Genomic DNA, 121,896 nt, shown 5'->3' on the forward strand with positions numbered 1-121,896 from the left:
AAAAGGGGGGCACACGAACAACTGAGGTAATAGGAGAACACATTTACACTAAGAACCCCAACAATGTCAAAGGAAAAACACGCACACGACAGTGAGATAAGTGAGGATACACAAACAATCAACCCCACTCTCTCACTCTCTTTCCCTAAACACACAAACCAACACAACTGCGTGCTGCTGTGCCGCAAATCCTGACGTTCTTATCTGCCTATTTCAGCAGTGACGCTTCTGTCGGATCAAGTAAAAGACTTTAGAAGATTGAAAAATGATGACCACCCGCACGAGTGGAGCTGCTAGATAGGCTGGAAGAGGAGGCCTGCTGTGGCTGCGTCTCAAACACACTGCTTATTTATTACTGTTGACTAGAAACAGCAGAGCAGAACTAGGATGCTGCACTGAGATACCAACCATGGCACTCACGGCTGTAGTGGATAAATGTGTGGCCTGGTGACACGGTGGTTAGGCACACGTGACCACAAATCTCATGAAAGACCGATAAAACACACCAAAGGGGGCAGGGATTCTGACATAAGGGCGACTGCTGTTCTTTGACATAAAATCAAAGTCTGGGTCACAATTAAACTCATTTCATATTTATAACACTGTAATACTGGGGACTATTTTACCAAGTATCAACAGAAAGACCTCATCTGCGCTACCCACATGCTGTTTCAATTTCTATTTTCAATTTCAAAACCTAATACTACAAAAATCACCACAAATTACACATTTGATGCACCTGTTAGTTTCATATAATTCAGTTTTTTTTCCACATTGATAACTAACAAAAAAGCTGGTCTAAGATTAAAACATTTAAAGTAAAAGCACATGTTCAAATGTGACTAACTTGATAAAATACTGCTGCATTACTGGTATTTTTATTTAAAACAGTATTTAAAACATTTTCTAAGACAACATTAATCTCAAATCCCATTTTAGTCCATACGTGTGTAAAACACGCCTGCATCTATGAATATCAATGCATTCAAACTCACACACACACACACACACACACACAAAATACAGAGACAGGACTCAAAGTCCATTTCGTCATTTATATACATAAGCACAGTAAACAGCAGGGCTGAGAAGCTGCGTGAGTATAAACAGAGGAGTACACACAGAAACAGCCACATTCAGGCGCGAGCTCCTCTAATCCTGGGTCTGTTATCTGCTGCTTTCAGCCAGCGGCGATGCTGTCAGAGCAACTAATGGACTTCAAAAGAGTGAAGAATGATGACCACCCGCACAAATGGGCCTGCCAGATACAAGATAGGGTATTAGAGGAACATTTCAAACAGGGAGATTATTTATTTTGGTCTGCTGGTGGAAATATGAACATATGCTGGTGTGTTAACCACACAGCTGTCTTGTCTTGTATCTTGGAAAAGGGCAAGCTGGAAAGCGCTGTTACAGCTCTGCGTATAAACACAAACTGCTCGATATGTCCCGGTTAAATGTGCGGAAAGATGCAGAAGTGGCAAGCCTCTGTGTGGAAATGATGTGTGGCGATGTGTGTGCAGCTGAAGCTCAAGCCTGATAACCACAATGAGTTCGATTTGAGATTGTAACGTCATAATGAAAAAGGACTCTGCATCTTTATCTTGTTGCTGTAAAGCTTTCTGACTTTTGATTATTTATCAGTATTTGCAGAAACACAAAAAAATAAAATCACTTACAATATATTTAAACATTTTAGGGATTTGTAGTAAAAATAAATTGAACAGGTAACTGGCACAGTCAATTACTTACTAATTATAAAACCACTTTTTTTAAAAAATCTTTCCTTATTGGGACATAAGGAATTTACTGTACAGTAAAAAAAAAAAAACCCTGCAAATTAAAATGTGCTGTAAATTCTGCATTTTCAATTCAAATCCAGTTGTTTTTTTCTGCATCTCACATACATCAAAAAATGAGTATCGGCTGGTTAAAATATGAAAAAGCCGAGTCCAGCTCCAAATTTTAAACAAACCAATACTCAAACATTTTTTTTTTTTGCATTTGTCCCAAATTACAGATTCTGATTCTAACAATAAAGGCCAGGGAAAAATTTAATGTGTAAACACTGTCATAGATTTTAACGTGCGAAAAAAAAAAGGCTCAAAGTGGTTTGATGGACCACCTTCCAAAAAAATATTTCTTTAAAACGATTTGATATATGAAGCTAAAATTTCCCGGCAACCATTATATATTCAAACGTTATACCATAAAAGTTTATGCATATTGGAGGGCAGAAGACTTGTGTTGATTTGAGACCTAATGGCCCAGTGTCTCCACTGTGCAGCCTGAACACAGCCCCACAGGTTCTTTAAAGGCCCATTTGATAAAGAAGCCGAGTGATGGAGTGTTGCGTCAGGTCACTTGCCCCATCACCTCAAATCCAAGTGATGCGGTTTTTGATGAAGCGCAGAGTGAAGGAAAAGCAGCCAACAAGTGCTCGGCATATATGGGAACTCCTTTGAGACTGCTGGAAGAGCTCCAGGTGATGACTTCATGAAGCTGGCTGATGAATGGAGAGTTTACAAAGCAGTTATGAAACCAAAGACTGAAATATTTAAAGTTTTGTGCTTGATATAATGCGATATGTCCAAACCTTTGACCTGTATGGTGGTATAATGCATAAACTACTTATTTATGGTGACATTTAGAGTTTATATGTAGCTACATGATGACAGGAGCTTTTATATTTGCATGTAGATATCCCGACATGTGTGGCGAAACAGAGGCTTTTATATCTGTGTGTACTGAAGTTGGCAGTTTTAATGCATATGTAATATGAAAGCAGTGATTAAAGTGTTCAGTGAGAGCGATGCTTTATTCCAGTGCATCTGTTTTTACGAGAATAGAGGCTGAGAATAATAAAAAAAGAGTGAGGGAGACAGCAGGAGGAGGATACTGGTCCGTCTGTGGTCGCCTGAAGTTCTCCGGTAGGTGGGCTTCATACAGCTGTCTGGCCCTGGTGTTGCCCATGTCCACCATACTCTACGAGGAGGGGAGGAAGGAAAAAGAGCCGAGAGAGAAAAGACGGAAAAACTGTGTCATTAATACAGAAAAGGCAGTCGGTAAAACACATTTAAGACCTTGTCAAACACACACAGCGAGTTCTTTCATACTTCACATTTGCATTCAACTCAATTTGCTGCAGATTCCTTCCCACTCGCACACAAACACGCACATGCCAAGTGAAAGACACACTGGCCGTATGTGTCAGGGCTAAATTAAGAGGAGGGTGATGAATGGGGTGATGATAGGAGAAGTGGAGGAGACGGAGTCGGAATAATCAGCCATCCAGAATTAATTAGTCATTGAAAACAGTGATTAACATTCAGACTGAGCCCCGTTCCACTCGCACTCAGCTGATGGATCGGCACAGCACGGGAGAAACGCACAGGCACACACCTTTCCCCTGCTACACACCAAGCGAGTACTGCTGTGTGAGCTTCACAGATGTACACAGACACACACAAACACAGAGTGTGAAATAAAATCAATGTGATATGCTAGTTATCCACAAAACACAGCTCCACACTTACAAATTAGCATTAGGCTCTCTGTATTCCCTCTGCATGTGCATTTACACACATGCTGCTGTGCATGTACTGCACATGGCTGCGTGTGTGTGTGTGTGTAAAAACACTGAATGCATACTAAACAGTGGATTTCTGAGGCTGTGTCAGTGCATACAGAGTGACCTTGCAGTATATGCATAACTTCACCTATCAAGGTAACCCTTAAAATGCACTTTTTTGGGGGGTACCATCTGGGTTCTTTGCATTTGCTCATGCCAACATGTCTTAGGGCCGTTTATTTATTCTTTTTTTGGCTCAGCCAGCTCTAAATACAACAATAGTATAATACATCTTTTTCTTTTTGCTGCTCTCTTCAGGGGTCGCCACAGCAGATTATCTGCCTCCGAGCATCCTCCACTCTCACACCAACCTCCTCCTTCACCACCTTCTCTGCGGTCTCCATTCCTCCTTTCCTGCCATCTTTAATGTCCTTTGCCCAGAAGGATAATAGTTGTTTATGAAAAATGGATTACACACAATAAAATATAAAAAAACAAAACAATTAAAGGTTTTTAAACACACAGCAAATGTGTGTACAGAAAGAAATGAGAATGTCAGTGAGCTAGGACACTATATGAGGACTGTAGAATCTACTATGAAAACAGAACGCTGCATTAGGCCTTAGTGATGCATGTTGGCAAGACATTATTCATTTTAAATGTTATTATTAATTTTTCTGATAGAGCCCATACTTTATTGCGTCTGTTCTTGATTTTTGACAAACTTTAAAAGACAGCTGTTATATTGTCTCTGAAATGCTCGGAGGCAACTCAGGTGTGTTTAGCAACCTTAAGTATGCTTAAGTATAAAAAAGAAACATGCCAGTACATATAAAAGGAAAAGACTGAGGGTGTATTATTGCCAACTAGTTCTCTATTCCCACCCCTATTAAGCACCAGCAGCTCCTGTTTATGTTTGAAACATAAATGAACCAGATCACTGTTTGATAACTGTAATTAAAAAAAATCATAAGGATCATGTTTCGTATAATTTGGAGGTGGGTTTCTTGCCTTTGCCTGAATGAAAAATGAGAAGAAAGAAAAAAGACTCAAAAGCCTAAATAATAAATCTTTCCTCCTGTTGTTTTTACTATTTTGACCATTTGCCTTGTTCCAAATGCTCTAATTTCAAATGTAAATCATCCTTGAAAGCAGAACAGGTTGCACACAAGCAACAAGTGAAAACAATGAGTCTTAAGGTTTTTGCTATTATTTGTGATCTTTACTACATAGATTTAAAACCTACAAAAAGAAATACAGTGAGCTTTTGTTTGTAAGTGGCAGAGATCATTAAAAGAATTAAACAATAACAGATTACGGGGTACAAGTGATATCAATGCATTAAGAAGCCTTAAAAGCAGTACTAGTATGGGGAGCATCATTTGCATACCTGGATCTGCTCAGGTGTCCACTGATCCAAATTGACAGATTTGACTCTGGAGATGTGGACACCCAGGTTGCGGTGGATGCCGGCACAGCGGATACACATGAACACCCCGAGGTTCCATGACGCCCACCGAGGCCCTGAAATGGAAAAGAAGAAAAGAGGATATTTCCACTATGAATTACTCCGGTTGCAGTTTTATTGTGAAACTCCTGCTGTGTTGTAGTTTAAGTGACTTGCTGCTGCATGTGAGTTGATCCCAATCATTTTCAACAATTTAGACTGCAAAGGAACTCAAAAACCCAAATAAACTCAAAACTGTGGAAGTGAAAGAACAGCAGGAAGTAAAGAATCAATGAAATACAACTGTGAAATGAAAAAGCAAGCCAGGAGTACTCTTCTCTTTGAAGCTCTTTACCCCACCACCATCCTACAAAACTATGCTTTCAAGTATGAAAAGGTACCTGTACCTGGCACTTGCTGCTACATACTGTGAAATTATTTATTTTTTAGATTTTCTAGGCTCCAGCATGGCCCTTAAATCACTGCTATCCACTGGTTTGAACAGTTTTTAAGCTACTGCTCTCCTGGAATTTTCAGTTAAGGATAATCACTCTGAAATGAATGTCAGATAAAGCTACCAATTTTAGGCTCAGAATATAGCAACAATGGACAATGGATCGACCAGTGGTCTTAACCAGCCTTATATCAAGTGAGGAATTGTCTTGGTAGCCACTTAAAGGAATCAGTCATGATTTAATTGGCACCACCTCCGAGTCTATTTACTAACTGTGTGCATATTTTTATTGCCAGAGTTTAACCTTTTATAAGGTCTACATGATAACACACAATGTCACAAAGCATAAGGTCTGCCCAATTGCTTTAATAAACACAGGTTCAGTGGACTTAAGCATCCTCCCTAGTAGCGCCAGATGTGGATCAAGTTGAACACTTTTAAGATGTGACAGAACAAGAGATATGAAGGATGGGAAGGAGGAGCTTGGTACAGAACCAAGCACCTGTGCTGTACCGCACCATTGGAGTGACAAGAGTGTCGAGCCCAAAGGTAAAGCTTTCATTTACCAGTCAATCAACGTTCTAAAAAACACCAAAAGCCATGAGGTTTGTTCTTTGGAAGAATAACCTTGAGGATAAATGAGGTACCTCTCTTCAGCCCTAGAGATAGGGTGGGAGGCAACTTCAAGCCGTGGATACAAGATAACTGGCCCTCCCTTAGCCCAGTTTTGCTGGAGGTTTCTTCCTTCCCTCTGTTGCCAAATGCTTGGTAGGGTTGTCTGTTTGATGAGGTTTTCTCTGAATTACTGTATTTACTTTACAATATAAAGTGCCTTCAAAATGTTGTTGTGATTTGAAGCTATATGAAAAAAATATTCAACTGAATTAAAATTCTGGTTTTTGTAGTGGTTAGTTACACTACTTCAAAAGTATTTGTCTACTTTCACAAGAATATGAACTTTGTTTCCCTGATCAATAGGAGTTAATATGGTATCAACTCACTGTTTGTATCTATATATACACATCTTCCCAAAGTTGGGAGCATAAAATTTTCCAAAATATCTTGGTAAGCTGAAGCATTAACATTTCACTTGAACACAAATGTTTGCGGAAGCATTCTGCATATCTAGGTTCTTGGTTTTATAGACCTGTAGCCATGGAAGTGAATGGTACACCATAATTCAATGATTTGGATTGTTGAGTGAATATTTCTGCCACTATAGTTTATGTGACGTGCTTTGGAAGAAGTTTGCTAGTGAACAAAGAACAGCAGGTTGTGAACAGCTTTAACAAAGTCAAATCAACACAAATTCAAACTCACAAGAAACAATTTGAACAAAGTCTTTGACAAAGTGTTGTAGTTGTGTGAAGTACACCATCAGGTTTCAGCAGAAATTAAAAAACATAAAAACATAAAATCCAAGCACCAAGAATCAAAGCCTTGTTTTGCTTTGGTAATACTGTCTCACTCACTTTAGTATATCAGAATGTGCTAAATGCCAAATTCTGAGACGTTTTAAAGACATTCTTATCAAAACGGTGCAGGAAGTAATATTCTGAATCCCTAAATCTTGAAGGAAAAGCATGAAGGCGTGTGGTTTTCATTTATGGATATCATTTGATTAGAGCCCATGCAGTTTATTACATATAAAAGCCAATTAAATGTGAATGTATGTGTCAATAGAATGGCTGCAGTTAATCTGAAAGTGAAAGATACCATCCTAGGCGTTTAGGGTTGTGTCAGTGTCTGTCTTTTAAAGACAAAAAAAAAAAAAGTCTTGAATTTTATTGTATGCATTCTCACTTCAATTTAGTGATTAAAGTTTTAATTAAATTTATTAAATTTAATTTAGAACCTACTTGAAAGTATGAAAGGTAATCATGAAAACAGTGTTTAACACAATGAAAGCAGCTTTGAGTTTAGAAAAGTGGTTTTGAAAACCTTTCCAGGGTCAAAATTATAGCAGTTTCCTTCTTCACGGCGAATGATCGAAACTTGACGTGCAGCCATGACGGCAGTGTTTCATGAAACCTCAAACGCTTCTCAAGATGACTGAGGCCTTAAGAATCCACTCACCGTAGGCCATGTGGATCTGATAAAGTCCCAAGGAGGAGTTCGTTAAATTATATGGCCTGAAAATGACCCCATAATTACACTTTCAACTCAAAGTGGCTGACTTCCTGTTGGATTTAGGTTATAGCTCCATGATTTCAGACCCATAGATGAAACAAAGCACAGGCACTGCTCTTTTGAAATATTCTAGGGGCCACTGTGGAGCCATTTTGCAGCAACTATCGTTAAGAACTATAGAACTACAGGGTGGGCCATTTATATGGATACACCGTAATAACATGGGAATGGTTGGTGATATTAAAGTCCTGTTTGTGGCACATTAGTATATGTGAGGGGGCAAACTCCTCAAGATGGGTGGTGACCATGGTGGCCATTTAGAAGTCGGCCATCTTGGATACAACTTTTGTTTTTTCAATAGGAAGAGGGCCATGTGACACATCAAACTTATTGGTAATGTCACAAGAAAAACAATGGTGTGCTTGGTTTCAACGTAACTTTATTCTTGTATCACAAACTTGTCACCAGTGTTCGTCAAGTTATTTGAAAATAGTAATTAGTTACTAATTACTGAGTACTTCTCCAAGAAAGTTTCCAGTTTCTTTTATGATTACTTATTTTCAAAAGTAATTAGTTACTTTATTATTACTTTTAAAAAACATGATACACAACCTGAATACCTTTTAGCCCAACTCTATTTTTTCTGCATAATCCATCATATAAAATTGAATGAAATGAGAAAGTGTCTTTTTAAAACTTGTTTTATAAGTTTTAATCTTTTAACTTTATGCACATTGCATCAAGTGAAAATGACATTATGTACAACAGTCTTTGACTTGAAGAAATGTGTTTAACATTTAAACCTATTTTCTGCATATTCCGGCATATAAAATAATTTTTTGTGTTTACACTCGCTCTTTCAAATAGATGCAAGTAAAACACAGCAAAAAATAAATAAAATCAAAGCTTAAGCGGCACCAAGTCTTGTCACTCTTTAACCTCCTAGAACCTGGCGTCCACATACAGTGGGGCAAAAAAGTATTTAGTCAGCCACCGATTGTGCAAGTTCCCCCACCTAAAATGATGACAGAGGTCAGTAATTTGCACCAGAGGTACACTTCAACTGTGAGAGACAGAATGTGAAAAAAATAATCCATGAATCCACATGGTAGGATTTGTAAAGAATTTATTCGTAAATCAGGGTGGAAAATAAGTATTTGGTCAATAACAAAAATACAACTCAATACTTTGTAACATAACCTTTGTTGGCAATAACAGAGGTCAAACGTTTACTATAGGTCTTTACCAGGTTTGCACACACAGTAGCTGGTATTTTGGCCCATTCCTCTATGCAGATCTTCTCGAGAGCAGTGATGTTTTGGGGCTGTCGCCGAGCAACACGGACTTTCAACTCCCGCCACAGATTTTCTATGGGGTTGAGGTCTGGAGACTGGCTAGGCCACTCCAGGACTTTCAAATGCTTCTTACGGAGCCACTCCTTTGTTGCCCGGGCGGTGTGTTTTGGATCATTGTCATGTTGGAAGACCCAGCCTCGTTTCATCTTCAAAGTTCTCACTGATGGAAGGAGGTTTTGGCTCAAAATCTCACGATACATGGCCCCATTCATTCTGTCCTTAACACGGATCAGTCGTCCTGTCCCCTTGGCAGAAAAACAGCCCCATAGCATGATGTTTCCACCCCCATGCTTCACAGTAGGTATGGTGTTCTTGGGATGCAACTCAGTATTCTTCTTCCTCCAAACACAACGAGTTGAGTTTATACCAAAAAGTTCTACTTTGGTTTCATCTGACCACATGACATTCTCCCAATCCTCTGCTGTATCATCCATGTGCTCTCTGGCAAACTTCAGACGGGCCTGGACATGCACTGGCTTCAGCAGCGGAACACGTCTGGCACTGCGGGATTTGATTCCCTGCCGTTGTAGTGTGTTACTGATGGTGACCTTTGTTACTTTGGTCCCAGCTCTCTGCAGGTCATTCACCAGGTCCCCCCGTGTGGTTCTGGGATCTTTGCTCACCGTTCTCATGATCATTTTGACCCCACGGGATGAGATCTTGCGTGGAGCCCCAGATCGAGGGAGATTATCAGTGGTCTTGTATGTCTTCCATTTTCTGATGATTGCTCCCACAGTTGATTTTTTCACACCAAGCTGCTTGCCTATTGTAGATTCACTCTTCCCAGTCTGGTGCAGGTCTACAATACTTTTCCTGGTGTCCTTCGAAAGCTCTTTGGTCTTGGCCATGGCGGAGTTTGGAGTCTGACTGTTTGAGGCTGTGGACAGGTGTCTTTTATACAGATGATGAGTTCAAACAGGTGCCATTCATACAGGTAACGAGTGGGGGACAGAAAAGCTTCTTACAGAAGACGTTACAGGTCTGTGAGAGCCAGAGATTTTCCTTGTTTGAGGTGACCAAATACTTATTTTCCACCCTGATTTACGAATAAATTCTTTACAAATCCTACCATGTGGATTCATGGATTTTTTTTTCACATTCTGTCTCTCACAGTTGAAGTGTACCTCTGGTGCAAATTACTGACCTCTGTCATCATTTTAAGTGGGGGAACTTGCACAATCGGTGGCTGACTAAATACTTTTTTGCCCCACTGTATGTGGACATCACAATTTGGATTATTTAGACCAAAATACTTAATTTTGCTCTACAAGGGCCTGATATCCACTTACGCGGACATTATTCTGCTACTGTTCTATCAAAATTTTAAATGAATATCCTCATATGTAGCTCTCATTTTTCTTAGAAACAAAAATTTGGTATTTCTTTGTTTTTACATTCATCAGGTCCCAATATGCCCAAATATCAAAGAGAAATTAAAAATGCATGCCGTGGAAGAGTTCGGGTCTTAGGAGGTTAATCTATTTTCACCTGCTTAGCAGGAGAGGGGCCGGTGGAGGTTTGCCCGGTGCCGCAGCGGTCATGTCAGTAGGCGGGATCCGGGGGTTTCTCTATGAATGTCACATTCCCGTGGCAGTGTGCTCAGTGCTTGCTCAGATTTGAAGTTGAATTTTTCGCTGTAGAATGAATTTTCTTCCCACAGAGTGTACAGCAGACGCTAATGTTTTTGTCACTTTTTACAGAATCAAACTCAAAAGTAATGTCAGTACCTCCGAGCTTTAAATGCTGCGTCGTACTCTCGCCCACACTCCCTGTTTTCCATTGTTGATCTACACACGTCTGCTGCTGCCACGAACGTCAAAAACTGTGTCATGAGACACTCTCACAAAGTGTCGGTTTAATAACGCAGTAAGGCAGCATGCTTACGGGAAAGTAACAGTAATCCAATTACTTTTTTGCAATAGTAACCCCTTACTTTAAAAGTAATCGGACTACAGTAACGCATTTATTTTAACGCGTTACTGCCCATCTCTGCCCATCACATAATTAAAATCACAGTCTGTGACGTCTCAAAATCAGATTAAAAAAAATTTGGAAACCTGCTTTTCAGAACAATCTGAAGCCTCAGTTTCAAATAATGAGCATTACTTTTGCATAACGTTTCCTTATTTATATGAGTTGAGAAATAAGTGCAATATCCCATCCATCCATCCATCTTCATCCGCTTTGTCCGGGGCCGGGTCGCGGGGGCAGCAGCCTAAGCAAAGAGGCCCAGACCTCCCTCTCCCCAGCCACCTCCTCCAGCTTGTCCGGGGGAATACCAAGGCGTTCCCAGGCCAGCCGAGAGATATAATCTCTCCAGCGTGTCCTGGGTCTGCCCCGGGGCCTCCTCCCGGTGGGACATGCCTGGAACACCTCACCCAGGAGGCGCCCAGGGGGCATCCTTGTCAGATGCCCGAACCACCTCAGCTGGCTCCTTTCGATGTGGAGCAGCAGCTGCTCTACTCTGAGCCCCTCCCGGATGGCCGAACTTCTCACCCTATCTCTAAGGGAGAGGCCAGCCACCCTTCGGAGGAAGCTCATTTCTGCCGCTTGTATCCGCGATCTCGTTCTTTCGGTCACTACCCACAGCTCGTGGCCATAGGTGAGGGTAGGGACGTAGATCGACCGGTAAATTGAGAGCTTCGCTTTTACACTCAGCTCCCTCTTCACCACGACGGACCGGTGCAGCGTCCGCATTACTGCAGCTGCAGCCCCAATCCGTCTGTCGATCTCCTGCTCCCTTCTCCCATCACTCGCGAACAAGACCCCGAGATACTTGAACTCCTCCACTTGTGGCAGGAACTCATCCCCGACCCGGAGTGGGCACTCCACCCTTTTCCGGCTGAGAACCATGGCCTCAGATTTGGAGGTGCTGATCCTCATTCCCGCTGCTTCACACTCGGCTGCGAACCGTTCCAGTGCGAGCTGGAGGCCTTCACCCGATGAAGCCAACAGAACCACATCATCTGCAAAAATCAGAGATGAGATTCTGAGGCCACCAAAGCGAAAGCCCTCCGCCACTTGGCTGCGCCTAGAAATCCTGTCCATAAAAATTATGAACAGAACCGGAGACAAAGGGCAGCCCTGGCGAAGCCCATCACCCACCGGGAACGGGTCCGACTTATTGCCGGCAATGCGAACCAAGCTCTTGCAACGGTTGTATAGGGATCGAATGGCCCGTAGCAATGGGCCAGACACCCCATATTCCCGCAACACCTCCCACAGGACACCCCGAGGGACACGGTCGAATGCCTTCTCCAAGTCCACAAAACAAATGTAGACTGGTTGGGCAAACTCCCATGCACCCTCAAGTATCCTGGAGAGGATAAAGAGCTGGTCCAGTGTTCCGCGACCAGGACGAAAACCGCATTGTTCCTCCTGTATCCGAGGTTCGACTAACGGACGAACTCTCCTTTCCAGCACCCTGGCATAGACTTTCCCAGGGAGGCTGAGGAGTGTGATCCCCCTGTAGTTGGAACACACCCTCCGGTCCCCTTACTTAAAGATGGGGACCACCACCCCGGTCTGCCAGTCCACAGGTACTGCCCCTGATCTCCACGCAACATTGCAGAGGCGTGTCAACCAGGACAGCCCTACAACGTCCAGAGCCTTCAGGAAGTGCAATATCCCTTTTAAGCATAATGTCAGATAACAATAAGAACCTCCATTTTAAATCAACGACCTATTGTTTAAAAAATAAAATAAAAAATACGATGAATAATGGTATCATCTAACGTTGCTTGATTGTACTATAGGCACAATTTGAACAATGTAGTTAAGGCAGAATACTAAGGGCATCCTCCACATGCTCCGAACAATGCAGCATGCACAGTTCAACAATGTGTTAAGATAAAAGATTTTGCACTTGCCCAGAACGACCACATTCAAGGGAAAGAAGAGAGGCTTCTTTGTAGTCTGGGAGCCAAGATGCTCGGCACACAAATTTGAAGAGTCTGTTAACACTGAAAAGAATTACAGCACTGTTTTTTTAAGCTCTGCCTTACTTTCACACCAATTTTCTTCTCAGGAAAATTAAGAAAATTCAGACAAAAGGTTCATATACAGTAGTCCGTAGAACATCAAGCCCTCTGAAACCCCAAATACTAATATAATTGTGCATACTAGTCAGTTCTCTAAAATATCTTTTTTTGAGTAAACTCAGGGTAAGAGCTTCCCACAGAAATCTGTGCAAATGCATCATCCATCATGGCACAAAGCAACCCAAGCTCAGCCAAATCTCCATGGAGATGAATAGGAGATGGCATGGAAATGACAGTCAAATCATTTTAATGGGCTAGTGGCTACAGTCCCGCAGCGTCATCTTTGGCTCCATCCTTCTCCAGACCATGAAGCTTACTATCTGTCAATCCAAGGACTGAAAATGGCATTGAACACAGCACGCACAAAGGTGCAACTTCTTTGGGTCTAGGCTACATTATGGTGGTGCGGCAGCGCTGGTTGGATGGCGGCAGCAGCACACAGTGCAGTAGGATTGACTGTCTCGGCTAAGAGCATCAGTGTGTTAATGCAGTGGCACTAATGCACTAGACGGCCTAAAGGAGCATTAAAGCAGGGATGACTGAGTGTTAAGCCCAAATCAAGCAGCTCAGCTATTGTAAGCTGGGCTCTATCTGCTGGATATCTATCAGTATCTATTGGACTTCACTTTGGTCTGCTCTCAGATAACCTCTCTCAAAAATATTCCAGTACAAAATGTGCGACAGCCTCACCTGAGGTCTAATTACACACAACAGAAAACACAGTGCTTGAAGAGGCTGGAAATGAATTTTCAGTGCAGTGCAAAGCATCCAGATACACTCAGGCTTTCTTCACAGAAGGAATTCGGAGTGAAGAGGAAGGACTTCTAAATTGAAAAGTGAGTATTTCTAAATTGAAAATCCACAGAGCTTTAGAGTCTGGTTGTGCTTAGTCAAAAAGTAAAACTCATACAAATTATACCCCGAATGCTTAACTGTGTTGCACTACTTCTAGAAGCCAATAACATTCATCCATGCAATGACGAGTGGCTTGCACTGATGTTTCTTGATGCTCTGACTTGTGAGCAGGAGTCTCTGCGTCTCTGAGACTTCTCACTCTTTCACATCTTTACCCCTTCGACTTTCATTTCACACAACTGACTGTCTGATTGTTTGTCTAAAGTCACGTCCATATATGAAGTGTTTCACTCATTATTCATCACTTTGTAGACGACAGCTGTTTATTAGTGGACAGCTGCGGTTACCTAGGTAACTCTGCATTTACCACCTTGTCATTTGTCAATCAACTGTATCCTCTGCTCCTATTAGTGGCAACTTCAATTAACTCTGGACAACCCACACTTTTTTTTCCTCCCAGTACTACATGATCTCGTGTCTCATTCAGTGTATACAGCGCTAAATATAACCTATACCTTGACAGGAGATATGACTAGGGCTGCCACAAACGATTATTTTGATAGTCGACTAGTCACCGATTATTTTTGCGATTAGTCAACTAATCAGATCATGCATCCATTGTAAAATGTACAGCTTATTGCACCAGCAGCATCTGCTCTTATATAACTATCATTAGCTTACAGCTTTAAGTGTTTAAGGTGCTAACTAAAAATAAAGACAAGATGATAGTTTATTAAATTTTAATGAAATTTGCAGATTGTTTCGGTGAAGTTTAATAAACTTCTTGCTATCTAAAATATAACAGGACACCGGAGTATATTCTCGAGCATCTCATGCTCAGTTGTCTGCTTGACGTTTATTCAGCTGTGTAAAAACTATAACTTTAATCTCAGCCAAACCGATTTACTCAGGAACAAATAAAATACCAAAAAAAGGCCAAACAATAACATTTGTAAGTTATCTAAGTGACTTATATATCATGTTTAACCTTAGTAGCGAAAGACGGCAGTGGGTTTGAAAACGATTTCCCGGGAGTCCGGTGTTCTCACGGGCTCTAGTGAGCCTTGAACCCCGGCTAGCTATCGAGCTGGTGGGTAAAAGACGTCTCCGAAAATGTCGGAGCGCTTTTGAAAATATGTGGTGTCTTGATAAACTGAGCAGATATTTGAGGTTTACACAGCTACATTCTCGCCTGAAAATATGTTAAACGTTTATTTTGTGACCCAGAAAGAATAATAAGAGTAATATTAAAACTAAGCAGCTGCCGCCATTGTTGAAAACTGAGCTGGGCTGCGCTATGAATTCTGGGACACAGCTTCTTCTTCTTCGGGGTTTAACAGCAGCTGGCATCCTTGTACATGCAGTGCTGCCATCTTCTGTTTCAGTCCGTTATTACACTCTTAAATCCTGCTACTCATTCCTGCGGCTTTTGGGATCTTACAAAGCTTCAAACGACGCGTCGACTATTAAATCAGTCGTCGACGATTTTAATAGTCGACGTAATCGTGACTAGTCGACTAATCGTGGCAGCCCTAGATATGACTAAGGGATAATTCACAGATTATCAGTGTTTATAATGTTTGGCTTATTAAGTATAACACCAAGTTGACTTTCTCATCTGTATAGCAGGTCTTTTTTCAAGATTCATGCACAAAACTTGGGATGTTACCATGTTTTTTTCCTCTTTTATAATTTGCCAGTCTTTCTTTAACAATATGCTCCAGAGCAGCAGCAAAATCTGACTGCTGACCAACTTTATTTAAATTGGGGCTTTGCCTAGTTGTGCATATCTTATCAGGTTTACTGCTTTATCTAAATGTATCCTAGAAATTCAGTCTTTTGTGCGAGTTGAAAAAGGACCCACATGGAGTCTGTCTTAACCTAGTTAAAATGTACAATACAAGGTTGTTGGTGTCAAACATACTGCTGAGTCCTACAACAGGTGTGCAACCCAGCTGAAAAGCAAGGTTAACTCAGTTTAAATCTGAACTATAATTGGCTACAACATTTTTACAAACAGATCTTAAACACAAAAAGGGAAAACGCAGCCCACAAACTGATTAAATCTGGACCAGCAGTAGCAAAATATGAGCCTCTAAGCTGAAACTGTCATTCATCAACGAGGCATTCTGACATCTGAAGCTAACAGAAGACACGCCTCATGTTTAAAGCGCAGAATCTGCCCATTTACCCCTTCAAAAGCTACCACTATTAACTTAGCTAATGAATCTCATTAAGCTTCTATAATCATCCTGTTGTCCAATAATGGCAAACAAGTTTTACAAACAAGCAAGTTACAACTTTATACTGCTTTAGCAATTTTTTATGATACCGGTCCACTAAATTATAGGAGGCAGTGGGTAGCAAGTAAGTTGGTGGTGAAGTAGAAAATAAGCTCCCTGCTGTGCGTCACTCTTGTCAGCAACTGTATGATAGCTTGGTAATATTTGAGTGCAAAATGAATTTGCTGCACTCCTATGCTGGTTGAAGCCAGTGTGGCTAAGAAGGTTTCTGTTGGAAATCCTGTGTCAGTTTTATCTCCAAAAGCTCCTCCTCTGCCCCCTAGTGGGCAAAAACATCAATTATGCACGTTTAACTGCAAAAAAGGGAAAGCTCAATCTCACAGGTACTATGCTTCAAAAAAGGGGGGAAAAGGAAGAAGAAAAATGCTTTGGTGTAATGTAAAACCGGCTGGTTTAGCAATCTAAAAGTAGAGCTTCGGCCCTGCAGACTAAAGGCCACTCTGATATATGAGCTCCGACCTTCTACACTGGTCAGTGTCCATTGACTTACTGACCACTAATGTGCTGTCCTATTTTTAATTCCAATCTTTACCTCTGCTGATGGATATAATGTCTGGGAAGTGATCAGTACATGAATGAGCCACAGCATTAGTATCTGTTCCCCTGTCTCGTGTAGATTCATCTTGACAAACTTTATATTTGCACTGAAGTTTGGACAAAAATAGACAGCTAAAAGGAGTTTCCTGCACCCCCTCCCCCAAACAAGCGCACACAATTTGTAGACTGCTGACCTGAATAGACACAAAAACACGCCTGCACAAAAGACACACACAGCTGCACATGCATAAAAGCTAAGTGATACACCTACACACAAGCAATCACAGACAGCCACCCCAGCAAGTACACACACTAATATGTACAGGTTAACACATTATTAGCAGCATGTGTAGACAGAAAGATGCAGAGGCAAATATTCCACTGTGACACGCACATGCACACACAACGCAGAGGAGCCCTGATGAGTGACAGAGGAACTTCCCAACTGCAAGGGGAGGTGGGCAGTCAGCCGAGCATGAAATTAAAGCCCCAACTGTCAACCTGAGGACAGTCAGGACGACGAGTGACAAGTGTGCGTAAACGCTGTGTGTGACAGGCAGGGTGGCCACAGGTGTATTCCGTGGAGATCAATCCAGTGCTCCTTTTCCTTTAGGGAAGCACTGGAAATTGTAGTTTAACGCTTTAGTGGCTGCAAAGAGGCAGCCTCTGTGGACCTGACCTGCAGAAATCTGCCTGGTCACAGTCACAACCACCCTTGTATCTCCTTCTTATTTGAATTACCTTTTCATTTATCTTTCACTCTGCTTTCCTTTGTCTTAATGCCCTATTAACACCTCGAAAGCTCAAATCGTTACAGAATATTCATGGCTCCTTTAATTATGTATGGATGCATGGATCTACTTTAGTTGCTCTCTTTTCTTTTCTAGGAACCAAAAACAAATGCTAATGTTAGTGCACAGAGGCTGAATGGCGCCCGAGGCGAGAAAACGCACCATCCTTGTGCTTAAATTCAGCAGCAGTCTCATTTAAAGAAGGTTAACAACCCCCATTTTCTAATTAATAAAATGCCCTCTTAGTAAATCATTGAAAGACTGCCAGAATCTTCAGTACAGTATTGGAGTGGAGAATAAGAGACTGGAGGCTGAGGGGGAAAATAAAGAAGCGCTGTGCTGCTCCCTGCTGGCCCATTAGTGCGACTCTGTGTCAGCAGTGAAGAGGAAGAAGGAAGGAGTGCATCCTCAAGGAGAACCGAGCTCCCCTCCAACAGTATTTCCTCTTCATAACAACAAGAGCAAAATCTAATAAAAAGCCATCATCTGCTCTTATTCCCTGTCCTCAAACTAATGGTGGAACATTAGAGTGCAGACAGTCAATAAATCAGGACAGATGGATAAACCATAAAAAGCATCATCGCAGGTTATAAAGAGTGAGACAGACAGAGGCGTACACACAGGGGACACAAACACAATAACAGGTCCACAAGTCTGGCATGTGGACGGTCTCATTATGTTTTCAACATGAAATGGATAAATGAGAGCAATGACAGTCCTGAGCAATACATGACTATTTATTTTATACACTTAATGAATAAAAGCATAAAGTGAAGACAGTATTCCATCTGCTGGTGACAGAAGGTAGTGTAGGAGACTACAGCAGAGCCCATTTCCTGTTGTTCTCATTAGAGACAGTACAGGCCAGATCTGTGTACGACGTTACAGCAGAGCTCCATGTTATCAAAAACTACTGACAACAATCTTTGCAACATGGATGTATTTTATAAGGACAGTCACACATACATCTGCTGTTAATGTGCAATACAGAGCACCAAATCTGAAGATGCAGGATTATGTGCAAAGCCACACGTTCGCACCTCCCACTGCTGCTCCTGTACCTCAGTCACCCAGGAGCACAGGTGACCCACAGAGGCCTACATTAATATCTTTCAAACTAAATAGCAATCCATTTTTCAAATTCAGAGGCAGACATCCACTCACACTCACAATCAAACCTATGGTCACTGTGGGTCCACCTATTAACCCAACATGCATGCGTTTAGACTGGGGAAGGAAGCAAACTCCACACAGTTAGGCCCAGGACGCTCCTGCTGTGAGGCAATAGTGTCAATCCCTGCTAGCTACATGTGTTATATTTGTCTTACATTACATCAAAATTCTCATTTTTGGCTAAAAATCTAGTTACAGCTCAGCTATCTGAAGGTTAATTGGATCCCTAGCTCTGACTCTGTACAAAAATGGCACACACATTTTTACACATTTACATTTCAAGACAGCAAACTTTAGAAATCACACTGACAGGAGAATCTTCAACCTACTGTCTCATGCCATCAGTGCTGCAAATCCTCACAAATAGAAAGATTTGCCGGGGCCACCCCGACTCTCCGTCTGCAGTTTAAGCTGACAAAGTTCTGCTTCAGGGAAAGTGAAGCACGACTCTGATTCAGCAACTCTAATTGGAAGTTGACGGTATGCATTACCTTTGTTGATTTTACACACTTTAAAACCACCTCACAGATTTTGGCCTGCAAATACCTGGAGTTGCTGGTTGTGTGAACTAATCTATTAAAATACACAAAAACGCAATGCACCACAAAGTAACTCACATAACTAATCTAGAGAAGCACCAGACAAATTCTGGGTTTTGCAAAATAAAATTAGTGTTTTAGTCAAAAGACTTTGCTGGCTTGTAAGAAAGAGCAGTTAGACAAACCCGATTTAGTTTTTAGGAACAGGTTTATAGCCAGCATCTGCAGATTCCTAAACAGCAGTAACACTATGTCCCCCTTTCTCACTTTGAAGCTGTTCACACAGACACAAAAATAACACCAAACTTGCACTTTTCTTCTTCACGTGTCTAAGATTAAATTTACATTTGCTTTGTGATGCTGTACCACCTCGCTGCAGCCTACCAAAGGCTGTCTCCTTGACAGGACACTACAAAACTAGTCTGCCCTTCACACCTTTAAAATGTGTACAAGTACAGGTGTGTGGGCACCAGATTCTGAGCCCAGCTGAGTGAGTGTGTGTATGTGCCATAGTATTTGATGTGCATGACAGAGGAGCAGTACCAAGGACAGGTCGTCAAAGTGCTGAGTACCCCACGGGCGCTTGCCAAGATCCGCTGCGCCAGCACAAGAGAGCATGTGCCAGCTCAGAGCACCGCCTGCCACAAATCATAATACTGACGCGTAGTCAGGCAGTGTGTGTGTGTGTGTGCACGTGGTGTGTGTAGATTCTGCTTACACTGATGAAAGGATTGTGTTAAAACAGAAAATTAAAATTATAGTCTATAATCCACTAAGCAGTAGATAGACTGACCTGCCAGGCCAAACAGGCAAATGAAATACAATCAATAAGGTGTGCACCACTGTCTCAACACACACACACACACACACAGATGTAGGGCAGCGTGCGTAGACAGCAGGCAGGTCTGAGGGTGGAATTACAGCTGAGAGGCTAAGGTGAGTCACCGCTCTGCAGTGGTCACAGAATGGCTGCCACACCCAACATACGCTGACTGCAGCAGGCAGCACGGAGGATGGATGGCACCTGATCACACCAAAGCCTTAAAACAAACTGATGAATGAAACCGGAGCTCTTCGTTCCGAGCGGTCAATCAGCTACAGAGTGAAAGCTTGTTTTCCACATCAATAAACTCTAATACACTGCCTCTGCTCTTGGTGTGGAGCAGAGCCCGACTAATGTGAGATTTTTAGGACAGATATCAATATTTGGTGAATTAAAAATCTGACATTCCAAAATGTCAGTCGCCATCTTTTTTCCTTTGAGAAACACACAACATAAACAGATTTCCCTAACATTTGTTATTTGGAGTTATTGCACTCGTTTTTGTAGCACTCCAAACAGCAAAGTTGCAAAGTGCCATCTGCTGGACAAACTGTGCAACATCAACACTCATAACATGGTTGAAGGGTGTTTCTCCCTTGTCCTTATTATGTTTTTCATTTATCAACTGTTACAAATACTGATACCAGTAGATAAGCAAATTGCTAATATCTGCCCACTGATGAATGGGTGGAGCTCTGTTGCAGTGCACTGCATTAAACATTAAAGCTCAAAAAACATTTTACAATTTCATCTTCAGATCCACCACTAAATGATTGATTACATCCTTCAATAATGCAGTGAAACCAATTTTTCATATTTTAAACAGTAACTACATGCAAGTCATATTTGCACAAACACAAATGTGCCGCCAGGAGTAGCAAGGGTGCCAGAAAAGTGCAATCCTTTTCCATCAAATAATCATATGTCAGCATTTCCAGATGTCACGTTTCCTATTCAACAATTAGCAGCCAAAAATCAATCGACTTTTATATCCGGCAAAAAGCAAAAACTCCTCACAAACAAAGAAATATTAGGAATTTCTGTCTGAGACAAAAATGTAATGTTTTTTTCCTTTCTTTTTTTAGATCTAGCTCAAAGTTCAAATTAAAGGTTAAATATAAATAATTCTCATTCCCGCCCATGTCAGTTTCTACTAGAAATGGTTTTCCCCAGTGCTACTTAACATAGAGACACAGGATACATGGATAACAATGACCACAGAGGTTCATGTGACGGGCAGCACTTTTGATTATTTCATCTTTCATTTTTCAACATCAAGTTGGGTTGGTCATTTTCCCATGGTATAATGAGTGAGCTGCTACAGATAGTTGCTATAGAAACGAGCTGGCCACACATACAAATCAGATTGGTAGCAAAATCAAAACACTTTGCTGTCACAGTTGGGAACAACACATGGTCCCATATGTGCTGAACTGACACCTCCTTTTGTTCCTGCTGTTGTTACATAAACTGAAAGTGAAGGTAATGATAGGAAAGATTAGCATCCGAGTCTTTTTGTTCTGCTCATTTTCACTCATTACTGGAGATCCCAGTGGTCTTAATCAAGAAACACAAACGCGACAAAAACAGAGGAGAAAAACAGTTTTTCAAAGAAAATCACAGCACAAAAGTGCTTCCCAAAGCATGCTTTCATTCAGAGGGATCCATAAATAAAAGATTATTACGTTAAATGTGTTAAAATCTGATTCAGAGGACTGTCTTTGGCCCAAAGTAAAGGTTATTCTTCTGCTATGAACACTTTGCCAGTCAATTACCAGGAAGTTAACCCTGTTCCAGGAAGGAGAGCATTAACCTAGTGTGTTTTCTGGTGGTGTGAGAAAACAGAGCACAAGAAGAACATGTAAACGTAACACATAAGAAAAAAAATGTATTGATCCACCACACTCGTTTACCTTCAACTTGAACGGTTACCACCTGGTTCAAAAACACTTTGACTTTTATCTATACTCTTCCCATCTGTAAAAACTGCATAAGAGGTGAGTTTTTTATAACTCCCCTGTTTGGATTCTATTGAGGTTGAAAAGTTAGAAACATGGCTGCTTTTACTGACAGGTGTACACAGCTCCTGTCTGTTAGGACCCCTCTCTGCTAATCAGAGGCACTGGACCTCTTTGTGATGTTTTTTGCTATTTTGGGGCATTTTTACAGGAGTTTTCTGACAAATATTGTGGCTTGGTGTGTCGTAAAAATATCCAAGAAGTCTGATGAGTATTTATACAAGTTGAATATTTCACTATCCTGTTACTGCTAACTGGTAACTCAGTCTGTGGATGCATGCAGTTTGTGAATGCAGCTTACCAAGTGAGCTTGCCTTGGTCCAAGGATCCAGTTACTAACTATCTGACAACTTTCCTAAACTGTTGTGAGTGGTTGCAATGTTGCTGGAGGAAGCTGGTTGTAAAGATGTTTACGGTTCAAGGAAAAGCTCCTTGCAGTGTCTTTGGTTGTTAGCATATAGCCATGGTTGTCCATAGTTTGCATGGAAGGTGCTAATTTGTCTGCACATCCTCTCCAACTACTTACTAAGAGGTAGCAAAACTGTCAAAAGCATGACACAAACTGGAAATGGAGAACATTTACTTCATTGTAAAAGCTGTGCTTTCTTAATAAGAGGTGCAACTTTTACTCTGAAGGTGGCCTTCGTTTCTGCATTACACTTAAGTTTCACTACTGTTCAGAATATCCATTTTTCCTAGCGACCAGAGGTTGCCACAGGGTAACAGATCAGCTGTGTAACTATAGGCACTTCAGCCTCACATCCAAATGTGTTAGCAGGCTCCTGCCTACGACAGCCGTAATGCTCTGACAATCCATCAAGCAGTCCGGGTTCGTAGCTTAGCAAAGTCGTACTAAAACATTTGACAGATTTTCGAGCGCCGTGTACATAAAATTGTTTCGAGGTCAGTAAACGCAACCAGAATTCATACATAAGGCACACGGGGTTATAAGTGGCTCTGTCGATTTTCAGAAAAATCAAAGGATTGATTTTAAGTGCGCCGTATTTTCCAAAAAAAACCAAAAAAACAAAACACAGTAATAACGACGGCCTGCTAGCATGCTCTACCAAAAATAGTGCTTTGTTGTGTATCTGACGGACGAAAGCTAAACTAGTTCCACACCACTGAAGTTGCAGCGTTTTTACAAACCACTTCTGGTTCATCAGTTTCATTCAAGGATTTGCTTTCGCTGCCATGCTTTTTCCGACGTGTGCGTATGAAAACAAAGGCACTGCGCATGCGCGTTTTACCCATATTCTATCGCGATATTTCATTTTTCTATTGTTGCCCAAAATGATGGCCCAGCCCTAGGCTACATCCATCTTTCATCTACAGTCTGCAATGGCAGCTGGCTGATTTTGCACTTGGTAACTGATAGTGTGAGATCTAAGTATAATTTAAAAACAGTTTGGAATCTAGAATCATTCAAGTGTCTAAATGTTCAGCTTTCTAAAGCTTTTTATCCACAGTGTGTTTGCATAAAAATAGCTGTGACAGTATGACTCACAGGGTCCGACTGGATGCTGCCACTTTCTAAATAACCTACATAAAACATGCCACAGGCTGCAGAGGAAACCACAAATCAATAGATCAGGTTTTGGGGCCACTGGGATCATTTCAAGTCTGAATATGAACCAGTAGTGGAACTGAGTCACAGTAAGGCTGGAAATAAATAAGAGCTTTAAGCCATTACTCTAGTTTTGTTTGTTTAGCACGTTTTCTTATCAAGAATAGCTAAAACTATAATACTTACTTGTTGTGAATAGAATCAGTCAAGGTCGCTTTAAAAATCAACTTCCGTGCTTTTCAGACCTCAATTAGTCCTGTACGGACAAAAAGCCCACTGTGGATTATCAAAAGATTTTAAAGTATTATTTTACCGTGGCGCGTACTGAGATGAGGCCTGCATAAATGGTACACCCTTCCTATTGAATGATCGGAAGTTTTTCGGTTTTAAATCCCCAGCCAAGTCTCGGGCAGCTCCTCCACACTCAGCCACAGGAAACCAGGTGGGACGAGGATAGTGTGTTAGCTCACCTGGCTCCTCATCAGCTGAGCCCAAATGTGTTTTTACTCATCAAAGAATCATCTGTGCCACAAAGTTTGGAAGACTAAATGAAGCTCTCCCAAAGTCACACTTCACAGATTTAATACTAATGAGCCATATGCTGACTTGGGTTAAAAAAAATAAAAAATAAAAAAATAAAAATAAAAAAAAAGAGAGAGAGAGAGAGAGACTGTGTACCAGACATTTAATTTTTAACAAGAACTACATTTTTCTCAGTTTTGATTGCGTTATTTTATTTTTCATCTAATGACAACCTCAAATGTTGTAAAATACACTATATACTACTGAGAGAAGGAGCCAGTTTAAACCTTTATAAAGTCTCACCAATGCAGAAAATTGGTAACATAAATAAGATAAATAATGTCATATAGCATAAATCGTTAAAAAGAAAAAACATTTTTACATTATACTGCAAATTACTAGCAAACAACATTGAAATGATGCTTTATATTCAAAAGCAAGCCACAGCTCTCTTTGCTCAAAATGCAACAACAACGCCTCAGTTACTAGCATGACTCTATGTGAAGTATTGCAAAGAAATTGGGGTTTTGGACTGTTGGTTGACCGAAAGGAGTATTTTAAAGACATCCAGTCAAAAGACATTATTTACTGCCCAGGAGTTTATACCTGTGGCCTCACATGACCCTCCACATCCAGGACTTTGCTGTTACCTCGATGATGTATCTCAATAACCGACTACAGAAACCTAACTAACACTGCTTATCGCTGTAAGGTCCACTCTATGTTAGGATGACTCATTTCCTTTCTCTGTAATACATGTTGAGCTGCATGCATGTCCCTGCAGGGCTGCTGCTCATACATAATGAAGCTTAATGAACACTTAAGGGCAGTCAGTGGCTTAATGAGAAAAGCAGAGTGAAACAACCAGAGACGGACCCCAGGATTTTTGTGTACCACATTTATTTTGTATGCGGGAAACATACAAATAAACTACATTGGGTTTTTATCTACATGATGAGTCTGTGTGGGTTTTGTTCATTATAATAAGGAATGTGTGTTGACTTACAGTTTATGTGCCATTTAAAGTTTCAACACTTACTGTTACTACTAAGCATTATATTAAACATAGCAACCTGAAAGACTTATCACAATAGGAACCAGTCAAATGTTATGACTTTATATAGTTTTATAGTCAGGTGCCAGTTCTGTGCTGTAGTGACTGCAGGCTGAATCAGTTATTGTTGAAAGTGGACAGTTTTCTAGGTAGTGTTGCCGACTGTGTCTTCATGTGGGACGTGAGAAACTTTCTACTACCATTCACTCATTTATACATCCTTCCATCTATATTCTTATCCAAGTCTGGGTCACAGGGGAAGTAGACCAAGTCGAAAGGCAGCTGGGCGACACACTATATTGCCAAAATTATTTGCTCATCTGTCTTCATACACATATGAATTTGAGTGACATCCCATTCTTAATCCATAGGGTTTAATATGATGTCAGCCCACCCTTTGCAGCTATAATAGCTTCAACGCCTCTTGGAAGAATTTCCACAAGCTTTAGGGTGTGTTTATGGGAGTTTTTTACCATTCCACAAGCACATTCATGAGGTCAGACACTGATTTTGGACGAAAAGTCCTGGCTTGTAGTCTCTACTCAAATTCATCCCTAAGGTGTTCGGTCAGGTTGAGATGAGGACTCTGTGCAGGCCAGTCAAATTCTTCTACACCAAACTGGCTCATCCTTGTCTTTATGGACCTGGCTTTGTGTACTGGTGCACAGCCATGCTGGAACAGGAAGGAGCCTTCCCAAAACTGTTCCCACAAAGTTGGTAGCATGAAGTTGTCCAAAATGTCTTGGTGTGCTGAAACATTAAGAGATCCTCACACTAAGAGACTAAGCACAACAACCATAAGTACCACTCTCCTGGACACCACCAAACCCAGACAGGTTGGTAAAGTATAATTGGTCACTTTAGGAACGTGCTTTACACCACTGCATCCGATCCTTTGTGCTTGGTGACGTAAGGTTTGGATGCAGCTGCTCAGCCATGGAAACCCATTCCATGAAGCTCACTACACACTGTTCTTGAGCTAATCTGAAGGCCCCATGAAGTCTGGAGGTCTGTAGCGATTGACTCTGCAGAACGTTGGAGAGCTCTGTGCAACATGTGCCTCAGCATCAGCTAACCCACTCTGTGGTTTAAGGTGGTCTAGCACTTCATGGTTGAGTTGCTGTCATTCACAGTCGCTTGATTTTATACACCTGTGTCCATGGAAGTGTTTGGAACATCTGAATTCAATGATTTAGATGGGCGAGTGAATACTTCTGGCAATACAGTGTATTTGTATCCAGCGTGTCTTCCTGATAGACCACGTCCAGTACACCTCACCAACGTGGCATCCTGCTCAGATGCCCCAACCGCCTCAACTGGTTTAATTTCAGATTTTTTTTTTGGACTCAGTAGTGACCCACTGGAACACTGGTCTACTTGTCATGTTCTGATTAATTCTGCCAGTTAAACATGCAAAAATAAAACAGGTACTTTAATATAAAAACAAAGCCTTCACCCCATCCTCTTAGCACACTGTATACAGAATCGCTGCATTTCAGAACAAAGACCTGGATTTATAAGCACTTTGCATTTAAGAAACCTAAGGATAGGGATTTGCAGGAGTGACACAGACAAAAACAAATAAAAAAGTTAGAGTACACCCACACTATAAATAATGAATGCCTGCTGAATTCATTAATCTGCATTCAGCAGCCCAGTCTCCCTCTCTCTCTCTCTCTCTCACACACACACACACACACAAACGCTTAAGCTGGATTTACAAGAACAACGAAATAAGTCAACTCACATGGGAAACACACATTAACACCAAAAATCCTGTGCAAAACAAACTAGCTGACATTAAACAACACAGAACTGCAAACAAGGCCATTCTCCATTGCTTCCAGGTACCACAGCAGCTTTATTTGTACTGGCTTTCACTGTCCAATCACTGTCACGGTAGTCCTTATTTTGTTCTGCAGCAGCTAGAGGACTGTTTCGTATGCTGCTATACCAGGTTCACAGAGGCTGCACAGCAGAACTCAGGCTAAGCAGCTGCAAAAATGGTAATCCATCTGGAGAGCTCACAGCTGACTTCGACACCCTGCTATTTACTTGTCAGGTGCATTCAGGCACATCCCTTTCCCTTGCTAAAAATATCCCACAAAGAGGAAAAATTTATTTATTTTAGTTGGAAGAACCATAAATGGACAAACCCTGTTTTGGCACCATTTCTCCATTACTCACAGGGTTTATTTTGTTCTGCAATTTAGAAAAAAGAAAGAAAGAAAGAAAATCATATGGCCATATATCAAACAGCATACAGCCAATAAACATATCTGTAATAGACCAGAATCTGTGGAGGACTGAAACTGCTCAAATCATCAATAAATACATAAATAAATAAAGAAGACACAAAACTTTTACACTTTTTAAATCCTTTTACAGACTCATTTGTTTTGTCTTAGTTCTTAGTCAGTTATTTATTTAATTATTATTTTGTTTTTGCCAGGTGCAGTAAAATCAGGTCCGCCACGTGACCAAAGATGCAAAAACATAAATCGGTAAGATACTGTGTGAAGTTCCCCCCCCCCCCCCCCCTTAATACATTTTACATATTTTTGAGTCACATTTTCAATTGTTTATTAGTTTTGGATATTGGTCCCTCCATAAGCAGGGGTTAAAATGAGATTCAGCAGGTGGAATGGAGGGGAATAAGTGCATTAGAAACAAGTAAGATAAGCACTTCTGTTGTAAACTCCAGTACATTGGTTTGCTTCATGAACTGGGAGACCAGTACTGACTGAAGTTTTCCGGCCTCACATTCTATAATATATAGGCCCACATTACAAGAAACATTATGGCTGCTTTCCAACCTCTAGCCCAGTATAAAGGTCAAATTTGGCAAGAGTTACGAAAGAGCATCATGACCGGATCTCTGTGGCCCACTTTAATAAACACCAGCACTTACACAGTTTGTTTTACAGCACTTACACAGTTTGTTTCCAGTCTGATGTGAGATGCCTCGGTCAGAGGTTTCCCAAAATAAAACCTTTCCAAAACTTATTCCACAGAGGAAGGATGATCACAGAAAATAATAATACTGCATACTAGTCCACTTACACAAACAGAGGTAATTAAGGTTAAGGTACATTTCCCTTCCATAGTGCACTGACGCCAACTACTGAGATCACCATTGAAGAATCATGAAATAGATTAAGCTCAACATGAAGGATGAGGAGGATATGACGAAACAAAGGAGCAGCAACACGATCAATGAGACTCACTGAGGTCTGCTACTACGGATTACAAATGTCAGATGGTAGAAGAACCATGATGACGCAAAAGGCATCTAATCTCAGTCATAGGAAGCCCCAACAAGAGCCGTTCAATCACCACTGAAAAGGCTGGAAATGTCATGCTTGGACATTTACTGACTGGCATATATGGGCTGGACTTTCTCTTAGGGTGCTTAGGTAACAGTGAAAGCCTATGGGAAATGCTGTCCTGTGAGAATTATACGTTTTTTTGTTAATAATATATACTAAATGCATGCAATTTTGACATCATACATTACAGTTGTTGTTTATGCCGAATTAAAGAGCGACTCTTAAGGTTTAATGAAACCTCTTCCATCACACTCTATTTTACACTCGACTCCAGGGAATTTTAAGCTTTCAATTTTCTGAATGGAGTTTGGAGAGGGGGCTTCCCTCGCAGGAAGGCATGCCTAGCCAGAAGCAAGGTGTGCGCTGCAGCAGTATCTGAGCTCACGTGCTTTTCTCCTCGGCATTCAGCGAGCAAACGACACCTCTAAGTCAGTGGAGTCTACACGGGAGACACGCGTTTTCCGCTCATAAATAAACCAGTCAAGGACGTGACATCGATACCTGCGGGCGAAAACCGCCTCAAGTTAGCCACACTTACACAACACAAGACCGGAACTATTAACCACTCAACTTCAAAATAAAAGCCCCGGCGTGGATTTCTAAACTTCAAAAACTGAAATACAAATTGAAAAGGGAAAATAGAGAAATTTATTAGCGATGCCCCTTTTGTGAAACTGCAAAATCACAACTTGGCTTGTAGCTGAATCTCAATACTAACATATATATTCTCACTACAAATCAACTGAATTGCATTAAAGTATTTGTATTAGAGTATGTGTTATTGTATATTGTATATATTTTCTTTTCTTATTTTATCTTAGGATTATTATTATTATTATTATTATGGAAAGAACCAAATAATAAAAGCGCTGGATAACGACTTTACTTTAAAAGAAAAAAAAACAAAGCGGAAGTTGTGTGTTGTTCAGTTATTTCTAATTAACTGTCGCTCAATAATATTTATACTTGGCTTAAATGTAATTAAGAAACCAGTAGCGTAGCATGACTCATTGTTCATAACATGGATATGAACGGGGAGGACTCGTCAGGTTTACACAGTTCATATGAAGCATCAAACCTAAAGGTCGGATGCAAGCATTGCTGCACACAAGTGACTCCCATCAGAATAACCTTACAATATGATGCTAGCTGTATGATACATATGATGCTAGCTGTGCCTTTTAACGGACAGGTGCCCTCCTCGTTACATCTTGTCATGCACACACCTGTGACACCAAGGTTAGCCGCAGAGGCTGCCGGGCTTACCTTTAGCTTCACAGTCAGCACAGTACTTGTTATCCTCTTCTCTCAGCAGTTTGGACAGAATGGCCTGATGCTGCTCATTCAGTTTCTGGGCTTTTTCTCTCTCCGACCGCGTCGTCATGTCGCCAAAGTTCGGAAGTTAGACCTGCCTGTGAAGAGTCGTTGAAAACCACGGAGTGCTCAGCCTGTGTTAAAAAGGGTGGGACATCACCTTCTGCTCGCACTTTGCTGCCTCTATTCAGTTAGCTTACAACCTGCTAGCGAGGTAATACGGATCTGTGGCAGCATCATCTCTGCTGCTTTCACGACTGTGGGAATTTTTGCAGCGGCGCGTGAATCAGAATCACACAAGTGGTATGGGACACACAAGGAATTTCGCGTTATTGGTAACGGCTTCATTTGTCAGCTTGACAGTAATCCTGAACACACCAGCAATGCAGTAAATTGAAAACACATACCCACTATCATTCATCGACTGTCCTTCCCCACACCCCGGGCATCAACATTATTAAAGCTGCGTGGGATCATCTTGCGAGAGAAACAACAGAGAACAAAAGACAGCTGACACTGAAAGAAGAGCTTTAAATGTCCTTGAAGAGGAATCCTGGAGAACTAATTAAAAAAATTAGAAGAAACCAGCTTTAGTATTTTAATGAAGTTAAAACATAGTTTGAGCTACTTGTATGAAATTTGGTACATGCGTTTAACGTCTCAAGACATCTGCTCGAAACTGTTCGTGTTTGATAAGGACCCTGAATGCATCTTGATGGCAATATGTATTAATCATTATCAGTCAGTATTAATCATTCGTAGCACCACCTAGCAGCAACAGAAAATTGTGTTTTACTCTTTGGGACACCAATTCCAACTGGTTGACTGGTGTAATCTAAAATGTGTTCAGGAAAGACTTCGTTGGTGTTACTTTATTTTTAGAACTGAGTTTTTGTCAGATGGTGTTCCTGAGCCAGCATGGCGAATTTCAGTGTTTTACCATTAAATTTATTCAAATACTGTACACAAAAGGGGAGTAAGTTTGGACATTTTTAGCTATTTTCAAGCCTTGATGATTTAATCGGACCAACATGATATTTGGTTAGTTCAATCTAAAGACCTCGTTGATGTCATAGGGCGTGCCCATAACAAGGACTTTTTCTACATCTCAGAACCTTCTATCTAATATACATTCACACATATTCACACTCGGATGGATGCATCAGAGAGCAACTTGGGGTTAGTATCTTGCCCAAGAATATTTGATATGTAGGCTGGAACAACCAGGGACCACAAACCTTCTGATTAGTAGTAGTCAGGTCCTTATCTTTGCTGCTTGTACTTTAAATAATAATAATAATATTTTTATTATCATTATTATTTCCGTTTAAAACACAAACCCATTTTGGGGTCGCATCAACAGATCATCCTGCATAAAACACCAACAAACATGCAGAGCCACCCGCTGTGGCGACCCCTTGTGGCAAGTTTCTTTTTTTCCTGTGCCCTTACTTCACAGCTTTTCAATACACCATAACCCACAAAATGCTTAATTAAAATTAAACAAGTAAAAATGTTTTAAAAAGAAAAATATTGCGTGTGAAAAACATGAAACACCTTAGCACAGGTGTTCCATTTAGTGCTTAATGTTTCATATCTGTGTGAGTATCTGTGTGGGTGTACTAGTTCTGCTAATTTGTTTCATAAGTGGGGTTCCTCTATACTTCACACCTGGAAGCTGTTGGAAATTAACTCACCTGTGTGCTGCAGCGCGTGACCTTCCTCCTAAGCTCCCTCAGTTGTTGCACTTTGCACTGTAGTGCCGATGTTTGTGGTTTATGCTGTTATTGTTTGTGCATGCGCCTCCAGTCCTGAGAGACAATTCTGTAACAATCTCTAAAGTTTCTTCTTGTGTAGTCAAACCTGCTGAAATCCTGCATGCCCCCTCTACCCCTCAACTCTGAAATAACTGCCTTGCATAACTCGCTGTTGCCCTTCAAGCCTGCAATAAACTTGTCAAACCTTTAGCGTTGCATCTTTAAGAGATTTTAGCCTCATCTTCACTCAAATATCATATATCGCCTGCAGTGACAGACATTTTTCCATCAGTGTAACTCAATTCTGGGTAAAAGAAGTTGCCACAAAACAAAGTTTTGAACATTAGTAATTAGAAGATTTTATTCAGCACTGGTGTGAAATTACTGCTGAATGCATTCATATAAAGGAGTCTCTTAATTTGAAAGGGATTCATTATGTTGAAGTTTATTGATTTTTGTATGTTTATGTGGCAACTGCATGTATAGCTGGAGAGTCCCTTCGTGTGTGCTCCAACAGAAAAGCAAACGGCGTGAGAAAGGATACAGCTGTGGACGGTGGAAAGTGGGTTTATTTTCCCCATTTGTGAGATCTACAAACAGTATTTTGGTGTGTACGCTTTTGTTTTTGTTTCTTTAACAACTTGGGATAACTAACACTGCACAACAGTAAAATGACCAGGTGCTCAGAGTAGTTGCTGAAAAGACTGCCTCAGCAATAAGCACCTGCAAGCATCATCATGCTCCGAGGAAGGCAATCTCTTTCATTAAGGCTGGAGAGAAACCCCAGGTGCGCCCACATTTGACAACTGGCCTCCTCAACACAGCCTCTGATTGGCAGCTACAGGCTGACCTGGTTAAACAGCTAAAGTTCCCTCAGAACATTGCAAAAACATCCCTCCGGCCAGACATGATAATTATTTCTGAGGCCTCAAAACAGCTGATCATGCTGGAACTCACAGTGCCCTGGGAAGAGCGCATCGAGGAGGCCAATGAAAGGAAACGAGGAAAGTACCAGGAACTAGTGCAGGAGTGCATCAGCCTATAGAAGTGGGTTGTAGGGGCTTTGCAGGACGATCACTCTGCAAAGTCCTAGGCCGGCTGGGCGTGGCTGGGGCAGCCAAGAAGAGGGCCATCCAGGCTGTGAGTGAAGTGGCAGAGAAAGCCACAATGTGGCTGTGGATCAAGAGGGATGATCCGTGGGTAGCTACTGGTACGCAAGTCGGGGCATGATCACCCCCGGCTGGGTCGCCTGGGCGAGGGTGTATGATGAGACCCGAAACACCTGATGACCCCAGGATACATCACTGAAGATGCGTACCAGTGCATCCAGGAGATGTGTCTTTTATAGTACCGGTATACCGAAAAACTTCAGTTGTTTTACCTTTTCTAAGTCATGACTGTAAATTTGCAGCTTTAGATTTCTCTACTCTTCCTTGTGAGAGTTCTTGCCTGGATTCTGTTGTTTCTTTTGGATTAATTGGTTTCTGGACTTTCTACCAAAGGTGTGTCTTTTGTTTATGAAGTCTCCACTTGGGTTTAACTTTTGCAACACATTACAAATATACTCAGCTAAAGGTAGATCCATCCAAACTGTCTGCTGTACCTTACTATCCAGGTAAGTAAACTTGTGTCTTGTATCTGGGTTTAGTTGGGTCGTGACAAAAGAACTGCTGTTTTACTTTTGTATCTTGAAGATAAGTCTTTTAATTGCTAGTGTCTGTAATACAGACCTTTTGTGCATTACAACAAAGCACCAATTAATTATTCAAATACTTGGAGATGGACTGAAAGGATTTTTCTGGTGGAGCTTTATCCAGCTTACATTTTCATATACAACTACAAGACACGGAGAGAACAAAGGCAGGTTTGAATCAAATAAAAGTGAAAAAGTACAGTCAAAAAAAGTCAGAAAGCATAAAGTAGGACAATTCTACCATCTATTTTTGTGCACAGGTAACTAAACCGTCTCCTATATTAATGTAATACAAAAATATTAGTACACGAGAATACAAATGTTATTTAAATCTAAATTCTAATTCTAATGAATGTACTCAGCTTGATACTGTTACTGTTTAGGACACAAGCAATAAAAGAGAAAGAAACAGAGGGTGACTTTGCCTCCACACCTAAACGGAGATTCAGGTGGAGGAACACTAAGATCTGTTGTAGTGGCTCAGCATGGGGAAAATACTAAAAGCTCACAATAATTTCTAATATAAGCTCCCGTAGATTTTCATATTGTACAGGTTGTAATCAGCTGACCTGCTGCTCGTTGTGGAAGTGCACAACTGAATTCAACAGGATGTAAGCAGATGTTTCACAGCAATCTCGGCTGTGTCCCATTACCTACACTAACTGTAGGCTGTATATTGTCTTTACACTGACAGTATGAAGTTGGTTTAATTACTGAATTCAGTCAGTGGATCTAAGCATCATTACCTGTAAAATAATCTATAATAATAATAAACTACAGCCACTGTGTGTATCAGTCCAACGCGTGAATTCACCACATTACTGCAAGCTAACCTGTTTATCCTGCTGTTCATGCAACATTTGTTTGCATTTATGTTCACACATCATATACAGATCCAATATGTGATTAAAATGAAGACATTTCATGTAATCTTTAAATCTGCAGTATATTAAGTGTCACTGAGCAGTTATTACATCTTTCTCCATCTCTGAGTGAATCTAGCTCTTTGACCTAATTTCTTGGCTCCTAATATTCACCCTTAAAATCTAGAAGTGGTGCAAAAATGAGCCCTTTACTCTTTGGATATGTACTGACTCCCAGAATATTTTTTCCCAGCAGTTGGATGCTTCAGATATTAAATCTACTTGTCTGGTGACTGTTTCCAATATACTTAAAAAATATGGCTTGATTATAATATTTAACCTTTCACTATATTAAACAGCAAATTTAAAAAACAAGAAAAATGTCTACAAAAAGAACTTTGCACAGCAAAGAAAGCAAATTGGCGTTGTTCGAGCTGTGAGAGTGTAACACAGAAATAACTGCCCCTTTTGGGTGGCTTAGATTGATACAAGCAGGAATCAAAACAGATCATTTGGGTTGCATGACAACAAAAAAACTTTAATAACTTTTAATGTTGACAGACAGCAAAAATAACAGGAAAGTGACAGCTGTACAGACGGCACAGAAATGTAGCAGCTATTCCTAAAAGAAAAGAGGAGGAGGTCATCAGAAACACTGGCAGGTGAAGTTTAGTTAAAAAGTGTACAATAAGGACAAATATATTTGAAACTGTTAAAAGGATAACATACAAATAATACAAAAAAGTCAAACTAATTGCAATAAATTAAAATATATATCACACATGTACCACATCATGTGTAATTACATGTGATTGTACAAGATACAGTTTACTAAGCTTTAAGTTAAGAGAGAAATTGTTAGCTTATAAAAATCAGGTGTGAAATCTGTACCATTGAGTAATAAGTCCTGAAACAAACTAGTTTACATCCTCTTTAAAGGAGACAACTAAAGTAGCACCACCACATCATAACGAGCGTCTCACAAGTAAGGGGACAGCGACATGAATGACTTCATTTCACACGTGAAAAAACAAAACAAAAAAGAATCCCTCACTTCTGAGTATTCTTCATTTGAAAATACAGAATCATGTCACAAGAGCAAAGCAGTCTCATCACCAGCTGTTAAATGACAGATCAAATAAATAGCAGATATCACCACTGTCATGCAGTTTCAGACAGATGCAGAAAGAGATGCAAGCAGCTTAGTACTTTCACATAACTGCCAGCAGAGGGCAGCAAAGACTCATCCTGCTGCTCAACCAGCAGAGATTTGGCGGTCACGCAAAACCATAAATCAGCAGGACATCAGATATGAAAATCGCATCCCAGGTTACCACAAAATATTGAGGGGCACCATCTAGACTCATATCAGTCAGTGAGCTCATTTGTGAATATAAAATTATGTAGTAAGCGAGAAGAGTAGGATTCAGATGCTCTGACACAGCTTAGGATGCACCTCTTAAAAACAATAAAATATAAATATTAATAAACATCATATAATTTCCACTCTGGTGTCATAATGTCATGGCACAAGACTCGGACATCACTGAGAAAAATCACCCCGATAATCAAAGGATGGATTTGCAACAAAATAATGTGCAGCGTGATATGAACTGCAATTTGGTCCAGTATTTGAGTGTAAACATTTGATGAGGATTTAGATTTTTGAATGAATGACTTATGAATTTGCTGTGATTTCTCAGACACACCACTGTCAACTACTGACCTTACTGACAACTTCAAGTTTCACATGTGATCTTCAATAAAAGCAGACCTGGAGTGTCAAAGAAGTGTGGTTACAGTACTCACAAACAAACTGTTAGCTTTAACAGTATCAACGGCTTATATTAGTCCTTCAAATACACACACTCTGGCAGCTGTGTGTGAAGTATTCAACTTTTTAAACCATTTTTTAACATCTTTTCCCCATTTTCTGTTGAATGTTCATATTAAACATAGTTAAAGTTTGCCACATTTACATTTAGCATATGTAAATATAATCACTGTGAGGCAAAAGCTCAAACAGCTTCTGACTGCCCAGAATACCAAGTCTCCAAACGTTTTCGACTTTCATAAAGTAAAGGTCATATAGCTTACAAGAACAGGGTGCTTCTCCTCTGCTGGCTTCCAGAATGTAGCCAATCAGAACAAAGGGGGCTTTAAGAATGGGGCTCTTAAAGACACAATAAAATGGCTTATTTCAGACAAAGTATAAACTGAGGTGCTGCAGAATGGGCTAGCATAGGGCTAACATAAATGAGACATTTATGGACAGTAAATCATCCAAACCTGTTTTTGACTCCCAGAATAAGAATAGCAAGCTAGAAAATAAACATCCTTCAATAATTTTATATCTATATCATTATTATATTTGTCTAGTTAGCCACAGTTGTTAGTGTCAAGTGGGCTTCCCTGGACTTAGTCTAAACACCTGACATGATACTTAGCTAAGAAAAGAAGTAAAGTGATAAGTTAAAAAATTCTAGCATAGCTTACTGTTAGCATAGTGTTAACACAGCTTTAGCTGGTTAGCAAACAAAAAAGAAACCAAACTAGCTATGTTTCAGACTCCTTGGTAGCATAGCAATAATGCTCTTAGCTATATTTTCTTTTTAATAAAATAGCTAAAATCAGTGTAGCTAAACATCAAACAAGTATGTTGTCACAAAAAGCTAAGAAATATGCCAGTATGTACAACCTTAACCTAACTTAAAAAGGCTGATGTACATTGAACTTTAAAGAGCAAAAACGACTTTTAAGCTGCTCTCATTACAAAATTGTTGGCATCTGCTTGTAAAATGCTGATGTCAGCTTTTTCCCTGTAGTAATATTGATGTGAAGAATGGTTGTTTTCTCAGAGATAAATAGGGTCTTGTTTTATTTAGAGAGTAGACCATACAATTGACCTTTCCCTCATGAGAACATAGGGCAATACATGCAGACCAATATTCTAAGGAGCTTGGAAAGAAAGCAACTTGACTCCTTTGGGTTTCTTGAAGATGTTTTACAGCTGTGAAGCTTCTTCAGTTCTAAAACCTCTTAACAGGCCTTGTAAACTTTTCTCTGGATTATGAGAAATATTACTTTCAAACTGAGGCCCAAATAGTTACCACAATTACCACTTCAACCTAACCTGACACTACAAAATGTGTTGTTTTCATCCAGCTATTCAAGTAAGGGACATCAAATTGAGTAAAGCGCATACCCAGACTTTGACCAGTACTTAAACAATGACAGACATCGTCAAGATTGGTTAAACACTCTTACTTGTCAGCATCTGTTGAGTTGTTAATCCTCTATAGTTTAAGCATGTCATGGTATTTGCAGTCTGAAGATAAAAAGAAATAAATGCACTTCATCATGTCCTGTTATACAAAGCTGCCGATGAGCAGTGACTGGAGTAAGATGAACATAACTGTCACATTTATGGGAATGTTTTAGACTTGGTATGTTTCTGTCACTGTTCATGTCAAAATGCTTTAATAAATAAAATGTAAAATACAAAAACTATTGACTTAAGTGACTGGGCAAATCATTTCAGTGTAAATTATTCTAAAATTTCATATATATTCAATTTAGCATTAAGATGCCAGAATCGAAACCCAATTTTAAAAATAACAGTGACACTATGTGGACTTTCCATGCTCTAGCAGGCATTTTTTTGGCCTTACACTGAATCAGAATGCTTCCACAAAAGCAGCATGTCAGAGATGTCAAAGGTAAAAGGTCAAGAAAGGAAAAAGTCTTGCTGGGATCACAGCACTGACTCAATGGCTTCCGGCATAGCTTCTAAGGCTTTGGCTTGATGCGTGACTAATGGAGATGTCTCCTCCTCTGCCTGGACGTTGGCCACCGCCTCCACTCGGACTTCCGACAGCTCCCCCTCCTGTTGATGCTTCTTCATCTCCAGCTGGTTTATGTGGTGGAGGATTCCCGCGCCAAGAGCGTCGCCCTCCACGTTCACTACAGTGGTGGTACGATCTCTGTTCACAAAGAGAACATTTGTGACAAATTTTGTGATGATGATGGCATCAAGGCAGACAGAAGGTTGTACTAACAAAAGGCCTTTGCTTTTCAAAAGAAGAATTGAACTTAGTATCATAAAGAAGAACCTGTATTTTAAATATGACCTATTTCCATTTGTTTGTTTAACCTATGTGTGTGTTTGCTCTAGGAAAATACTGCAGGGGGTTTCTGTTGGTCCTACAGTTGGGAAACGCTGATCTAGTTGGGAAACTCTGATCTAGTTGGCTTACTATACGCTAGGTGAGGTGTAGGTGTACGTGATCATCTGTAGTCTCCTATGTTTTCTAATATGACACTCACACAATCCAGTCAACAGCTAGCATGAGGGACAGGTCGTTGGTCGGCAGGCCGATGGCCTCCAGGATGATGGCAATGGTGATGATGCCACCGGCTGGGATGCCTGCTGCACCAACACTGGAGGCTGTGGCCGTCACCCTGGAAGTGTGATTCACAATGAAACACAATAAATTTCCACCTGTTTATGCCAGTAGGAAATGTTGGTGGTATTATTGCTTAATAAAAGTTTTTCTCATTCCCTTAACTTACAGGATTGTGAAGATCTGCCCAGCGTTCAGCTCGGTATTGTTGAGCTGAGCAATGAAGACGGCAGCGATGCACTGGAAGATGGCAGCGCCATCCATGTTAACCGTGGCCCCAATGGGCAGAATGAAGCGGCTGATGCGTTTGTCCACACCATTATTCTCCTCCACACACTTTATCATAGAGGGTAGAGTTGCTGAACTAATGAGAGAAGAAAAATGCAAATGAAAAAAATCTTTCTTTTTTTTTGGTGTCTGTCACACTGATTTTTGGAAGGTTTGTGTCCCATTACATCTGGCCTAAAACTAACATACCAGCAGAACACCGTACCAATAGTCAAACATGGTCGTGGTGGTTTGATGATTAGGGGCTGCTTTGCTGCATCAAGATCTGAAACTTGCCATGATTCACTGAAGCATTAACTCTGCTGTCTACCTGAAGCTCAAATTAATTATGCAGAAGGACAATAATCCAAATCACACCATCAAGTCCACCTCTGAAAGTTTTTGGAGTTGCCCATTAAAAGTCTAGATTTAAATCTGACTCTGATACTTTGGCCGTTCATGCTCAAAAACTCTCCAATTTGGCTAAATAAAAACAATTCTACAAAGAAGAGTGGAAGAAAATTCCTCCACAGTGATGATGTTCATAATAAATATGCAAATATGCAAAAAATAAGAAATCACGAAGGGCCAAATACTAAGACTTCACTAATATTACATGTCAACTTTTTATTTACATACATTTATATTCATTGATTTGCAGGTTCCCTGTAACAGCTCATCAGTGATTCTGCAATGTACCAGTATACCTGGAGCAGGTTGCGAAGGCAGTGGTGAAGGGTGTTATTAGGCCAGACAGGAAACTGAAGGGGTTCTTGCGCGTTAAACCAAAGTAGATGAGGGGTAGGACGATGCCTCCATGGATAACGTGGCCCAAAATCGAAGCAAAGATATATTTTCCCAGGCTGGTGACCAGAAGAACCACATCTTCCATCTCCACAATTTTACTGCCCACTAGGAACATGATGCCAAAGGGGATATACCTAAAGAGACACAGGAGAAAGGAAGAGTCAAATACAACAATAAATAGCGCAGCACAGACAGTCAATGTCTATCCTTATTTAACTGACTAATAAATGTCATAAAATATCCCCACATTTCAATAAATTTCATCCAAGAGCACTTACCACATGATCCAGGACACCAGCACCATGGTGGCTTCGTTGAAAGCATTGAAGAAACGGATGAGTTCCTCTCCCTCGTCACCCAGTTTCCTCAGCGCCACACCAAACACCATGGCAAACAGCACCAGACCCAGAATGTTCATGCCATCTGTTTCTGTACCATAAGGGACCTAAGGCACCAAGCAGAGTCACACTGTAAGAGCCTGAGCATACTGACAAGACGGTGTTAAGAAGGGCTGTCAAAAACCTAGTTGGTTTAAGTGAAAAGGGAGCAAAACACAGAAGAGGAAAGGGTCTCCAGCCATGCAGAAGGTTTGACAAATGTATCTTGGCAAGAGCATCTGTTTTACTAAGACTTAGTGTCACTGAAAGTACATTAAAGAGCTTGAGTGGAAGAATCTTTTCTTGGAAAGTGAAGAGCTACAGCATTACCTAGGCAGTGGTTGACCGTGCAACTTTACCAGATCCCTTTCTTTTTTCATTCTGTCCATATAAAAGCAAAGTTGAATCACACAGTTTCAGCTGCCCACAAATAGCAACAATACGCTTCTTCTCCTGAGTTGCTTCAGAAGAATTTACAGTTTGAGAGAATAACAACTAACAAATTTTCATGACACAGAATTAAGTTTTTTTGGCTCTCGCTCGCCTCATATTTACGTCAGCTCATATCTTAACACTAGCCACTCACTACTGTGAGGTTGTACTGTGAATGCTTGAGATTAATCCTCTGAGAACTATGACTCTCTGTAGAAACGTTTGATCAGACTGGACCAAAGTGGTGGTCCACTGACCCATAATTCAAACTGCCTGCAAGGCTAAAATTGCTTGTTGATCCAACTTGATCCAACTTAGCTAAGAAAACAAGTTGAAACACTTCACACAATAGGAGTTCCACACTGATAATCAGACACTGAACTCTTGGATGGAACCTTATGTGTATCCTTTCATTGTGGAAAGATAAACTTGTCAAATAATAGAGCTTGTGTAGACTGCAGTAGTATATACGACACCTTTTGCGTGCTGCAGAGTGTGTATGTGCGAATGCAAAAGTCTGGAGGCAGTAGAAGTATTCAGTGAACTGGATGACAAATAGGGACAAGGACAAATCCTGTGCTCAATCCCTTTCCATTGTGCTGAGCTCTCCCACAGCTACACCAGCTTCATCCCCTGGCACTGGGGTGGGTGTGTAGGGGGCGACAGTCCACCAAGACCCACGGCATACAAATACCATGGACCAATGCCAAAATCAGATTCCCCCCACTGTTCCCCCATACTGGGTCAATGGGGACAAGCCATAGCTTCTAGGGTGAAGCATTAGGATTTAAAGATTATCCTCAAAATTTAACAAGTTATATAATCAAATAGAGTAACTTATAAAACTTCTCTTTGCTCTTTAACGATCCTCGAGTACAAACAAGCTACTTGAGTGCAAGTGCTACTAAAAACCTTTAAAAGTGCTTCCTTGTATTAACTAACAGGATGCTGCTGTGGTACAAGCCTAAAAAGGCTTTTGTACTATTCCCTAAATGCTTTTGTTTAGCAGTCTGTGTACCATTATGCATCTGTTAGCCGGCTTCCGATCGACTGTCTCTCCTGCTGACAAATAAGCAAAGCCATCATACACTTGTCTATGATGCAACATCGACTACAAGTAGCAGGCAAGTGGCAATCAAGAAATCTGGTGCTGGTCCTCTGTCAGGATTTTGTTTTTCCTTCCTAGTAAAGACCAGCACATCATGTTGCCTCACATCCAGGCATGCAGGCCATCTTGCTGGGTCAAGATGACCTGCATGGTGGCCAACACCTGCATGTAATCGTAAGGGCCTGGTTGCTACAACAGTTACTGTGTGAAACTCCACTTTTGTCTTTCACCTTTTTGTCCTGCCTCCCCTCACGCTGCGGATGGCCGCCCCTCCCTGAGCCTGGTTCTGCCGGAGGTTTCTTCTTGTAAAAGGGAGTTTTCCCTTCCCACTGTTGCTGAAATGCTTGCTTATAGGGGGCGTCAACTGATTATTGGGGTTTTCTCCCTCTTATTGTATATATAATATATAAAGCACCTCGAGACAGCTATTGTTCTGATTTGGCACTGTAGCTTATGAAGCCATTGTAGTAATATAGTTTTGTTGCCTGGCAATCAAAAAGAAAAAAAAAGCACTCAAGACAAAGATGCCTTTAGCTAACTCAGACGGCTGAAGCTTCATATAAGCTTATATTAAAAAGTATTCAGTATTTACTAGATTTATTTAGCCTGCGGTTCTTTTCTAGTGTTGTCACAGTATAATCACAGTATGGAATAATAACTTGTGTGGAGAAGTGGAAAACATGTGAGCACTAGATAAAGATAACTGCAATATATGAGTCCAGCATGCTTTTTAGTAGCAGAAGAAAATGCATGGATGGATGGTAAATGCAAAAAACCCTGTTTACGCTTGTCCACACTTTTAAGAGCATGCATGTCCCTGCATGTGAGACATGTATGTGAGCATGTCCCCTCACATTCACGTTAGTGATAGTGTCAGTCTACACAGTTGTGTTCTAAAGTTACTAAGTGACTTGTTTTTCCCTTTTTGAACACCTTTTATCTATAAAATCAGATTATGACATCAAGAAATTATAGGAAATATATCAATACTTAGAATTTAAGAGTACTAAAACTAGTACTAGAAGCACTCATTGAGTAAATATTTATCTAACAATTATTTGGCACCAGTGAGCTAAAGACAGATTAAAAACTCATAAATAAAAATGACTGGCCTTTAGCCTTATTTGTAGTGATTGTACTGTTCACATGGCTATCAGCATTTCACCATCAGCCTTGACCCTCTTTCCCAAAACCAGCTCTTTCATTAGACGTGCACATACTGCTTATTCAGTGGTTTTGCACCCACGGGTGACTGACATACAAACAAGGTGCTCAGAGCAAACATGTACCTCAAGGATGGACGATGGCTCAACCTCCTGTTGACAGAGGTAACTGTTTGATGAGAGCACTTTCCTTTCGTAATCTGGTACTTTACGTGTTACGTAGTCTGCATGCAAAACTTCACGCAACAGACGTTCCCAGCTTTTACCTTTTGGTAGAGGGTCGTCCCATTGGTATCATTCCCCACAGCAACCATCTTGTAGTCGGTTGCGTACTGTAACATAAAGAAAGAAACATGTGCTTGTTTATTTTGTTGTATTGCTGAAATAAATTAATGTTTTTAGAAATTGAATTCTAATCTAATATGACATCTGTAGAGTTGCTTTTTGAATAATCAGGTGCAACTGCTTTAAATAGTACATTTTACAGACATTGCTGAGGAACAAAAGGGAACCCACAAGCTGCCACTGACCCCCTTTTTAAAATATGATAGATGTTTCCTATACCAGTCTTCCTCGGGGGTTTTATTTTCTGATTTCCCATGGGCCTCTTCTTGGTTGCGCAGGTTTAAAAAATCCTGGACATTTTCAGGCTATGAGTAGTTCACTGTGTCAGTACTTTTTGTAGGAGACTTGGGACCCCGTTGGACACGGTCCACTGATGTTCAGTCTTTTCAGTAAACAGAACTGCAACAATGCCCCCTTTCCCTCAAAGCATTTCTTTAGACACCCCTATAGGGTAGAGGTTTCCAACATCTCCTAAAGATCTATATGAGCTTAAAAAAGTCTTGGTTCTTAAACGATCTTGGGCATGTAGGCACACAGAGTAGATGGGTATAGTCTCAAATGAAAAAGCCAGCTATCCAATAATCCAAATCTCACACATCATTTGTTTAAACGTCTGTTTAAACATCGAGCTGCCTGTCATTTTGTGTAAATCCCCCCTCTCCTCTGCTTTCTTGGTCTAATCCACTGTTGGAGCCGTTCCCACGGGGGGCTCTACCACAGCATATACTGAGTGTGTGGGGGTACACTGAACTCTGTAACCTGGCTTCACTTTAAACACTTTTTCACTCTTTCTGTGAGAAATAACTGACTTATTTGTGTGTGTGTGTTTGTGTGTGTGTGTGTAATTTACAGGTGTGGTTTAGGAGAAGTTTAAGGTTTGATGAAGTGTGTCTGTGCGTGATTAAAAGAGTGTGAACATGCTTTCCTTTCTCCCTGTGTGTGCATGTGTGTATAGTTAATTTCTATCACTTCATCTCCAAATATTGAATTTTCCAGGTCCTTGTTTTAGCTGTAACAGCCAGGATGTTGTGCGATGGAGCGGCCCGTGTTGAGGAGTACCGAGGCGAGGTGGGTTGCTAGGCTAGCTTTAATGGAATGGTTTCGCCATGGTAACGGCTGGTGAGGGACAAGAAAAAGAGGTGTTCGGGTGAACAGGGGAGCGCTGCGGACCCTATTCTGGATGTCTCCTCATTAAGAGGCTCTTGGTGCTCTAACCAGGATTTATGGCAACTCTAAATGGATTTGTAGGAGCATCCGTGTGGTTGGGAAAATAAATTTGAATGAACAATCTGCACGAGACACAGGTGATACAGGAAAGAGGACAGAAAGAGGAGGATAAAAGGAGTGTGTGTCTGCGTGTGTGGGGGTGGGCAGGAAGTAAGGAGCTGGCACTCACAGAACGAAAGGCAGCAGCCACCAAGTTTGCTGGAAACAAATTCCTGAGAACGGAAGCAAAAACAAGTTAGCGCCACAGAAAATTACAGTCATCTCAGTCCTGTTCTCCTGTGTGAGCCACTTTATCTGAACAAATGGTAAAAGGCCAACATCTACAACAAGATTGGACAAGTGTTTCAGAATCATGTGGCTATCCCACCCGAACAGTAAATTCTCAACAGGATTCGTTTATCATCGTCGTATCTTGGCCTTTTCCCAGGATCCTCCCTAAAGTTTGCAGCCCAAACTCCCTGATAAAACATGTTCGGACACGAACCTGCTGTCTGTTTCAGCTTTTCGTAAAACAAATTAGCGAGGTCTTACCTAGGGTTAGTTATCTTTCCCTGGAGCTTTCACTGTTCTCCAGTCAACTAAAGGTAAAGCAAAGTCAGGCAGATGCGGAAAATAAAATTAGACTAAATTTAATCGCTTTATACTTTTCAAACTCTAACTCAAGCACTGCAAGTCTCACATACTACTCAGTTTCTGGTACAAAACTGATGCACAGTGTAGTGAAGATTCATATTTTCTTAAGTTTTCTTTTAATTAATTTCCTTTCTATTCTTTCTTCATCGTTATTTGGCTGCTGTTCTTTTGTCAAATGCTCGACAAACTTTACTTGAGCTCTGCATTACCATAGCAAAAGGCTACAAAATTTCTTGGCAACACGTTCCAATAGTGACTGAGATATTTTGCCAACATGAAGCACTACTAACAGTGTCACTACTACTAAGAGTGTCAGTACAATCTTGTGTCTAACATGGTCACAAGAAGCACTCACAGGAGAACACTGATTGCAACTGAGATTATCTTAGATGTTACTTTGACATGTCTCGATGCATTCTCAATGATCCAGGTAAGGAAATCCCTAAAAGTTGATTCTGTTCATCAGTCGAGACTGAAGAAGTCACTTGTCACTGTCTCTCACTGAAAATGCTACGTCCAGATGAACAGAATCAATTTTTTGGGAGTTACTTTGTCAAGTAACAACCACCCAAATGCTGCTGCAGGCCAAGCACACTTTCTGAATGCCAGAAAGTCCCCGATGGCAACATCTTGCAACTTGTCAAAGAGTGCACGGCATTCATCCTGCACCTGAATTTACCAGATTGCCAGAATCTGAATATCACAGAGTATAAGTGACGTTGCTGGTTAGCGATCAGGTACACCTGTATGCAGTCCATAATACTGGATTTTGGATCAGCAATAGACACACAGTATTGCTGTTTTGTTTTTTCCATAATTTGAATCATGACAGTAATAACAGCATGGGAAATGTGACATAATCACAATAGTCAGTTACTAAAAGACAGTGAGGAACAATAGGAGTAATTTGGCACTGAGATGATTTTTTTGTCTTTGATATTTATGGCAACCTCAGTAATGCAGAGGATAATAACCAGATTTACAGGGAGTTTATTATTCATCCTCAAAGTGAACAGCCTACTTTGGTTCATTATCCCTTTTGTCGTTATAAATCCCTCATTCAAACATTTTCTTGACAGATTGTCACAGACAGAGTGTCAAGGAGTTTATTTTCACTACTGTAAGATAATCATGCAGGGATTACTAGAAGCCTGCAGGCCCTTTCTACGTACTGCTGTGTGTTTGTTGTAACGTTATCCTCTGGGGTCACACTGTATTGTGCAAAGAAATACAGGCTTTGCTCACATCTATTCCCATGGCCAGACCAGAGCCAAGCAATTCAGCTCATAGCACCATGACCCCGTCAACTCTGCCTTGAGTTCAGGGACAAATGCTGCTTCAGCTGTTGAATATCTCAGCTCCCCAGGACACGCTGGCAGGTAGCCACAATATTTTCACTTAGTCTTTTCTTTCCTTTCCTGATGTTGCAAACAAGTGATATGTTTTTGCAACCCAAGATTCCCTAAATTCTTTTCCTTTATATGAAGGCAGTCAGGTTTCATCCTAGCACATGACCACAGCGAGAATCTGGATTAAGCCTGGGAACCCAGAAGTGAGCTGGCATGATTTTCCCAGAGTCTCCCTAGAGGCCCACTGTCTCTCTGTGGACTGATGTTACATAATAGCTTGACTTTCTAATTAATCGAAGCCAAGTATCATGAATGATCATTTCAAGGCCTAATTCAAGTCCAATGATGTGATCTGAAATGACCTGTCTGTCTGTTGCTGGTTCTTCTGGTTTTTAGATGGCACTTAATGCAACAGTTTACAGGTCTTTCTACTGGATGGACACATCCAGCCAGTAGATCTAGTGGTATAAATTTGTGCTTCAGCTTTGATGAGAACATTTTTGAATTTTTATTAATGTATAACTCAGTATTAAATAGCTGATGTGTGTGGCTGTGAATTGTCCTCCTACAGTTTATGAATGCAGGTTACTTCCCAAACTTGCTAGCTTTAGCCTCTTGTTAAGATACGTTCACTTTTGGCAGTAAACGCCAATATAGTCCTAGCTAAAATGCTAAAATGCTAACAGTAAATCTTCAAAATGCAAAGTGCAGAAACCTCAGCCTTATTAAGAAGATGAAAATAAAATGCTTATTAGTTTCTTAAATTAGCGAGCATTAGCTTTCCATGCCTTAAATAGTTAGTTGCTATCAAGCAGAATTGGTAAGCATGTTTCAGAAACAAGTTAAAACAATCCAAAATATACGTTTAGTCCTAAAAGCTAGCAAAGAAAAGCTAAAATATAGAGAGGTTATTTAAAAAATGGGCAGGCTAGCAAGCCACAAAGCTAACACCAGCGTTTTGATACTTTGACACAAATAAAACTGACTGGCTGAACCTTCAGGTTTTTAGTCAAACACCACGTGCCTGGTAGTGCACTGAATAAATAGACTATCTGGAGTGGGGGGGAAATAATGTAATACCCTGTGATATGACACGTGTTTATGGAACATAGACAGCAGAAAGCATGGACAAAGCTTCTGGGTGGGAAAAATGAAACCATTGCTGAAGTGTCTTAAACCTGCATTCAGTCCACCAGGTGTTGATACAGTATCTGTGGTTTCAAAAAGTCTTGTGGAAGTTTATGGGAAAATAGCATTGTGAGTAAATGTTTCCAATGAAGTCTGTTATGTAAATTGTGGCTGTACTATGTTTCGAAAAGAAGGAATATCTACGCTATGCTCATTGGCTAAAGGCTTGTGATTTAGAAGTTGTTAGGCAATGTGTGAGTGGTTTCACAGTCAGACCTGCCCCACCTCATCCCATATTTGAAGCCGAGATGAAGTCGAGACAGCAGAAACTAATCTTGAGGCTTGACAGACTTCAGAAAGCAACAGGGGTGACGTCACAACAGCCACCATCTTTCACACTGTCTATATCAAGAAAATGCACAGTGATTTATCTGGTACTAAGACTAGCCCCCCTCAACCTGCTCCACCTGCAAAGTTAAATGTTAGCTTTTTCAATAGTACCTGAATCAGAAACTTGTTAAAATGAATATTCCCAAAATATTCTTACTTTCTGAATCAATAGCTTTGCTCAAATAAATGAACCTTAGTCTATATGTAGCAGAAAACAACACTCTTCACTGGACTTAGCTTTTGCGTTCTGTCCTGTTCTGATGTAACCCACTGTGAAATTTACACCATCTGAATACCTGCAAAAGCATAAAGTATGAGAAATAACAGCAGCATGTCCACCTGCTATCATGATAAGGGAGATGTGCTAGCTGTTTGCACTACAGTCTGCTACAGGCTCTGCACCTCTTCGCCTTCCCCAAAATACATCCTACTATTTCAACAGCTGTCAGCTTTCCCTCACACTGTGGGAACTTATTATTAACCACTGAAGGCTGCTGAAGAACACTGATATTTATAGGCTAGCAGCAAAGCTTTCATGAACAACTGCCATGCTGGAAAAAAAATCAACCAACTTTACAAGGAGTTGAGTTGAAAATTGTACCACAGAACCTCTACCTGTATAATCAAGAGTTTGCCCCAAAGACACTGTGTCTCTTCATAATCAGTGAAAAGCCATCAGTAGATTTTTTATTTGTGCTTATTTGTCCCCTGGAAGCCATCAGACTGCAATCTGGGCTCTATAAAGTATCCCCTATCGGGCACATTTGTGTGTAACAGTGGGGTCAAGATACACTCTTAACAGTGGCAGCTAACTTAGGTTAAAAATAATCCATTATTACAGGTACTTATGTTATGGCATGGTGTCGATCAGATGTGACATGACTCTGCAAAGGTCTGCTGTGCAACCCTCCTTTCCCTGCTGTAAGTGGCACTTACAGCTCCTCTAATTACATCAGAGGTTAGACAAGCATTTGTAGCAGCATGGCATTGTAAAGCGGCAATCAACTATTTAAAAGCAAGAAGGGCTTTAAATACTTTAAGTAAAAGTACTCATTGATACAGTCATCGGATTGCAGTGAAGGTGGAGCAGATTTTTAGTAAAACTGACATCTGCTTTCTGATACAGCTCTGAAAATAAGTGCAGAGGGTTACAGGTGATGCAAGTAAAACTAACTATTAGGCTACACTGACACGTAAAGTTCTTTAAGACGAGTGCAGTGCCCACTCTCAATCTGAGTGGGAACATTAAAACACTTTTAACTGTTAGGCAAAGCTTTCCATCCACATGAGAGCAGCAGAGCAGGGACGTGCAGAGGGGGGGGGCTAGAGGGGCTTGAGCACCCGCCCCTTTCCTGATGAGTGCCCAAAGTGCCCTTTTGTTGAGGCAACTTTTAAATTTTTTTTATTTATTTATTTATTTATTTTATGTGTGTGTGCGTGCGGAGTCCTGTCTGTGCCCCTCAACAATAATATTTAACTATTAATCACAGTTTTGCTAAATAAAAGGATCTGGCTTGCATCAGTCACATGATCACATTTAACCAATGATCGCCCTCGACGGCAGAACGCGCTGGTTACGAGCCGGGAACGAGCTCACAAAGAGCACGCGCATTTTTTGCGGTCCGGAGCTGTAGGAGAAACACAAGTTAACTCAGAGACACAGACTGATGCGACAAAACCAGTAAGTAGGTGTACAGCGTACACTGTAGTGTGTAGCACACAGGAGTATTAGCTTATTACGTACACGTTGGTAAGATGTCTTGTGTCAAATGACGAACTGAAACAAACGAGCGTGCTGTGTGTGCAACAGCGCAACAAACATTACCTGTCCTTTTATTAACTGCACAAGTAGTGCTGGTCATAGCTGCTGGCTACCTGTGTAAGGCTGTCATGGGTCTGTAGCTCTGTCACCGTTTTAGGGAACATATTTAGTTTTAAAGTAAGTTTCCGGGCTTTTCCGGCCTTTCTGGAGGGATTATATTTCACTAAAAAACGATCTAATATGCATGTCCACATAATAATTATTATAATATATTAAAAAACACAAGCTGTATTTTAAAGAACATACATTAAGAAGCAGATTATATTAGATTTATATTTTAAATAAGACAAAAGTTGGATTTTACAGCAGTAAAATGATTGTATCTCTACAGTTTAAACATGTAATAAACTTTGCCCTGCACAGAGTGGATAGTGAAACAAATGGAATCATCATAAATACATTATTTCATATTTATTACTTCCCCCTCCTCATTGCTTTATTATTGTAGCTCTAGTAATGAATAATAATGTAAGGATTCTGGATCAGCACCATGATGCCCATAGTATATACAGTATTCTGAAGAAGGTCTAAAATGTCACTGTGTGTGCATGTGTGTGTTTTATTTAGCTGGATTTAAAAAAATATTACTCATGATATAACATTGTGCAGACATGCCTGGTAAGGACCTGAGGAGGAAACAGCAGGAGCTGTGTGAGGCTACTAAAGGCAGGGCTATAACATTTTTCTGTCATCATTTTATTATAGATTAAGTGCAAGAGTTGTTAGGTGTGGACAATTAGATTATAGTTTATTGCAATAGCAAGTTGTGCCTTGTTCTCAGATAGACAGCAAGTGGAGAGTGATATATGAAATGATGGGATGGAAGGAAGAAGAGAAGCAAAGAGTGATTCACAGGCAGAGCCGAGTTTATGTCACAGTTTTTCGTTGCCTTATGGTTCCAAGCGCTGTCACCAATCTTTGCATTTTGTTATTATCTCATGACACTTGTTTAATCAGCTACCATCTCTCCTGTGGACTTTTTAATGTCTACAGTCTCAGATCAACACAGCCCTGCCCTTCCCATATTAGATTCTTGATGAATGTGTGTTGTTGTTATTCAGCATGGTTCAATGTGCCCCTTTTTAACTTTGAGCACCCGCCCCTTTAAACCTCTCTGCACGTCCCTGCAGCAGAGTGAACTGTCAGTGGAAGATTCGACCTGAACATATAAAGCACTGTTTACAGATACACTGCAGGATACACTGACCTGCTCCACGGGGTCACTCGGATTGTGACATTGATCTTAGACACTTCCAAACAGGACCACCGTTGAAATCTTACTATAACTGTAATCACACTCATTTAGATAGTACACAGATAAAGTCTGCTACAGTGGCAGAGAGGACTTGGTTGTTTCAGTGGCGCACATGTGAGGCTTACTACAGCAGCCGTAGCCTTACTGAGCGTGTGCGCACGCATGCCTAGGATGACTGCGAGCGTGGAGCCATTCGTGTGTGTAACTAACCAGCATTCCCAAACCGCCCCGAGGCACGCTGTGCCACAGTTCCCATCAGATTCACTAGAGTACAGCACACAAATCCCCTTCTTGCCCCACTACCCTCTAACATGCTACCGTGTGCGCTGTTTAAGGCGATTAAAGAGGGCTCTTTACCTGGCCAGATCTAAGAAGGAGTCGGTGGTCTCCTTGTTGCTGCTGACGCTCTCCAGTCCCAGGTTGTTGGTGTTCAGGGCTCCCGCGCCCACTCCGGGTTTGATGATGAAAGCCAGGGCTACCCCGATCCCCGAGGCGATCAGCGTGGTCACCAGAAAGTAGGCGACTGCGATGCCCCCCAGCTTGCCCAGGGAGCGAGTGTCCAGGCTGGCGGCCCCCGATACGAGACTGCAGACGACGAGGGGCAAAATGATCATCTTCAGCATCCGGAGGAGCATCTCACCGGGGAAGGCGAAGTAGGTCATCTGCGCTTTGGTCAGGTTCATGCTGCGGACCATCATCCCGAGCCCGACGCCCACCAGCACGCCCGACACCGTCAAGATCACCAGCAGGTTCTTTCTCAGAAACTCCATCAGCTTTTCTCCGAGGCTCTTCTGCGAGCCCTTCTCCAGGATCTGGTCTGTGGATGCTGAGCCGGGCATGGCGTGTCCGTTTATCTCGCTCTTTTTCTCCATTTTTAATTTTTTCTATTATCTCCGATGCGGCGTGGAAAGCCCAGTCCGGTTTCAGACAGCGTGGGTAGGACACACGTTTCTGTGAAGGCTGGTCCGGCGTTCAACTCTGAGCGCAGAAGCGGCAGGGCGAGCCAATGGAGAGTGAGCGACGACACAAAAAGCCAAGTGGAACATGCGCACAAAAGGGGGTACTTTATACCAAAAGCAAATGATGCAAGAGCGTGGGATATTGCCAGGGTCCAGTACTGAATAAATAACTGAGGTTTTTATGATTGAAACAGCAGACAAAAAGCAATTCCACCGGAGTGCGCGCTCTGCTGCTTTTCTTGTCTTCTTCCTAATAATGCAAACACATGAAAGCACCCTTTCACGTCACTCATTTTCTGCACTCTTTGGAAAGCCCGCCCGAATCTTGGGCTTAGGACGAGAGCATCCTATTTCATGTCTGCTTTTAGTTATTCACTATAAATATTTACGCCCATAGGTATTTTAGTGAAATAGCTGTCTTCTCTTCATTTTCACACGGATCACACCAACATTTGTTTCTCTAACGGGCAGAAATAGTCAGTGCAGTGGGCCGTGTCTGTCTCAGCCTTTTTGGCATGGTAATGAGATTAATCGTGATCTGTCACAAACCCGTGCTGCTGCATGCTGATAATAAAATAACTGTTACTGTTTGCAATATTATGGATATTTTAGGAGCTTTATTAAACTTGTTTTTATGTTAAAGTATCGTTTTTACTCATAAATCCTTTCTGCATGCAATTTAAAATTTTATTTTAATCTTTCATTATAATTATTTTTATTTACAAGCCTTTAATAGTCAGTGGAATACAAGATCTGCTCTTGAAGCAAGCGACCAATCAGGGTGCAAGAATGAGAATAGTGGATGGAGAGCAGAGGCCTGTCAACACCATGGTCAGCGCTATGCGGCTCCTAGAGGGCGCTATTCACCAGCTCCTTTCACCTTTTCTTTTCTTAAAGCGTCACATTTAGACGGAACAGCAGCGACAGGGAAAAAGATTTCCATCATTTTAAAGGTTCAGCTGTCTCTTCTGTTGGAAGATAAGAACTGTTAGGCTTGTTGCACTGCTGCTGTTTGACCACAAGGTGATCCCATTGGAGAGCAGTTGGTTTAGTAAAGACGCAGCTGCCCAAAGGTAAGCCATGAAAGTACGAATAAAGGGAGCGGCCTTGCTGCTGGAAAGGTTTTCATATTCATTTTCCTTAAACAGTTTATTGGCTTTTGTGTCTAATAAAGATGTTTATCTTTATTATTCTTGATGTTTGAGTAGCAATTGTAAGTATAAAAAACGTGTTAAAATTTCATTTGACCTTCTTTTTATTATAAAATATATTTTTAAACATGGTTTGTAATATCTTGGATCCACATATAAATCATTTGAAAGATTGTATCATATATGTAAAATCAGATAATGTCAGACATTGTTAGGCGCTCAATCAATTTTTGACCTTTATAGTCGATGATGTTTGCATGACTGTAATGTCTGATTAGTTTGTTTCAATGGGAATTGCTTACGTTGAATAGCGCTGTTTTCACTCCTTTATAATGACTAAACTGACAGCCTGTTGCTGTTTCAGATGGTGCAACAGCTTTCACACATTTTCTATGACTGTGAAAAAAATCTAAGTGAAATATAATGTTTTAGGAAAGCATGACAATAAAATCAGCGGAGCCTTCAGCTAATACATTCAAAGGAGAGAGAGGCAATATTCAGACGACACACGCAGAGGCAGTTCTCTGTTTCCCTGCCTCTGTCCTCACTGACCCCAGTGCTGCTGTTGCTAAGTTGAGTTAAACTTTGCATGTCTCCACCAATAGAGACAGACTGTCCCCCTTCCCCTCACAGCTGTGTGGCCTGAATAATGGAAATAACCACCGGCTTGTGGATCTGGAGTCATGGCTGTTTAACAGTGGCTAACATTGGCGCCCTGCCATTGTAAACCGCAGGGGGGAAGAAAACAGGGAAAGACACATACTTAGCTTCCTCTTGGAGATTGCTGAGCTGTCACCCAAGGACAAGCAAGAAAGAGCTGGTCCTTTTGGGAGGCACCGAGGCCCAAACCTGACCAAAAGCAGTAAAGGTTTACTATTTTAGTCATTATTATTATTATACTTATCCATAACCTTTATGGTCATTGTAAGGCGGTGTTGTGCTTCTGGATGAGGCAACTACCTCTTGTAGTGTTTAGTGTACCCAGATTGTTCAGATCTTCAACAATTTTAATAGCAAGGATACTCAACAGCCTCAAGAGACCTGGTTATTGAAGAAATTCAAGAAAACGAGTGGAAGTCGTCAATTCTGGAACTCTTTCTGGTCAAGCGGTCATGGCAGACAGCTGCCTCTCCCTGAGCCTGGTTCTGCCTGAGGTTTCTTCCTGTTAAACGGGGTTTTCTCCTTCCCACTGTTGTCAAGTTCTTGCTCATAGGGGTCATCTGATTGTTGATATTTTTCCTCAGTGTTATTGTAGGGTATTTACCTTACAATATAAAGTGCCTTGAGGTGACAGTGATTTGGTGCCATATAAATACATTTGATTTGCAATTTAATTAATTTTTTAAAGTTTGTTTCCAGAGCTTTCGGTTACACCTCATGGCCATCTTCTTCACAGGCACTGTGCATAACCCTCTCATCATGTGAGTCTTATTACACACATAAGTTGAACTTGTGGTAAAATTTCCCTCATCTTTTTTAACTAAGCCAAGAACCAGTTTATTAGTTGTATTCCACTTCTGCTTGTCATCACTCCACCTTTGACAGTGACTCATGTTCAATCATGTACACGTCAAAAAAACAAAGACAAGGAGACACAACAGACACCTGCTCTTTTTACAGTTTATTGTATATGTATATTTATATATATTTATATATATATATACATACATACATATATATATAAATATAAAACTACAAAAGTAAGACTGTTTCAAATTCATAGACAGCTGTACTTTTATTTCATTTATTATGTATATATATATGTGTGTGTATATATATACATATATATACACACACACACACACACACACACACACATACACACATATATATATATATATATATACATATACATATATATGTATATATTATCTACAGTCCACATTTGGATCCCAATACAGTGATCAGCTGATAGTTTCTCTCTGTGTGTTTGTGTTCTATTGCATAGAAAAAGGCACAGCTCTGAGGTCTGTGTAAAATACAGCCTTTGCAGAGGGACTCAGCCTCGACTGTGGTCAGTCCTTATCTGCGGTTAGAAATTGCCGCACGCTCGGACAGCGCTTAAACCGATTCGGTGACAAACACTGATCGAAAAAGACTCAGAACCTTGAATGTTGTTCATACTATGTACATTACTTTTGGCATCAGAGCATCTGACAGGCTTTGGAGACTTGACATCTGAAGGTTTGAGATGGGCTTTTTGAGTATTGCTGCATGAACTCTTCGCCTTCAACTGGAAAGTGATGAACAAGAGAGTACAAAAGATGTAAAAAGTTGTGGCCGCCACCCCAGAAATCAAAAAAACAAAAAACAATAACAATGCAACAAAACAAACATAAACAAGATAATATAATTACCTATGTATATAAAAAAAATGGCTTCCACCCCATAGTTCCACACTCGGATACATTCCTTTTTGAAGTACATTCCTACCACACATTCTGTACACACATTTACAATCCAAATGTTCACATAAAAAATAAATATATTTACAAAAAAAGGGGGAAAATCCATACGAATAAATAACTTCATTGACAATTTAAAAAAAGGAAAGAAAAACAAGCACTCCAAAATTTAAATATGGTGAAAGCAACAAGATACGGTCATCTAGAAATGGTATTAGTTGGTGCTGCCATGTGCTCGGCTCACACTCTGCTTCGGTTTAAAATGCCATTCTTTTACAAGCTAGTTGAAGTCAAATGTACCCTGGGAAGCTGATGATCTTCCACTGGAACACAATGTTCTCGAACGATACCGCGAGACCACCGCAAAGCTGTGCTGGCAAACACACGAGGGTTCAGGGGTTCTTACGGTGACTTGCTGAAAAACGCTTCCATAATCAAAATAGCCACCGGTGGCATTCCCCGGCCCTCTGGATCATTGCAGTGTCCAGAAACGCTTCTTCTGACAGATGCTGTATGATGAGAAAATACAGCACACAGCAGCTACAATGGTGACTAACATTAAAGCTGTGCTCTCTGGTGCCCCTTCTATACTTTCACTAGATGATTCTGTGTAATATGTACCTTGCAGTGATAAACCCACAGACAACTGTTACTCAGAATCACTTAACTGCCAGTTTTGTGTTTTAGTGCCATAAATATTCACTGGTGACCTCTGCTGGGTGGGGGTTGGAAGTGTTTTGAAACAACACTTTGCATGGTTGCAGTATCAGGTTAACACTGTGGTTTGGGTTTCCTACTTCACCCGCATTCTTATTATTTACGAGTCAGATTTAGACCTCCTGGCCCGTGAGCTTTTTGAGGCAATCTCAAAATTGTCCTGCAGAACCATGAGATTTTGCACTTTAGGGCTTCTATTCTAAGCACAAGTAAACATACTCAGGGTGTGTTTAATACTGTATGTCCTGCTACAATTTGCCAGTCACCTGTGTTGCTAAATCAGAGGGAACTAAACCTCACCCAAAAAATAATAGTCCTACTAACCGCCCACATTTTTCTTGTGTAATTCCAAGAGTTGCAGTGGTACCACAGTGAATTTCCCTGCAATGGGGTAACAGCTGTTTTGTTTTCAGGCCTGCGCAGCTAAATTTAACATGCGTGTAGTGAGCCCTAAGCCTCTGCTTAGGCTGCACTTTTCACATCATCTACATCCGACTGGGAGCCATGAGTCGGTGCTGCTGCTGCTGCTTCTGCTGTTGCTTCCAATGTAAACACGCCGAGCTTTCCCCTGTGGGTGTAGCTCATTTGAATTCTGCTGCAAGTGAATCATGATAACCAGCTCCTATGACCGAACTCATGTAAAACAGCATCCAGCACAGTTATATGTGCTTGCTGATAAGGAGAAGTACAAAAAAGAGTTTACCAAGACATCGGCGAGGCGTCGCAGAGCCACTCCCAAACTGTAATCGTATAGCCAAGCTAATATGTCATCTAGCACACTGGTAAAACTACATATTCCTTTTTATGCTTGCTTTACAAATAAAACATAGCATCTGTAATAAGATAGAGATTAAATAATTACTATTTGATCATGAGAAATTACCTTACTTAACGATAGTTTCAATACAATAAATTAAACAAAAAACATTAAGGAGTGACCTCTCTAGGCTGTTAAAACGAAAAAAAAAATACTGTTAAAACAGGAATTGAATAAGTGGTCATTTTGAAAGGCACTCATCTGCTAAAAGCCATAATTACAGTGTGTGTGTGTGTGTCTCATGTTTATGCTTGTATTTCTTTACCTGTGAGGAGTAAGTGTCCCCACAAGGGTAGATAGAGTTGTCCACAACAAGGACAATTTCATTGCTTCTATTTACAGTTACTCCTTAGGGTTAAGGCTTAGATTAAAGTTAAAGATTACAAAGAGGATTAGGTTTCGGGAATGAAGGAAGTCAAAGGAGGTCCTCACAAGTATAGAAATACAATTATATGTGTTTGTTTCCCGGTTACTTCTTTTCCATATTTGGAAAGGCGAGGACAGTGCATGCACAGTGTTGTGTAGTAGTAGTAGTAGTTGTCATAGTAGTACTAACTGACATCACCATCGATGTTTACAATTACCGACTTTTGAAGAGAGTTTAAAAAAAAAAAAATGTAAAAACAACAACCAGGAAAAAAAATCGATCCCACGTTTTCATTCCAGTCTGATTAAACTGTTTCTCATGGGGGGGGCATCCTTGAGTCAGGAGCCCACCAACACCTCCATGATGTGGTCCAATTCTGTCAGATCAATTTTGAAAGGCTGATTGGCTGAAACCTGGGGGGCAGGGCCGCTGTACGGTGCCCCCAATGATTTGAGTAGGTCGTCCGCCGTCACCACTGGCGACACTTTGGCGAGGCCGCCGGTGCTTGCTGTCCCACCCCCTGCTCCCCCTGCTGTCGTGCAAGGGTCAAAGTCATACATGGATGTGTCAATGTCGGCGAACAGGACATCATCCAACGCCAAGTCTGAGAGAAAGGGCGAGGGCGAGGAAGAGGACGGGGGACAAGAAGGAGAGGAGGAAACGTCTACCAGGCCACCTGGGGGCACTGCAGGAAGAGTGTCCATTGGCCGGAGCTCAGCACAGCGGCCTTCCACTAGGAAAACGGCAGCTGCCTCTGGTTTAGCACCCGTAGTCCTGCAGTCTCTGGGTGAGCCGGTGGGTGTAGGTGGGAGGGGTTGGGTGGTTGGTGTGGGAGCTGGGGAGGTAGTCATGGTCGTAGTATTAGCTGCTGCTGTCCTTGTTATGGCTGTAGGAGGACCCAACTCCATGTCACTCAGAGAGGAGGAAAAGACAGGCACAGGGACAGAGGGGGCCTGGCTCAGAGGTGCTGAAATGGGAGGCTGCACTGGGGGTGGTGACAGCGGAGGGGTGGGTGGAGATACCGCGCAAAAGGCTGAATCTCCACCATCCTCCTCCAGTAAAGAGGCAGGAGTGAGGCAGGCCTCCAAAGGGGCAGGACAGGCCTCCAGACGGCTGGGGCAGGCCTGGGATACCTGGCAGTTGGGAGGCACCATTGGGTGGGGTGAAGGCGGAGGAGCAATCGCTGGCATCAGCAGTGCAGAAGGCTGGGATACCTGTGTGCTCGTTGCCGCTGACAGAACGCCGAAAGATGGCGGCGCCTCACGGAAGCCTTCGTCCATGGGGTCGTCGGGTGGCGGTGAGGGCGGAAGGAGAAGTGGCCGCAGGGAGCCCTCTTGCTTGAGTTCGTCCTGGATGCGGCGGAGCATGTTGTTGATGAGGACGCGGCGCTCCAGGCTGGGTTCTCCCAGCGGCCGTTGGCTGTACAGCTTCATCAGAGAGATGTTAAAGATGGTCTGCCGCTGCAAGGTGTACGACACCTTCGAAAGACCTTCTGGAGTGACGCCTAGCCCCCCTCCCGCCACCGGCGCCTCCAGCGTTTTGCCTTCCAGCCCCTCTTCATCCTCGTCCAGCTTTCGCTTCGCACCTTTACCGAACATATATCTGAAAAACAAATAAGCAGAGACAGAGGAGAGATTATTGAAGACGCATATAGCTTTGCTAACATTAGGGTTTAGCTGTCTTATCGCTGGATGTTACTGACATCACACAAAACTGAGAGTAGAAAAAAATGTCTGTTTAGAGTTTAGACTTTGCCCATTTTAATGTGATGATCCAGCACTGTGAAAGCAAACATGACCGAAAAACAGGGAAAGCATAATAGGTCCACTTTATAAGCAACTGTGGTTTGGCCTACTCAACAATCACTGATTACACTGACCAGACACAAGTGTCAATTCTCTTTTCAGGTTATTGAACTTTTGTGACTATTCAACTTTTTCTTTTTCTTTTTAAAAAAAAAGTCATTAATAAACTATCACTCCTTAATAAATAGCTAGTTTTTCACAGTCCTAGTTACTTCCTCTCACTAGTGGACGTTTCCCTGCTCTGTAAGTAGAGTCATGTTCTGGTTTGTTCCCCACAATACACCTCAAAACAACTCTGATATTCTAAAAAAAAGAAAAGAAAAGAAAATTCTCATCTTGCAATTGAGGGATATATTCTTATGGTGAGCAAAATCCAGCATCCCAACTGAATTACAGTATAAAATGATCATCAAACCCAACTTCATCTCACTAAAACACTGACATACTCCACAGTGAAGTTTTCAGACTGAAGCATAGCAGCTTAACTGGCGTGATTCAAGAAGCTGCTTAAACGCAACGAGCTTACTGTGACAGGGGATTTAAAAAAAACACATATATTGAAACCATAAGCAGCTGCATTGGGAGCCTCACCACTGCACACTAAGGCCCAGCACACACACACACACACACACACACACACACACACACACACACACACACACACACACACACACACACACACACACACACACACACACACACACAAGTTATGTAATAGCAGCGCTCCCTGCTGTACCACAGGATCAGAGGCCAGATTTAAAGCCCACCCCCTCCACTCTCCCTCCTCGTGCCACATTAGAATAGCACACCGAGTTACTAAGTAGGACGTGGTGGGGGGACAGTAGGAGAAAAACGGCTGAGAGAGATTATTGCACGAAATTCCCTGAATAAACATATTAGCTTTAAGAGATACATGTATCTACTGAATTGTTTCTGTGCTGCAAAAAAGAAAGAAAGAAAGAAAGAAAGAAAGAAAGAAAGAAAGAAAGAAAGAAAGAAAGAAAGAAAGAAAGAAAGAAAGAAAGAAAGAAAGAAAGAAAGAAAGAAAGAAAGAAAGAAAGGCATTGCTGCAGTATGTTTGACTTTAATCCAGGCTGACAGGCTCAAGCAGCCAGCCGCTGTCTACACACATACACACTGCGCATGCGTCTCTTCATTCCTCACACACACACACACACACACACACACACACACACACACACACACACACACACACACACACACACACACACAGGAAGCAGGAGCTGCAGGCCCAGTCACCACGACTGGTTGGTTGCCATGACAAACAGAGTCAGCTGGGAATTCACCCAAAGAGATGACAAAGAACTGGAGGGAAGGTGGGGGGTGTGGGGGGGATAGGTGGTGGTGTTGGTGGAGAAGGGGAGGGAGGGGGGATGGGGGCGGAGCAGGAAGGAAGAGGAGGAAGACAAGGAGGAGGAGGGGAAAAAGTGAGAAGAGGAAGTAGAAGAGGAGGTGAGACTGCTCTGGTACGGTGGGAGGGAAATGAGCAACATTTTCTCCTCCCTCTAGCAAATCACTGCTGCTCGGTTGCTTTAGGGCCAGGCACTGAACCCCCAGTTGCATCATTATTGAGACCTTACAGATCTGTTGGTTCAGACTGTTGGGTGAACATACACAGGTTGTTGGTAACATTTCGCTGTTGTTACAGGATGTTAGGCTACATGCTATTGCTATTTATTGTGGCTATTTATTGTGGTTTAACCTGTTAAAAGTCTTAGTCTGACGACGAACATTTTCATATATATCTGGTTTTAAATAATTGCAGCTATGCACCCACCAAGGACAAAAACATAAAGAAAATTCTGTATCAAGCCTTGAAATCATAACTTCCCTACTTCTTTTTTTAGTATGGAGTGACTGCTGTGTGAAATTTGTTATAAATCCATTCAACTGGAGGGAAAAAAAGATGCACATTACAAAGCTTTATTAAATTGGACTCAACTGCAGTAAATAAGTTGATTCATCATTAATTAACTAAGTTGGTCCAACTCAAATGCTTTAAGTTGGAATAACAGAATTGTATAAAACGAAAATACAGCAATTTAATCACATTAAAAAATCCTTTCCCTAATTGTTTCATGTTGATTCAAGTTTTTTTGAGTGCACGTATGAAAACTATGAATTTCTCCACCTATAAACGATATCACATCTCCTCCATTCTTGTGACAGCCAGCTCTTCAAGTGTGGAGAATCAGAAGTATTAACATTTTATTTTGTATGAACTAGTCCTGGCTTATTCACTTATTCTCATCAAGCTGTTCCCCTCAAAAGCAAGACAACTGAAAACTGTAGGATTGTCTTTATTATTAAATTATAGTTTGTATATCATATATGTGGACAAAAATCTGAAAAACAGCAAAGAAAACAAACTACATTTTTACTTTTGTTTTAATGTTAGACTTCTTTGTTATATATGTCATAGTGACCTTGATAATAAAACAAAAACAAAAGCTGTTCACAAAAAAATTAAATGAGGACTTTTCTTGATCATGTTACGAAAAATAACATTGCTATTTAAAAATCCGGTGAGCTGTGGAGGACACACTGGATTAAAGGCTGGGCTGGTTGCTATAGTTTAGACAGCCATCATCAGATGAAAGAGAGACCACTAAGCACTCCACTGCTTCAGCCCCAGGTGAGAGAGAGTCCAGAGATAGCCAGCCTTGGAGGAAAAGCTTGCTCTATCTATCTGCATGGCACACTTTTCAGCAGTCTGAGTTTGGGCAGATGCTTCATTAGCTTCATGATGTGCATCAGGTGTTTTCAAGTAGTCTCTTAAACTCTGTCTGTTTTTTGTTAAATTATAATTATCCTCAAGATGTTAGGCTAAGCCTTGCTTGCTCTGTGCTGATAGAGAGAGGACCTCTAAGATTTCATCCGCTAGTTTGTGGTGTCTCAACTTGAGCATTTTCAGTGTTGCCATTTTTTTGAAACCGTGATGACTGAGTGTTAGTTGGGCCAGTTTTCCATAGACTTATTCAACAAAACTCTTTGAAACCAGAGGAGTTGCCCCCTGCTGGCCAATAGAAAGAATGCAGGATTAATGCACCACAGCATTGTCTTCACCTTTCAGTCCCAGAAGCTCCATCAATCTTTTCTAAACAGCCTTTGTGTGTCAACACTAATCCACAAAGAAATAGTTTGAAAAATCAACACATTTTTTTTAAACTATGTGTTTCTTTACTGCAGTAAAGAAATTGTTGGGAGTTCATTCAAAAATGAATGACTGATTTTTAACATTTGTGTGTGTGTGTTAATTTAAAAAAGCAGCCTCTCCACCCACTGCAGCTGCTTGTGGATCTTCCAGGGAAATGGCGAATCAGAGAGTGTCAGAGAGAGACAGAAACAGAGAATCAAAGAGAGAGCAACAGAGATAGTTTCAAAGCATTTTGCGGGTGTGTGATTGAGAGCTGAAGCAGCTGCGCATGTCTGACTCACTGAGTCATGGTGGGGTGTTTAGGCTCACACACACACACACACACACACACATTCGCACACACTGAGTGCAGGGCTGACATACCAGAGGTGCCCCACCCCTTACATTCCACTTCATTATCCTCCTCTTCCCTTTCCTTCTACTCCACATCTTCTTCGCTCACTTTCTGGAATTTTACTTCTTCTCAGTCGTTCTTTTTCATCCGCCCTTCAGCATTTACATCACACCCTCCACCTCCCCGTTCCGACGGCTGTCAAAGTTCACAGGCCCAGCACCATCCTACTCTCTATGAGCCATGTCTAGATATGACCGCACGAGGGGAAGAAAAACAGGTCATAAATGAGTCGAAGTGATAAAGCATAGCCGTGGAGGAGTGCTACGCTCTAAAATGGAGCCGCGATCTTTATTCAAGGTCATTGTGACGACGTGAATCACTGTTAGCTGTCTTGCAAAGTAAGGTATTAAAACTACCTTTTTCCCATGAGGTAAACATAGTAAAAGGTATATTCCGACCTTCAAAGCAAAGAAGCTTTGAGTAGAAATACAACAAGCTGCAGTTCTGAAGGTCAAAAATAGAACTAATTTTCCCCTTGTACTCACTACATTACATTTGATACAGAGTTGCAAAACAAAATCAGTAGTTACAGAAGTAACAATACTCTGTGAAAGGTTACAACCATCATCATATCAGAGGCAGACGATACAAAGTAGACAAAACTTTACTCAAAGTCCAATATCTAAGTAAGGCAAACAAAAACTGTTTATTTATTGCGTTTAATCCTTTTCTCCTTGCCTTTGCAAAATATGCCAAACAAATCCAAATCAATACATAAACAATTACTCCTATCAGAGTCATCAGATTCATGAGAAAAACATTTGTCAAAAGAAGCATTTCTTTGGTGTTGCCTGCAGTGTAAAATATCACCAAATATCCTGATACAAAACCAAGAGCTAACCACACACTGGGCTGGCCCCCTGAATGTCTTTGGGCTCGTCTACTTCATAAAGGAAGGATTTACTGCAACTGATAGAACCACGCTACAATCAAATAGCACCTTAACGTGAAATTTACAATCTGATAGGTGCTTGCAGCTAAGCGTGTGATAAAGATATGATTACATTAAAAGCTGACAAAGCTTTCAGAAAAGTGGCCTTTCTAGTAAAACAATCACATGAAGCGAAGAGGAAAAGATGACCGATAAGAAGGGATGACTTTGCATGAACAAATAAAGAGCATGGTGTGAATCGAATCCCAAAATCACAGTAAAGGACCATGTAGAGCTTTTTTTACATGCAGAGGTGAGCTCTGCTGTGTGGAAGTGCATGTTAGCCTGTAAACGCACAGACGTGCGGGCTGTGCATGGTACTCCGAGAGCTGACTGTAGTGAGTGTGTGTTGTGCAGTAGTGCAGTGCTAGTGGATGGACTCTGCAGTGATATTATGATCCTGTAACCGGATACGCTGGTTTCCATGCCTCAGCTGCGCATCCACCCCTCCCACCCCCTCACCTCCACATCGGGCTATTTCAGGTTCTCTAGATGCACAAAGTGCAAACACTCCACTACACTCCTGCAGGTCGAGCAAGAAAGCAGTCAAAGTTGGACGCGTGTTCGACAGCAGTCTGCAGGCATGACTGCGCCATCCCGTTCTTCCTCACTGTAATGCACCCAGCTCTGCACATGAGGACAACGCTGTCCAACTCACTCCTCTGTGTCTCCCTCTTTTTTCCTCTCTCACTCACACTCACACTCACACACACACACACACACACACACACACACACACACACACACACACACAATGCAGAACTAGTAAACACATTCCAGACAAAACCCAGAGGAAGAGATGGTGTAGTTCTGGCCTGACCAGACTGACTACACTCACCAGCTTCTACACTTCCACACACAACTTAAGATACAATTACACTATGACGATACAAGCTACTACAGCTGATACTGCTCCTGCTCTGTCTACTACTGTAAGAATACTGGTTTTCTGACATATTTGAGTGCTTGCACACATGCGCTGAGGCGTGCCCCAATTACTCATAAGCATCGACAATCATTGAAAATCCTTATCAACGCCTTGCTGCCTTTTCTTCTCCCTTAAATGTTCTCTTTTTCATTGACCTCTAATAAAAGAAGAAAACACACGTATGTCATTCCCCAAAAGACTTTTCATTAAGCAAGCCAAGGTTCACCTTGCACATGTGGTTTAAAAAGAAGATGTGGAGAAGGTGAAAAAAGGTTGATTACAGAAGCGAAGGCCATTCCATTTGTGATTTCACCTCCAGCAAATTCAAGTGCAATTGTGCAGTGTAATTTTATCATAATATTTTGAATAAGAGGTCAGTTGTGGCCCAACAAATTCCATTTATACAAGACATCCTTAATCTGGAAAACACTTTTATTTTCAAATCCCTGGGAAAAAAATGTTCCTGAGTGCTTTTGTGGAACAACAAGGAGGGAGGACAGATGGTAGTAGAGCGTCCAAAGCAAAATAAATAAGCCAATCATACTGCTGGAAACAATGTCCATCTGTGTGTGTGTGTGTGTGTGTGTGTGTGTGTGTGTGTGTGTGTGTGTGTGTGTGTGTGTGTGTGTGTGTGTGTGTGTGTGTGTGTCTCATAGTGATCATAAACACTCACATGACAGAGGTCAGCTGGGTATCAGACAGGGAATTCACTATGATCTCTTACATAATGACGGACATGGTTACAAAACACTGCAGCTCCAACTGGACAACATGCAACATCCCATTAATAAAGAAGCACCGGTGTGTGTGCGCATGTGTGTGTGAGAGAGTACTGGCACGGCAAGCACAGGTTGCATTTTAACCCTTTTTGTGAAGTGATGCTAAAACAAAAAGTCTTGAGGACCTCGCTGATGCCGCAAATACTTCATTTCTGGGCTTTAAATGCATCAGAATTCATTTTTCAGATTCATGTTTGACTACATAAATCAAAGTCACACATTCACAGTGTTTGAAAAGTCTAAAGTTACTTAAGAGATTTTCACATGCTCTAGTTCGGACCACCAACATTACTCGCAGTGTTAAGGTAAAAGAACAGTGAAAAAGAAGTCCGAAGTTCAGGGACAAAGCAACAGAGTCACTTTCTTCCCCCTGGACTCATGATAAAGCTATATTCAGTAGCCTGTTTATTAGACACACCTAGCTGGTAGTATTTAGTTGAAGTTTGGATTAGATTATAATATGAGGTGTGAAAAATAGAACACATAGCACATAAAACCTTGTTATTAATGTAGGTGTAACTAGCAACTAAGAATATATTAAAGCTTAAATCCACAGGAGCGTTTAAAGCATGTTTTGTGTCTCAATCCAGGTGATTTTCCTTTTTATGGGAAACCAAAACTTCTTCAACAGGTGCCAAAACTTTTTATATTAATTAAAAAAACATGCATTCACAGTTTTTCCCAGAAAAAGGGGATCCAGCCTCCTTGTTTCCTTCCCTAATTTCTGCACATAGCTGAACTGATATGACACATTTCAGAGGGGCTTTGCCACTCAGGGCCCCCCAGTCAGTACACTGGACCCTATGTCAATCATAAAAGACAGCCATGTCAGGTGCCTTTTTTATATAACATCATAACTTTGCTCACTTCTGTTAAAGGGACAGTTCACCATTTTCCACTTCCTAAAGAACTATGCAGTAGCACACAATGAACAAGCACAAAAAGTGAGCGTGTGTTTCTCAAATTTCTGGTAATTTTTTATATTCATGCACAAACTGACTCTCTCTGTCTGTCTGTCTCTCTCTCTCTCTCACACACACACACACACACACAGACGCACACTTAAGTCTATAAATAAAAGGCAGAAGAAGAGAGCAGATTTAGGTCAGCAGACATGTCTACATGCTGTTGAGCGCTCCACTCTCTCCACTGAGCCACCGAGGGAGAAAACAGCTTGACACTTCCAGTGACAAAGCCTCTGAAACTGCAGAAATCTACAGCGTTGACATGTCTGGTCATCGGGTGTGAAATAGTACCCACCTTATTACTGCAGTATGCGCCTTATTACTGCAGCACGCGCCACATCATGGCAAAAATCTGCCTTTTTACCACAGTGCCCACCTTGTTACAGCAGCACCAGCTTCAGTACTGCGAGTGTCATCGTTTCAACTGCAGACAGCACCCGTATTACTTGAATATAATCCTCATCAGCACAAACCAAGCCTTGCTACTGCACCGCTCACACATGCTAAAGGTATACAGCTCACCTACATTAACCACCCCTCATGCATCAAACTCTGTTATTATCAGGTCTTACAGATTCAAAATAAAAGCCTGCAGCTGTCATGTCTTCTGCAACATCCAGGCTCTCTGAGCTTTAATGTTTTCCTCCCAGCTCGATGCTGATGCATTTGTTCTGGAGATGGCAGCATGAGCTGAACGAGCTGCCTGGGTGCAAAAATAAAATCAGGATTGTTTTTTCCAGAACTGGAAATGCTCCAGTAAACCAAATAGTACAATTTGGAAATATTAAATGGACTCTAGACCCTACCTGGAATTTGGAGACCTCCTGAGGACTTCCCCATTCAGTACAAACTAGGCTTTCCTCTCTCCCCCTGTGTGGTTTTCTGCTCATTTACAGTTGTATAACTCTGCAGCACATCTGCTGACTGTCTGTGGTCTGATGCTAGGTCTATGTTGTGGGTACTCGTGAGCGCAAAGTAAGTACCTCTGACATGGCTGATGCACAGCTTGCAGGTCACAACCAAAAAGTGAGGAGTTGCTGTCATTAGAGGAGTTCTCGTATGTGTTGTGGCGCTTCTTATGAAAGTTAGAGGCCCCTCAACTTTACCACAACAGCTACACTTACTTAGGTTTAAGAAACACAGTTCACTGCTTCACTGGTGTCCAACACTACGTCTCACAAAGGTAGCCAATAGCAGGATATCGTAGCGGGGGGCTCACGAGATAGTCCAGAATGAGTGGAAGCCCTATGGAGCTGAAACTTTGTTTTGTTTCCAGGTTTTGATTTCACCAAAAAGCCTTTCTGGGAGTGTTAAGGCATGTCACAGTACCAAGAGCCACTCTACGATTTTCACTTAAGACACGAACCAGCAACCACAACCAACTGCTGCTTAGACATAGGTCAATTTCTTTACAGTTCTACATGTCTAGCCATTGTTTATCATTTCATAAATCCTTTTATGGATCAATCAGCATGGAATAGAAGAACGCTAGTAGCTTCCTATTAGGAAAGCCAAAAGGACTTAAGTGTCTTTTTGTCCAAATTAAAATGCGTTCTTTTCCTTAAGAAGCCAATGTAATTAATTACTTTATTTAAATAATTTATTCAAGTAGCTCACACAATAGATTGAGGACTGGCTCCTCAGCGCCCTCTGCTGAACGTTGCCGAACTGCAGCCAAGTTTTGTATGACGGGATTACGAGGAAGTGGAAGAGTGGCAGTTGTGTATACACACACACACACACACACACACATATATATATATATATATATATATATATATATATATATATATATATATATATATATATATATATATATATATATATATATATACACACACACATATATATATATAATTATATATATATACACACATACATACATATATGTATGTGTTGTGTGTATATATATATATATAAATATATATATATATACACACAACACATACATATATGTATGTATATATATATGTGTGTGTGTATATGTATGTATGTATAAATATATATATATATATATATATATATATATATATATATATATATATATATATATATATATATATATACATACATATACACACACACATATATATATACATACATATATGTATGTGTTGTGTGTATATATATATATATATATATATATATATATATATATATATATACATATATATATATATATATATATTGTATATATATATATATATATACATATATATATATATATATATATATATGTATATATATATATATATATATATATATATATATATACATATACATATACACACACACATATATATATACATACATATATGTATGTGTTGTGTATATATATATATATATATATATATATATATATACATACATATACACACACACATATATATATACATACATATATGTATGTGTTGTGTGTATATATATATATATATATATATATATATATATATATATATATATATATATATATATAATAACACATTATAAAATAAATACCATTGAAATATACTCAATCATCAAACCTGACTTTTATGTCTTGTTGTTGTCAACTCACTTCTACTAAGTTGACTTTACATGTTTGTTTGATTGCCAATTAAACGTAAGTGTGTTGACACCGACTTGTGTCATTTTTTACAGCCAAATGTTCAAATTAACTGTAGATAAACAGTAGTCAAAGATAACCTGTCTATTTATTTCACGTTTTTCTTCAGTGAAAGCCTTCAGTGTATTTTGAGGACTGAAAAGTTTATCGGACAGACCAACTCAGAAGTGGCGGCTGCTGGCTCGACTCTGTCAGCTGGACTGAGTTTGTATAACAGAGAGAACGACGGTCCGTGGAAGTACAGAGCGAACTGGTAATTGCAAATATTAATAGTGAAACTTTTTTCAACAAGACTCAGCTACCCCGCAGCAGCCCTGAAACACTAGCCCTCATCGTTTCTATTATTCATTACCAATAAATTACACAGTCACGCCGAAATTTAACATACTTGTTCGGCGTGTTTTTTGCTTTGCTCTTTAAAATGTGAGAAACGACGTCTTACCGCATCCAGGTCCGCCGGGTGTTTAAAGAGTAACATGGAGGGTATTTAAACAGTCCCGTCGCCTACAGAAAACCAGTCCGTCCGAGCTCCCGGAGACTCTGTCACACAATGGCGCTGATAGGAGGAGAAAACTGCCTCCGCTTACAGGAACGCTGCTGCCTTCAAGAGCTGCCGGACCCGCTCGCGAGGTGAAAAGCACGTGCGCTAATGTCCCGCACTTTAGTGTCATTTTCCGAAAAAAAACGAGTTTGTTAGGGTTATGTGGTACACATGAAAATCTACTATCGGATACTTAGGAGGGCTGATATATTTTCTTTTTAAAAGTTTCACTTTGACGGATCGACAAAATGTGTAGTAAGAATACACAGCCCTTAACAAATACGCATCCTTTCCTTGTTAGATGGAATTGAGTTTCTGGAAGTGGCTTTCCATTGAGCATCAGTTACACTCCCGATGCCACTTTAATTTAACAACTGCATAATTACCGTTATGCCAGAATCCATTTTTGTCATGGTTCATATATTTACGAGGAACACTTGAACGCCACAAGAGAAGCTGAAACCGAACAGCTGCCCCGAAAGGCAGCATCGTCAACTTTGCCCCGCCCACCCTTCCACCCACACACTCACTCGCTCTCTCACACACACACACAAACACACACAATGTCTTAACGCTGTGCCTTCTCTCTCCCACTCAGTGTAAGACTAGTTAATTAAACATTAATAACATTAGAAACGAAATTAATGCATTGTCAAGGCTCCTTATATGTAAGCAATTTTATACTCGTTTCAGATTTTTTTCGCTATTTCATATTGTCGAATGCATTAAAAAGATGAAATTCATTCATTTATTCCTTGATTAATACTACAGTAGTCAGTGGTGACGGAAATGAAGAGTGCACGGCCGGTGCCTTTTAGCTGGTTACTGACATCCATCCTACTCTGCAGCAGATGACAGGGTGATGTCCGGTAAACTCAAACAAAACCCGGCAGTCTGCTCCGTGCAGACAAAAACACCAGTTCACCGGCGCATCCTGAGGCACAAAATGGGCACACAGACCGTTTGTGGCCCCGATGCCCTCTGTTGCACGCTGCCCAGTTGTGCCCTAATATAGCCTCATAACACTTTTTTAAGACAGGCGGCATGTTCCTAGGGCAACCTTTAATCAACTTGTTGTATTTCCATCTACTGGACCTCAGTGTTTCCAGATACCAACTGTCAGTTTCTGTGGTTTTAAAGGTGGCAAAAACAGGAATTAGACCTTTAAGGTACACTGCTCACACCAGGAAGTACACAATAAAAGTCACCTGTGCATCTTTTCAAGATATTTGGTTTAGAAACTTTGGTGATGACAATGTAAGCTATGCTACAGCTCAATTCTAACAAGCAGCAAAGAGGCTGTAAATATAGGTGGACACAAATTACAGTGTCACTCATTGTTTAGTAAAGTCCCGTCCCGTAAGTTTAAGCTCGGCATTTTGGCTATCAGGTTTTTTTAATGATTTTTTTTAAACCACATGTTATATGAAACAGGTTAGTCTAACTGAGAAATAAAAGAAATGGCAATCAAGTTATTTTTTGGTTATTTAATAATAATAATAAAAATAATATTGTACTCACAAGTATTCAGTGATGAGTCTGTAACAATGTTTTCCAGCAAACTGATTAATTGTCATAAACCTAGAAATAATCTAGTAAAGCTATCTTGATAGCAGTGGACATCGCTGTTCTGCCAATCGCATATTATACGTGGCTACTACATGCACGCATTACGCCAAAGGCAGAGGAGATGAGATCTCTTAGGTGCTCGCATACCATTCAGGCAAATAAAACACATATGCTTTATCATCTGAGATGGCGTCCCCGTTACCAAAGATGCAAAAACACAAATGAAAGAGGCAACGCTACCTGCAGACTAGACATGAGACCCATCTGTCTTTAGACAGTTGACAACATGCTGGCTAAACATTATCCAAGTTAATATTCAAAACTGCAGTTTTGTTTGATTGATTGCATCGTATAAGAGTTTATTTGTTATATACATGTCCGAGTCCAACAATGCAAGATCCACTTTAAGAAATGTATCACTAACTGCAGCTAACAGAGGCTAACAGCAGCTAACACTGGCAAAAGCAATTGCACTTATACACTGAATTACTCCCTCATTTTGCCAACGAAGCTAGCCAGCCAATCATAGTATCAGCTGATACTAACAGCTCCACACTGTTTTCCAAATGTGGTTATGTTTAGTTTGGAAAAAGAGAAAAAGAAAACAAGAATCTGATACCTAAAATGGCACATCAAGACTTTAAACCAATTTGTGATGCCACCGCAGCTATGTTCGTCTTTTCTTTACAGTCTTCATTTGCTAGAAGCTCCCTGAGCTCTGTCTTGTGTCGTTTTCTTCTCAGGCTCGTACATCTCTTCACTCAATAACAAGCTCTGGCTCGTAATTAGCAGATATTCAATGAAAATTTCATGACACAAATTCTAAAATTTCACTCCTATCAACTTTCTAGTTCTTTCTCTTCTGTATACCAGATTATAGGACATAAGAGTGAATGACAAACAACAATCCAAGGTTTTGGGGTCTCTTTTCTCTCACAACTCCAAAGACATCACAGTTCAATACACAATCAAATGCTTTTGCTTCTGCGACTTTTTACACAACTTCCATTGATTCCACCATGTAATGTTCCACTTGCTTCATTTATAATTCTGGCATAACAGGGTCTAAATTCATGCTTAGATAAGTGCTGAGAGACATACAAAGTATAGTATTATTTAAACGAACTTGTTCAATGATTCAGCACTGAAGAACTTGTGGAAGCAACAGATCAGACAGAGAAATGGTTATTTTTGGCAACAAGGATGTGTCCTATTGTTTCTTAATCATGCAAACAGACCCGAATGAAGCCCCGGCTGCTGTACAGATAACCAGTGGGTTAGCCAGGGTGCATACGTAGTTTCTGTGGTGAATGGAGATCTGATTTTAGTAGCGCGTTCATCTCTCTGGACTCTGAGTTGACTCATGAATGCAGAGCAGCGAGGAGGGATGGCTCTAAATAAAGATTTCAGGTCAAAAACAGGAAATGGCTCAGTGAGCAGGGAGGGCAGGGCCATAGCAACACCAACTGGAGAGAGCTGCACCCACAATATCCCTCCCTCCCTCCATTTATCTATTTATTTCTCCTTTGCTCTTTTATTTCCCTCACTGAGTAAAAGTTTTTGCTGATGCCTTAACCTTAATTTTCTTCCTGTGCCTCTGTTTTTGTCTCTCCGATTCTACATATTTTCCTGCCATTCAATTATTTCATTTTTTCCGAGGTTCTCATGTCAGACCAGGAACTAGATAACTTACTCATCACATATCAGGTTGTGTGTGTCCGTGTGTGTGTGTGCGTGTGTGTGTGTGCCACTATAACTGTGAACCTGACTCACGGTGAGTTCACTGGTCCAACTCAACACCCAGCGCATGAAGCTGCATCCATCCATCACCGCGCTTTCATCCATCACTGTGTTGCACCTTTGGGTGGTAACACAGGGATTATGGCAGTCACCAGAATTAGATCACGAACATCATGTTCCATTTATACTCAGCAGGACAACACGAGGTGCATTTTCATATCATCAGGCTCTCTAAATTCATACAGACACATGAGCTGAAAAATGCCACCGAGCACAACAGTTGATTCACACTCGTGTGTCTGTTAATCATAAGTGCCGTTGACCTGAACAATGTATTGATTATGTCCTCAGGTGTGTATTTTTCTTAGTAATACAGGAAGTATCACAGCAACTTCCAACCATCTGCTGGTGACTTATTCACTGAAGTAAATGTGGTCCTGCATGGCAAGCAGTCTTGAGTTTAGTTGCTGTGTTAAAGGCACATTGCTGTGGCTGCTGAACCCTTTAACACCTCTGCTACTTGTATTACTACAACCATTACAACAACAGCCTACTGTACATTTCCAGTTATTACTGCTACAATTGCTGTTACTACTGATACTGAGTCCATCTGATACTTCATTTGCTTATTTTAAGGGGGAGGAAAATTCTGATATTGATATATCAAATTGTTTGGTTGTTTATCTCTCTGTGTTAATCCCGTAATGGACTGCCAACCTATCCAGCATGTAGCCCACCTTTCACCCTATTTAAGCTGGGATAGGCTCCAGCAATTTCCACCAATGTACATCACAAACTAGTGAAGACTGTGAAGACAACACCTGTCTTCACACCTTTAACTGATGCTCTACTGAATGTGCCACAGCTACAAATGTGGAAACAGTCAGATTTGTGCATTTGTGTTTCTAAAATTACCCTCTGAATGCATTATATTCTATACACAAGTTTTCCTGCATAGAGACAAATGCGATCAGTCGCTGTCACTATCAGCCTACTGATATTTGGGTCAGCTTCCAGAGTGGGTGAAAAAGAATCAGGATAATAAGGATAAGAATTTCGATTCTTGTGAATGGAATTCAGCTGGATGGTTACAAACGAACTGTCATTTTGAGTTATTTTTAATTGGTCTTCAATAAACAAATAAATAAATACTAAATCTTCAGTGCTTTTTTCATTCAGCGACTTAATAATTAACTCAACAATGATATAGTTTTTGAGTGCGTCATCTGTCGCCACTAATAGGCTGTATATAAAAGATGGAGATGGGCACTGTGAGGTCAACCATTGGTTTGTTACGTTTTGCTGTGAAGCCTTGAGCTGAGTGTTTCCACCATCGCCCTCTTCACTTTTTGAAACTAGAAGTCAAGAGGAGATCTGACTATAAACGCAAATCTTGTGATTGATACACTAAGTCGTTACCAAATTAGATAACAAATTTTTTTGTGTTGTTATAATAAGATGACCATCAAAATTTATTAAGACTTGAACATTTAAAGGGCGTTTTTTACTGGGATCATATAGCAAGAGAGCAAAGGACTGTTTTCTCAGAGACTTCTACAAAACCTGCGGGTTTTTTGCAACCACGGTATTCGCCCCCTGCTGGTCATTAAAAAGAATGTAGGTTCAAGACACTTCTGCATTGGGTTCGCCCTTCACAGGTCAATGCCAACTTTAATAGCCAGTGCATGAACCAGATGTAGTTATATGGTAATTATTACATCTTCTATAAAATATAATTCATATAAAGACCAGTACCATTGCCCCTTGATCGAGCAAGCAAATGGCTTGTGGTGAACTACATTACAGTGCTAAAATACTTTGTCCCCATTGTTTGTTATGGTAAAGGATTATTACTCTGTCATCCCACACAAGTGGACCTTAATCTAATGTCAAAGTACTTGTGATTTACTGTAAAGGGATTGTGCAACAGAATGTTTACGTTCTATCACAAGTGGAAACTACACCGCTGATCATCTTTGGTTATTCTTCTCCCCTTTAAGTTTATGTCTTAAAATGAAGAAGAGTAAAACCAGCAGAAACATCCGTGTGTGCTGACAGATTTGGGGTGGGTGTGTGAAGAGAATATTATTAACACTATTAGACATGGGTGTGGCACACAGGCCCAACATGGAGAAAACATTGGGGTGGGGGGAGCAGGGAGGGGAAGGGCTCCACACCAAAAAACACCCATCTGCTTTCTTTCCCATTCTCCCTCTTTGTCTCTACCTCCTCCTCTTCTCTCTCATTGTCTCTTTGCCCCGTCTCTTTATCAGAGTCCACCATTGCCCCCTCTTTGGCCCAGACACAGCTGTTACCTCGGTCACGTGCATACACACAAAATCCTTTATCCTTGATGTGATATATCCGCAGTTAGTGGCACAATTTTGTGCTATACAGTCTAAACTGATATAACTGCCCACACAAAGGTGGACAGAGCCTGTTCCTCCTTCTCTCTCTCACACACACACTTCATCATCTTTTTTCTTCTCATTACATTGAGACTTCAAACACTTGTTAAGTGCCTTGACTCATGCACTTCAAAAGGGGAAGTACAAGTAAGCAAGGCGACTCGGCCTCCTACAGTGCTTCCATTTTAGTCGAATATGCTTCCAAAATGCAGTCATGGCGCTTAAACTCCCTGATGGTTTTTCTTATAATGCTGGTGATCTGTGCACGCTGCTGTGACAGTCAATGGCCGGGTATGTCTGCCGATGTTATACGGAGGCTGTCACAAGCCAAATGAGCATTAATGAGATCTACAATTAATGGCATAGTCAGAAGAGCATTAATAAAATGTTGAATCTCCGAGTAGAAAATTTAGGAGCCAGTCCGTACTGCTGTAAGAGTGCAGCAGGAAAAAAATACACGAGTGCGAGCAGGCTTTTAGGACTTGTTGCACTGCATCCTACTGTTCTTCAATCACAGAGCAACCCTCACATCAAAAGAGAACACAAATCTTTAGGCCTCTCACATGACTTGAAACTGCAATCTCATGGTTGACATGACCCAATTATATCATTACGTATCCACAGAGATGACAAATGGGGCTTTTCAGTCTTTTTAAGCCTATGACTTGACTGCACTTGAATTACTGCGCTGTTGCTACATAATAAAAAACTGTTGTCTAAATATGATAAATGTGTGCTTATCTTGGGACAACAAGCTTCTGTACACCATGACCTTTACAAGCTGCTTTCATTAAAGAGCTCTTCCCTTTATCCTTAGGATAAAGTTTGTTATCTAAACTAAATTGGACAATTAAGCGGTGATCCCGGGTAAACAGTTTATTTCACGATTACGGGATTAATTATCTTGAGATACTGTAACTCAGAAACCACAGCTGCCACTGGTTTTACTGCAAAAGCTGAGATGTCAGGTTTTATAGCTACACTGTTGGCCAAGCAGTCCAAATCAGTTTCATTCATGAAAATAGACTACGTAGGCTTAAATAAAGATGAGCTAAAATATGTAAAAACATTTAATAATAATTTTAAAAAAAGAAAAATTCAACAATTCAAATGAAATTAACAAAAATTATCAGGAGAAAGTGAAGACTTAACAGCTATGATGTTGTGTAAACGATTATGAGAAGGCTATTAAAGCTAACCAGCAAGCGTTGAGTATTACCACTTTATACCTTGAGACTGGATAGTGACTCATTAAGGTGTTCATTCTGAAAATGCAGTTAAACAGGTAGTGGATGAAAGTACACGCAATGATGGGGAAAGTTCTCAGCTCTGCAAAGGACGAACAGGAGAACTAACCAGCTCGGGCTGGATTTTAGCCTTCCACCAGCATCAGGATGGCAACGAGGAGTCCAGAGGAGATGGTTCAGTTTCTCCATTTGGTCTGAATGGATAGTTTCCTCACTCACATCAATGGTGCTTTGACAGGTGTCGCAATAAAAGAAACTATAGCTGATCGCTGTGTGGTAACTAATTAAAGTCACTGAACTTAGAAGTCACTTAGAGCAGCGGTCCCCAACCCCCGGGCCACGGACCGGTCCGTGAGTCATTTGGTACCGGGCCGCGAGAGTCTCAGGTGTGAAATTTATGGTTTTCAGGGTTTTTATCGTAAACTCGGTTTCCCTGGGTCTTTTCCTGTGTTGTATATGTGTGTCATATATTGAAATAAATATTTACACGTTACCATAGCGACCAGAGAGCATTAAGGGGCAGAGAGGAGGACTTTACTCTCAATGTTGTTGCTGCATTTCAGGAGGACGCTGCTAATAAAGTTACAGAATTACAAAGTTAATTCGCGTTTATTATTATATTTACAAAATACCACAGTTTTTGTCTTGGTCGAATTATTTTATTTTGTTGTATTTATCCGGGACACCTCAATGGCCGGTCTGTGAAAATATTGTCTGACATTAAACTGGTCCGTGGCACAAAAAGGTTTGGGGACCGCTGACTTAGAGCATTTTGCTGGAATTGTTCTGTGTAGAACGCCTCATTCAATAAGTTTATGCTTCATTCTTGTGGTTTGAATTCTATTATTAAAAAAACAAACTACAAAACTCATGGATTGATTCATTGGCTACTCCATCATGCATATCAGAGTATCTGAGGACAAAATACTGATCCTTGAGTTTCTGCCAATGTGTGTACATAAATGGGTGGATACTAGTAAGCAGTGATGGGAATAACGGCGTTACAAGTAACAGCGTTACAATTAACGAGTAATCTAATTACTATTCCTATCATTACAACGCCGTTATCGGCGCAGTCGCGTTACTATTTTTCAACAAACAGACGGTTGAAGCTGTGTTCAGCTTACCGCATCTTATATCAGTTGCACGGAAGTAGCTGTAAGTAATCTGGGTGCTACAGCTTTAAGCAGCTGTGCGCTCCCGACAGCGGCAATCACTTTCTGGCAGACGATCACTTTTTGGCAGACGATCACTTTCTGGCAGACGATCACTTTTTGGCAGACGATCACTTTTTGGCACAACACCTGGAGCTAATGGGGCAAAACAGTCGCATGAGTGCTGCTGTTTGACTGAGGAAGAATAAAGTAGTCGTGGTAAGCCAATCACATGACCACTTCAAGATGACAAAGCAACAAGGTGATATATACCAGTTTTTAAATTGTGTTGATAGGCCACGTAAAACCAGAGTCATGATAAACAATATATATGCAGAGTTTTGCTTATGAGCAACCAAAAAGCAGCCCGTTCGTGTTGGTGGAAAAATGCACCGTGTTGACCAATCAAAAATGATATGGCAACATGACATTTGGTTGTTTAGGAAGAGGGGAAAGTTTTAGGAGTGACGGTGAGAGAGAGAGAGAGAGAGACAGCAGAAAAAGAGAGAGAGCGAGTTTTGAGATGTGAGAGATTTGTGACGTTTAGCATGTTTTCTTGTGTAGTTAGTGTGCAGTGTTGTGGATAGTTTTGTGTTGTGTGTTAGAACAATGAGGCGACTGCTGTCTCCAGGTAGAAACAGGCGCAGTGATACACCTGCTGCTGTCAGACCTGCAGGTATCAGGCTGTGATGTTCTCCTTTATAGTGGACAGAAATTAATTTTTTGGAGCAGCAGAAATAATTTGTGTGGCGTCTTATTGAACAGCTGGTTGTTGTGTAAATAGTTTGAAATGGTTATTTAAAAAAAAAGGTAAAAGGTATATGGCTGCAAATAACTTTGTTGTTTGCAAAACTTGTGCATAGGATTTTAAAATTGGCAACTGCATTTAAAGTTATGAAAGTTATGAAATATGATTCATTAAACATGTTTGTGGTTGTTACAGTAAAAAAATTAACTTTTTCTACTCTGATTTTATGTTTTCTGTCTGATTTTAGATCAATTGTGTTAATACAGTGTGTCAAAATAAAAACATAACTGTAAATTCAGACACGTGAGGTTGTGCTGAAAAGAATGATGCCAAACAAGGCAAAGTAAATAGTTTTTAAAGGTGAAATGTGGAGGGAAAATCAAAAGTAGTCAGAAATGGCCAATTATACCCTGGACCCCAGAGGGTTAAACTTTTGTTTTTAAGTAACACAATAGTTACTTTTCAAGTAATTAATTACTTTTAGAATATTGTAACTCAGTTACTAACTCAGTTACATTTTTGAAGCAGTAACTATAATTAATTACTTTTTCAAAGTAACTTGCCCAACACTGCTAGCAAGCAGCTATTTTGATAGGGTCCAGTTAAGGAAATCCGAAGAAGTTGATTCTGTTCATCTGGACGTAGCGTTTCACTCCTGCTCCAAAATTCAACACGGCAGTGACCAAAACACAGACAGCAGACAGATGCATCCATCTTTTATATACAGTATTTAGAGCAACAGAGACACCATCTAGAAGAAGTTACTCTTCACGTTATACTTTTACATTTGTTCTCGTTCAGCTGTGATTGGATAATTCAGGCTATTTCAACCGGATGGTTTCACATCCCGCCCATTAGTCATGCAGTGAGATCAAATCCGCACACCTCAGACTGCTGTGAATGCAAACATCTGCTCATAACGGTCTGATTTCTTCCTTCTCTTCATATTGCCATTCTTAAAAGTCAAGTTAGTCATGTTCTATTACTGTATGCACTCTCTATACTGTATACCACGTTTTGGCTGGAAATTGGTATTTTTATTGGCAAATCAAGATAATCCTCCAGTTTTTATGAGCGTTGTGATGGAAGGGTCAACCAGACTATATTTAATATATTTCTTATCGTCATATTTCCATCACCAAAACAATCAAACGTTTCCTGCTAATAGGCATGTCTAATATATCTCTTACCTCTGTGCCATAAAGCTCTACTGTTATTCCAAAAATTGTAAAAATTAATTTTTATTACAATGGTTTATTACAGTAGACTTAAATTACTTAAATTAGACTCAATTACTGCTGTAAATATCTAACCAGCCTACAGCACGCAGTACTGTCAGCGTTAATCCACAGCAGAAAAAAGCCACATTGGTACAAACTGCAGTACCTCAGTTTCAGGAAACGATTTCTGCTTTTTTATTCCTTTTTCTTTAAAAATAAAAAATAAAAAATTCAGATCTTAAAATATTTTGAGGCTTTTTTTCAAAATTGCATTTCATTGAGAGGAGTAAGCTCGAGGTTGAGATCCAAGAGCAAGGTGACCATTTCTTGTAATACAGACACTTTTTTTTTTACTTTTTCAAAACACAAAATGCAAAGTATGATCTTTAAATAAAAGACATTTCCGAGTTGCCATTTTTCCCAAACAAAATAACACCGCTTTTTTATTTTCTGTCCAGTGACTGAAGAATTCCGAGCGACAGCTCTATAAATAGAAAAGTTAGGTCGCTCTGCACAAAACTTTTCATCTTGCAAAGAGAGGGCTTGTGACTTGACTTGAGCATGGGTGAGAGAGCCATACAGAAAAACAGAGACAAAGAGAAAGAAAGGGAGGGAGGGAGGTATGTTTATTCACGACTGCTGTAACGCCTCCAATGTCAGGTGACTTACAGGAAAGAAGTTGTTGTTCTCTCTCCCTCTCTCTCTCGTTCTTGCTCTGTTTCTCTTTCATTTGGGAACTTTTCTCTGTTTTCCTTGTTTCATAACTTCTGACATGAATTGTTTTTCTCTCTCAAGTCCCTGACTTTACTGCCCATGTTCTATAACGGATTAACAAATCAGAGTACGAATGCCAAAAACAGACAAGAGGCAGATTACCAAAATTATATATGATAATGGACTTAAAGCGAAGTTGAAAGGAAAATAAAGCCATTATTTGAGGCTAAAACAACTATTTTAGATGTATCTTAGACCGTACTCAGTTATGTGTTTAATGAGGAGTTTCCCCAAACCTTTAATGTGTATGTGTGTGTGTATACCCATCCATAGCAAACCAGTGAGTGTGTGAGTGTCACACATTCCAACAGAAAAGCTTACCATTAGTAGTTAGGACACAGAAACCTCTGTCCACCAACTGAAAACACTGAATTCAGTCAGGGGTTAGCTCTAGCATGACTAGTCTGAACAAAGTTCTAAGTACAGAAAATAGCAGCTGATGTGAGAAATACTGAAAGTGATGGCAGTCATAGCAGTAAATGTGTTAGTCATAGTAAAAAGAGGTGGAGTAGTAATAGTAAAAACTTGAGTGTTATTGCTTTTACCAACTCACTGCAGTGTCATTTCATGTGTGAGTGAATTCCTCCCACATGCATATCTTTGACGCTTTGCCTCCAACAGTAAATTCTGCAGCATTTTCTTTCTTTCCTTTCCTTTTTTTTTTTAATGCACTTCATGTCAAAGCAAACTGCACTGAAAACTCTGTGGGGGGATATTGTAGCTGAAAACAGGAAGGTCATTAATCTTCGAGAGAAAGCGAGCTGACACACAAGTCAGGGCACACAAGGAAGCAGCTTTAGAGACTAGCAGCTAGTAGCTATACGGCCTAGCTGGTTATCCATCTTTCTTTTTCTCCCGATTTTCTGCTACCAAGCAGCTTCATTTTATGCGCCCCTATTCCTTCCAGTCACGAGATCCACAGAGAGATATTCTTCCTCTCTGGTGTAGCTTTTGAAAAACCAGGATGCACTCGGAACAATGTACAAAAGTAACAAGCAAAACAACGGCGATAAATTTATCGCTTAACACCCACCAAATCGCCGGGGGACTTGCCTGGGGGTTAGGGTTTCGTTTTTGCCACATGCAAAAATGGGCACATTTTGACAAACCTTTCTGTTAAAACAGGGGTGAAACATAAGGCCTAGGGAGCCAGAATTGGTCCTGCAAAGACTCCAATCAGGCCCACTGGACAACTTTGGAAAATGAGAAGGAGGGCATCAATTTTGGACTTTTTAACTGTATGTTAACAAATTTTACACCTAGTTAACAAAGACCTCCCCCACAGCCATTCATATAACAGCAATGAAGTGATAGACAAACATTTAAATTACACAAAAAAATCATGTGTTTTCACTATATAAGTATACAACAAAAATGCTGTACTATAGAATAATATGTAAAACAGTAACAGTAAAGTATCGCATTTTATGTGGATCATCTATTTTATTTAACAATAAAATTCTGCTTTGTGATTACAGGAAAGTCCTTGCAGTGAGCTGCATTTAGACATTTATTTCTTACAACTTAAGACCAGTGAGTCATGCTGACAGGTTTCTTTCAGTAACTACTTCAGCATTTCTGTATTGTGTAAAAAAAAAGTCTTTTTCCTACATTGAGATACCTCCAGGATTAAATGAGCAGTTAAACTTCTTTACACTGACAGAAAGAGGAGTTTCACTGGTCCGGCTCGGCTAAGATCAAAGTGGGCCGTATTTGATTCATGAGGTAAAATGAGCTCCCTCTGACATCTGTCTGTTAAAGGATTTTCCATTTGGGTGTTCCAAAGAGACAAAATTATTGGAGACAGATGGAGATTAGCCTAACCCTACCTCTAATCCTAGATGAGTTGCCGGTGACTCGTTCAGTGCTAAGACATTGGAAAAAAAAGAAATTTCTGCCTTACACTTGTTTGCCACTGTCATCCAGACAAGTGTCAGTTTACTTCCATGTCCGCCTGAACTCACATGAAAACTTTGAAGTGAAAGCTGAAGGACAAAAGTCACGTCCACAACATCAAGATGTTACCAGTTCAGTGTTCCTGGGTGTTCCTGGGTTATCGCATTAAATAACAGCCAGAAACTTAACAGAGTTCCTTCTACTAATATGAATGTGATGGACGGCCATGGTTATGAAAAACAAAAATCACACACTTTCACATCTCCTTAACAGAACCACCCCTCACACCGCTTTGATTAAAATGTGCTTCTTTGGTTTTCAGTTCACACGATACACTTCCATCAGCAAAAATGCCGTCATATTTAGATGTTATAACAAAGTCTTTCACTTCAATTCAATTCAATTTTATTTATAGAACACTAAGTCACAACAGCAGTCGCCTCAAGGCACCTTATATTGTAAGGTAGACTCTACAATAATACATTCAGAGAAAAAAAAACCCAACAATCATATGACCCCCTATGAACAAGCACTTTGGCGACAGTGGGAAGAAAAAACTCCCTTTTAACAGGATGAAACCTCCAGCAGAACCAAGCTCAGGGAGGGGCGGGGCCATCTGCTGCGACCGGTCGGGGTGAGAGAAGAAGAAGAAGACTTGTACACTTTTGTACACTTGTACAATACTGTCTTATTTTGTTTTTGGTCACACAGCACTGCAGTTGCAAGCCTGGTGAAAACCCTCACCGAGCCAACGGAAGCATCTTAAAATCACCGCTGTACACTCGTTTCCGTGACACCTGTGTGACACTGACAGAGAACAAAACAGAAAGTCACAGGGTGAGCTCGAGGTGTCAGAATGTGAGTTTCATCTCTTACAACCAAGTGGACTGACGGCGTTTAGGGAGACAAAAGGTGGATTCTTGTACTGTTCACTCCGAACAGTGCTGTTTTCTGAAAGTCCAAATTTCCCAAATCTCTCCAGGGATCATTTATTAATCGGTTTACTGGAATAATCTGGCAATAGGAAAATGTTTGCTGTGTCGACAAGAAAAAAAGTGCATCAGAATTGTGGTTATAGTAATCCATCCTCAGTAATCTATTACTTCTTTCCGTACTGCTGCCCTCCTACACCAGACCAGACTGGCTGAGTCAGCTCCACTGCTCTATCACGATTCAGCCTGACACACTTTCCCTCCCTCCGTCTCTCCCCCCCAACTTTCCTTCATGAATCTCTTCATTCATCCTGAGCTGGTTCAAAACTTCCTCGCCTCTCCACTATTGCTGCGAGCCTCTTTCTGTTTCGCCTGATTGCGTTTGCTCCTTTTAAATCTCATGCAGAGATCCTGCGTCCACATACTCTACGGTTCTCTCCTCTTTTTCTTCCCCCCCAAACCTCACCATCTCTCTCCATCCCTCCCTCCCTGCTGGCTGCCTTCAGGGTAGCAGAAGGGAAGTGAATGGCTTCAGCCCTCCCAGCTGGTCCCATCACCCAGCAACCCAGAGCAAAACAAAAGAACACACACACAGAAACACACACACACACTTGCACACAAGCCTCCAAACAGACAGGCAGTGTACACACGCGCACGGGTTCACCGGCAGATGAGTCTGCATGTTCTTAGACACATGCAGACAGATATGCAGATGTATGCACACACCCACACACACCCACCTTTGCCCTCACAAACTCACATCTATAAACATAGCCAGCCAGCCAGCCAGCCGTCCCCTGCAGACTCCCACCCATCATCCTTTCGTCCAGTCCCCCACCCATCACCCATCGTCCCCTTCTCCCCTCCCCGGCACCTTCTCCAGACACCCAGTCCTTTGTCCACATTCTGCTCGGCACATACACACAAAAAAGACATATTTGGGGGAAAACAGATGAACATGTGTTGACCCCCCTGCTCCCCTCCCACAAAAAAGAAGTCGACACAAAGCACATTCACACACATGCATAAAAATTGCGTTTGAGCAACAAAACAGAGCTCAGTTGTTATCTCAAACTCTGTAAGTAGTCTTGTAGCAAATCACAGCTCCAGAAACCTGCATGATCATGATGTGTGTGTGTGCACTTTAAGCCAAACTGCCAGACATCCTCTGCAATATATCATAAGTGTGCAGGTCGGCGCATTCCAGCAGATATGTTGTGATTAAGTCTCTGACTACTCTGTTTGTTTTTCCACTGCCTGATTCTTCTGCCTGGCCTTTCATAGTTTCACCGGATGACTTCTTACAAACCCCAGAGAAGAACTAGCAACTTAAATGCGCCTCTGTTAGAAATGAATATGATGCAAGCAGAATACAACTCAATGGGAAATCAGCTTTTATCATCAGTGAGATTTTTGTTGTCATGATCAAAGTTAACGACAAAGTCAGGGTCACTTAATATCTGATCGTGGCCATGTTAACCCACCAGGGGGCCCTGAGTAAAATGTTCTTTTCAGAGTTTTAATGTAAAAAAGTGTTTTATATGTGTAGTCGTCGTAAATATATGGATCTACAAGGTTAGTGCATGTTTATAACTGTTCTACAGCACACCATCTACAACTGTACTGATGCTGAGGTGGGATCACAGTTGAACTGTGTTTTACACACAAGCCAAAACTTAAGGTGAACAGATGAAGTGAACAACAATAATTACACAATAAAACTGGTCCAGGATACCCACGTGATGGCGTGTGAATAGTTGTTCCCTGTGCTGGATGTGGTAGAAAACAGGCACATATAAAGGACCTGAGTCACAAGAGCCGTGTCATCATGACCATCTGATCTGAGCAACTCTGAAGCCCAACTTGGTAAGCAGTAGTCACAATCCACCGACAGAACAAAACATAACATAATAATGACAGGGAGGGTTTTGCTACTTGAAGACTTTACCGTTTCCTTTGAGTTAAATGAAAAGCATTTCATGCATGATCTGCAAGTTTCATTCTGAATCTGCGTGCTATGTCAGCAGCATGGCGGTGCTCAGGTCAGCACTGTTGCCTCACGGCAAGAAGGCTGTTGGTGCAAACTCGCCTTGGTTCTCCCCTGATATAGCTGCGAGCTTTTAGGAAACACAAAGGACCGACATTCAAGCTGAACCATTTCCCTGACTATTTCGCATCTACACCGGGCGTGGAAGTAGATTAAGTACGGCTGGGAATTTTACCCAGGTGTTGATCCACCCTTTAGTGTGGATGGCTGTAAACTTGCACCTTCATAAAGCTGAGGACTAATGGTGTCAATGAATCATGTGACACTGATAATAATGGAAAGATGTTCCTGGCTCCTATACATTTTTGGTTGCTGAGCTGGTTAGCAGTTGACACAGAAAGCCCCTTGCTGTACTGACTTGTATCTGCAACAATAATTCGAAAGTACCGATAAACATTTAGTGAGGATGGGAAATTGTTCTGACCTTCAGGTTGACGCTTTACAAATCAATGCAAGCTCCATGGTCCATTAATGGAGATGTCTTGAACTTCATGCAACTGATAGGTGTCTAGGTCACAATGAAACCCATGCCCAGTATTTCAGGTGGACTCCATATATGGGCAGACTGTCAAAACAGGTAGTAGTCTTTCACAATGAGTCAGCAGTCAACACAACTCATTTACCGCCCTATGATCTGTATGAGCACACCCTAAAAAAACCCCAAGAGGAAAACTGGGGTGATGTGCGACATCAGATGTGATTCAGTCATTTACTTAATGAGGCTGAATGAAAAGAAACACATGCACACTCACTCAGCTGTCTGGTAACACCAAACCAGAAGCAGACACAGCATTGAGGACGTAGACGATAATATTTACATGAGATGGAGCTAAAAGTTGGATGTTGACCTTGAAAAGAAAGGTTTGACCAGATAAATCGGACTCAGACTATTTCATGGCATATGAAAGTTATTTTCAGAGCTTTGAGAGTTTCCTTGTCTTTCCCAGTGGATCTCGTTGTGCTTGGTTTTCATGACTCATCATCGCTCAATATGAATACGAATGAATATTGAATATGGAACTAGTAATTACAAATGTTTATATAAGAACTGAAAAAAAAATGTCCTCCATATTTTTCTACAAACCTCTACAAACCTTTAAAAAGGCTCAATCAGGACAGGATCTTATCGTATATCCCATTTTTTCCATTTTCTCTTTTGTCCAAAACATGAGCACACAAACACATTAGCTGCAGAAAGCCAAAGCAGCTAATTATAGTGGACAGGTCTAGCAGGGGGACTAAAATAGAGCCGTTTGTGCAACAAAATAAAATCTGTCTTCATAAAATCAGGGGGAATGCAGTCAAAGCAATGACTGGAGGGGGGAAAAACACACACAAAGAACGGCCTGCTAAATATTTAGTTTAACTTTCTCCTTCACCATAGCAATTGTGAGCCAAACCAAACCTGTAAGAAAAATGCTTTGCTTCCAACCTTCTTCAGCCTAAACCGCTGAAACAAACAAACTACCACAGAAATGAAATGAAGTGAGATGTTTTGGAAGCACCACAACATGGAAAATCTGAGAATGTGAGCTGCTTCTTGAGGCATGGGAATGTTAAATAGGAAGGGAAACTGGGGAAAATGACTTGACTGAATAAAACCAAGACTAATCTGGTTCAATCCTGTCCGAGCACACTGTTCATGCACAGTTCTGGCAGCAACTCTATAGATAGATAGATGTAAGGAGGACTCTTCCATCTCTAGTACTGTACAGTTGGCTGGACAGCTCTGTTCACCCTGCACACAACAGAGCAAAAAATGTAAAAGAAAAAAGGGTGGAGGTGGGTTGCAAAGTGGCTTGCAGAAGGAAAGCAGGATAAAGCAGCTTAAAACAGCACCCCCTATATGCCAAATATAAGTGTTGCTGATTGTGACTGAGCTTGATTTCATGGCCTAGCTGAATTAACCACCAGTTTACCACCAGTCAGGCTCAATCCAGTCCACCGGAGACCAATCCAATCGGTTGGGGTTGGGCTAATCAGTGTGGTTTGACTCATCTTTAAAGTGTCCACTTCAGCCCAGTCCAAACCAGTATGTCCCAGTCTTGTCTACAACAGTCTTAATCAAATCCCTTTGTGGCAATCTGGCCCAGTAAACTGGCCCAGCACCAGTTCCAGCAGTAAACACGAGGAAACACAATACAAGCCAGAACAAACACCTGATCACACACAAACGCACACACACACAAACTGTCCTTATTCAGCAGAGGGATGTGTTTGCTTTCCTCCTCATTAATTATTGAAAAGAAAAATCCATCCAATAGCTACGAGTCATGAAAACCAGCTTCTGCCACACAGACACAAAAACACACAAACACACACAAGCAAACCTAAAACACGATATGGCTGCGGCCCAAGCTGAATGTTGATATTAATTGCAGGCACAATTCCACAGTCAACACAGTTTAAAATCAGGTGATTATTGTGACCTGTCGTGATGCAGGTGTCCATTTAAAACCAACCACATGGTTAATTATCCAAACAGTAACGCAGTTTCAGTTTTACTATTAGCAGAGAAATATTGGACAGCTTAGAAAAGCAGGGAGAGCTCATGTGAAATTCTTTGCAGCAGATACCGTCCATCCACGCAGCCACTGATTGGTTTTATCACACTAAAGCACGTCTTACAGCGCTCCCAGATATTTTTAGACATCTAAATTGAGAGATGTGAGGCTAGGATGCTGCATGGGGTCGAACCGACAGGTGCGTACTCATGATCAGAAACAAAAACAACGGGATTTTAGTTATTGTAGTTCGGCCAACTTATCACGGTCAGCAGTTGGAGCTGCAGCAGTGGCTGTGACACACAACACACAGAGGCATTAAGCAACATAAAAAAGGATAACAAAATTTTTAAAAAGCTGGCTGAGAATCATCAAGTTTTGAAGTTTTCTTCAGTTTGTCAGTAACTTAGCGACAACCAGCTTTGTTTCTCCAGGAACAACTACCAGCTGGTGCCAAAAAATGTGAAAGGATAAAAAAATAATACCAGTAACAAAAACAGATATGAGAAAAGCATTAAGTGGCCAACTAGCAGGTAAGGACCTTAATCCACTAAACAATGTGAGACATGCTGCAGAATAAGACCGCTTTCCTGCTTTTCACTTGTTTAAAGCGTTCGCCTGACCAGCTGCGTGAGTTTGCTACCCAAAGGATACGCTACTGGCTTCCACACGAGTTTTAAATTATGGCGTTACACACATCATCATTCAGTCAAATGCCCAAACAGTAATCTCTCCAAATGCTACTCTGCACCACTGACACAGATATCAGCCTCCTGAATGGCAGCCAAGCTGACACAGCACTGTATAACAAAGTATATAATCATTAGGCCGTAATCATACAGTGACTGGAAGCCAAATATCCCAGTATCAGGGCTGGCATGTTAATGCTCCCTAACTGATTCGACTCATTTGCCATGCTGATTTGTTGTCCAGTTCCAGCTCAAAGCTTTCTGCAACCCTGTGTTACTGATCGTCCTGTAGGCTAGTGAGAGGAGGCTACAGCCGGTTAACAATACAGAGTTTGTACGCACTTTTAAAGAGAGTGTATATACTTAGCATACCCTTGTAATATCTTATGTTTCAGGAGGCAACGTGCTTTTAATGTCTCAGCAAACACTTTGAGTGAACACATAACATCTCAGCACACACCTTTGCAGATGGAGACTGAATGATTAACGAAATGTTTAAAGTACGACTGAACAATGAACACAGTCCTGCTCAACAGACATATTCATCTGCCAGACTCTCACAAAAACACAAATAATATAAATTGTAATTTAACTTGTTTGAAGATAGGATTCAAAATCTTAAAAGGTGTGTTTTGATATCACACAACTGTGTAGGTTTCACATTTTGGTGGAAGAAGATATGTGAACCTATATACATTTGAATTAAGGTTCATATAATTATTTATCATGGCGCTGATTATCGTTTTAAAATACTCTTACCTGGAGCCAATAAAATTCAGCTTACATACATCAAGTTCCTTAAAGGTCAGCTCACTGATTCATTGGCCAAAAACTGACAAAAAGTCTTATACCTGCAAATTTCTTAAAGCACTTTTAAAAAGAAAATACAGCAGTCTTTCTTTAAAAGTAAATACCCAGAGAGTGAGCTGCCTGGGTGGAGGTGTCCGCCCTCTGAGACCTTCTTGTTGCTATAATGCATCGTCCTTCACTGGACCATCTTTGATTAATTTGATTCAAGCCCATCATGTTTTCTTCCTCTTCTTCTCATTTCCTAGTGTATACGTAAATGTCAACAATGCAGTACTTCTGTGTGCTCAACCCTAACAGCCACCATCGCATGATCATGGTCAGAAAGTCCAACGTGGGCACATGGAACTTATTTCTCTCATCATTGCTGTCATCATCGACACGTATCACACACTCACAGAAGAAGCGCCCCCAACCCCACTCCCCTCATGACTCCCCTCTATGGTCTCTGCAGTTTCCCCAGGAGAATAATGCAGCTGACACAGAGCCCAACACACTCAGTCTCACTCCACAGCCTACAAAGTCCAAATCTGCTGCTAACAACTTGGTGCTACAACCCTCAGGCAGAGCCTTTGGACATAACTTACACCTATTCAATGTGGCTGATCTCTCTCGCTCTGACTTTGAACAGTTAGTCTTCGTTAAACAGCTGACTCCAGTCATTCCTATCGTGTTTTTCTTGCTATTAGCTTACTGGCCAGGTCATTGCAGTCCTCAATAACTTTCAGCTACAGCGAGTCTCTCGTACTGCAGATGAATCAACTTCAACTCCAGCATCATAACCTGCAACTTTATGGCTTTGGTTCTGTTCTTGAGCTCCACTGTGAGCAACAGCACTGCTCTAAGCAGAACCGGCAGCAGGTGGAGACCTGCTTTATGTTAACAACAATGACTACAGAGACCAGCTGCTGTCCAAAATGTTGGCTTTGTTGTCCATAAGAAACACACTTGGGAGACAGAATACTAATAATTTATCACTTGTCCCGAGTTCTTGGTTAATAAATTACTTCTATCTGAGAACCTCAAAGGTCCGCTGCTGTGGCTGTAGGAGAGTCTTGAAATCTATTATGATGTAACTGGAAATGGAACTGGCGATCTTAATCCTAGACCAACGGTCACCAACCTTTTTTGCGCCACGGACTGGTTTATGTCCGACAATATTTTCATGGACCAGCCTTTAAGGTGTCACGGATAAATGCAACAAAATAAAACCAGTACAAGTACCAAAAAAAGAAGATTTATTCATAACACACGGGAAAAGACCCAGAGAAACCGAGTTAATTATAAAACCGATTAAAAAATGATGCTAAAAACTGATTTTAAAAAAACCCCTGAAGACCATGAATTTCACACCCCAGCCTCAATTCTTGCTGCCCGGTACCAAACGACTCATGGACTGGTACCGGTCTGTGGCCCAGGGGTTGGGGACTGCTGCCCTAGACCATAACCTTCTAATCCAGTAAGAGTCGCGGAGTGAGTCGTGCATTCAGGAAACAATGTGTGCTCAAAAGCGGGACCTGTTCGGATATTAGGTTATTTTTGCACTCTACTAGAGCAGCTCTGAAAAATAATAATTTACAATATCGAGGAGAAAGCCCTTCAGTTCATCCCCCAGCTAAAATAATCAGTTTTTAGCTCCTCCTCCCTTTAAGCTCCCTTTATTCTGCCCAGCAAAAGATTTGAACAGGAAATGGGCGGAGCTGTGTGCCAGAGATCACCATATTAGGGATATCCCTTTTTTGTGACATCACACAGACCATAAGTTTAAAAAAGCTGTCTGAAATACAACATTTAGAGCAATCTCAAGTATGAGCTTCTGGCTAACAGGGATTACCTGCACTTACACTAACCTCATTATCTGAAACCTTAGGCATATCTAACATGAGCGGCCACAAACAGCACAATAGGTCCCCTTTAAAAAGAATATATTTATAGGACACTTGACTAAGGTGTTTACTGTACAACATTTTCTGATCATAATCTTCTCATTTCAGACGATCATCGCACCAAAAAAATTGTAGAACAGTAAACTAGTTCTGAAAAACATGCTGGTATTCATGCAGCATGATGAACCGAGTGTGTCAGAGTCGACCGCATTACGTTAGCATCGAGCAGCATTCTCGCTGTCTTACAGAGTAGGAGGAAGAGTGTGTGTGGGAGGGGGTATTCCAACTGAGTACATGATGTAACTCAGCGTAGTATACAGGTAGTGGAGCAATGAGTCAGTGTGCTAGGGGATGCAACATGATAACCTCCCAACGAGTCAACATCTGTGCAAGCGGCTCAGTTAGGAGCTCCTTATTTTCTCAATGGACACTGGAAATCTGCTCTTTACATCTGTCTGTCTTTCTCTGAATGCAGTTGTTGCTCCTGTTAAGAGGCCTGCTCTGCAAATGCTCCTTCTCTGACATCTGATCCCCTCAGTCGTGTGTGTGTGTGCGTGTACAGTATGTGTCTCCGATCTCTGCTTGTTGCGTCTTGTTTCCTGAGGATCTCTGAATCCAGCACAATGCTCCCTCAGTTATTAGATCCTAAGTGCATTGCGGTGCACGTCGTAAACATGCTGTAAGCGTAGCAGAAAACAACACCGACGCTGGTGTAATGCTGTAACACAACGTGCTTTTACCACGAGGTCTGTTCTGGGAGTTAAAATACCGCCTCGAGTTACAGTATTTTGTCTCACGACATTTCAACGCTAACTCTTGCACACAGACAAGCCCCAACGTTAAACCACCCCCTGATTTTTAAAATTCTCCTCCCATGCTGCTAAAACAGCTCTGACCCATCAGCACATGGACAAGAGACCAGTGGGCACGTTCTGTGGCGTCTAGCACACAGACGTTCCCTGGTGCCTGTGACATTGGCAGGAGTTAAAAACACAGGAATGGGGGGTGTTTTGAGGTTCAGGGAACATCTGCGGCTGTCCTGTTGGTGGATGGTGGATGGATGGTGGATTCAAACCCAGGGCCTTATTGCACCACCATGTTGCCCCTGCTCTGTTTGGCAAATATGAAATTATTCCACCACTGAAATTCTTGTCCGGTTTTCTTTCCTGAACATTTCCTGACTTTACAAGATCTCAAAAGATAAGAAAAAAAAAGGCATGCAGCATTCACACAATGAAGCCTTTATCGCAGCTTTACACATTCCCACACTACAAACTTGAAAAGCACATCCATGCCAATAAAAGCCTCTTAAACACATCAAAGTATCAAATATCTCAAATAAAATCTCCTACGATTGCCACTCTTTCTCCCTGTAATGTTGCACAGTTGATCTGTTGGTTTAAAAACATTAAAAATAAAGTTGTATCCGCGTCAACATGTGAGAAAGAAGGAAGGAATGAAACAAGAAAAAGTTGCTGTTTGTTTGAATAATGAAAAAGAGGTCAGTGCCTGAAGGGGCGGGGCGATGGTGAGCGCTCTGTTCAAAGTAAAAGCACTAAAAACAAAAATGCAGAGCTGCTACACAAACACACACACGACTGCTGACTGTGGCGATGGAATGAATGGTAAGGCAGCAAAATGCAAGTGTGTGTCTGTGTGTGAGTGTGCGTGTCTCCTGTTTGCACCTGCAAACCTGTAAGTGCAGTTTATGGACAGCAGTCAAACACTTACATCACACACAAGCGCTGCCACCATGAAACACAGCAACAAAAGAGAGACGTTTTCATTACAGCTTGACAATCTGTGTCGAGTATGTTTACATCTGTGTGTATATAAAGGATGTTGAAGGTCCTAAAGCGTGCACTGGCCCTTTAAGATGATCTTCACTACATCTGCTGAAGGTCATTAAGCTTAACACCAGAATTATTATGGAACAGCTTGAGATTTGTTCTTAAGATTGAGACTTTCAAATTAGTAAATCACAGGAAAAGCACGGATGGGCATTTTCATCAGTGTCATGACCACATTATGATTTCCTTAAAAAAAACAGCAGCCACTGATTTGCCTTTTAGATATAGCTAATATCTGTTTGCATGAAGATTAGGCTTCTAATAGTCTCCAAATGTTTATATTGCTGCATAGCTACACCTCAAACAAAGACATTACAGGGACACTAAAGGACTGAGCTGCAGCTTCCCCCACTATTGAAAAACATGCTCGGTTAATACTATAATGACTGTGACAAAGCATTTACAGAGAACTATGTTAGCAGAGATATTTGCTATCTGCAGAGTTTGTCAGATTGATGGTTTTTATGCCTTTTGTGCAAAAGTACATCAGTCTAAATCAGGGGTGTCGAACTCCAGGCCTTGAGGGCCGGTGTCCTGCAGGTTTTAGATCTCACCCTGGGTCAACACACCTGAATCAAATGATTAGTTCATTACCAGGCCTCTGAGAACAAGACATGTTGAGGAGGTAGTTTAGCCATTTAAATCAGCTGTGTTGGATCAAGGACACATCTAAAACCTGCAGGTCACCGTCACGCGAGGCCTGGAGTTCGACACCTGTGGTCTAAATACTACAATACCCATGACCTCTAGGAGCCAGTGCTGTGGAGAGGGAGCCAATTACAGCTGCTTAATTTTATCACATGAGATTTAAAAAAATTCAAACTGATTTTGATACACAGACTTAATTTCCTGACAGAATCTGAAGAACCCAGTTGTTCTTGTGGAAATGCAAATAAGGATTTAAGTTAACTTTCTTACCAGGAAGTTTTATTTGCACAACCTTACACTGTTGACTTTTTTTAATTAAAAAAAATACTTTGTAACACCATTGTTAATGGTTTGATGATTGAATCAGATGATTTTGATGGTAATCCAAGCTGTAGAGGCGCTCCAGCTATGAGTCACCTTACATTTTCTGTGGGAGAAATGAATGGGACTTTACTGCTGGATCAGGATTGCCCAAAATAGCAGCCACCACTTTGCAACTCTATAGCAACAGTGAGGCAGATCAAGATAAGCAAACTTTAAGTTCTATGGTAACACTGCAATGAAAAGCACTCTGTGAGTGCCTTCATTGATCCATTTCATTTGTAATTTTTGCAGTTAGAGCTTATAGTTAGCTTTCCAAGACAAGGAAATGATCTGTGGGTGCTGAAACTGATCATAGCCAATATTTGCTTGCTGAGACGTAGCTGATATGAGCGGGAGTCCAGGATGGCATTCAACAAATGGCAGTTTATGCCCACAACTGCAGGAACATGATCTGCCCCCCTGCCTGTTGTCTGACTGACCAGTGAGCTCCATCCACCCTCCAACCTGTTCAGGCTGAGTGAAACACGTTCCATATTACCAAGCTTAATACAGCATTTATGCACACAGACTTTTGGCATAAGGTCAAGGGTTCACAGGATAACCCTGCTTACTGTATAGGGGGAAAGTAGAGGGGATACCTGCTCCCTGTTAGAGCCAGCACAGTGCAGTGGAGCAACGCCAGTCTTGCTGAGGGATTATTGTGTGGTGATGCTATCATCACAACCACTCTCCCACTGTCTATTTATAGTTCACAGAGCTCTCCCTCCCTCTCTCTCTCTCTCTCTCTCTCAGTCTCTGTCACATTCTCCATACTGAATGCCAAATGCATTAAAAGCAGAAGGTCAGGAAAAACAGAACCACTAACCAGTACTTAGCGGTTTGAGCCTCAGAAACAAGTACAACACCTGTCCTCTGTCTTACACAGATTTGTACCCTGAGGTTTGCAGACTTCTTATGTTCACTTCTATGAGGCCAAGAATGCAACTTTCACCACTGGAGATTATGACACATTTGTAGGTCAAGATTTCTGCAGCTGGGAGCCAGTTTAGCTCACAGGGTGAGCAGGTGATGCTGCAAGGCTAAACGTAGCAGCCTGAGTCTGACTCCGACCTGTGGCCCTTTGCTGCTCGTTTTCCCAGGTCTCTGCCTCTTCCTGTCTACTCTTCTACTCTTGACATGAGGACAGTCAAAGAATCCTAAGTTTGAAGTGTATGGAAGAATTACAGTTGACCAGATCTGACTAGTGATTATATCCTTTTCTGATCTAACCTGTTAACATATACCAGGTCATTAGTTACCCATGTTGTGTTGCAAGTAAGGGGTAGAATTTGTGTTTGGATACCATACAACCCCAAGAAAGAATTGTTTGCCTGCTTGGACAGCAGGAACATCTTTTAGTTTCTTAACATCCACAGAGTCACCGCTGACCTGTTTAGGGTTAGAGGTAGGTTCACACCTTCCTCTTTAAATGGAACTTTACCCCAGTAGAAATGCATATCATTTTTTATGTAGCATGTGGCTTAAAGGGAACCCTGACCCCATCCCTGAGTGGCTTGCTGGATATAAAGAGGCAAAGTTCATTTCCATAATGACTTAAAACACCTGAACAGATAAGTGTCCAGAGGACTTTCAAGGTAGCCGCTCAGTGGTGAGACTTGCTTCTGGAAGGGCTTTGCATCTGTTCAGTGTGGCTACTGAAACGTTTTTGGCCCAAAGCGACTCTAGATTTGATCATCAAGGTAGCTTTTAGCAACATGGTGTTATCTTTACTGTGACGGTCAGGTTCATGATTATACTAGATCAGGTATTTCTGCTTTTTAGTGTACTGCAGGATTGTAAGTACAGCAGAGTCTTGAAAGTAGGGAAAGCGACAGCTCATGCTGGACGGTTTACTGATTTTGCCTGCCAGACGGGCCACAGTGTCTGAGACCCAGGCTGGGAACACTGAAGAACCACAGCACCTTAATCTGGATTAGCTGCTGAGTTAGAGGCCTGGATGCTTGTGTAATCCCTTTGCCAAAGTTCCACCAGCCAGCCCCGCATTGGCCATTTGACGGCAGGAGTGTTCATTCAGGCCGGTCAGCCCGGGCTGCACTCAGATATGAAGGTCTATGCTCCTAGTGAGCAATGATGATTTAAAAAACCCAATAAACACGATCCTAAACACGCGTTTCTTCCTTCGGTTTGACATCGACGGCACATAAATTATAAGTACATGTGTGTATGAAGTCCAGGCACGAGGGAATACTGTGCCGCACTGGAGCAGCGCAGCAGCGCAGCGCGATCTGCCTGTCAGTCAGTCAGTGCTGGTGTGTGAGAGCTTAAAGACAACTCGGTTATATAATGAAGGCAGTAGCAGAACAGCAAATGAGCGCTGATTCTGTGTGAGCGTCAACTGAGAACACCGCGGTGAGTTCCTCCAACTCCAGAAGAATCAGATCTCCCTGAAAGCCCTTTAAAACTATACCCCCCCCCCCCCCCCAAAAAAAAAAAAAAAAAAAGTTCCTGTGCTCCCTTCATGATTAAGAACTTGAAGTGACGAAGTGACGCCTTTTAATTATGGTAAATGGCCTGTATTTATATAGCGCTTTACTAGTCCCTAAGGACCCCAAAGCGCTTTATATATCCAGTCATCCACCCATTCACACACACATTCACACACTGGTGATGGCAAGCTACATTGTAGCCACAGCCACCCTGGGGCGCACTGACAGAGGCGAGGCTGCCGGACACTGGCGCCACCGGGCCCTCTGACCACCACCAGTAGGCAACGGGTGAAGTGTCTTGCCCAAGGACACAACGACCGAGACTGTCCAAGCCGGGGCTCGAACCGGCAACCTTCCGATTACAAGGCGAACTCCCAACTCTTAAGCCACGATCGCCCGTTAAACTTTTTAAACACGCAAAAATTACAATGAGCGATGTTTCATTTGTCAAACATAGGCCGATTTCAAGAGCATCGTCATTTCACACGTAAAACACATCTGCGCGCTTGACCTGTTATGCATTATCGTTCAGCAGCATGTTCGCTCCATAAATCGCTATTTTTCCAGTGAAGTTTGGCGCTGAACTGTCTACGCGCGTTATGATCGTGCGTAACGGGAATTCCACGCTGCGCTTTTCCACTTCTGACAGCCTCTGCTGATGTACACAGGCAACGTACTTGCTCCTTCTTTGAACCAGTTTATGATGGGTTATTGTTTTTTTTCTTACAATGCTGAAAGCTACTTGTGGAGATGTTTAAGGTGTTAAAGATAAGAAGACTCATAGAGATGGAAACATAAACACAAAAATACATCACTTACGATCACAACCAAGAGGAGCCCCAGACAGCGAGTGTCTGTACAAGAGTTCATGATGCAGTTTCAGACACTCACCCTGTATGGCAGATCCGTCCAGCACGGTGCTGAAGTAGAAAAATGGATTTGAAAAAATGGACTCTGAAGCTTCTGTGATGGGAGAAAGGTCACACGGCCAATGCCGGGATGTCTAATTTCTGTTCTACCTAAAATCTGGTGGACTACGTACGGGCTCAGTCCAACGTCTCCAATGTCACACAGACCGCCGCCAATGCGAAGTCTTGTAATATCAGCCAGCCTCGTGCTGCATTCAAGTGTCATGGGACAAATAATATTCTTTGAATTCTGCTCCTGAACGAAAAGAAATCACTCAGTGTGGAGGTTCAGTTGCCTACGAAAGCCTATTAAACATATTATACATGTGGTTCATAACACGGAGATGTGTTTTGTAAAATTCGCCATGTTTCAGTCTGACTTTGAGTCTGTTTATCAGTCGTTTGTTCCTGAAGTCCGTGAACGCGTCACACTTCGCTCTGTGACAGACATGTCGTGCAGTGACTCAGAGCTGAGTCACTGTTTCGTGTCCCGCCCACACAGCGGTGGCGGCCAATCGCGCCTGTGCGGAAGCGGGTACGGCGGCGAGGAGTCACGCAGCCCTCAACAGTAACTCAGTGTGCAGTTTAAAGGGACGCCAGCCCCGTACACACACCCACCCTCACTCCAAGCTCCCGCTCCGTCCACGGAAATCGTTCCCATTGACCATTAAAGGCAGGTGGGTGGGAGCGCAGGGGACACATTCACATAAATATAAAGAAACATGAAGGATGATTTCTGAGTCAGTGAATTCAGACCAAAGACTGACTTGCATTGGCCACAGTCTGTGAAATCTATGGATGACATGTATCCTCCCAGTTTGGGGGGGGAAACAGATCTTGTTGGTCCAGATGAAACTTAATGCTTAACGTGCCCTGTGGAGCACCTTTTTCATTTTTTATTCCTAAATTCTGACCTGAGCAGGTAGCTCCTGTCCATTTATGCAGCTCTTGGTGGAAACCCTCTAAAAGAAAAGTGTCAGTGTGTAGAGAAGACTGTAAGCTAAGAACCAAACCCTCAGAATATAGTTTGATTTGAGCATTTAAATGGGGCTTTCACAGTTGACGGGTCGTGGTCAGTCTTCATTCTGCCTGGCTACAGGTTGGGGAAGGTGCAGGCGTCCTGCAGACTAGAGATGATACTTTGTGTGTCATAGGTAGGAAGACATATCACGGCCATCTGATGGTCGAGGTATAAAACCACTGTCACCTCTATTTCTTATATGAAATAGCTCTTTCACGCAGGAGCTACTTTGGAGAATGGACTTCATTTTTGCTGTCGTTACTGAGCTGCTTCTCCTAGAGTGTTGAAAGATATCCGTGGACATGCCTGATTGCACTCCACCCTGCTGGATCCCTTACGGGGCCTCATGCAGCTGGCTTTGGCTGGGAGATAATATCCTACTGTGTGCTGGCAGCATCACTGAGAGGTTAATCTTCCAAAACTGGAGTTTTACCCCATAAGATTGTTGTAATTCTCTTTTTCTTCCCATGTCCATCTCTTTTGTATGTACCTGATATTTCTGTCTGATGTCATAGAGTTTGTAGCGGCTCAGTTCTTCTGATGCTTGCCTGTTTCTGGGCTTCTTCCGCATAACAATCGGGGACTTTTACCTGACAGTCTTTGTCGTAACCCTGCAGAGGTCTTAGGGAGAAGCATTTAGTCCTGGGAGTTGTTCTGCATGGTGCACTTTGGTTGTGTGCCGAATGTTTTTGCTGGTCTGCAGCAGTTTGGGAGCTGTCAAGGATCTTCTGAAGCTACACTAATATATTTTTCTACAAGGACTTCTTCATCATTAACGCCCCTGTGTTAGCGCTCTCAGCACTGCTTAGTAAGGCTCTGAGGACAAGTATGAGTGACCGACCATAGCAGGTAGTTTCTGGAGCAGCGTTTAGTTTCACTTTCCCACTGTAGAGTGATGATTTGTAGACAGCAATGAAGCTGGAGGCAGTTTTACAAATATGTCTGTGGAATAAAAACTGAACTGTAAGCTAACTGGGCCACACAGTGGCACAGCGATTAGCACTGTTGCCTCACAGCAAGAAGGTCCTCAGTTTGATTCCACCATCTGGCTGGTTCCTTGTGTTAGGTTAGGCTGCTTAGGTTAACTAGAGATTCTAAATTACCCATGAGTGCAAATGGTTTTAGCCCTTCGATAGACTGGTGACCTGACCAGGGTGTACCCTGCCTAGTCCTATGGTAGCTGGGACAGGCTCCAGCACCCCCACGACCCTAGTAAGGATAAGTGGAAGAAAATGGACGGATCTAAACTGTGGTCTGACCAGCAACCATAGTTATCTGACTGTTAGTGAGCTGAAAAATGGTTAAAAAAAAAAAGCTTTGCCACTCAGTAACTGGTGCTCCAACGAGTTTCTGACTTCACCTATTTCACTTCCTATAAAACTGACAAGAAACAGAAATAGCAGTGGGATGCAGTTCAAGTAATACACGATCATTTTGAACTCTCAAATTCAAGTCAGCGCTTCATTTTTAGATTTGTCTGAATGAAAACACACACACACACACACACACACACACACACACAATTGGACAGTATTAGCGTTGAACTTCTAAAGTGTGAGATGTGTGGAAAATAACTCTGGATTTCTGTGACATCTACTGGAAATGTGAAGGAACTGCATTATAAATTTCTTTTTGTTTTTATTGCCCCAGACCAGTATAAGTAATCATCAACCACAACAGTGTAGCTGTTATTGTTTTCACGTTGTCAGTGTGTGTATGTGTGTGACATTAAAAAAAGCCCTCTGAAAGTCCTCAAATGTGCCTTTGGAGTGTTTAATGCAGCAGTACCCAGGAGACAAACACGTGAAAAAGCCCCAAACTCTTTAGGGAGAGCTTCTGAAACTAATAAGAATCGTTATGGTTGACAAAAATCCACCTATGCTGGAATTTCCATTGAGTGGACAAAGTAAAAACATCCTTAGAGATAGGATCTTCGTAAGGATTACAAAAATAAAAACATTTACAAGCAGACACCAAGTTCCCCATGAAATGCATAATAACTGAGACATTTTACAATTTAATGAGGAATAGCCCACCTTGATTTTGTTGGCAGCAACATAACTCAAAAAAGGCCCTGACATTAACCACATCAGCCCTCCCTGTGTTGTCAGTAAGCTATGACACATTAAAGGACATCAGCTGAGCATTTGCGCACTGGTTGCAGTCTCCGTGCACGAAAATAAGAAAACTTGTGAGAAACTCACAACAAGAAACTGTGTTGATGTGATGTGCTGGAAGTGAGACGGATGAAAGAGTTAGTTTAGGTAAGCTGATATGTAGCAGGATTTATCCAGACGATTAAAATTTGGCGTTTACGTGGAGATCCACGATAAATATTTGTTTGGACTTTTTTGGGTTACCGCTTTCTGATTCGTGTCCTGCTGCGCCCTCAGGCGGTGGGGGCGTGCACAACCGCAAATACTCCTGGGAAATGTTGGCGTTCAGTCACACTGATTGTATTAATGTGACATAGCTTCAGTTTGCATGTGAATTCGTTTAGAGGAAGTCTCTTTTACGGCACTGATGTTCATGTGTTTGCAGACACACGCCGGTTCGGTGAGCTACAGGCGACGAATGAAAAGATGTAAGAGCTGAACCACCACAATGGAGCAGCAACGGCTAGAGTTAGTGTATCGATCCATTTATGGTCCAGTAATATTTGTTTTCATCGCTGTTGTCATATCGCGTTGTTATCCTTAATGATGTAACAGGCGTTCATCACATCAAGCCCTCATTGTGCGCCTTTTTGCCTCTGAGACGCTCTGATCTGAAGCGGCAGACCTTTAAACTCAAACAGAAGGATGTTTGATCGTCCGAAGGAAATGCTCTTTGGATTCAGCTGAAAATAAACGTGCCCACAGCGGTGACAGAGCTGGACTCGTCATGGAGACGCGGCTGTGTTCCAGATGTTGTTTTAGACTTCAGATCTGCGCGTAAAAGCTGTCCGTGAGTAACAAATCACTGCACGTGAACACTGTGGGATTAATCTCGTGTTAGGAGATCTAAATATATCCTTCTGAATGAAGTTGCGGCTGCTGCGCCACGTGCGTAAAATGCGCCCCGAGAATGTGGAAACGTCATGCTTTGATTTTCATTTGGCTGAAAATAAACAAGACCAGGAAACGCTGCTGCAAAGACACGCGCAGATACAGCCATCCACTTAACTAACTGTCCACAGACTGAGAACAGAGTCAGGGCAGAAGCTGTGTGGAAACTTTCTTCCTCACTTGATAGGAAAAGGCGTCATTAAATCATCATCACCGTTTACACTCACTGTGTTTATACACCACTCTCCATTCATTTATTGGTTATTTTTAATTTATGGCTCTTTTCCACAGCATGTCTTTGTCTTGTCTTCCTCCCCTCATCCCAACCGGCCAAGGCAGATGGCTCAGCCAAACCTGCTGGCGGTTTCTTTCTGCTAAAAGGGAGTTTTTCCTTCCCACTGTCACCCAAGCGCTTGTTTACAGGGGGGGTCGTATTGTTGGGTTGTTCTCTGTATTACTGTAGGATCTTTACCTTACAACATAAAGCGCATTGAGGCAACTGTTTTTGTGGCTAATAAAGTGTCTGCTTATTTTTATTTGTTCTCTAAATCGCGTGAAAATCATTTGCTAATGTTGCCTATATCACTAGAGATTATTAGCGTTGACCTTCTGATCCACTAGTTTGCTGATATATCTTGAGTTGCCAGCCAAGGAGCTGATGAACTTTATTATTTTAGTTTGTTAAAATTTTTTGTTCCTATTCTGGTCGAATTGGGCGTCAGTGTTTGTTTAGCAGTTCCACATCCAGGAAGTCAAAATGACCTGTCTATGTCCAAATATTCAAACTGTATTCAGTTTGAATGTTGTTATAGATTGATAAGGATCAGTTTATGACTTTTATTCACTGTTATTTAACTTTTGGATGATGGCATAAAGTCTGAGAGAGGAGGACAGAGGGATATGAAAGAGTGGAGATCTAGTCAAAATCACCAAAAATTATGAAAATTCTCACATTCATTTATGATGATTTTACATAATTAAGCCGTGTGCTGTACTGTAATCAGTCATGGACCCCCAACTTGATACTATAGTAATTTTTATGAGATGATATTTTTGTCTTTTTGTAGTTTCTAGTTGAGTAATGAGGAGAGAGAGGGGAGGGGAGGGGGGAGAGAACAGATAATGAAGTTTGCTGGAAAAACAAAAGTTACTTTTCACAGATACTCATTATTACTATTTTCATGGATACTTTGCATCTTCTTCAGAAGCACACTTACAAAATGCCAGTGCAAATTCTATACAGAGTATATTGAATGGTGGCATTTTACAGGATTCGTACTCTGTCACTCTAAACGTGGCTGAACACGATGGTGCCACTACGTTCATGTGACGGAGTACAAATCTGTTCTCCACTCGTGAAATTGGGGTACATGATGCTTTATGCTGAGTCTGCATAATAAAGGGAGGGTTTGTATGAATTCAAAAACTTTAATATGAAACATAATATTACCAGTTAATATTTAATATTACCAGTTAGCTTGGCTTACAGGTCTGTGAGCAGCAGGGTGATTTTCCATTGTCTGTACAGAATGATGCTACTTTAAGTGCTTGATGATTTGGTGGACTGCCTCTATGTGATTAGCAGTCTGAAATAATGTTTCTCATTTTGTCTTCTTTGCCACAAATAGTTCTTTAACTTCTTTAATGACTGAGCCTTTGCCTCTGGTTTGATAAGGAAAAGCTCCACCCTACAAGAGGTGGATTAGATTGAAATCTCTGATTATTCACTCTGATTATTCTTAAACACTATAATTGGTCATCCAACTAATTAGATTAACATTGTGATGTTTATCCAACTGAATTGAGGCTTACAAATGTGAAAATAGTTGATTACATTTGCAAACAGCATATTCCATTAATATTAATTACAAGGCACTGCATGCAGTCCCCCTAAAAGTTTGAACCTAGAATGGCATAGAAAGTACAAAGATATAAATAAATAAAAAAAGTTACATTTGACCTCTGACCTCTCCTTCAAGGTGAATAGATTGATCTAAAGTGATTATAATGTTATACAGAGCTATTAAAAGCTATTTTTCGTACTGGCATTGTTGTATTAACAACATATGGGGATTTTAAATATCGCGTTACTTTGGACTTCTGGCGTCTTCTTCCATATAATATCAAACTTTCATTAAATGTGAAAGTTATAACTTTAAACATATTATTTAATGTTTCATTTAGTTCAGTTGTTAATAGCTTTAACATCTGACCAGCTCTGTCGGGTTCTTGGAAAGCTTTAACAACGGACACGGAGACACGAACCGCGGAAGCAGTGTTCAAAGTGGCAGAGAGGAGGAGCTGTTAGGGTGAGGATGCCAGTTTGGCATATTTTTATTCTTCTTCTTTTTTGTTGTTGAGCCTTTAAAAATGCGACCATGCACAATATTTGTGACTTGAAATCTGTAAAGTTTGGGACTGAGAGTCACAACGAGAGTGAGGAAGTTTAAACACGATTTTAGGTTTGGCTGGGGTCCAACATGCACAATTAGGTGGGTGTTACAGCCCTGCACAGTGAAAAGAAACATCTAAAAACATACATACAAGTCAAAAATGGAAACCAGGAAACATGGAGCACTTTTTGGGTCTGGAAGAACTCCAGTGATTTTGACCGTGAGCCGTTGTTGTGCCAAAAACTGATTTCCAATGTTTCCGTGTGTTTTTTATGTGTAATATCGTTACGTATGTTGCTAAACAGACTTTGGTGAACAGGTATTACAAAGGGGTATATATAAAATTAAAAAATTACCTGTTTTTCAAGTATCTTTGTGACTGTGTTATTGTACTTACGTTATAATTTCTGTAACTGTGAGACATCTGCTGCTGCCTATCTTGGCCAGGTCTCCCTTGAAAAAGAGGTTTTTAATCTCAATGGGATCTTCCTGGTTAAATAAAGGTTAATAAATAAATAAATTATAATCAATCAGCTCCCTTTTGTCCACTTTATATATTTACAGAACTATTTTTGCATTTGTTGCAATTTCAGCTGTCCTCTTGGCCAGATTACTCTTAAAAGAGACATTTTTAAAGTCAACAATTTTTTTTTTTAACTGCATACATAAAGGATACATAAAACTCACTGCCAAAAACTGATTGCGGCTTCTACCTTGTTACAGGAATGTTGTTTGTTGCTCAAGATGACGTGATATCATTCATGATACATTTGACATATGTTTCACATATTATACACCAACAAGTTATTTAGCAGTTTAAATACAAGCAATCCGTTTTTGGCAGAACACCATCATTTGATTTGGGCCCGAGGAAGACAGGAAGACTCATGTTCGTCTCTTTCTGTCAGACAATTTTTTTCACGTTTCTGAATTTAAGCGACTTTTGCTTGGCTCATACTACAAACTTTTCTTCTTTCTCCCCTCAACCACAGAGCTTGATCTGCGCTAATAACAAGTATCCATCAAACAAGACACACACACGCACAAACACGCGCGCGCGCACACACACACGCACAGATAAGGAGAGGTGAAGTCTTCGTGGCTAATTCCATCTGTTCCTTCATGTTTTGTTTTCTCAGTGCACACAAAATAAAACACAGACGAAGTTGAAATATGGGAAAAAGTTATCAGCTTGATTTTTCTTTTCTTGAATGGCTAAACTTCGTTCAGCGTGTTCGTTCCGCTGGGTAATTATTACCATTCCCGCTGTGCGTAAATGGTTCGCTCCACCCGCAGTTTTATAAGCTCCTGAAAATCTCTTTACGCGTCACGGTGTTATCTCTGAGTCACAGCAAAGATGAGCTACGGAGACCGCTACACGTCGTCCTCCTATCGGAAGATTTTCGGGGATTCTCCGAGATTCCCCGTCTCTTCCTCTCGCATGAGCGGTGGGTCTCCGCGGGGCTCACCGAGCCTTCGATCCATGGCAGCGTCGCGCAACAGCGCGTCCTCTGTGACCCTGTATAGACGGGGAGGACGGACCTCCACCTCTTTCTCTACGGTGCCTACCGCCTCCCTAGACTTGTCCCAGACCTCCGTGGTCAGCAATGAGTTCAAAGTGATCAGAACCAACGAGAAGGAGCAGCTGCAGGTAGGTGTGATCACAGCCCGAGAAACGAAGAGGAGTTGCAGGAAAGAATGCGCAGCAGTGTAAAGGGGCCACCCCTGACGACGAGCTCACCGTGGACCGTTACACCTTACTGTTTACTTACCTGCGTAGTTCAGACAAGGTTGCAAGACTTAATGACAAAGAAGCAGATACTTCCCTCCGAGTTAGATGAAGACCAAAATAGAGCCCAAAGGAAAGTGACAGATTAATTCTGAAGGGCAGCAGACACATTCTGGACATGGATACAACAACTGCTAACACGAGAGCCAACTTTGTTGGCCAGTAAATAAATAAATAAATAAATAAATAGATAAATGCGCCTGTTTCTAAAGGACTTTGGGTCAGCTTCTGTTGTTTAAATGTGTTATTAACAAAATAGATGTGACAGTCAACAAAAAAGTTTCTGACATTTTTTACAGTGCATGTTTAAGGTATAATTATTCATTTATTATCAAAAAAATTATTTAACATTATAGAGTGGGCTACATACTGAAGTTAGAGGACAGAAACAAAGTGGACTGATTCTTATATAGCGCTTCTACTCTCCCAGAGCACTAAGCGCTTTATACAACATGCCACATTCACACAAGCACTTTCTTCTATTCTTTTAAGTGATTTCTAACTAACATTCACACTCCGATCTATGCATTGGAGAGTAACTTGGGTTAGTATCTTGCCCAAGGATATTGGGCATGCAGACGGGGGGAGCCAGGAATCGAACCACCGATCAGCAGATGATCTGCTCTACTTCTTAAGCTACAGCCACAGGCAGCTTCCGGTTTGCTGCCTGTCATGTATTGAATATGCCAAATATTTTTTGGTAGTAAAAAAGTGTTTATTCTGTTGCACAGGGTCTCAATGACCGCTTTGCCATGTTCATCGATAAAGTCAGACACCTGGAGCAGCAGAATAAAGTGTTGGAGACAGAGCTGGTGACCCTGCGGCAGAAGCAGAGCGAGCGGCCCCACGTCGCTCATCTCTACCAGCAGGAGATGAGGGACCTGCGCTCGCAGCTGGAGGAGCTGAACAGGGAAAAGAACCGAGTGCTGATCGAGAGGAACAACATGGAGGACGAGCTGCAGGTGAGAGAAAAGGGCAGGTTTGAAGAGGCAAAAGGAAGAAGTTTCTCCTCTGTTCGAATTTGAGTTAAAACAAACAAAAACATAGACTGTACTTAAAAATGGACACAAACATTTAAATGGATGGTATTAAAGAGATCATCTCCAGCACAGTTGTTACAAAGGGGGGAAATAAGAGGAACTGCAGTTTTTAGCTTGATTCTTTCAGGCATGAAGGGGGCAGCTTATTTCAGAGCTAGAATCCACATTAGAATCAAACTTCTAGCACTTTCTCACTTCTTAACCCTGCTGTTTTGTCTCATTTTAGAAGCTAAGTGCAAAGTATGATGAGGAGGTGAGAGCGAGGGAAGAAGCTGAACAGACCCTGAGGTCCTTCAGAAAAGACGTGGACGATGCCGCCGCTGTCCGCCTGGACCTGGAGCGCAGGGTGGAGTCCCTGATGGACGAAATCGCCTTCCTCAAGAAAGTCCACGAGGAAGAAATTGAGGAGCTGAGCAGCATGATGGAGGCGCAGCAGGTCTCTGTGGAGGTTGAGCTCGCCAAACCAGACCTCACCTCAGCGCTGAAGGAGATCCGCAACCAGTACGAGTCCATTGCCTCCAAGAACTTGCAGTCGGCTGAGGAGTGGTACAAGAGCAAGTTTGCGAGCCTCAGCGAGCAGGCCACGAGGAGCAACGAGGCCATGAGGGCCAGCAGGGAGGAGATCAGTGAGTTCAGGAGGCAGCTCCAGTCCAAGACCATTGAGATAGAGACCCTTAAGGGTGCCAACGAGTCTCTGGAGAGGCAGATCTCAGAGATGGAGGATACACACAATGCTGAAGTCACAGCAATGCAGGCAAGCAAACAGTACCTTTAAAGCAGTCTTTTGTACATTATGTTATGATTCATGCATAAACCTACAGTTAAAGCAGAACTAGAACCACAAATTCCATGCAGTTTTTGTGAGACATAAACAGCAACCATAAGAGGCAGAAATACTGTGCTACTCATATACGCTCGCTGGATGAAGGATTATTCGATCAAATCTGAGTAAGAACTGAAACTGTAAAAAGCCAAAGTTGAGACAACTTTTTTTTTAAATCGTTTGGGAGAAATCCTGGAAGGAGGTCATAATTATCTGTAAACCTGTAGAATAATAGGATTGAAAGTCTGCAGATATCAAGGTCAAGTTAATCATCAATTATGTCACAGCTTGAGTAAAGCTTTTGGCTAACATCACACACCCCGGTGTCCCCATGGTGTCAAGGATTTAGTAGAAGGAATCCAGCATACAGATAATCCTACAGAATAATTGTGATCAAAGACTCTCTGAAAGCTATTTTTTAAATACTCTCAGGGTTTACCGTGACATTCATTCAATAATTAGATCAGATTGATGGTGTGCCTGTTAATTAGAACCCATTTCTTATTTTTTATGTATCTCAACTAAAACCCAATCTGAACAACTCAACTGTAAACATAATGGAAAAAATTTACAGCCACACTCAAAGTTTTAGCTAAAGATAGGCTTAGCCTTGGTTGTTTAAACCCATAACTTCCTTACACTTCATGTAACTATTGCAAATTAACAGCCCTCAGCATCTTAGTGGTGTTCGCTTTATTAAATATTTTTCAGGCATACCTGAACATGACATGCACATCTGATTATCTCTTTCTCTAACTGAAATTTGGGGGCTTGGGTTTTATTTTTGTGTCTGCCACTACCAAACCCACCACTGACCACTGGAAATTGACCACTCATCTTTATTTGAGAAGATGCAATATTCACTACAATATAGTTCAATGAAGAAGAAAACTACCACTTTCATGTTTGTACTATTAAAAACGATGCTATGGCGGTGAGATTGTTAGCTTAGTTTAGCATAAATTAGATCATAAAGAAACAGGGGGAGTCTGAGAGCCTCCTTATGAATCAGAAAAAAGGCATATTATTCAGTGAGCTTTAGAGATGCTAATAAAAGCATTTATTACATTTGGAAAGGTCCATGCTAGTTGGGTTTTTTTTTTTCATGTGCTAGGCTATGCAAGCTACTTGCTAGCTTTAGCTTCAGAATTAGCAACATTTTTTCCTCTAACAACAAAAAATTTAAAAACAAATTCACAAAATTATGTATTGAGGCTAAAATAGGGGGACACTTGACTATCTGTAAAAAGTTCTGGCTCTGTTTTTTGGGGAAATGAATATTTAAAACATGTGTAAGCTGTGGCACAGAGTTGACCTTTGGCAGTCTAATCAGCCTCTGTGGCTGTAGCAGTTCTAGTGAATTAAGTCTGAATGTCTATTAGCTTAACATCTGACCTGCTCAGTCGGATACCGGAAGGCCATCTGGCTTTCACTGGCTTTTTACGGGCAGTAAAGCTTAGTCCAAAGGTTGTTGAGACAAAAAGGAAATCCCTTAATAAACTTTAGAGGCGTCTTTATTACAGGAAACTACAGGAAAAAGAAATATCACAGAAAATGACTCAGAAAACAGAAAAAGTACGGCTACTGATTTAAAAAAAACAACTCTGTTTTGGTGTCATTCATTTGACAGTGCTGATATTCTACATCTATTGTCTCATTTCCATTGTAACAGGACACTATTAGCCAATTGGATACTGAGTTGAGGAACCTGAAGAGCGAGATGGCTCATCATCTGAGAGAGTATCAAGACCTGCTCAATGTCAAGATGGCCCTGGACATCGAGATCGCTGCTTATAGGTGCTAAGTGGATTCAAGAAAATGCAACCCTATCTTTTAGCTTAAAGAGCAAATAACATATGTATTGATTAAAGGTATTGCTTTAGTTCAAAGACCACGCAGAATAGCACTGTCTGATGAGGTTTTCCCAAAATAAAGTTCAAATAAACCCTCTTCAAGTTACATGTACTCCCTCAGTCTCATTGAAACTATAACTACGAATACATAAATATCGTTCCTAACAATTAATTGGCACGTCCATACAGTAGGGAGGCTTTAATTTACCCTCATACCAGTTGCAGAAAAGTAAATGTCAGTGTGTTAACCTTTTATTGAAGTTCCTCTGAAAATCAAACTGGCTATCTCTTGATGTACTCTATTTGTGTGCAGCTTGACATTTGTTTCCTATGATCCTATAAGGAAACTGCTGGAAGGGGAGGAGACCCACTTTAACTCAGGGATGTCCTTCAACTACACCTACCAACCTCGAGCCTCAACCAGCTCCTCCAGGAGGGAGAAAGAAGGAGGCGCGAAGGAAAGCTTCAAAGACGTCAGCGAGGATAAAGACGAGGCGGACATCAACTCCAACAACTGAAGATATACGGGGAAATCTGACATCATAGTTGTTAAGTCTGAAACAGACGTTTTGGAAGTAGTCTCTAAAGTCAGTGTTTTTGAGTCATAGTCAGCATCCTGTATTTGACATTTTTGTTGTAGTTTTAAATATCTCTATTAACAACCGAAGAGAGCTAACATGACACTCCAAACATTAACCTTAGTACTAAATGTTAATGGGGAATCTTTCATTTTGCTGCTGCAGTTTCATGCACTCAAACCTGTATGAAATGAGGAAACAGACATTGCTTAGACTTGAAGGCATGGAGTTTATTTACCCACAAATTAAGGTTGTCAGTTCCACTTGGATATCACTAAAATGATAAGCAAATAAAATTACATGACTGGAACTGTGGTTTCTTATGATGACTCGAGGTGGCAGACAGATGTTATACTTTAATGAATGGAACAATAAATCTAGCTTCTCCAACTTCTTTCGTGAGTTTCTAACAATTATCAACAAGCTCCTAATCATGTGTTAAGCAAATAACTGTCGCCACATGCTTTCTATAATCTAATGCAGGGGTGGTGATCATAAGGCTTGGCTTTGCTTGGAAAAGACTCCAATCTGGCTCACTGCATGGCTTTGGAAAAATAGTTAATAGAAAATCAAATGATGGAAAGTTCATGTTTTTTTCACTACCTACCATAGAAAAAATATTTGTGAATGATTTTACAAGGTAATCTGGGCAACCAGAACCTTTTCTACAATTGTACACATTTATTTCTTACAATGAAAACCCAAAAAGTCGTGCTGGCATATTTCTTTCATTTACTATAGCTGCTTTGGTTTTGTTTTTTTTTAAACATGTAGAAACACAGATGCAAGGTTAAAATTGTCCCTTTTCTTATATTAACCTCCTAGGACCTGGCGTCCACAAATGTTGACATCACACTTTGGGTTATTTAGACCAAAATACTCAATTTTGCTGTACAAGGGCCTGATATCCACTTACGAGGACATTATACTGCTACTGTTCTAGCAAAATTTTAAACGAATATCCTCATATGTGGCTCTTATTTTTGTTAGAAACAAAAATTGGGCAAAAAATAAATCTGCTTCTTTGTTTTTACATTCATCAGGACCCAATCAGCCCAAATATCAAATAGAAATTAAAAATGCATGCTGTGGAAGAGTTCGGGTCTTAGGAGGTTAAAACATTTCAGAGACTAAATGAGCAGTTAAACCTCTTTACACTGACAAAGAGGAGAGTTTGACTTTGAGACAACAGTTGTGATTTGCCACTTTATATATGACTGACTTGAACTGGAACGGTCCACTTTAAATGCAAAATGAGTTTGACGTCCCTGATCTACAGGCTTTTATTGCACAGTATGTAGTGGCAGCATGTGCGTCACTGGTGGAACATTGACACTAGTGTCATTTCCCCCATAGGAACCATGTAGGTTAGGTGTACTGTTTATGGACAAGTGGATCCATAGTGTAACGCTTTACACGTTTGCCTAACGACAAGCAATTTCACAGATTTGAGCCCAGAAGGAGACAAATGCTTTTGGATTTTTCATAGGAAACTACTTAATACGATAAATTATAAAATCTGAACAATTTAAAATGCTTTAGTCCATCCATTCATTTCTTTCTAAATCTCTAAAAACAGAGACCAAGGATGAATCAGGAAATATTTCTCAGTTGTGCTTTTATTAATTCAACCTGACAAAAGCAAGTACAAACATTTTTTTTACCAAACCATATCAAAGACTTTATACAAACTCCCTTTAAATAACTGTTTTTGTACTCAAAGTATTTTTGAGCTGATCAGTTTTTTCTATTAACAGCAGAAGGAAGTCAACAGCTCTTAAAAAACTATCAAGCTCTAAGAAGCAAGCGTTAACATACATAAATCTTTGGCAGTGGCAGTCCTTTTCTTGCAGCCCTTTAAATCACAGCTTTGTAGTCAACATAAATCATTAAAGACAATCCCTGGGTTGCAAAAAGTTGGGTAAACTAGACAGATGCTGCCTATACTGCTATAGCAGCTTTAAGAGTTTCAGATCCAGTCACAGTGGTTCAGTCCAGTTTCCGCTACAGAAACAGTAGCAAACAGTTTTAAACAAATCTTCAAACAACAGCCTAGCAGGAACAGAAATGTGTCATCTTCATTTATCAGGTCAAATTCATGTTATACACGTGGGTACCAAGTAGTTCAGATGGATGTCATCTGTGTCCAGCAGATTTGTGGTAACTATGAACTAAAGATAATCATCTTGTTTGTTAAAAATTCAATCAAAACAGTTCATTTTCCAGTCTGCTCAATGAAGAAGTAATACATTAAAGTTTGCCAGGTGCCAAATGTGGCTATGTTCAGGTTTGAATTTTATATGTTTTGTAATCAGCTAGCAACAATTCATTAGAGTCTAAAATCCAAGACCTTTATGAAGACACGAGTCTTATAAAGAGAAACAAAGACCAAAATGTCAGTTCAGCAGTTCAGATCATGGCTAAATCCACGCCTCATATTTAAGACTGGGAGGGCAGCACCAAGCCAAAGTGTAGCACCAACAAACCGTCCTGGAGGAAAGACAAACAAAAGCAAAGTGATTACTCACAGGATGATAACCCCCAGCCTTCTGTAAAACTTCCAATGTTATTACAGGTTAGTCCTACTACGTGCTTTTCTGGTTCTAACCTGTAGTGCATCTTCGCCCACAAAGTTCTGTACTTCTTTGAGTGACTGGTAGTGATCTAGGAGGTGATCTCCACAAACCACATCTACCTGCCGGACACACACAGACAGCATTACAGACCATCACAGTGATTCCAAGCGAGAACATTGGGTAAAAATCAAGGCATTCAATCCAGACCCCCAAGCTGAGGTACAAAATTCTGGATTCGCAGTTTGTAACAGATCCTGACAAAGAAAAAGACCTTCAGGAGGAGTGTGGCCATATTTATCAGGAGGAAAGGTAAAGTCTTTAATTTCAAGAAATCTGTACCAACTGTTAAACACGATGGCGAAAACAGCTTCAGTGGTTTAGATCTAAAAAAAGTTCAGGAAGCCTTGAGAAGGCTGAAGTTGGGACCTCAAACCTACTCACAATACAAAGCCTGTATATAAGTCCCAGCTGTGCTAGCAAAGCAAGCATTTTAATACAAATCCACAAATCCTGCGCAGAAGACAGGTCAAACATCCTACCAGTTATCTTACCACAAGTATAATTTGGACACTTCTCAGTAAACGCAAAATAAAGAAAACTTTGCATCAAATTCATGAGTTTTCCCCCGTCAAAGACATAAACATACTTCAAAGAAATGATTCTAATAGCGACATCGCCTTGACATTTCTCAGTGTGTAAACTTTGGAAGCAGGACGTAGACACCTGGCAGTTATAAATTAAAGCGCAACAAGATGTAAAAGCTAAGGTTGAACCTCAGATTGTTGGAACATCTCCTTCATTAAAAAGTGACCTGCAGGTTTGTCCAGACAGGAAACCTTAGTGTCACACCGAGACCAGGAAATCAGTGTAAGCTGCTAATCCTCTCCCCTGTGTTACGAAATACAAAACGCACAAATACCTTAAAACTCTGATCACACTTAATGTTTCTCTTCTGGAAATGAGGACAATTCTGATATTAAGTTTATATATTTGCAGCACAAATCATCTCCTACTGCAGGTTCACTACTCTGAGACAGAAATATGGTATCACTGTTCTAATAACTAGACTCTAATCAGATTACAGTTGTATTTAAGGACTCTCTGTTGTCCTTTAGAAGCCGGCAGCCTGCTGAGTTTTGACCTGAGCTGCTGAGTCGTCAATGTTCAGCTTGTATTCCCTGACGTGTACACGTGCACTCCTCATTCCTCTTATATTTTGATGTCTGGATAACTTTTCCACTTGTCTCCCATCAAGATGAACCGTTGGGAAGTTCTCATCAGCCAGTGAAACTGAAGAAGCCTCATAGAAGAAATGGGAAACATCCTCCAGACAATCCTGATAAACACTCAATAATTCTCATCATACGGCTTTTAGCAGAGCTCAGACAGACAATGTGTGATGGTAGTTACCGGGTTACAACAAGGACCCTACAGCGCCACCAGACACCACTCCTCTCTCTTGCTTGGGCATTGTTTACCTGTGCTCAGTTTTCAATGTTCTCCAATGAGTTTCTGTATTTTAAACTACTCGACTGGTCTTCTCTCTTGTTTAATCCACAATGTATGAGTATAACATTATACATGTTATACTCATGTATAACAAACAAACGTATAACAAATGAGTCACCCTCGACATCCCTACTTACTATCAAGATATGCAGAAATGCATCTCTTGCCCCACTGCAGCTAATAAAGGGTCCGGTGAGTTTATGTCAACCAAATATCATTAAAATAAACTGCAGGAACAAATCAGAGCGTTAAAAAGCCTTAATGCTGTAACATTCCTGGAGTGCAGGTTTCCATGCAAAACAAACCGATTCAATGTGCATCATCCTCCACAGGTGTATGCTGCCCTGAAGTGTGCAAAATGATTGAGAATACATTTCTTTATTGGATCATGCATTTCCTGTCTGCACGCCCTTTGACAGCCCTGTGGGCTCATAGATTGTTCCTACTTTAGAATAATATCCACACACTTGTTGTTCTCTTTAGTGTAGCGCTAAATTCTATTACTGTCCTGCTTCCAAGTCTGTAAGTGTGCAGTCTTGCACCGAGCTGTAAGCCTGGCAGATTCACCTGGCAAGATGGGCTCAGCTCCATCTTCCTCCTGATGAAGAGCTCCACGTGGCGAACGGTGGCCTCACCTGACACACGGACGTACCGCCTCTCCAACGGCTAAACGGAAAAAACAGAAACTGTATAAGACACATTTATAAAACCAAGACAACATTTTCACCCTCTCAAACTCTGACACCGATTTCTTGTTGTTAAACGTTACACTGAAACTGTAAGTGAGGTACTTTTTGCTCACTGTTTCTTGTAGCCTAGCCATGTCAATGCCCCCTCCCACCCACATAAAACCCCAAACTAATGTTACAGTAAGCAGGCTTGAAGTTAGTGAGGAACGCGCTGCAGCTGCCAGCATTGAGTCCTAAAACACGGGAAAAGATTGAACCATTTAAACTTTGCAGCCTATAGATATATGAGAACCACAAAGGAAAACATGAGACACAACTAGCCTTTAACAGGTCCTGAAATCAACGGCATATAAGTGTTATAATCATCTAAAAGCCTTCATATTAAAGACTTTACCTTGTAGTTGCAGATGCCCTCTTCAGCCCTGAAAACAAAGAAGAGATTCAAGAGATGTTCCAAGTTTTTGGCTGTAAAGAAGCTGTCAGTTTGAGACAGTGGAACCACCTGCTGGTATTTCTATGTAACTGCACAATAAACCTGAAAAACCCATGTTTAACTTCATTCATCTCAATCGTTTTTCAAATCAGATCTTTAATGTAGGTCAGATTTGAGTATCTGGATGTCAACTTATCTATAAAACAAAAACATTAAAATCGCGTTCTGCTTGACCTGGCTGCAACTGACGCCGCCACCAGATTTAAGCAGCAGGGCTGAAGCACTGTCCAAATATGACTGAAGCACAGTTCAAACCACCTCCAATTGGTTTGGATTTTTCTAAAAATAGTATTTCATTTATTTTTTGTTTTTTCCCACCAGTACAGCCTTTTTCAATTCAATCAGGGAGCAATCTATAAATCTGCCCCCCAAAAAAGATTTGGACAGAGTGTCTAAAGAAAGCCTTGAGATGTGGAGCCAAAAACTAAAGGCACCCATCCTTTTACGAGTCTCTCATAAAAGCATAAAAAGATCGTCCACCATCCTGCTGACAGCAGTAACTGCTCTAATCAGGAACCACAAAGCAGTGACTGAACTCTCAAAACAAGAGCTAGAAAGACTGACCACAAGTAAATTGATTGGGAACAGTGTTATTCTCACTAATGATTAACAAATAATAAAATAAAAACAAACAACCATACAGTACAAATGTTTACCCAACAAATTCCAGGAGCAGAGACACATCCAGCTCTGGAGGAACGGTAAACACAGACTGAGGAACGTTGTCCTTCTTCTGCCTCTTTGTAACAGCAGGACATGGAGGGGAGACGATCACTGCAAGAGAGGAAGGAGAACCCTCAGCACTGCTGTGCTCCATCTTTACACTTACAGTTCTTGATCTGTAAATCTAAAAAGCATTTTTACTCGTTTCTAGTCTGACATTACTACGTTTAAGGAGTAACACAGGCTGCACAATTATAGCACAGCTCTAAAAATGTCAACCCTTAGCACTCCGTCTATCTTAAAGTAGCCCTTTAACGAATTCAAATCAGGATATGAGAGCTGACAGAGCAAACATCCACAGCAACAGAAATTACAGCGATACATCAAATTTGGATTTTGCATTTCAATCATAAGGCATCAGCAGCAGAAGAGAAAAATGCTTGAAAATGAGCGAGAGGGGGGAGCGCTGAGGCTTCGGGCTTCTCTTGGAAATGTGTCTGTGTTTAACATGACAACCCAGTGCTGTCAAATTATAAGAGAGAAAAGAAGAAGAGCACAGCAGCTCCTCGTTAAACACTAAACTGTCAAAGGTCATGTGGTCAGTTATTACTTTAGCTGGTACTTACATACTGTATATTACAATGTATTGGCCTTACTACACTTCAACAGTTGAAACATGTTACCTGGTTTTGGTACATCCAGTCCTCTCTCTTTGTAAAAGCTGCACATTTGTTCTCTTTCAACTGCATTTTTGGGGGGGAGAAAGAGAGAGATCACATTAAAATGTGGACTGGAAAATGCAGCACATCAGTTATGCTTCATATGCCTGCATACTCACGCTCTTCCAAGAAGGGAACCATTTTATAAACTATATCCTGAAGTTGTCTGTCAGGCCTGCAGGGAAACGAGACAAACCTGTGAATCTCATATCTCAATGCATACTCGTATTAAACATGGCTAAAGTTTCCATTGGGGAGGTCAATGTGTGTTCAAGTAGTCCCTGGAAAAAGGCGAGCATCCCTTACAGCATTTTTTCACTAGTACCTACTCAGCTTGAATCGGTTTTAGGGTTTTTCATTAGGTGGTAGCACCTGGTATCAGGTAGAGCAGGGCGAGATGACCAAAAATATTTATCACGATATACATTTGAAAATTTGCGATAACGATATAACTGATGATATAATTGACACTAGACAAAATACTTTACAACTCCACAACTTTATTAGTGCAAAAAAACAAAACAAAACAAAAAAAAAAAACAGCTGTTTTTTTATGTGCATTAAAGTTATATAAAAATGTAACAGTGCAAATTTCTTGCTGACAGTTTAACCAAAAGGCATTTCCAGTGGAAATTGGCCGACATATCCTCAGCATAACCATGTATAATATCCACAAAACTTAAAGAGGTTATACACACACAATACGGTAATATTATGTTGAAGCACAGTACGTATCACTCCGCGAGGCTCCTGCCTACGATAGCCGTAATGCTCCGACAATCCATCAAGTATTGCGGCTTCGTAGCTCAGCAAAGTCGTACTAAAACATTTGACAGATTTTCGAGCGCCGTGTACATAAAATCGTTTCGAGGTCAGTAAACACAACCAGAACTCATACATAAGGTACACGGGATTATAAGGGGCGCTGTCGATATTCAGAAAAATCAAAGGATTGATTTTAAGTGTGCCGTATTTTGCAAGAAAAACACGGTAATAACGACGGCCCGCTAGCATGCTCTACCAAAAATAGTGCTTTGTTGTGTATCTGACGGTCGAAAGCTAAACCAGTTCCACACTGAAGTTGCAGCATTTTTACAAACCACTTCTGCTTCATCCGTTTCATTCAACGATCCGCTTTCGCCCTCATTCTCTGTCGCCGCCATGTTTTTTCCACCATGTGCGTATGAAAACAAAGGCACTGCGCATGCGCGTTTTACCCATTTTCTATCGCGATATTTCTTTTTTTTTTTCGTTGCCCAACATTATACAGGTATTACCGCCAACGGTATGATATGGCCCAGCCCTAGTATCAGGTACCTTTTTAGTGCCTACTCAGCCAGGGTTCCACGTGATTTGAATGTTCTGAAATGTGACATCAAAACACTGACTGGGTAGCCAGTGGCATCATTCAAGTCATGAGAGCGACTCCATTTTTGGAGACATTTTTGAAACCCGGCTACACAAAAGCCAACACTGTGCTCCCAGAGTCTGATAAAAGTCATAGACAGAGCAGCAGGTATTCCATCACCTCGATGTCCTCCATTGTTGTGTTGTGTTTGTGTTATGTACAAATGACGTAATAAGACTTTTAGCCGCGTTGCTATAACAACCCCATGCACATTTAGGAGGTACTCAATTTTAATGGAAAACAACCAAAACTGAGTCAAGTTGACACTAATGGAAAAGAGACATTAGTTACACGTCTCTAGGCTCAGGCTGCTGGGGTCACTGTGATAGACTAAAGCACTCATTTCTTCTCCACTCCCCTGATTTCAGTCCTGTCCCAAAGTCTTGAGCCACCCTTATTTCATCATATTCTGCTATGAAAATATGAAATCGTTCCATTTTTTAAAAAAAATGTGCACATAATGGTTATTCAGCATATTAAGTACTTTACAGATGGAACTGCATGGCAGATCAGCCTCATACGATACAAGACAAATCAACATGATTGGCTGAAACGCAGCACCAAACCATGACAGGCTGTAAGAACTCACTGCTGTACCTCTCTCCTCACCTGCTCCGTACTCTGTACAACCATCTGAACCAAAACTGTCTACTGATAGTACTGATCTGGCATAAAAATCTGCCAAATCACAACATGAAGAGCTACTCTACTACTGACATCTGACCCACGTTAAACTCATGGACTGAACATACACACACCCACAATGGACAACTGTACCCTCAAACACACAATAATAACATGGACTGAACCACCACTCACAACCACTAGCACTTTATATAGCCTCTGTAGAAACTATCTACACCCTCACTTATCTTAACTGCACTACTGTATAGCTCTGTGTAAATAATCATTCTGTACATTCAATAATCTTTAATCCTACAACTGTTTACAACTTGCATAGTTCCCATTTCTGTATAGCTGTATATCTCAGATTCTGTAAAGTTATTTATTTCATATTCTGTATAGTTTTTCATATTTATATCCTGTTCATATCCTGTACATAGCTTGTACTCACTACAGCCTTTACATACTTAGTTATAGAATATTCACAACATACTTCATACCGTGTACATTATAACATACCATAATAGACCCATTTCTGTAGTATACTTACATATCTATACTATTGCTAATATATATTGTAATATATCTATATCACTAAAGCACTTCTGGATGGATGCAAACTGCATTTCGTTGCCCTGTACCTGTGCATGTGCAATGACAATAAAGTTGAATTCTATTCTAATTCTAATTCTATTCTACTCGCTGTGCTGACCCCTTTTGAAAAAAGCACCTGAAAGTTGCTTAGATGATTCCTATATGACCAAAATAGTCAGACTCACCTGATGTTGTAAAGAGGTTGTGTCTGATGGACAACAATGCTGCATGTGGGACACTTGTTGCTGTAGAAGAAGTGCTTCACAATGCAGCTTTTGCAAACTTGGGGAGGAAAGAAAAAGCACAAAAAATACTTTTCAGACATCAAATACCCATTTCTCACATGCCCACAAAAAATTTTAAGTATCATTTAAATAAATCATTTACAATGCAAACTATGCAAACAGACACTGCTTCATATACATATTTCATGTATTTGTGGCAGTTACAAGAGTTTTGCACAGCACTGCATAAATGCTGATACCACCATTATTCCCACCACATTAAATCATTAAACGCAGCAGATAAAGATGTAACTCACATGTGTGCAGACACTCTGTGATGGTGGTGGCATCTATGAGGAACCCACAGCAAAGGGCACAGCGGATGTATGGATAGAACTGATTAAGGGGGAGCGTGGGCTGTGGAAATATAAACAAACCAACGTAAATGATTACATGATTTAAAAAAAAAATCACTATAACCTTATAATTACTTTGCGTCAGCTACTATTTATATTAACGTGTACATTCCGTGTAGTGCATTGTTCTGCTAAGTTCAGTGGGCAGGACAGCTCTTGAACAGTAGATATAACTGTCAGAACAGCATGAAAAGCCGCCTCCATTATGAATAAACAGCAGGGAAAACACCTGTAAACGCACCTCGTCCTCGGAGTCGCTGTCTGATGCGTTCGCTGACCCTTCATGACTCGTGCGACCTAACGGAGGCGATGACATTCCCGCTTCAAAACCCTTCACTCGTCTCTTTTAGTTACGGCCAAAATGGAAACAAACAGCTTCCTCTGGCTAAATTTCAACTTTGCACTAACGAGCGACGTTTTCTTTAAGGCTGGCTAAACTTGTTTTTAAGTTAGCCACGCTCGGCTAGGCGGCTAACGTTAGCTGGCTTATTACATGCAACACCAGAAAAAAAAAACGCACGTGAAAGCGGCAACCGTCTAGCAGCTAACGTTACTGAAAATGACTAAGTAAAAAACATCCTTCAGACGTACTAATGCCTAAAAGTTACATTTAACATAAAACGATATCACGTCCTAACTTAATGCACTTTGTTGCTTTCTTCATGCTCATATAAACAACTCAATTTCCCTCGCTCGTGTTCGGCGAATGGCGACTACATTACAACTTCCGGTCTGGGTACTTCAAAATAAATGTCATCTGACCCTAGACTTGAGCATAAATTATACATAAAACCTACTATTTTCTTTATCACTAATATATAATTAATATACTGTATTGAATATATAGTGGCTCCCAAGTGTTCTTTAAAGAAATTTTCAACAAACAATTGTATGCCTGTCTTTATGTGTTTAAGTAGCTGCTGTTGTTAGAAAGCAATTGAACCTTCACAGACTCTGACTCGTTAGGCAGGTTGACATGTGCCCGTGAATGACTCTGAAAGTGTTGTACCGAAGGGTTGACTGCGCTGTATGAGATACTTATGGCTCATGGAAATGGACACTTTGTAATGAATCAGTGAAATTCCTGTTAATCCTCCTGCACAGAAATTGGCTGTAATTCAATAGGCGAACAGCAGAGGGTGCTTCTGAGACAGTCTTCAATGAATAGCTAGTAAAGGAGCTGAACGGCTAAACTAATTACCAGAGCTCCATCCACACGAAATAAAGTCCAGGCAATGTAGTGACCAGAGATCATAGATAGAAAGTTAACTATAGGCTGCTGCTTGACTGAAACGTGGCAACAGCCTATTGATTTTGTTTCACTTAATGGCTCTACTCCATCTGAGTTTGTTTACATCTGTCAACCTCGCAACTCCGGGCGGCCTCGCGATAATTCACCACAAGCACTGGAAAGTTCTCCCTGTCACCCTTCCACTCATTTGATAACGTCGCTACTTGGATCTACTCCCACTATTATATGTACTGTGTACCGGCCACCTAAGCCAAATAAGGATCTGATCATAAGTTTATTTCTTTTACTGTAAATACAACAGCCTCAAAAACCTGTACTCCCCGTGACATCACATTTAGGAAAATTAATAATATTAACCCTGCTGATCTTTCATCTGCCATTTATGATTTTCCATTTGTTCACAGCACCTCATCCCCAGATGAACTTGTTTCTCACTATAATGTCAACCTCCACAACCTTCTTAACATATTTGCTCCACTTAAACACCAAACTGTCTCATTTTCCCGTTCAGCACCATGGTTTACTCTTAACCTGCGCCATCGCAAAGCTAAAGGACGCCAAATGGAACATCTGTTCAAGAAAACTGGACTTACCATACACAAAGAAATGTATAACGATCATATCTGCATTGCTTCAGCCAAATCTGCATACTATTCTGGTTCAATCAGCTCTAGTAAAGGTAACTCCAGGTCTCCCTTTTCATTGTTTAGTAAAATTACAAAACCTCCGGACTGATTCCCCTCTCATATAGACTCTGCTGACTTTCGCAACTCTCTTATATAGTTTTTCACTCATAAACTGTGAGGTAGACTTTCTGTCTTCCTCCCAGTCATTTTCATTTTTACTCTTCCCTCCATAGCTGATGTATCAAATCTTATTCAAAAATCTAAATCATCCACTTGTCAGCTTGACCCTCTTCCCACTGTGTTAGTTAAAGCTTGTCTTCCCTCACTGGCTCCTCTCAT

General features: G+C 41.0%; 5 protein-coding genes across 10 annotated transcripts in view; 1 reads left to right on the forward strand and 4 right to left on the reverse strand.

Moving 5' to 3' along the window:
* LOC113034599 (stromal membrane-associated protein 1-like) overlaps window positions 1-30,083 on the reverse strand; it is a 148,396-nt gene extending 118,313 nt beyond the window's left edge. For 4 of the 5 annotated variants that reach the window (XM_026189301.2, XM_026189300.2, XM_026189298.2 and 1 more), the window contains exons 1-3: window positions 29,775-30,081; window positions 4,962-5,095; window positions 2,900-2,985 (exon numbers count right to left, since the gene is read on the reverse strand). In XM_026189301.2, coding sequence (XP_026045086.1) covers window positions 2,900-2,985; window positions 4,962-5,095; window positions 29,775-29,892 — 338 coding nt within the window. In that variant the 5' untranslated portion in view covers window positions 29,893-30,081. Of the gene's footprint in view, window positions 1-2,899; window positions 2,986-4,961; window positions 5,096-29,774 lie in introns of all 5 variants that reach the window. The other variant, XM_026189299.2, reaches the window with a different exon arrangement.
* Window positions 30,084-36,984: 6,901 nt separating this feature from the next.
* slc1a4 (solute carrier family 1 member 4) lies at window positions 36,985-52,436 on the reverse strand. The gene is made up of 8 exons (XM_026190076.2): window positions 51,199-52,436; window positions 44,434-44,476; window positions 42,959-43,024; window positions 39,891-40,057; window positions 39,513-39,746; window positions 38,708-38,902; window positions 38,462-38,596; window positions 36,985-38,118 (listed from the first exon to the last, which is right to left on the reverse strand). Exons 1-8 carry the CDS (start codon window positions 51,711-51,713, stop codon window positions 37,890-37,892), a joined length of 1,584 nt encoding a protein of 527 aa, XP_026045861.1. The 5' UTR covers window positions 51,714-52,436; the 3' UTR covers window positions 36,985-37,889.
* Window positions 52,437-57,475: 5,039 nt separating this feature from the next.
* Window positions 57,476-97,416, reverse strand: sertad2b (SERTA domain containing 2b). 2 transcript variants are annotated; one of them, XM_026189950.2, is made up of 2 exons: window positions 97,204-97,416; window positions 57,476-58,859 (listed from the first exon to the last, which is right to left on the reverse strand). In XM_026189950.2, exon 2 carries the CDS (start codon window positions 58,853-58,855, stop codon window positions 57,596-57,598), a length of 1,260 nt encoding a protein of 419 aa, XP_026045735.2. In that variant the 5' UTR covers window positions 58,856-58,859; window positions 97,204-97,416; the 3' UTR covers window positions 57,476-57,595. The 2 variants fall into 2 exon arrangements, with proteins under 2 accessions (XP_026045735.2, XP_026045734.2); XM_026189949.2 differs by lacking the exon at window positions 97,204-97,416 and adding an exon at window positions 69,285-69,421.
* Window positions 97,417-104,999: 7,583 nt separating this feature from the next.
* Window positions 105,000-110,154, forward strand: LOC113035354 (alpha-internexin-like). The gene is made up of 5 exons (XM_026190888.2): window positions 105,000-105,332; window positions 106,202-106,432; window positions 106,737-107,264; window positions 109,006-109,130; window positions 109,530-110,154. Exons 1-5 carry the CDS (start codon window positions 105,039-105,041, stop codon window positions 109,702-109,704), a joined length of 1,353 nt encoding a protein of 450 aa, XP_026046673.2. The 5' UTR covers window positions 105,000-105,038; the 3' UTR covers window positions 109,705-110,154.
* Window positions 110,155-111,365: 1,211 nt separating this feature from the next.
* On the reverse strand, window positions 111,366-120,394 carry pcgf6 (polycomb group ring finger 6). Its single transcript, XM_026190873.2, has 10 exons — window positions 119,921-120,394; window positions 119,581-119,680; window positions 119,225-119,321; window positions 116,533-116,588; window positions 116,378-116,437; window positions 115,688-115,805; window positions 114,933-114,960; window positions 114,417-114,515; window positions 112,373-112,459; window positions 111,366-112,254 (listed from the first exon to the last, which is right to left on the reverse strand). The coding sequence occupies exons 1-10, from the start codon at window positions 119,993-119,995 to the stop codon at window positions 112,204-112,206; spliced, it is 771 nt and encodes a 256-aa protein (XP_026046658.1). The 5' UTR covers window positions 119,996-120,394; the 3' UTR covers window positions 111,366-112,203.
* Between the last annotated feature and the right edge of the window lie 1,502 nt (window positions 120,395-121,896).

The sequence above is a fragment of the Astatotilapia calliptera genome, chromosome 13 (assembly GCF_964374335.1).
Source record: "Astatotilapia calliptera chromosome 13, fAstCal68.1, whole genome shotgun sequence".
NCBI lineage: Eukaryota > Metazoa > Chordata > Actinopteri > Cichliformes > Cichlidae > Astatotilapia > Astatotilapia calliptera.

Excerpts from the sequence above, each read along its gene's own strand:
- slc1a4 (XM_026190076.2), bottom strand. The coding sequence starts at position 51,713 with ATGGAGAAAAAGAGCGAGATAAACGGACACGCCATGCCCGGCTCAGCA. Across the intron at positions 39,747-39,890 it reads CTGGTGTCCTGGATCATGTG|GTATATCCCCTTTGGCATCA; the intron begins GTAAGTGCTCTT and ends GTGTCTCTTTAG. Across the intron at positions 38,903-39,512 it reads GCCTTCGCAACCTGCTCCAG|TTCAGCAACTCTACCCTCTA; the intron begins GTATACTGGTAC and ends TTCTCTCATTAG.
- LOC113035354 (XM_026190888.2), top strand. The coding sequence starts at position 105,039 with ATGAGCTACGGAGACCGCTACACGTCGTCCTCCTATCGGAAGATTTTC. Across the intron at positions 106,433-106,736 it reads ACATGGAGGACGAGCTGCAG|AAGCTAAGTGCAAAGTATGA; the intron begins GTGAGAGAAAAG and ends GTCTCATTTTAG. Across the intron at positions 107,265-109,005 it reads CTGAAGTCACAGCAATGCAG|GACACTATTAGCCAATTGGA; the intron begins GCAAGCAAACAG and ends CCATTGTAACAG.
- pcgf6 (XM_026190873.2), bottom strand. The coding sequence starts at position 119,995 with ATGTCATCGCCTCCGTTAGGTCGCACGAGTCATGAAGGGTCAGCGAAC. Across the intron at positions 116,438-116,532 it reads GGTTCCCTTCTTGGAAGAGC|TTGAAAGAGAACAAATGTGC; the intron begins GTGAGTATGCAG and ends CCAAAAATGCAG. Across the intron at positions 115,806-116,377 it reads ACTGGATGTACCAAAACCAG|TGATCGTCTCCCCTCCATGT; the intron begins GTAACATGTTTC and ends CCTCTCTTGCAG.